The 144,179-nt window shown below is 45.5% G+C and overlaps 3 protein-coding genes and 1 long non-coding RNA gene across 11 annotated transcripts; 1 reads left to right on the top strand and 3 right to left on the bottom strand.

The window, feature by feature from the left end:
* Nucleotides 1–18,040: 18,040 nt before the first annotated feature.
* KLHL35 (kelch like family member 35) lies at nt 18,041–43,308 on the bottom strand. Its single transcript, XM_040426460.1, has 7 exons — nt 43,232–43,308; nt 23,884–24,774; nt 21,734–21,918; nt 21,421–21,539; nt 20,973–21,164; nt 18,611–18,799; nt 18,041–18,396 (listed from the first exon to the last, which is right to left on the bottom strand). Exons 2-7 carry the CDS (start codon nt 24,747–24,749, stop codon nt 18,208–18,210), a joined length of 1,740 nt encoding a protein of 579 aa, XP_040282394.1. The 5' UTR covers nt 24,750–24,774; nt 43,232–43,308; the 3' UTR covers nt 18,041–18,207.
* A 4,527-nt stretch (nt 43,309–47,835) lies between these two features.
* Nucleotides 47,836–77,116, bottom strand: LOC120996515 (kelch-like protein 35). Of its 3 annotated transcripts, none has more exons than XM_040426462.1 (7): nt 76,901–77,116; nt 60,785–61,636; nt 55,660–55,844; nt 51,133–51,251; nt 50,501–50,689; nt 49,717–49,905; nt 47,836–49,011 (listed from the first exon to the last, which is right to left on the bottom strand). In XM_040426462.1, the coding sequence occupies exons 2-7, from the start codon at nt 61,612–61,614 to the stop codon at nt 48,823–48,825; spliced, it is 1,701 nt and encodes a 566-aa protein (XP_040282396.1). In that variant the 5' UTR covers nt 61,615–61,636; nt 76,901–77,116; the 3' UTR covers nt 47,836–48,822. The 3 variants fall into 3 exon arrangements, with proteins under 3 accessions (XP_040282396.1, XP_040282395.1, XP_040282397.1); XM_040426461.1 differs by lacking the exon at nt 76,901–77,116 and adding an exon at nt 62,501–62,630; XM_040426463.1 differs by lacking the exons at nt 47,836–49,011; nt 76,901–77,116 and adding an exon at nt 62,501–62,630 and having other exon boundaries at nt 49,697–49,905.
* Nucleotides 77,117–78,533: 1,417 nt separating this feature from the next.
* Nucleotides 78,534–103,634, bottom strand: LOC120996512 (zinc finger protein 436-like). Of its 6 annotated transcripts, none has more exons than XM_040426455.1 (12): nt 103,381–103,634; nt 103,013–103,153; nt 96,152–96,298; nt 93,468–93,591; nt 91,662–91,759; nt 91,418–91,517; nt 90,283–90,342; nt 89,403–89,500; nt 87,605–87,710; nt 87,358–87,455; nt 85,926–86,022; nt 78,534–79,712 (listed from the first exon to the last, which is right to left on the bottom strand). In XM_040426455.1, exons 2-12 carry the CDS (start codon nt 103,127–103,129, stop codon nt 79,018–79,020), a joined length of 1,740 nt encoding a protein of 579 aa, XP_040282389.1. In that variant the 5' UTR covers nt 103,130–103,153; nt 103,381–103,634; the 3' UTR covers nt 78,534–79,017. The 6 variants fall into 6 exon arrangements, with proteins under 6 accessions (XP_040282389.1, XP_040282387.1, XP_040282390.1 ...); XM_040426453.1 differs by having other exon boundaries at nt 103,349–103,634; XM_040426456.1 differs by having other exon boundaries at nt 103,261–103,634.
* A 931-nt stretch (nt 103,635–104,565) lies between these two features.
* LOC120996521 lies at nt 104,566–106,505 on the top strand. The gene is made up of 3 exons (XR_005777796.1): nt 104,566–104,656; nt 105,027–105,508; nt 105,734–106,505. It is a non-coding gene; the product is annotated as an uncharacterized LOC120996521 (long non-coding RNA).
* Nucleotides 106,506–144,179: the final 37,674 nt, after the last annotated feature.

Consider the following 144,179-nt stretch of genomic DNA (forward strand, 5'->3'; position numbering starts at 1 on the left):
GTAAAAATCCGGCTCAACGCGTTTCGGGACAGGCACGTCCCTTCGTCAGGAGCAATATTTGGTCTGTCTGTGGTAACAGGTATTTATACCCTTATTTTGCTCTTAAACTGTTGTTAAAATGGCGTCTAATTGGTAAAAGGGCGCCAAAACATACCAGGGGACCGCCCACAGGGGGAAAAAAGACCGCCAAAATCCGATCCGTTCGGCCGGCCGGAAGTGTAAGTGTTCGGCCGCGCTATTGCGCATGACCGGGAGTTGATGCGTTCCAGGCTGGAGCGCATCGCGGCGCCCGGCCCTGTTTGTCTTTTTCCGGAGTTGTTTGTGTGGACGGTGCGCATGTCCGGAAGTGGGGTATAGCGTTCCAACCTGGAACGCATGCAGATCTTCCGGCTAGTGCGATCTTCAATGTTTTTTCTTCCGATCTTTTTATATGTTACTTGCGGTTGTTTAATTATGGGGGCATAAAAGGACCCGATAGGAGCATCTTTACAGTGGTCTTTCTAATAAAAATCATTACCATTGGGTCAGTTTTTTTCTTTTGCGTGGGGCATAAAAAATCGATATTGGGATTTATTCCACCTAACATCATGGGGGTGGCTAAAATATCAATAGGGGGGTTATATGTGCATCCACATCATGATCTGTGTGAATTGAGTATTTTGATGCGCTGTTGTATATTCTGATAAAGATATATGTAGTTCATGTATTTATATAAGATGTTGAGGGATAGGAAAGGATAAAAACTGATGAGAAGTCTAAAATCGGAGGTGAAGGGGGGTTGTTCACTGGAAATACTTTCCATTAAAAGAAAAATATGTATATATATGGTGAAAAATATATATACGGAATAGAGTCCATTAAGAAAAGACATACCGTATGTATTTAAAAATAATAAATAAATAATGTGGGGTTAGATCTTGTGTCGCTGCTTCTTTTTGTTATATTATAATGCTCAACCTTTTTATGTTGTTCCTATTTATCTCCTTTTTTTTGGAGGTTTATTAGATATGTCGGTGTAAATGCGTCCAGGGGTTTGGACAGGATATGTATGTTAGTTTAACGATATGGGACTTGGTGCATGTATATGGAGTAGTAGCACTTGGGCGGATCTTTCGAGTAATGTGGGTTTATCTATCCGTCACTTGTGGGGGATGTATCAATCAATTCCGGGAGATGTTTCTTAACTGGGGTGTGCGGGTGTCGGTGAGGGGGCGGGGGGCACCCGTGTGATTGGCTGCCTTCATCCGTTAAGATTCTAGAAGCGATCCAGGCTGGGGGGGTGTTTGGTTTACAGGTGTATTATACTTATCCTGGTAAACCGCCCCCCCCCCCTCGTGAAGTGAGTAAATAAGCGTACGATACTACAGTATTTTTTATTACATTTACTCACTCGCCCTACTACACCACACTACGTCGTGTATGACACTACAGAATACGGTCTCTTAGGCACTTGAGACAGAATGTAGTGTACTTATGCTCATCCATTCCGAATTTGTTCCTACCTTGCGTGTATATCTTTATATATTTTATATCTTATATATTATATTTTTTAGATATCCACATTTTTTATTACACTTTTTTACAAATTTGAAGTTGGTGTAAAATCCACTGTACCCTTGAATATCTTGACACTGACCTACCACTATTGGCGCTAAAAAGGGTTTCTCCAAGAACAGGCGAGATTGAGGCGGTACCAATACCCATCAGTCCTCCTAGTTCGGCATACTCTCACTGTCCTAGACCACCAGTGTTCATGTCAGCAATTATTAGTATTCGTTCCCAGTTTTATCATTAACCCTTTCACCACCCGAGAATCATCAAACCACACACGGGCACCAGCGAAAGACAGGACGGATCTGCACTGCACAAATAAAGCAGGAGGTTTCACAGCGTCTCACTTTACTGCCTCTGTAGCCGGAAGGTTTTGCTTGAATCGTCTCTCCTGGCTTCTCTCCATCTACTCAACCAGCAGGGAATAAAACCTACCCAAACCACTTAAGACATCTCTGAATCACCTTCCTGACTGAATCTTCCTCGGAGGAGCCGCTTTAATTGCATTGAAGTATCTGGTGATTATCAGACATGATGTATGAAGGAAAGAGACGTCAGAGACTGCAGAGACTGCAGAGACTGCCTGGCGCTAACACGTCCGGACTGTGTCATGGTGAGACGAGAGGAAAACCAAGCCAAGAACAGTCCGTGCTCCAGATTTCTGCACCGTACAGACCTGGTGCTTGTTGTCAGTGAGTGAGAACATCCCAAGGCTAGAAACATACAAAATTGCCTCCTAAAAAACAAAAAAATTAAAAAGTCGTATGTACCCCAAAATGGTGCCAATAAACACTAAAGCTCACCAAGGGAAAAAAACAAGTAGAAATTGAAAAATAACAACATTACGGGCGCCAGGAAATGGCAAAACAACCAGTTTAAGAAAAAATTTAATAGCGGGACAACTCAACAAAATCTATATAAATTTGGCCTTAGCCGTCATGACCTGCAGGCAGGGGTGCACCACCGACGAGACCAGGTGAGGCCTCAGGCAGCACCAGGTACGGGTAAGAGGGGGGGCAGGGGTGCACCACCGACGAGACCAGGTGAGGCCTCAGGCAGCACCAGGTACGGGTAAGAGGGGGGGCAGGGGTGCACCACCGACGAGACCAGGTGAGGCCTCAGGCAGCACCAGGTACGGGTAAGAGGGGGGGCAGGGGTGCACCACCGAAGAGACCAGGTGAGGCCTCAGGCAGCACCAGGTACGGGTAAGAGGGGGGGCAGGGGTGCACCACCGACGAGACCAGGTGAGGCCTCAGGCAGCACCAGGTACGGGTAAGAGGGGGGGCAGGGGTGCACCACCGAAGAGACCAGGTGAGGCCTCAGGCAGCACCAGGTACGGGTAAGAGGGGGGGCAGGGGTGCACCACCGACGAGACCAGGTGAGGCCTCAGGCAGCACCAGGTACGGGTAAGAGGGGGGGCAGGGGTGCACCACCGAAGAGACCAGGTGAGGCCTCAGGCAGCACCAGGTACGGGTAAGAGGGGGGGTCAGTGGAAGGGCCATGAGCTGAAGGGAAGGGGTTAGTTTAAGGCCTCATGCACACGACCGTGCTGTTTTTTGCTGTCCGCAAACCGCGGATCCGCAAAAAACGGAAGCCGCCCATGTGCCTTCCGCAATTTGCGGAACGGAACGGGCGGCCCATTGTAGACATGCCTATACTTGTCCGCAAAACGGACAAGAGTAGGACATGCTATATTGTCCCCATTGAAGTGAATGGGTCCGCACCCGAGCCGCAAAAACTGCGGCTCGGATGCGGACCCGAAAAAACGGTCGTGTGCATGAGGCCTAAGAAGAAATTGGCATTGGGGAGTAAAGGAGGGACGCTGTTTTAGTTTTCGCCTCAGGCAGCAGAAAGGCTAGGTGCACCCCTGCCTGCAGGTTGTCATTTTTACTGACCCCATGAACATCATAACCCCCCCTCCAAAAAAAAAAATATATATATATAAAACAGTCCACGTTTTTTCCCCCCATTTCCCAATATATGTGGTAAAAAATACAACTTGTGCTGCAAAAAACAATCCCACAAAAAAGAACTAAAACGTTACGGTTCCTGGAAGACAAGTTTCAATCAACACCAAAATTGGCTTAGCCCTGAAGGGGTTAAGCAGTAAAATAGGCTAATGATCTGTATCGCCACCTGCTGATAGAATACAGTACTGCACTTTTTTTTTTTATATCAAGCCTTTACCATTCACAGGACATTGTTACAGACTGCACTTCCCTATTCTACTGGAATGTTCAGGAGATGGGGGATGGCTCCTGGTTCAAATCCAGGTCCGTGTATTTATTCTGGGCTCCTGGTCTGGGGGTCTTTACTTATTTTGGGTGGGTCTGTTTTTTGTGGTTGTATGCTGTAGGCTGGTCACCAGTCTGTGTTTTTAAGGGAGCAGGTGTTTTTTCAGTGTTTTTTTTTTCTGGGTCTGTATTTATTTCGGGTTCTTGTTTGTTTTTTGGGGGGGAGGGTAGGTTTGGGGTCTTTATTTATTTCAGGTTGTAGTTTAAGGTCTTTATTCAATTTGGGTTCTGGTTTGGATCATTTCAGGGTCTGCTTTGGGTTTCAGGTTTGGGGGTCTGTATTTATTTCAGGTTTTAGTGTGGGGGGTTGTATTTTATTCTGGGGTGTATTCGTTTAAAGGGGTACGCCCCCATTGTTTGATAGAGGTGGGGCCCGCACCTACACCGAGAACGGAGCCGTGAAAGTGGTGAAGGGCGCACTAGTGATATGCCCCTATTGTCTCAGATGGGAATACCCCTTTAAGGGTTTGGGGGTCTGTATTTATATTGGGTTCAGTTTTGGGGTCTGTTTTTATTTTGGGGTGTATTTATATAGGTGTTTGGGATCTATATTTATATAGGGGTCCGGTCGGGAAGGGGGGGGGGTTAAGTATTTATTTCAGGGTATAGTTTGGGGTCTGGCATCAGATTGGCAGCATCTTGGAGACAAGACATATAAATGGGCAGAGCAAATGGAAAAAAATAAAAAAGTTGCGCCGCTTATCCCACCGCTTCTCATAACCCACCCTGGTGTCTCTACTGAAATGTACACATAGATCAGACCTGGGCAAACTACGGCCCGCGGGCCGTATACGGCCCGGCGGACCTTTTAATCCGGCCCCCGGCATTTTTGTTGCCGCCGCCGCCGGCCCTGTAACAGCACGGAGTCACTGTCCGGAGTGAGGAGGGGGCGGGGCCCGCGGCCGCTCTGCGCTCCGCTCTGCTGCCTGGCCTGCCTGTCTCTTTAACAGAGCAGACCAGTGGCTGCTGGAGCGTGATGCAGCTGCCGCACAGGCAGAAAGAGGAAGGAGGCGGAGCCCCAGCCAGCAGCCACAGCCAAAGCCAAGCAACTAACAGAACTTACAGGTATTTGGTGGGGGTGGGGGGGGGCTCATATAGGACAGGGGGACAGTGTGTGCTTTCCTGCCTGCTACTACATCACCCCCCCCCCCCCCAGGGATTGTGGGGGTCATTAAGGGTTGGACTTGCTGCTGATGTTGAGTGTGCCAGTGTGTGTGTGTCCGTCCCTGTGTGTGTGTGTCTGTCCCTTTGTGTGTGTGTGTGTGTCCGTCCCTGTGTGTGTGTGTCTGTCCCTTTGTGTGTGTGTGTGTCCGTCCCTGTGTGTGTGTCTGTCCCTTTGTGTGTGTGTGTCTATCCCTGTGTGTGTGTGTTTGTCCCTTTGTGTGTGTGTGTGTGTGTCCATCCCTGTGTGTGTGTGTTTGTCCCTTTGTGTGTGTGTCCCCGTCCCTGTGTGTGTCCGTCCGTGTGTGTCTGTCCGTCCCTTTGTGTGTGTGTGAGTGTGTCTGTCCCTTTGTGTGTGTCCCCGTCCCTGTGTGTATGTCTCTCCCTGTGTGTATCACCTTGCCCACAGTGTTCCTATGTCTTGACGCAGCTGCTTCAGAACGTTCTGTGCGGGGAAGAAGATGGAAGAGGAGGCAGCGCCAGCATGGAGTCTGTGCGATAGACACAGGGAGGCACACTAAGGACGAAGGTAACACTTCCACATGATCTACACTAGTGTTATCTGTGGTTTTACATAGGACTGCAGGTAACACTACTACATTATTTAGCACTAGTGTTATCTGTGGTTTTACATAGGACTGCAGGTAACACTACCACAAGGTTAGCTCACACAGGGCGCCTGAACACCTAAGGCCGGCCCTGGCTGCGCACCCCAGCGCCAAGGGATGACGTCACTGATGTAATATGCCTCTTATATGTGGAGAGCGGTGATGTCACAGATGTAATATATTACTTATAAGTGATATATTACATCAGTGACATCACCACTCTCCACACATAAGTAATATATTACATCAGTGACATCACTGCTGTCCACATATACCGGTAAGTAATACATTACATCAGTGACATCACCGCTCATCACATATATGTGGAGAGCGGTGATGTCACTGATGTAATATATCGCCTATATGTGGAGAGCGGTGATGTCACTGATGTAATATATCGCCTATATGTGGACAGCGGTGATGTCACTGATGTAATATAACATTATATGTGGAGAGTGTTCATGTCACTGATGCAATACAGCGCTCCAGATGGCGACCAAAATGGTCGCGAATGCGCCTTAAAATTTGCAGATGGCGACAAGACTTGTCATAGGCTACAGGCCTGAGGTCTATTTGGTAGTGAAATCCCAGCGCAGGCAGGCATGATGATGTCATCACGCCCGCCTGTGCCAGGACGCGGTGATTTTATGCAGTATTGAGTTTAGCCTTTTGGCCCGGCCCTCCAAAATATTTTCAGTTTCTCATGTGGCCCCATCGAAAAAATAATTGCCCACCCCTGACATAGATTATAATCAATATGAATCTACAGCTACGTGTCCAACCCCATGGATGTCATCAGCCCCCGTCTGTGGGATCTAGTAATATCCTACTCTGTCCTATACAGAGTGACAACCGCTAATATACGCCATGGCGCTGTCAGGGGGGTATCACTCAGCTTTGTACTGACGCTGTGTGGCTAAAATCTGCACTGTTATAGCCCTAATCCCTTTCTGTGGTCCAGAATTCCTTCCGTGTGAATCAGGAGGCTCAGGATGAACAGAGCTTCCTGACTCTATAGAGCTATTTATCTGGGCTGTATGTGGGGCAGTGTGAAGGATTATTAAGGATCAGCGCCCACGTTCCTATCTGTCCAGTATCGGCTGGAGGGCCATCTACGTAATGCTGACCGCAGCCACACACACAGCTCCTTCCTCTGATGGGGTGAGGAGGGGCTCACATTTTCTTTGTGTTGGTACATCATGTACCATTCCGTCAAGTGTTCTGCATTGCATACCCTTTGATTCAATGTTTCCAAGCAACAGGCATAGAAAAGCATGTAAATGGAAGACGGAAGAGAAATCCATCAACAGAAAAAAATAAAGAACAAAAAATTTGTCCTCAGACATGAATATAAGAACGGAGTCATTCCATGCACAGTGCGCTCCAGCCACCTCCACCTGCAGAATGGAATCTGTTGCAGTTAAACACTTCACCACTAGATGGCGATGGAGTCCAGAGCAAAGCGCACAGCATATGAGGCAGACAAAGGGGGTCATTTATCAAGACCTGAGTTTTACATCAGTCTGGTTATTAGCCCTGAGCCCCAGAAGGATCTGTGTATCTAATCCTATCATGTGTGATACTGTCTGCTGAGCTGTGTATCTAATCCTATCATTTGTGATACTGTCTGCTGAGCTGTGTATCTAATCCTATCCTGTGTGATACAGTCTGCTGAGCTGTGTATCTAATCCTATCCTGTGTGATACTGACTGCTGAGCTGTGTATCTAATCCTATCCTGTGTGATACTGTCTGCTGAGATATGTATCTAATCCTATCATGTGTGATACTGACTGCTGAGCTGTGTATCTAATCCTCTCCTGTGTGATACTGTCTGCTGAGCTGCGTATCTAATCCTATCTTGTGTGATACTGTCTGCTGAGCTGTGTATCTAATCCTATAATGTGTGATACTGTCTGCTGAGCTGTGTATCTAATCCTCTCCTGTGTGATACTGACTGCTGAGCTGTGTATCTAATCCTATCATGTGTGATACTGTCTGCTGATCTGTGTATCTAATCCTATCCTGTGTGATACTGTCTGCTGAGATGTGTATCTAATCCTATCCTGTGTGATACTGTCTGCTGAGCTGTGTATCTAATCCTATCCTGTGTGATACTGTCTGCTGAGCTGTGTATCTAATCCTCTCCTGTGTGATACTGACTGCTGAGCTGTGTATCTAATCCTATCATGTGTGATACTGTCTGCTGAGCTGTGTATCTAATCCTATCATGTGTGATACTGACTGCTGAGCTGTGTATCTAATCCTATCCTGTGTGATACTGTCTGCTGAGATGTGTATCTAATCCTATCCTGTGTGATACTGTCTGCTGAGCTGTGTATCTAATCCTATCCTGTGTGATACTGTCTGCTGAGCTGTGTATCTAATCCTGTCCTGTGTGATACTGTCTGCTGAGCTGTGTATCTAATCCTATCCTGTGTGATAAAGTCTGCTGAGCTGTGTATCTAATCCTATCCTGTGTGATACTGTCTGCTGAGCTGTGTATCTAATCCTATCCTATGTGATACAGTCTGCTGAGCTGTGTATCTAATCCTATCCTGTGTGATACTGTCTGCTGAGCTGTGTATCTAATCCTATCTTGTGTGATACTGTCTGCTGAGCTGTGTATCTAATCCTATCCTGTGTGATACTGTCTGCTGAGCCATGTATCTAATCCTATCATGTGTGATACTGTCTGCTGAGCTGTGTATCTAATCCTATCCTGTGTGATACTGTCTGCTGAGCTGTGTATCTAATCCTATCCTGTGTGATACAGTCTGCTGAGCTGTGTATCTAATCCTGTCATGTAATACTATTTGAGGGCCACATTCAATAAATCACAATGATATTTTTTCTCAGTTTATTACCAAAGTCACAAAACACATAAAATCCATATAAAACCTGTAACAGCTGCTGCTGATGAGTAAATAATCCCTGCGCCTCCTCTGCATTCACAGCCCTTATACTGGATTATATTCTGTTCTGTCCGTCTGATAATCCAGGATGAACGCTTCCCGTTAATTTTGGATTAGGCTACATGCACAGGGGGTCCGCATTAGTCTACAGGGGGTCTGCAATACACGGGCATCGTCCGTGTGCATTCAGCATCACGGATCGCGGACCCATTCACTTGAATCACAGAGATGCGGAGCGGAGGCACGGAGCGGAACCCCACGGAAGCAGTACGGAGTGTTTCCGTGGTGTTTCTGCCCGTGCCTCCACAAAGCAAAAAAGTAGCGCATGCACTACTTTTTTGCGGTACGGACCGCCAGACGTGGACCCCATTCAAGTGACTGGGTCTGCGATCCGCATGCGGCTGCCCCACTGTCTGTGCCCGTGCATTGCGGACCGCAGCACGGGCACGGAGCCCTAACCTTCGTCTGCATGTAGCCTTAAAGTCATTTTTATTACGAGTTTCACTCTAGAAATATTCCATAACACTTTGCCTTCTCCAGAGCTGAGCTCCGACATCAGCCCACAGTTCCGCCATGGCAGTGTGCACACTTGTCACAAGGTACCGCCACATAACGTCCTAAACGCATATTCACACAGGCAGAAACTGCATAAAAAAAAATAACTGGTCAACATTTAACAAAGAAAGTATCAAAACGAGTAGTAAAGGTACAAAATATATAAATGTTCTTACAGGCGATGTACAGCATCAGACAAAAGTGAATTTTTTGGAATTTGGGTATCCTATAGATCACCGTTCATCAAGGAGCCCATTATGTCACCCAAAGAGCTGGCCGATCGTTCATAGGTCCTTTTCAGTTGGATGCCAGGCTGCTCTTTTCAGTTGGATGCCAGGCTGCTCTTTTCAGTTGGATGCCAGGCTGCTCTTTTCAGTTGGATGCCAGGCTGCTCTTTTCAGTTGGATGCCAGGCTGCTCTTTTCAGTTGGATGACAAGCTATACTGTTCCAATGGAGGCTAGGCTGTTCTTTTCAGATGGATGCCAGGCTGTTCTTTTCAGATGGATGCCAGGCACAGTATACCACCCCCTTCCCAGGATCTTACTTATTGGGTATTAAAAGGGATAATCCAGTTTTGATATAAATGAAGTTTAATCCCCTCATAATAAAACGTTCTGCATTTTCTAATAGATTTTGCTTAATTTCTTCCATTTTAAAATGTATCTGCATGCTGTCAGTGAATAGGATAATCTTTTTTTTTTTTCATAGTGCAGCTCAAGGTTTGATACAATTGTATCCAGTCTAGATAACACTCTGTGTTAGGGCTCGTTCACACGAAAGCTTTTTGCGTTCCGTATACAGAACCATTTATTTCAATGGTTCAGCAAAAAAAAAAAAAACGGAATGTCTTCCGTATTCGTTCCGTTTTTGCTGAACCATCTATTGAAAATTTTATGCCTAGCCCAATTTTTTGTAATTACTACTGTATCTGCCATACGGAAAAACGGAACGGAACCGGAAACACTACTAAAAAAGAAAAAGGGTAAATCAGATCCAGGAAAAACGGCCGAGCAAAACACTGAAAAAGACATGCGGTCGTGTGAACGAGCCCTTACAATGTATCAGTCTGAAGACCTGAGGATTGTCTAGACTGGATATTATTGTACCGAACCCCCAGCTGTGAGAAGTTTTAGCTCAGAATGGGTTTTCAGCTTCTAGATGTAAGCAAGAAGGTTTCCACTCACTGACAGGAAGCAGAGATGGTGGAGAATGGAGACACAGTCTATTACTGCAGAACACTATACAATATTATATAACTTTACATAAAAGCCCCCTGCACTCGGGCACTAGTAATGGTTTGGTGCCCCCCTGCCCAGTACTGTCTATAGGGGCACTTTGGCACCGGTAATGGGGGCACTCTCTGTCTGGTACTATAATGGGGGCGCTCTCCGCCTGGTACTATAATGGGGGCGCTCTCCGTCTGGTACTATAATGTGGGCGCTCTCCGTCTGGTACTATAATGGGGGCGCTCTCCGTCTGGTACTATAATGGTGGCGCTCTCCGTCTGGTACTATAATGGGGGCGCTCTCCGTCTGGTACTATAATGGGGGCGCTCTCCGTCTGGTACTATAATGGGGGCGCTCTCCGTCTGGTACTATAATGGGGGCGCTCTCCGTCTGGTACTATAATGGGGGCGCTCTCCGTCTGGTACTATAATGGGGGCGCTCTCCGTCTGGTACTATAATGGGGGCGCTCTCCGTCTGGTACTATAATGGGGGCGCTCTCCGTCTGGTACTATAATGGGGGCGCTCTCCGTCTGGTACTATAATGGGGGCGCTCTCCGTCTGGTACTATAATGGGGGCGCTCTCCGTCTGGTACTATAATGGGGGCGCTCTCCGTCTGGTACTATAATGGGGGCGCTCTCCGTCTGGTACTATAATGGGGGCGCTCTCCGTCTGGTACTATAATGGGGGCGCTCTCCGCCTGGTACTATAATGGGGGCGCTCTCTGTCTGGTACTATAATGGGGGCGCTCTCTGCCTGGTACTATAATGGGGGCGCTCTCCGCCTGGTACTATAATGGGGGCGCTCTCCGCCTGGTACTATAACGGGGGCGCTCTCCGTCTGGTACTATAATGGGGGCGCTCTCCGTCTGGTACTATAATGGGGGCGCTCTCCGTCTGGTACTATAATGGGGGCGCTCTCCGTCTGGTACAATAATGGGGGCGCTCTCCGTCTGGTACTATAATGGGGGCGCTCTCCGTCTGGTACTATAATGGGGGCGCTCTCTGTCTGGTACTATAATGGGGGCGCTCTCTGTCTGGTACTATAATGGGGGCGCTCTCAGTCTGGTACTATAATGGGGGCGCTCTCCGCCTGGTACTATAATGGGGGCGCTCTCCGTCTGGTACTATAATGGGGGCGCTCTCCGCCTGGTACTATAATGGGGGCGCTCTCCGTCTGGTACTATAATGGGGGCGCTCTCCGTCTGGTACAATAATGGGGGCGCTCTCCGTCTGGTACTATAATGGGGGCGCTCTCCGTCTGGTACTATAATGGGGGCGCTCTCTGTCTGGTACTATAATGGGGGCGCTCTCCGTCTGGTACTATAATGGGGGCGCTCTCTGTCTGGTACTATAATGGGGCGCTCTCTGTCTGGTACTATAATGGGGGCGCTCTCTGTCTGGTACTATAATGGGGGCGCTCCCTGTCTGGTACTATAATGGGGGCGCTCTCTGTCTGGTACTATAATGGGGGCGCTCTCTGCCTGGTACTATAATGGTGGCGCTCTCTGTCTGGTACTATAATGGGGGCGCTCTCTGTCTGGTACTATAATGGGGGCGCTCTCTGTCTGGTACTATAATGGGGGCGCTCTCTGTCTGGTACTATAATGGGGGCGCTCTCTGTCTGGTACTATAATGGGGGCGCTCTCTGTCTGGTACTATAATGGGGGCGCTCTGTGTCTGGTACTATAATGGGGGCGCTCTCTGTCTGGTACTATAATGGGGGCGCTCTGTGTCTGGTACTATAATGGGGGCGCTCTCTGGCTGGTACTATAATGGGGGCGCTCTCTGTCTGGTACTATAATGGGGGCGCTCTCTGGCTGGTACTATAATGGGGGCGCTCTCTGTCTGGTACTATAATGGGGGCGCTCTCTGTCTGGTACTATAATGGGGGCGCTCTCTGTCTGGTACTATAATGGGGGTGCTCTCTGTCTGGTACTATAATGGGGGCGCTCTCCGTCTGGTACTATAATGGGGGCGCTCCCTGTCTGGTACTATAATGGGGGCGCTCTCTGTCTGGTACTATAATGGGGGCGCTCTCTGCCTGGTACTATAATGGTGGCGCTCTCTGTCTGGTACTATAATGGGGGCGCTCTCTGTCTGGTACTATAATGGGGGCGCTCTGTGTCTGGTACTATAATGGGGGCGCTCTGTGTCTGGTACTATAATGGGGGCGCTCTCTGTCTGGTACTATAATGGGGGCGCTCTGTGTCTGGTACTATAATGGGGGCGCTCTCTGTCTGGTACTATAATGGGGGCGCTCTCTGGCTGGTACTATAATGGGGGCGCTCTCTGTCTGGTACTATAATGGGGGCGCTCTCTGGCTGGTACTATAATGGGGGCGCTCTCTGTCTGGTACTATAATGGGGGCGCTCTGTGTCTGGTACTATAATGGGGGCGCTCTCTGTCTGGTACTATAATGGGGGCGCTCTCTGGCTGGTACTATAATGGGGGCGCTCTCCGCCTGGTACTATAATGGGGGCGCTCTCCGCCTGGTACTATAATGGGGGCGCTCTCCGTCTGGTACTATAATGGGGGCGCTCTCCGCCTGGTACTATAATGGGGGCGCTCTGTGTCTGGTACTATAATGGGGGCGCTCTCCGTCTGGTACAATAATGGGGGCGCTCTCCGTCTGGTACTATAATGGGGGCGCTCTCCGTCTGGTACAATAATGGGGGCGCTCTCCGTCTGGTACTATAATGGGGGCGCTCTCCGTCTGGTACTATAATGGGGGCGCTCTCCGTCTGGTACTATAATGGGGGCGCTCTCTGTCTGGTACTATAATGGGGGCGCTCTCCGTCTGGTACTATAATGGGGGCGCTCTCTGTCTGGTACTATAATGGGGGCGCTCTCCGTCTGGTACTATAATGGGGGCGCTCCCTGTCTGGTACTATAATGGGGGCGCTCTCTGTCTGGTACTATAATGGGGGCGCTCTCTGCCTGGTACTATAATGGTGGCGCTCTCTGTCTGGTACTATAATGGGGGCGCTCTCTGTCTGGTACTATAATGGGGGCGCTCTGTGTCTGGTACTATAATGGGGGCGCTCTGTGTCTGGTACTATAATGGGGGCGCTCTCTGTCTGGTACTATAATGGGGGCGCTCTGTGTCTGGTACTATAATGGGGGCGCTCTCTGTCTGGTACTATAATGGGGGCGCTCTCTGGCTGGTACTATAATGGGGGCGCTCTCTGTCTGGTACTATAATGGGGGCGCTCTCTGGCTGGTACTATAATGGGGGCGCTCTCTGTCTGGTACTATAATGGGGGCGCTCTGTGTCTGGTACTATAATGGGGGCGCTCTCTGTCTGGTACTATAATGGGGGCGCTCTCTGGCTGGTACTATAATGGGGGCGCTCTCCGCCTGGTACTATAATGGGGGCGCTCTCCGTCTGGTACTATAATGGGGGCGCTCTCCGCCTGGTACTATAATGGGGGCGCTCTGTGTCTGGTACTATAATGGGGGCGCTCTCCGTCTGGTACAATAATGGGGGCGCTCTCCGTCTGGTACTATAATGGGGGCGCTCTCCGTCTGGTACAATAATGGGGGCGCTCTCCGTCTGGTACTATAATGGGGGCGCTCTCCGTCTGGTACTATAATGGGGCGCTCTCTGTCTGGTACTATAATGGGGGCGCTCTCTGTCTGGTACTATAATGGGGGCGCTCCCTGTCTGGTACTATAATGGGGGCGCTCTCTGTCTGGTACTATAATGGGGGCGCTCTCTGCCTGGTACTATAATGGTGGCGCTCTCTGTCTGGTACTATAATGGGGGCGCTCTCTGTCTGGTACTATAATGGGGGCGCTCTCTGTCTGGTACTATAATGGGGGCGCTCTGTGTCTGGTACTATAATGGGGGCGCTCTCCGTCTGGTACAATAATGGGGGCGCTCTCCGTCTGGTACTATAATGGGGGCGCTCTCCGTCTGGTACTATAATGGGGGCGCTCTCTGTCTGGTACTATAATGGGGGCGCTCTCCGTCTGGTACTATAATGGGGGCGCTCTCCGTCTGGTACTATAATGGGGCGCTCTCTGTCTGGTACTATAATGGGGGCGCTCTCTGTCTGGTACTATAATGGGGGCGCTCCCTGTCTGGTACTATAATGGGGGCGCTCTCTGTCTGGTACTATAATGGGGGCGCTCTCTGCCTGGTACTATAATGGTGGCGCTCTCTGTCTGGTACTATAATGGGGGCGCTCTCTGTCTGGTACTATAATGGGGGCGCTCTCTGTCTGGTACTATAATGGGGGCGCTCTGTGTCTGGTACTATAATGGGGGCGCTCTCTGTCTGGTACTATAATGGGGGCGCTCTGTGTCTGGTACTATAATGGGGGCGCTCTCTGGCTGGTACTATAATGGGGGCGCTCTCTGTCTGGTACTATAATGGGGGCGCTCTGTGTCTGGTACTATAATGGGGGCGCTCTCTGGCTGGTACTATAATGGGGGCGCTCTCCGCCTGGTACTATAATGGGGGCGCTCTCCGTCTGGTACTATAATGGGGGCGCTCTCCGCCTGGTACTATAATGGGGGCGCTCTCCGTCTGGTACTATAATGGGGGCGCTCTCCGTCTGGTACAATAATGGGGGCGCTCTCCGTCTGGTACTATAATGGGGGCGCTCTCCGTCTGGTACTATAATGGGGGCGCTCTCCGTCTGGTACTATAATGGGGGCGCTCTCCGTCTGGTACTATAATGGGGGCGCTCTCCGTCTGGTACTATAATGGGGGCGCTCTCTGCCTGGTACTATAATGGTGGCGCTCTCTGTCTGGTACTATAATGGGGGCGCTCTCTGTCTGGTACTATAATGGGGGCGCTCTCTGTCTGGTACTATAATGGGGGCGCTCTGTGTCTGGTACTATAATGGGGGCGCTCTGTGTCTGGTACTATAATGGGGGCGCTCTCCGTCTGGTACAATAATGGGGGCGCTCTCCGTCTGGTACTATAATGGGGGCGCTCTCCGTCTGGTACTATAATGGGGGCGCTCTCTGTCTGGTACTATAATGGGGGCGCTCTCCGTCTGGTACTATAATGGGGGCGCTCTCCGTCTGGTACTATAATGGGGCGCTCTCTGTCTGGTACTATAATGGGGGCGCTCTCTGTCTGGTACTATAATGGGGGCGCTCCCTGTCTGGTACTATAATGGGGGCGCTCTCTGTCTGGTACTATAATGGGGGCGCTCCCTGTCTGGTACTATAATGGGGGCGCTCTCTGTCTGGTACTATAATGGGGGCGCTCTGTGTCTGGTACTATAATGGGGGCGCTCTCTGTCTGGTACTATAATGGGGGCGCTCTGTGTCTGGTACTATAATGGGGGCGCTCTGTGTCTGGTACTATAATGGGGGCGCTCTCTGGCTGGTACTATAATGGGGGCGCTCTCTGTCTGGTACTATAATGGGGGCGCTCTGTGTCTGGTACTATAATGGGGGCGCTCTCTGGCTGGTACTATAATGGGGGCGCTCTCCGCCTGGTACTATAATGGGGGCGCTCTCCGTCTGGTACTATAATGGGGGCGCTCTCCGCCTGGTACTATAATGGGGGCGCTCTCCGTCTGGTACTATAATGGGGGCGCTCTCCGTCTGGTACAATAATGGGGGCGCTCTCCGTCTGGTACTATAATGGGGGCGCTCTCCGTCTGGTACTATAATGGGGGCGCTCTCTGTCTGGTACTATAATGGGGGCGCTCTCCGTCTGGTACTATAATGGGGGCGCTCTCTGTCTGGTACTATAATGGGGGCGCTCTCTGCCTGGTACTATAATGGTGGCGCTCTCTGTCTGGTACTATAATGGGGGCGCTCTCTGTCTGGTACTATAATGGGGGCGCTCTCTGTCTGGTACTATAATGGGGGCGCTCTGTGTCTGGTACTATAATGGGGGCGCTCTGTGTCTGGTACTATAATGGGGGCGCTCTCCGTCTGGTACAATAATGGGGGCGCTCTCCGTCTGGTACTATAATGGGGGCGCTCTCTGTCTGGTACTATAATGGGGGCGCTCTCTGTCTGGTACTATAATGGGGGCGCTCTCCGTCTGGTACTATAATGGGGGCGCTCTCTGTCTGGTACTATAATGGGGCGCTCTCTGTCTGGTACTATAATGGGGGCGCTCTCTGTCTGGTACTATAATGGGGGCGCTCCCTGTCTGGTACTATAATGGGGGCGCTCTCTGTCTGGTACTATAATGGGGGCGCTCCCTGTCTGGTACTATAATGGGGGCGCTCTCTGTCTGGTACTATAATGGGGGCGCTCTCCGTCTGGTACTATAATGGGGGCGCTCTCCGCCTGGTACTATAATGGTGGCGCTCTCTGTCTGGTACTATAATGGGGGCGCTCTCTGTCTGGTACTATAATGGGGGCGCTCTCTGTCTGGTACTATAATGGGGGCGCTCTGTGTCTGGTACTATAATGGGGGCGCTCTCTGTCTGGTACTATAATGGGGGCGCTCTGTGTCTGGTACTATAATGGGGGCGCTCTCTGGCTGGTACTATAATGGGGGCGCTCTCTGTCTGGTACTATAATGGGGGCGCTCTGTGTCTGGTACTATAATGGGGGCGCTCTCTGGCTGGTACTATAATGGGGGCGCTCTCTGGCTGGTACTATAATGGGGGCGCTCTCTGGCTGGTACTATAATGGGGGCGCTCTCTGGCTGGTACTATAATGGGGGCGCTCTCTGGCTGGTACTATAATGGGGGCGCTCTCTGTCTGGTACTATAATGGGGGCGCTCTCTGTCTGGTACTATAATGGGGGTGCTCTCTGTCTGGTACTATAATGGGGGCGCTCTCCGTCTGGTACTATAATGGGGGCGCTCTCTGTCTGGTACTATAATGGGGGCGCTCTCTGTCTGGTACTATAATGGGGGCGCTCTCCGTCTGGTACTATAATGGGGGCGCTCTCTGTCTGGTACTATAATGGGGGCGCTCTCTGTCTGGTACTATAATGGGGGCGCTCTGTGTCTGGTACTATAATGGGGGCGCTCTCTGGCTGGTACTATAATGGGGGCGCTCTCTGGCTGGTACTATAATGGGGGCGCTCTCTGGCTGGTACTATAATGGGGGCGCTCTCTGTCTGGTACTATAATGGGGGCGCTCTCTGTCTGGTACTATAATGGGGGTGCTCTCTGTCTGGTACTATAATGGGGGCGCTCTCCGTCTGGTACTATAATGGTACTGTCAGACTATTCTGGTGCTGTCCATCTGGCAATATGGCACCGTCTGTGGTGGCGCTCTCTCCGACTGGCACCGTCATAACCTTAGTACTCACTGAGGGCCCCTGGCACTGTCCAAGGGGAAACTCTGTCAGGAACAGTTTGGCACTATCTGAGGGCCCACATCTATTGAGGCACTGTTAATGTGGACACTCTCTGGTTCTGCCATGGGGCCGCCTGGTACTGTCTGTGGGACTACTCTGCCATTGTTTATGAGGGCACTATCTAGGGGGCACCATCGTAGGAACCCTTTGGCACGGTCTGAGGGCCCACATCCATGGAGGCCCGCTTAGTGGACACACTAACACTGTTTATGGGGCCCCTCCTCCAGCTGGTTCTATCACGGGGCCCGCTGGTACTACTCTGGCATTATGGGGGGTAAATTGGCACTGATTTTGGGTACACTCTTCTGCTGGCACTGTCTGTGGGAGAACCCCCTGGGACTGAGCATGGAGGCCCTGTAGACTGGGTCACCCTCTGGGCAGATACCCCCCATTAGGGGCCCCCTGGGGCTGGGGCTTATGTATATAAAATGGAATGACCCAACATTTGTGATCCTCACAGCACAACATACATATCCGGACACTACACCACACAGAAAAAAAACGCTGCACGCTATACGCTGCACGTACCAGAACGTCTCCACATACAAGTATTCACAGTATCGGAAAAAGTACAAAAATATTAAATAAAGTTCATGGTCCCAAGAGTCACGCTGCCGGCCGGTGCAAGATGGTGACGCAGCCATGATAGCTGGTGCAGCGCTGCAGTGGGGGCTCCGCATCCACCTTCCCAGTTTTGGGGTCGAATACGAAAGCGTTTTCCGTTCCTTCGCCATTTTGATCCCTTCCGCCCAGTATGTACATTTTACCTCCACAGACCGCCACGCCGCAGCTCTCCTGCACACAGACAATCGGAGCATAAGACCAGAATATGTGTCACAATGTCATCATCATCATCTGGTCCTACACAGTCATGCTACCAGGTTTCCCCACCGATGACAGCCGATCACTGGGGAGACTTTGTGATCATCTTATCATCAAGGACCCAAAGGGTTGTCCACAGTGGAGAACCCCTTTAAGTAGCCCTTCCATTGACCGCGGTGTGACTCACCAGAGCTCCGGGCAGGGACGCCACTTCGCTCCACACGTCTGTCTCCGGGTTGTAGCTGAAGATTGTGCTCAGCAGACCACCGACCACGTACACAAGGCCGTCCAGCTCTACAGCGTTAATGCACCTCTGAGAGAACGGCGCCGGCGTCTTGTAGGTCCAGGCCTCAGCTTCGGGGTCGTAGCACTGCACCTGGAATGGGTTTATGATGAGAGTTTACGTCCCAACTGGATGACTGGATTTTTTTAAAAAAAATTCTAAATGCCCTACTAGGACCTAATACAGGATGGGGATCCCGTTTCGGAAGAAGCCACAACATCGCCCACTTATTTCAATGACGTCCTTCATGTCTGGCCCTACATAGCTTCCTCCGGCTGCTTTTAGAAACAGTTGTGTAGCAGCTCTATTTTTTTCTGATACAAAGCTCCAAATCTCCTGCGTAGGCACAGAGTGAAATGATACAGCGGTGGTTCCCTGCAGCCACCACTAGAGGGAGCTGATGAGCCTCCTGTACTCCGAACCCCTTAGTGACCACCAACAGGCCTTTCTCTAGTCTAGTCCACCGTATGCGCTGCATGCTACGCGCTGTTCCGTGCCCGGAGGAACGGATGCTCAGCTATCAATTCTGAGAAACCTCCGATCCTGGCTGTTTAACCCCTTAGATGCTGTGCTCAATAAAAAAAAAACGCTTTTAGAAGGTGGAGGCCCATACAAAAGTGTTGCAGTGTATTATGTACAGTAACTGATCAAACAACCGCATCTTAAAATCCTCTAAAAATGTTGGCAAAAAAATTCAAGAAAAAAAAATCCCAAGTAAAAAAAAAAAAAAATAGACATTTTTCCTACAAAGTGAGCTTTTTGTTGAAAAAGAAAAAACAGAATTGCTGTGTTTTTTGTTTTTTTTTTATAAAATTTGATCAAAAAGTAACGTGCTCCAAAATGTTACCAATGTTACCCTGCCAAGAACCCATCAAGGGAAAGATAAAAATGTTAGGGCTCTCAGAATATGGCGGCACAAAAAAAAAAAAAATTCCTTTTTTTTTTTAAAAGGAAAAGTTTGAGCAAAAGTAGCAAAACATAAGAATAAACTAAGGCCCCATGCAAACGACCGTAGCCCTTTCGCACTACGCAAATCATGGGTGCGATCCTTGTGCCGTATGCATTTTATTTGCGGACCCATTGATTTCAATGGGTCTGTGGTTTGCATTTTGCGGACAAGTTCTATCTCTTGCGGAACGGACAAACGGATGAGGAAAGCGCACACGGCTCATCCGTAGAATATGCCCTATACTTGTCTGTCAAATGTGGGCCACGGACCTATTGAAGCCAATGGGTCTGCAAAAATGCGGATGCAACGCAAGGCCTAAACGGGATATTGCCGTAATCGTACTGATCTGGAAAGTTATCGTGTCATTTATACCACGCAATGAATGCCATTAAAAAAAAAAATCAACCCTAACACTCGAAAGCATTTAATAAAGGTTCTACAATGTGTTATTTGAGGTCCACAAAAAATATAATATGGACCAAGAAAAAAACAAGCCCTCCGAGGGAGATGGAAAAAAAAAAAAAAGTTCCAGCTGGGAATGTGATGGACAAATATAGGAGTTATTTGTGACCCGTGAGCTCCCTCTAGTGGTGACTGCAGAAAGTCCACACTTTTTCTCTACACTCTAAGGCCTCTTGCACACGAACGTTGTGCATCCGTTCCGTGCATTGGGGACTGCAATGTGCGGTCCCCAATGCACGGGCAACGTCGGAACGGATTTAGACCCATTCAACTTGAATGGGTTGTCCGCACCGTAAAAAAAAATAGAACAATTAGCATGCGCTATTTTTTTGCGGTGCGGAGGCACGGACAGAAACACCATGGAAGCGCTCCGTGGGGGTTCCGATCCGTGCTTCCGTTCCGCATCTCCCTGATTCAAGCGAACGGGTCCGCATCCGTGATGCAGAATTGCACACGGGCCGGTGCCCATGTCTTGCGGACCCGCCGTATGCGGGCCGCAATATGGCCACGGGCGCACAACGTTCGTGTGCAAGAGGCCTAAGGCTATGGAGGGGATTTGGAACTATGTATCAAAAAAAAAAAAAACTGAGCTCTGATCGCCATAATCAAATTAGCGTATTTCAATGTAAATGGTCTTCAAGGTGGGGGGGGGATAAGATAATCACCAGTCCCGCGCCGCCTACTGATGATGACGTCACACACATTGTGCAATCAGAAGAAGTCACTTGATCTGACCAGAAGGCGCCATCTTACCCATCGGGCCTGCGCCTCCCTGAGGCCTGTGGTCCACACCGTACGGTAGATCTGGACTCTATCATCCTTCCATCCATTCTGGAAGCCAAGAACTGACTGTACCTTATCCGTGTTCCCAGAATCCTCCACCGCTCCGCCGATGACGTACAGCCTGTTCATGCAGCAGACCGCCGCCGCCGCCGAGCTCACAGCTTCCAACATGGGGCTCACCGGAGACCAGGCGTTAGTGAACGAGTTGTACCGCTCCACCGAGGACAACCGCTTCACACCGTCAAATCCACCGACAGCGTAAATCTGGAGAACATTACCTAATTAATAATACATTGATACCGAAAGGGTTAATTATCTAACAGTAAAAACTCGCCAACTTTTGAATGCCCTTTACATTTAAATTCTTCACCGTTTTCAACCTCTCTGCTTGCCGTCAGCGAATAGGAACGCTGGCAACTTACATTAAGAGACTGAAAACCTCACTCCGATCCCCCACATTGTGATGAACCCTCCACCTACGTGGGCAGGATGGGGGGGGGGTTCAGGTGTTTTGCGGTACCTCTCCATGAAGGACGGCCATCTTGTGTCTCCAACGGCCCTTGCGGAGTGGAGCGACCTTAATCCAGGAATTCAGCTGAGTGCTGAGCATCCAGACGTCACTGCTGTTAATGTGACCCCCTGAAGAAGGCAAGCGATGGACACTGTTATATACCGTCACTAGGGGGCAGCGTCGTTGTGAGATCAGGATACAATGTGTCAGAAATGTTACAATAGTCTCTGCGGGAAAGACTAAGGGCAGGTACTGAGAGGTCTCATGGCTGAGGAGATGTATCTTCAGACCTTTCTAAGGGTGTCTACAGGTCATACATCACCTGAGATATAGACATTGTTCTTCAGTGTAGTGGCCGCAAACTCAGACTTGGTGTAACCCGGCATACTGGCGAGCGTCATCCATTGCCCGCTCTTTGGATGGTAGCATTCAGTAAAGGGCAGTTTGAGAAGACCCTTTTTATCGCAGCCACCGATGATAACTATGGCTTCCGACAAATTCATGAACCTGTGTGTATAAATAATATCTCCATATAGTGCCGAAATAATACCGTTATACAGTTCTTAGGTAATATCACCGTTCAACACTCACATGTGTCCTCCCGTCATCATTGTTCTTGCAGCTAGTTCTGCGTGATTCATTGCCGCCATTTAGTGGTTGCGTTTGTACTGAAACACACTATATAAAAATAATAGTGCCCTATAGTGATCACACAGTGCCCTATAGTGCAATGTATTGCTTCAGTATATAGCTCTCATCCAGATGCTATACAGTACTCAAATAATACCATGGTTTAATGCCCATGCAACACTGCCACAGAGTGCATAAGTAATACACCCATATTATACCGTTCTTAAATGTCACCATGCAATGCCCACATAATACTAACAGTGTTCAAATAATACCGCCGTACCGTGTTAACATAACATGCCCATAATGGTTCTATAGTGCCGCACACTGCTCAAATAATATTGCCATGCACATACAGAGATAGAATAGTGCAATACAGTGCTTATATAATACCACCAAAGAGTATAATACTGTCACTAACTGTCCAAATAATAATTGCTATACAGAGCTCACCCAATATTACTTTGCTGTATTTTAACTGAACATAGTTCCTACTTAATGGTGAAATATACCGTAGTGCTCAGATAACACCATCATATAATGCTCTACTAATACTCCACTAATACACTGCTCACTGCCCAAATAATACTGTCATACAGTGCCCACATCACAACTAGAGGTTCACAACTATAACCTGGTTGTGTCCTAGTTATCATACAATAGTCCCACAATATAGCCCCCATATAAGTTATAACACCAACACAGAGCGCTCAAGAATACCGCTATACTGAAATAAAAATGCCATCCACTTTCCAAATAACACTGTAATCCAGGACCACATAACACTACCTTTCTGTGCTCAATGGCAGTGCTGCAAAGTGCTGGCAGAATATTACCATATCGGTGCAGGAGGATGATACGTGAGAGCGCCACCTGGTGGCAACTCATATGTATCCTCCAAGTCAGAGAGAAAATAAGCAGAATGGTAATGGTGCACTGGTGTGGCAGCACTAATGGGGCACTGGTGTGTCAGCACTAATGGGGCACTGCGTGGCTGACAATAATAGGGGGACTATGTGACTGGCACTAATAGGAGGCACTGTGTGGCTGACAACATTAGGGGAACTGTGTGGTTGACACTAGTTGAGGACACTGTGTGGCTGGCACTATTTATTTTATTTTATGCACTTATATAGCGCTACTATATTCCGCAGCGCCTTACAGACATTAGCATCCAACTGTCCCCAATGGGGCACTACTAGTATTTTATCTTTGATGGCCTTTAAATCCCTATGTGATGCACTAGCAACGTAAAGGGTTTTTCCTGAGGCACACATCTACCAGATATGCCACAACCATCTGATAAGTGGAGGCTCCAACCATGGGACCCACATATATCAAGGTGGTGGCACATGCATGCTGCTCTCTCCATTGTAGTGTGTGGGAGTTGTGAGATGCTCAGTTGTTTCTGTGTTCCCCCAAAAGTTGGGAGACCCAAAAGTGGACCCCCTACCTGTCAGATATTTACTGTCCATATGTTATAACTGTCTCAGATAAGAATATCTCTCAATGTTTTATTACAGCCCTTGAAAGTGATACAATCTCACAATGTGACCCTCAGACCAGAAGTGGTGGCCATCAGTAACATGGAAGATGGATAAGTGGACCACTTCGAAAACAACCTTCCAGTGAAGTTTGAATATAAGAGGATGGTTGATCTGGACTGGTCGCTATCCCTTCATTCATATTCTCTGCCATCCCTTGAACTTGATGGACAAGTTTTGTTTTTTAAACCATGCTATGTAACTATGAAGCTCATAGAAAAAGACAATGAAGCTCAAAAGGAATAGAAGTCAATGACCACCAAAAGACCATCATATATCATAACTGAATGTTTCTTACCTTCTCGGTCTCACTCTGAGGGAATTCAATGGATTTCCCAGAATAAGGTATCTCCGAGCCTCATGAAGTAGAGGAAAACACTCCGGACATTCTTGGATGGTCTTGTCCATTTCCACCTTCTCCAAAAAGTAAGCAGGATCTATCAAGGGTAATCTCACGTTTTCTAGAAGATCCTTCAGAGCTGCTCTACCTCGGCTTTTATTTTCCCTCACCCATCTCATGACAGCTTCAAAGACAGTTTCTTCCTTGCTTACCACTAGGTCATCATTAGACAAATACCTAATCAGTTCCTCTTTAGTCAACTCTAAGAACTCCTCATGGCAGGAGACCTCCTCAAAACCTTCTAGCATTAGCTTTTTGCTTTTCTCAGACAATGAAATGATGGAGAACATGTCTGCAAACTTCATGATGCCTACACAATTGGAAGGGTCTAGTTGGCTGTCAAGAAATTTCACACACTCATCCCGAAGACTGCAGATGTGAAGCAGATCAGAAGCCTGCAAGATGTCCTCTACATTGTCTTCTTCTATCTTAGGACTCCCACCGTACATGAAGTCAAGTAGAACTCCCATAATTCGAGCTGAGATTTTCTCAATTTTCACAACACTGAGATTGCTCTCCTTGAGTTTACCACCAAACATAGCTCGGAAATAAGAACTATTGGCTGACAAGACACCTCGATGACAAGGAAACATCTGATCTTCTATGAGGAGAACCACGTCTGTAAAAATTCCACTTTGTCTGTAAATGTTTAAGTTCTGCAATATCTCCTTGGCATGACATGCCCCACCACACGATCTTGTCTGAACCTTATCTGTCCTTGGCTCATGAATTGAGTTTTCGAGATGGTAGGTCTTATATTCCATTTCCTCATAGATGACCTCTTGAAGCCTGGATTAAATAACATAAAAATCGTTAGAGGAATGGATACCTGATTCATGTTCTTGGAAGGAAGGAACAGTATTGTATAATGGTTTAGGTCTTGAGACTACTAGTTTTAGTCTCGGCCTGTGTCCTTTAAGGCAGTGCTTCCCAACCAGTGTGCCTCCAGTTGTTGCAAAACTACAACTCCCAGCATGCTTAGACAGCCTTTGGCTGTGCGGGCATGCTGGGAGTTGTAGTTTTGCAACAGCTGGAGGCACACTGGTTGGGAAACACTGCTTTAAGGGAAGGCTCACCAACAATTTCTGACGTATAACTGAGACACGTGAGAAAATATAATTGGTCTGTGTTCTGTGACCCTCACAGGTTTCTAGAATGAAGGATCTGCAGGACTTCTTCTGAGCCTTTAGACCTTCATTACAGTGGGACTTTAACAGTACCATTGCTGCAAATGGAAAATTCCAAGCACAGGCTAGCACTAAACTAGCGATGCAACCCTTCTATTCTCAGGATTGGAGATGGGTCCCAGAGGTTGGAACCATGCCGATCACAAAATGATGGCATAACCTAGAAATATGCCATCAACTTATTAGATGGGGAAACACCAGCCATAAATTTACAGCAGGTTCTTAGGTTCCTCACCTGTGCTTTAAGGACTACCAACCATAAATTTACAGCAGGTTCTTAGGTTCCTCACCTGTGCTTTAAGGACTACCAACCATAAATTTAGAGCAGGTTCTTAGGTTCCTCAACTGTGCTTTAAGGACTACCAACCATAAATGTAGAGCAGGTTCTTAGGTTCCTCACCTGCGCTTTAAGGACTACCAACCATAAATTTACAGCAGGTTCTTAGGTTCCTCACCTGTGCTTTAAGGACTACCAACCATAAATTTACAGCAGGTTCTTAGGTTCCTCACCTGTGCTTTAAGGACTACCAACCATAAATTTAGAGCAGGTTCTTAGGTTCCTCAACTGTGCTTTAAGGACTACCAACCATAAATGTAGAGCAGGTTCTTAGGTTCCTCAACTGTGCTTTAAGGACTACCAACCATAAATTTACAGCAGGTTCTTAGGTTCCTCACCTGTGCTTTAAGGACTACCAACCATAAATTTACAGCAGGTTCTTAGGTTCCTCACCTGCGCTTTAAGGACTACCAACCATAAATTTACAGCAGGTTCTTAGGTTCCTCACCTGCGCTTTAAGGACTACCAACCATAAATTTACAGCAGGTTCTTAGGTTCCTCACCTGCGCTTTAAGGACTACCAACCATAAATTTACAGCAGGTTCTTAGGTTCCTCACCTGTGCTTTAAGGACTACCAACCATAAATTTACAGCAGGTTCTTAGGTTCCTCACCTGTGCTTTAAGGACTACCAACCATAAATTTACAGCAGGTTCTTAGGTTCCTCAACTGTGCTTTAAGGACTACCAACCATAAATGTAGAGCAGGTTCTTAGGTTCCTCACCTGCGCTTTAAGGACTACCAACCATAAATTTACAGCAGGTTCTTAGGTTCCTCACCTGTGCTTTAAGGACTACCAACCATAAATTTACAGCAGGTTCTTAGGTTCCTCACCTGTGCTTTAAGGACTACCAACCATAAATTTAGAGCAGGTTCTTAGGTTCCTCAACTGCGCTTTAAGGACTACCAACCATAAATGTAGAGCAGGTTCTTAGGTTCCTCACCTGCGCTTTAAGGACTACCAACCATAAATTTACAGCAGGTTCTTAGGTTCCTCAACTGTGCTTTAAGGACTACCAACCATAAATGTAGAGCAGGTTCTTAGGTTCCTCACCTGCGCTTTAAGGACTACCAACCATAAATTTACAGCAGGTTCTTAGGTTCCTCACCTGTGCTTTAAGGACTACCAACCATAAATTTACAGCAGGTTCTTAGGTTCCTCACCTGTGCTTTAAGGACTACCAACCATAAATTTAGAGCAGGTTCTTAGGTTCCTCAACTGTGCTTTAAGGACTACCAACCATAAATGTAGAGCAGGTTCTTAGGTTCCTCAACTGTGCTTTAAGGACTACCAACCATAAATTTACAGCAGGTTCTTAGGTTCCTCACCTGTGCTTTAAGGACTACCAACCATAAATTTACAGCAGGTTCTTAGGTTCCTCACCTGTGCTTTAAGGACTACCAACCATAAATTTACAGCAGGTTCTTAGGTTCCTCACCTGTGCTTTAAGGACTACCAACCATAAATTTACAGCAGGTTCTTAGGTTCCTCACCTGCGCTTTAAGGACTACCAACCATAAATTTACAGCAGGTTCTTAGGTTCCTCACCTGCGCTTTAAGGACTACCAACCATAAATTTACAGCAGGTTCTTAGGTTCCTCACCTGTGCTTTAAGGACTACCAACCATAAATTTACAGCAGGTTCTTAGGTTCCTCACCTGTGCTTTAAGGACTACCAACCATAAATTTAGAGCAGGTTCTTAGGTTCCTCAACTGTGCTTTAAGGACTACCAACCATAAATGTAGAGCAGGTTCTTAGGTTCCTCACCTGCGCTTTAAGGACTACCAACCATAAATTTACAGCAGGTTCTTAGGTTCCTCACCTGTGCTTTAAGGACTACCAACCATAAATTTACAGCAGGTTATTAGGTTCCTCAACTGTGCTTTAAGGACTACCAACCATAAATTTACAGCAGGTTCTTAGGTTCCTCACCTGTGCTTTAAGGACTACCAACCATAAATTTACAGCAGGTTCTTAGGTTCCTCACCTGTGCTTTAAGGACTACCAACCATAAATTTACAGCAGGTTCTTAGGTTCCTCAACTGTGCTTTCTGGCCTATTGAGACCCAGAAGAGAAGACTTAAGTAGGTTCACACTACAGTTTGCCTATGTGTTCGGCGTGGTATAACTGGGGCATCTTTCTGACTGAATGTTCCACGCCTCCCTGCTGCCTATGATGCCTGAATCTAATTAGAGCCTAGCCTAAAATTTACAGTCCTGCTGCGAGGACTGGTAATGCACAGAATACACAGGGCTGTGTCTTCCCTGAATTTTCAGATCAATAAAGGAGGACACAATAACGTTCAGGAGGCTGCGGAAGTGTCACATGGCCACGACACGAGATTTCCTCTCAGGTGACAGATCAGTGGGGCTGTTGCTATCATTTCACGCTCTGTTGCTGCTACTCACAACCCCCCATCATGACTGTTACAGCGAAAACAATCTGGGGCCCATAGGGGAACATCGCTGCTCCTCTCCAGTGTGATGGCTACTGATAAAAAATACAGCTGGAGGCAAACAAAAAGGATCTGAAATAGAAGATGGAGACTTTCAACACCTGAAAAAATATAATGGAGGAGATTTACAAAGCCCCAAAAGTCTATCACTGTGCCAAAAATGGAGTACATGGCCAACAAGAGTTAGAAGATGCTCAAATGTATTAAGGGCGTGCACTATTTTTTGCTGCAAAATATAGGTGTGTTGTGATATGTAAAAACATGGCAAGGAAATTCAAGATTAAGACAGATTTTCTGATAATTTCACAATCCTTGGTGATCTGGAGTAGTGAAAGGGTTCATTTTACATTTCCTGCTGGTCTAAGGTAGTGAAAAAGTTTACTTATAGACTCCCGGGTAGTGAAATGGTTAATTACACACTCCCTGGTGGTCTAACATAGTGAAAGAGTTAGTTTCACATTCCCTGGTGGTGTAGGCTACTGAAAGGACTCTTTTACGTCCACTGTTGGGCTGTGGCAGTGAAGGGGTCAGTGTTCCATCCCCAGGGGGCACTTTTATATATATTTTTTTTTATTTTGCTACCTGTAGGAGAAAATATGTAATATACTTAACTTTCCGAAGTTGCGTGGAACCAGGTCATGTGACCTTCTGAGAACCCTTCTTCCGCTGACATCACCGCCTTACATAGGTTTCCAGTCTTAATTCAGGAGTTTGCGCATGTGCAGGAAGAGGAATAGTTCCCTTGCTGCATGCGCAGTTGAGGTGGATTCAGGAGTTTGCACATGCGCAGGGAGAGGAACTAGTATTCTTCCTGCGCATGTGCAAACTCCTGAATCCACCTTATCTGCACATGTGACAGGGGAACTATTCATCTCTCTGCGCATGTGCAAACTCCTGAATCCACCTTATCTGTGCATGTGACAGGGGAACTATTCATCTCCCTGCACATGTGCAAACTCCTGAATCCACCTTATCTGTGCATGTGACAGGGGAACTATTCATCTCACTGCGCATGTGCAAACTCCTGAATCCACCTTATCTGTGCATGTGACAGGGGAACTATTCATCTTACTGCGCATGTGCAAACTCCTGAATCCACCTTATCTGCATATTAGACAGCGGAACTGTTCATCTCCCTGCGCATGTGCAAACTCCTGAATCAACCTTATCTGTGCATGTGACTGGGGAACTATTCATCTCACTGCGCATGTGCAAACTCCTGAATCCACCTTATCTGCATATTAGACAGCGGAACTGTTCATCTCCCTGCGCATGTGCAAACTCCTGAATCAACCTTATCTGTGCATGTGACAGGGGAACTATTCATCTCACTGCGCATGTGCAAACTCCTGAATCCACCTTATCTGCATATTAGACAGCGGAACTGTTCATCTCCCTGCGCATGTGCAAACTCCTGAATCAACCTTATCTGTGCATGTGACTGGGGAACTATTCATCTTACTGCGCATGTGCAAACTCCTGAATCCACCTTATCTGCACATGTGACAGGGGAACTATTCATCTTACTGCGCATGTGTAAAATCCTGAATCCACCTTATCTGCACATGTGACAGGGTAACTATTCATCTTACTGCGCATGTGCAAACTCCTGAATCCACCTTATCTGCACATGTGACAGGGTAACTATTCATCTTACTGCGCATGTGCAAACTCCTGAATCCACCTTATCTATGCATGTAACAGGGGAACTATTCATCTCCCTGCGCATGTGTAAAATCCTGAATCCACCTTATCTGCACATGTGACAGGGGAACTATTCATTTCCCTGCGCATGTGCAAACTCCTGAATCCACTTTATCTGCACATGTGACAGGGGAACTATTCATCTCCCTGCGCATGTACAAACTCCTGAATCCACCGTATCTGCACATGTGACTGGGGAACTATTCATCTCCCTGCGCATGTGCAAACTCCTGAATCAACCTTATCTGCACATGTGACTGGGGAACTATTCATCTCCCTGCGCATGTGCAAACTCCTGAATCCACCTTATCTGCACATGTGACAGGGGAACTATTCATCTCCCTGCGCATGTACAAACTCCTGAATCCACCTTATCTGCACATGTGACTGGGGAACTATTCATCTCCCTGCGCATGTGCAAACTCCTGAATCCACCTTATCTGCACATGTGACAGGGGAACTATTCATCTCCCTGCGCATGTGCAAACTCCTGAATCCACCTTATCTGCACATGTGACTGGGGAACTATTCATCTCCCTGCGCATGTGCAAACTCCTGAATCCACCTTATCTGCACATGTGACAGGGGAACTATTCATCTCACTGCACATGTGCAAAATCCTGAATCCACCTTATCTGTGCGTGTGACAGGGGAACTATTCATCTCACTGCGCATGTGCAAACTCCTGAATCCACCTTATCTGCACATGTAACAGGGGAACTATTCATCTCCCTGCGCATGTGCAAACTCCTGAATTCACCTTATATGCATATTAGACAGCGGAACTGTTCCTCTCCCTGCGCATGTGCAAACTCCTGAATCCACCTTATCTGCACATGTGACAGGGGAACTATTCATCTCTCTGCGCATGTGCAAACTCCTGAATCCACCTTATCTGTGCATGTGACAGGGGAACTATTCATCTCCCTGCACATGTGCAAACTCCTGAATCCACCTTATCTGTGCATGTGACAGGGGAACTATTCATCTCACTGCGCATGTGCAAACTCCTGAATCCACCTTATCTGCATATTAGACAGCGGAACTGTTCATCTCCCTGCGCATGTGCAAACTCCTGAATCAACCTTATCTGTGCATGTGACTGGGGAACTATTCATCTTACTGCGCATGTGCAAACTCCTGAATCCACCTTATCTGCACATGTGACAGGGGAACTATTCATCTTACTGCGCATGTGTAAAATCCTGAATCCACCTTATCTGCACATGTGACAGGGGAACTATTCATCTTACTGCGCATGTGCAAACTCCTGAATCCACCTTATCTATGCATGTAACAGGGGAACTATTCATCTCCCTGCGCATGTGTAAAATCCTGAATCCACCTTATCTGCACATGTGACAGGGGAACTATTCATTTCCCTGCGCATGTGCAAACTCCTGAATCCACTTTATCTGCACATGTGACAGGGGAACTATTCATCTCCCTGCGCATGTGCAAACTCCTGAATCAACCTTATCTGCACATGTGACTGGGGAACTATTCATCTCCCTGCGCATGTGCAAACTCCTGAATCAACCTTATCTGCACATGTGACTGGGGAACTATTCATCTCCCTGCGCATGTACAAACTCCTGAATCCACCTTATCTGCACATGTGACTGGGGAACTATTCATCTCCCTGCGCATGTGCAAACTCCTGAATCCACCTTATCTGCACATGTGACAGGGGAACTATTCATCTCCCTGCGCATGTGCAAACTCCTGAATCCACCTTATCTGCACATGTGACTGGGGAACTATTCATCTCCCTGCGCATGTGCAAACTCCTGAATCCACCTTATCTGCACATGTGACAGGGGAACTATTCATCTCACTGCGCATGTGCAAAATCCTGAATCCACCTTATCTGCACATGTAACAGGGGAACTATTCATCTCCCTGCGCATGTGCAAACTCCTGAATCCACCTTATCTGTGCATGTGACAGGGGAACTATTCATCTCACTGCGCATGTGCAAACTCCTGAATTCACCTTATATGCATATTAGACAGCGGAACTGTTCCTCTCCCTGCGCATGCGCAAACTCCCGAATCCACCTCAACTGCGCATGTTGCAGGGAGAGGAATAGTTCTGGCCCTATCCACAGCCAATGTGACATCCTGGCCCGGAAACCTGGTAAAGGACGTGACCTGGTAAAGTCATGTGACCGTTTTCCCCAAAAAGCCGATCCAATCAACTTTGGAACGGTGGCAGAAGAATTGTCAATCCCCTTTTTTTTTTTCATGATGATGATTTTGAATCCTTGGCAGAGAACTTCGCCGCCATGTGAAGCACTGCGCGGATTTCCCATTGAAATCAATGGGGCGGAGTTTGACAGGCAATCGGAATGTCATCTGTCGGAACCCCACGACTTCATACCAGACACATGTGGTGGAAGATGTTGGTAGGAGAACCTCCAGAGGGGAAGCGGACTTGTTTGTAGGTTATGAAACGAGACGTCGTGTTGTCTCCAGAGCAGAAAAAGGGAAATAGCTGGCGCTGAGTCAGCGGAGTTCATGTAGAGGTTACAACCCCCAATATTGTGGCCACGTGGCAGATATCACAACATACTGTCCAGACACAGATGTAGCAGAGCTGAAATTCTTATTACTCCAGGCTGTGTCACGAAAACTGACTGCCCTACTGCATTGTAAGAGTTAGGGCTCATGCACACGACCGTATGGCTTTTTCAGTGTTTTAGGGGCCGTTTTTAACGGATCCGTTTTTTGTTTCAGTAGTGTTTCCGGTTCTGTTCTGCTTTTCCGTTCCGTTTTTCCGTATGGCATATACAGTATACAGTAATTACATAGAAGAAATTGGGCTGGGCATAACATTTCCAATAGATGGTTCCGCAAAAACGGAACGAAAACGGAAGATATACGGAGTACATTCCGTATGTGTTCCTTTTTTTTTGCGGACCCATTGACTTGAATGGAGCCACGGAACGTGATTTGCAGGCAATAATAGGACATGTTCTATCTTTGAACGGAACGGAAAAACAGAAATACGGAAATGGAATGCACACGGAGACACTTCCGTTTTCTTTGCTGACCCATTGAAATGAATGGTTCATTATATGTAACGCAAAAAACGTTTGTGTGCATGAGCCCTTAATCTGTTAGTAGGGGGGGGGGGGAGTCAAACTGCTTGATAGGATTAGATACACAGCTCAGCAGAGAGTATCACACAGGAGAGGATTAGATACACAGCTCAGCAGACAGTATCACACAGGATAGGATTAGATACACAGCTCAGCAGACTGTATCACACAGGATAGGATTAGATACACAGCTCAGCAGACAGTATCACACAGGGTAGGATTAGATACACAGCTCAGCAGACAGTATCGCACAGGATAGGATTAGATACACAGCTCAGCAGACAGTATCACACAGGATAGGATTAGATACACAGCTCAGCAGACAGTATCACACAGGATAGGATTAGATACACAGCTCAGCAGACAGTATCACACAGGGTAGGATTAGATACACAGCTCAGCAGACAGTATCACACAGGATAGGATTAGATACACAGCTCAGCAGACAGTATCACACAGGATAGGATTAGATACACAGCTCAGCAGACAGTATCACACAGGATAGGATTAGATACACAGCTCAGCAGACAGTATCACACAGGATAGGATTAGATACACAGCTCAGCAGACAGTATCACACGGGATAGGATTAGATACACAGCTCAGCAGAAAGTATCACACGGGATAGGATTAGATACACAGCTCAGCAGACTGTATCACACAGGGTAGGATTAGATACACAGCTCAGCAGACAGTATCACACAGGGTAGGATTAGATACACAGCTCCGCAGACAGTATCACACAGGATAGGATTAGATACACAGCTCAGCAGACAGTATCACACAGGATAGGATTAGATACACAGCTCAGCAGACAGTATCACACGGGATAGGATTAGATACACAGCTCAGCAGACAGTATCACACGGGATAGGATTAGATACACAGCTCAGCAGACAGTATCACACGGGATAGGATTAGATACACAGCTCAGCAGACAGTATCACACGGGATAGGATTAGATACACAGCTCAGCAGACAGTATCACACAGGATAGGAATAGATACACAGCTCAGCAGACAGTATCACAGAGGATAGGATTAGATACACAGCTCAGCAGACAGTATCACACATGATAGGATTAGATACACAGCTCAGCAGACAGTATCACACATGATAGGATTAGATACACAGCTCAGCAGACAGTATCACACAGGATAGGATTAGATACACAGCTCAGCAGACAGTATCACATAGGATAGGATTAGATACACAGCTCAGCAGACAGTATCACACAGGATAGGATTAGATACAGCAGCTCAGCAGACAGTATCACACAGGATAGGATTAGATACACAGCTCAGCAGACAGTATCACACAGGATAGGATTAGATACACAGCTCAGCAGACAGTATCACACAGGATAGGATTAGATACACAGCTCAGCAGACAGTATCACACAGGATAGGATTAGATACAGCAGCTCAGCAGACAGTATCACACATGATAGGATTAGATACAGCAGCTCAGCAGACAGTATCACACATGATATGATTAGATACACAGCTCAGCAGACAGTATCACACAGGATAGGATTAGATACACAGCTCAGCAGACAGTATCACACAGGATAGGATTAGATACACAGCTCAGCAGACAGTATCACACAGGATAGGATTAGATACACAGCTCAGCAGACAGTATCACACATGAGAGGATTAGATACACAGCTCAGCAGACAGTATCACACATGATAGGATTAGATACACAGCTCAGCAGACAGTATCACACATGATAGGATTAGATACACAGCTCAGCAGACAGTATCACACAGGATAGGATTAGATACACAGCTCAGCAGACAGTATCACACAGGATAGGATTAGATACACAGCTCAGAAGACAGTATCACACAGGATAGGATTAGATACAGCAGCTCAGCAGACAGTATCACACATGATAAGATTAGATACACAGCTCAGCAGGCAGTATCACATAGGAGAGGATTAGATACAGCAGGTCAGCAGACAGTATCACACGGGATAGGATTAGATACAGCAGCTCAGCAGACAGTATCACACATGATAGGATTAGATACACAGCTCAGCAGACAGTATCACACAGGATAGGATTAGATACACAGCTCAGCAGACAGTATCACACAGGATAGGATTAGATACACAGCTCAGCAGACAGTATCACACATGATAGGATTAGATACACAGCTCAGCAGACAGTATCACACAGGATAGGATTAGATACACAGCTCAGCAGACAGTATCACACAGGAGAGGATTAGATACACAGCTCAGCAGACAGTATCACACAGGATAGGATTAGATACACAGCTCAGCAGACAGTATCACACAGGATAGGATTAGATACACAGCTCAGCAGACAGTATCACACATGATAGGATTAGATACACAGCTCAGCAGACAGTATCACACATGATAGGATTAGATACACAGCTCAGCAGACAGTATCACACAGGATAGGATTAGATACACAGCTCAGCAGACAGTATCACACATGATAGGATTAGATACACAGCTCAGCAGACAGTATCACACAGGATAGGATTAGATACACAGCTCAGCAGACTGTATCACACAGGATAGGATTAGATACACAGCTCAGCAGACTGTATCACACAGGATAGGATTAGATACACAGCTCAGCAGACAGTATCACACAGGATAGGATTAGATACACAGCTCAGCAGACTGTATCACACAGGATAGGATTAGATACACAGCTCAGCAGACAGTATCACACAGGATAGGATTAGATACACAGCTCAGCAGAAAGTATCACACGGGATAGGATTAGATACACAGCTCAGCAGACTGTATCACACAGGGTAGGATTAGATACACAGCTCAGCAGACAGTATCACACAGGGTAGGATTAGATACACAGCTCCGCAGACAGTATCACACAGGATAGGATTAGATACACAGCTCAGCAGACAGTATCACACAGAATAGGATTAGATACACAGCTCAGCAGACAGTATCACACGGGATAGGATTAGATACACAGCTCAGCAGACAGTATCACACGGGATAGGATTAGATACACAGCTCAGCAGACAGTATCACACGGGATAGGATTAGATACACAGCTCAGCAGACAGTATCACACGGGATAGGATTAGATACACAGCTCAGCAGACAGTATCACACAGGATAGGAATAGATACACAGCTCAGCAGACAGTATCACAGAGGATAGGATTAGATACACAGCTCAGCAGACAGTATCACACATGATAGGATTAGATACACAGCTCAGCAGACAGTATCACACATGATAGGATAAGATACACAACTCAGCAGACAGTATCACACAGGATAGGATTAGATACACAGCTCAGCAGACAGTATCACATAGGATAGGATTAGATACACAGCTCAGCAGACAGTATCACACAGGATAGGATTAGATACAGCAGCTCAGCAGACAGTATCACACAGGATAGGATTAGATACACAGCTCAGCAGACAGTATCACACAGGATAGGATTAGATACACAGCTCAGCAGACAGTATCACACATGATAGGATTAGATACACAGCTCAGCAGACAGTATCACACAGGATAGGATTAGATACACAGCTCAGCAGACAGTATCACACAGGATAGGATTAGATACAGCAGCTCAGCAGACAGTATCACACAGGATAGGATTAGATACACAGCTCAGCAGACAGTATCACACAGGATAGGATTAGATACAGCAGCTCAGCAGACAGTATCACACATGATAGGATTAGATACAGCAGCTCAGCAGACAGTATCACACATGATATGATTAGATACACAGCTCAGCAGACAGTATCACACAGGATAGGATTAGATACACAGCTCAGCAGACAGTATCACACAGGATAGGATTAGATACACAGCTCAGCAGACAGTATCACACAGGATAGGATTAGATACACAGCTCAGCAGACAGTATCACACATGAGAGGATTAGATACACAGCTCAGCAGACAGTATCACACATGATAGGATTAGATACACAGCTCAGCAGACAGTATCACACAGGATAGGATTAGATACACAGCTCAGCAGACAGTATCACACAGGATAGGATTAGATACACAGCTCAGAAGACAGTATCACACAGGATAGGATTAGATACAGCAGCTCAGCAGACAGTATCACACATGATAGGATTAGATACACAGCTCAGCAGGCAGTATCACACAGGAGAGGATTAGATACAGCAGGTCAGCAGACAGTATCACACGGGATAGGATTAGATACAGCAGCTCAGCAGACAGTATCACACATGATAGGATTAGATACACAGCTCAGCAGACAGTATCACACAGGATAGGATTAGATACACAGCTCAGCAGACAGTATCACACAGGATAGGATTAGATACACAGCTCAGCAGACAGTATCACACATGATAGGATTAGATACACAGCTCAGCAGACAGTATCACACAGGAGAGGATTAGATACACAGCTCAGCAGACAGTATCACACAGGATAGGATTAGATACACAGCTCAGCAGACAGTATCACACATGATAGGATTAGATACACAGCTCAGCAGACAGTATCACACATGATAGGATTAGATACACAGCTCAGCAGACAGTATCACACAGGATAGGATTAGATACACAGCTCAGCAGACAGTATCACACATGATAGGATTAGATACACAGCTCAGCAGACAGTATCACACAGGATAGGATTAGATACACAGCTCAGCAGACTGTATCACACAGGATAGGATTAGATACACAGCTCAGCAGACTGTATCACACAGGATAGGATTAGATACACAGCTCAGCAGACAGTATCACACAGGATAGGATTAGATACACAGCTCAGCAGACTGTATCACACAGGATAGGATTAGATACACAGCTCAGCAGACAGTATCACACAGGATAGGATTAGATACACAGCTCAGCAGACCGTATCACACAGGATAGGATTAGATACACAGCTCAGCAGACAGTATCACAAAGGATAGGATTAGATACACAGCTCAGCAGACAGTATCACACAGGATAGGATTAGATACACAGCTCTGCAGACAGTATCACACAGGATAGGATTAGATACACAGCTCAGCAGACTGTATCACACAGGATAGGATTAGATACAGAGCTCAGCAGACAGTATCACACAGGATAGGATTAGATACACAGCTCAGCAGACAGTATCACACAGGATAGGATTAGATACACAGCTCAGCAGACAGTATCACACAGGATAGGATTAGATACACAGCTCAGCAGACTGTATCACACAGGATAGGATTAGATACACAGCTCAGCAGACTGTATCACACAGGATAGGATTAGATACACAGCTCAGCAGACAGTATCACACAGGATAGGATTAGATACAGCAGCTCAGCAGACAGTATCACACAGGATAGGATTAGATACACCGCTCAGCAGACAGTATCACACAGGATAGGATTAGATACGCAGCTCAGCAGACAGTATCACACAGGATAGGATTAGATATGCAGCTCAGCAGACAGTATCACACAGGATAGGATTAGATACGCAGCTCAGCAGACAGTATCACACAGGATAGGATTAGATACACCGCTCAGCAGACAGTATCACACAGGATAGGATTAGATACACAGCTCAGCAGACAGTATCACACAGGATAGGATTAGATACAGCTCAGCAGACAGTATCACACAGGATAGGATTAGATACACAGCTCAGCAGACAGTATCACACAGGATAGGATTAGATACACAGCTCAGCAGACAGTATCACACAGGATAGGATTAGATACACAGCTCAGCAGACAGTATCACACAGGATAGGATTAGATACACAGCTCAGCAGACAGTATCACACAGGATAGGATTAGATACACAGCTCAGCAGACAGTATCACACAGGATAGGATTAGATACACAGCTCAGCAGACAGTATCACACAGGATAGGATTAGATACACGGCTCAGCAGACAGTATCACACAGGAGAGGATTAGATACACGGCTCAGCAGACAGTATCACACAGGATAGGATTAGATACACGGCTCAGCAGACAGTATCACACAGGATAGGATTAGATACACGGCTCAGCAGACAGTATCACACAGGATAGGATTAGATACACGGCTCAGCAGACAGTATCACACATGATAGGATTAGATTCACAGCTCAGCAGACAGTATCACACAGGATAGGATTAGATACACGGCTCAGCAGACAGTATCACACAGGATAGGATTAGATACATGGCTCAGCAGACTGTATCACACAGGATAGGATTAGATACACAGCTCAGCAGACAGTATCACACAGGATAGGATTAGATTCACAGCTCAGCAGACAGTATCACACAGGATAGGATTAGATACACGGCTCAGCAGACAGTATCACACAGGAAAGGATTAGATACACGGCTCAGCAGACTGTATCACACAGGATAGGATTAGATACACTGCTCAGCAGACAGTATCACACATGATAGGATTAGATACACGGCTCAGCAGACAGTATCACACAGGATAGGATTAGATACACAGCTCAGCAGACAGTATCACACAGGATAGGATTAGATACACGGCTCAGCAGACTGTATCACACAGGATAGGATTAGATACACAGCTCAGCAGACAGTATCACACATGATAGGATTAGATTCACAGCTCAGCAGACAGTATCACACAGGATAGGATTAGATACACAGCTCAGGAGATGGTATAACACATTAGGCTAATATATTAGGATGAAGTGAAGATCGCGCCCGCTGCCTTCAGTGAAAACCAGTCATTAGTGACCGATGACTCTGAGTTTATTACTTGCTTTATATTTAGTTAATAATTATTACCGCTCTGCCCCGGTGTATGTCCTAAGAGCGATCGCAACCCTCCTGCTCAGCCCCGGGGACATCAACTCCACCCGGTAATATGTATATATATATACAGCCGATCAGCTTGTCGTTCCTATTGTAAAAGTCATCTTGTTAATGATACAGACATATATACAATATACAGTACACAGACATATCTACAGTATATACACATACAGTATACAAACACTTATATACAGTACATACATATATACTGTATACACAGATACAAATACACACATGTACAGTATACACATATTCCATATATATATATATATATATATATATGACATATATAGTATAGATATACAGTAGGCACATACATATATACATATCCAGTATATAGACAGTATACATACATATATATCTAGTATACACACACATATATATATATATCTAGTATACACACATAAATATCCTGTATACACACATATATTTCCAATATACACACATATATATCCAGTATATAGACATATATATATCCAGTATACAGACAGTACACACACATATATATCCAATACACACACACACACACATATATATATATCCAGTATACACACACATATACACCCAGTATACAGACAGTATACACATATACACCCAGTATACAGATACATATACACCCAGTATACAGACAGTATACACACACATATACACCCAGTATACAGATACATATACACCCAGTATACAGACAGTATACACACACATATACACCCAGTATACAGATACATATACACCCAGTATACAGACAGTATACACACACATATACACCCAGTATACAGATACATATACACCCAGTATACAGACAGTACACACACATATATATCCAATACACACACACACACATATATATATATATCCAGTATACACACACATATACACCCAGTATACAGACAGTATACACATATACACCCAGTATACAGATACATATACACCCAGTATACAGACAGTATACACACACATATACACCCAGTATACAGATACATATACACCCAGTATACAGACAGTATACACACACATATACACCCAGTATACAGATACATATACACCCAGTATACAGACAGTATACACACACATATACACCCAGTATACAGATACATATACACCCAGTATACAGACAGTATACACACACATATACACCCAGTATATACACACATATACACCCAGTATACAGACAGTATACACATATACACCCAGTATATACACACACACATATACACCCAGTATACAGACAGTATACACATATACACCCAGTATACAGATACATATACACCCAGTATACAGACAGTATACACATATACACCCAGTATATACACACACACATATACACCCAGTATACAGACAGTATACACATATACACCCAGTATACAGATACATATACACCCAGTATACAGACAGTATACACACACATATACACCCAGTATACAGACAGTATACACATATACACCCAGTATACAGATACATATACACCCAGTATATACACACACACACACACATATACAGACAGTATACAGACACATATACACCCAGTATATACACACACACACACACACACACATATACAGACAGTATACACACACACATATACACCCAGTATATACACACACACATATACACCCAGTATACAGACAGTATACACATATACACCCAGTATACAGATACACATACACCCAGTATACACACATATACACCCAGTATACAGACACATACACCCAGTATACACACATATACACCCAGTATACACACACATACACCCAGTATACAGACACATATACACCCAGTATACAGACACATACACCCAGTATATACACATATACACCCAGTATATACACATATACACCCAGTATACACACATATACACCCAGTATACACACATATACACCCAGTATACAGACACATACACCCAGTATACACACATATACACCCAGTATACAGACAGGTGTAGTAGATGCGGCGCTGCCGTCTCCGGCTATCACACGGTCACCCTCCGTCTGCTGCTGACACAAAGCCCCGGTACTCACCTGCCCTCAGTCACGGTCCGGCGCCCCCTGTGGCCGCAGTGTGGGGGGCTGCTCTGTGTCCGGAGGGGCAGGAGGTGGGAGCAGACAGTTCCTGCAGCCTCTTCCTCCTTAGAGGGTGCAATGCTCTGCCGGTCCCAGCTGTGAGCAGAGGAGGAGGAGACTGCTCCATACAAAGGACCGGGGGCTGCTCACCCCTCCCGGGGATCCCATCATCCGCTTTACAGGCAGGGGGCATCACTCCCATCATCCAGGAGCCTGACACTGCACCCCAAATACTCCATGTGCTGTGCAGGTGCATGCAGACTATTGCCCCCTGTTATCAGCCCTGGGAGAGGATGACTGTAGGACAGGAGAATACAGACTATTGCTCCCTGTTATCAGCCATTTCAGGAGAGGTGAGAGAGGCGTACTAAGGACCCCCGGCGACATTACCGCCGTCCGCCGCTCCTCTACTATTATATATCTGATATCCAGCACTACCAACCGCGAAGGCCGCGTACGGCGTACATATTAGGACATCCTCAGACATCCTCCACAACTGCCTCCCCGCAGGGCGCTCATTTTTCATCTGTCTCCCCAAACAAATCTGCAGACGAGTGGTCAATATAGCCAGAGCCTAATGGTGACTACTGGAAACCGTCAGTAAGTTTGTGAACAGACATTACCCAGCAGCTTATGCAGATGATCCCCCAAGCAAACGCCGTGCAGACGGTGAACAAGCAGGGCAGGCTGGCAGATTACAGCAGGGGGGCTCCCACAGATTGCACTTCTCTAGTCAACATCAAATACGGAACCATTCATTTTAATGGTTAAGCAAAAAAACGGAATGTACTCCGTATGCATTCCGTTTCCGTATTTCCATTTTTCCGTTCCGTTCAAAGATAGAACATGTCCTATTATTGCCGCAAATCACGTTCCGTGGCTCCATTCAAGTCAATGGGTCTGCAAAAAAAACAAAACGGAACACATACGGAATGTACTCCGTATGTCTTCCGTCTCCGTTCCGTTTTTGCGGAACCATCTATTGGAAATTTTATGCCCAGCCCAATTTTTTCTATGTAATTACTGTATACTGTATATGCCATACGGAAAAACAGAACGGAACCGGAAACACTACTGAAATAAAAAAACGGATCCGTTAAAAACGGCCCGCAAAACACTGAAAAAGCCATACGGTCGTGTGAACGAGCCCTTATCTCTGCTGTAGTGCAGTTTAAGGCCTCATGCACACGACCGTATTTTATTTCCTTGTCCGCTCCGTTTGTTTTTTTTGCTGATAGGATGCGGACCCATTCGTTTCAATGGGTCCACAAAAAATGCGGACAACACACAGTGTGCTGTCCGCATCAGTATGTCCATTCCGTAGCCCTGCAAAAAAAATAGTGCATGTCCTATTTTTTTCTAGTTTGTGGACACGGATAGGCATTATTACAATATCCATACGGACATCAACCTTTTTTTTTTTTTTGCGGATCCGCAAAACACATACGGTCGCGTGCATGAGACCTAAAAGGCATATATGTCTGCATAGGGGCTGTATACACAAAACAGTGGAAGATTTTTAATCAAGACTATGCGCAAAGTTGTGCACTGGAAAGTAAAAAAAAAAAAAAAAGATTGCGAAAGTCTACATACCCTTGTTTTGCTCTCCTCCGGATGTCTGGCCCTGACACAGATGCTTCTTGCTGTGGAGCCGGGCACAGGACAGAAGATCACATCTGTCCAAGTGTAAGGCAAAAACATTCAACTTCTGCAAAACCTCCCCGCGCTGAGGACGTTCCCACAGCACCCTGGGAGCTCAGAGCAGGGAAGCCGTATATTTAGGGTTAACATCTTTGGTCTGGGGTGGTGAATGGGTTATACATGGGGCTCTAAGGTGATTATGGGCCAATATCCCTGCAGGGCTAGGGGTTTGCTATTGGTTAACACTGGAAATTCCTTGTTGTTTAGGGTGGTCAATGGGTCAATGGCTTTTTTGAGGTGGTCTGGGGTAGCGAAGGGTAAAACGGCACATATGATTTAATTAGCTTTAATTAATATAGCTCAACATGTCAGCATTAATTCATTTCTTAATAAGGGGTGACACTTTGTTTTTCTGATACAGAGCTCCAAACCCCCTGCTTTCGTAGCGACATGACACCGTGCTGCCACTAGAGGGATCTCACTGAATGCAGATTTATGCAGAGTGCAATACTAGCCATATACATCTGTATGCGGTGAGCTCCCCCTAGTGGTAGCTGCATGCACTAAGCATTTACTAATCACTAGAAGAAGAAAAAAAGACTGCCTTCCTTTAAAGGGAACGTGGCACCAAAAATTTAGGGATAACTGTCCTTTTTATTTTTCCCCCCTAATCTGTCTATATTGTATATGTTTTATTCTATTTCCTTCACATGAATATGGGGGAGACAAGCCCACTAAAATAGCTGAGGGCGGTGATTGGCTACAGCGGTCACGTGCCGTCTCCCAGCACCCCGTCACCCCTATAACTAAACATCGCCAGGAGGACCAGACCAGCGCCACAGAGAACAGCGCTGCAGAAAAGCACGAATATAAGATTTTTTATTTATTTTAAGCTCTTTGAGGGCTCGGCTGAGATTTTTTATTCTCTGAGACAAGTCCTTCAACAGCTTTCATAAATCTGCTTCACACCTAGCACGTGGACCATAGGAATCTCTAGTCTGAAGACGACTCGTTCACTTTGTGGGTGTGCTTTGTGACCTATGTAGAGTTCATTGTGCAGGGAGGGGGAGCAGACAAGTTCTGTGCATCTCCTACTATGAATGGTGGATCCTGTGTTATCTGTCATTGTAATGCTGCCTTAAATGATAATGAGAAGCAGATCCCACAGAACTGGAAGTTTCTGATGATTATGGGGTTCAGTGGCCAGTGTGAAAACGTCAACATTTCTGAATAGTTATTTTTAATATAATTAGTGACAGAAAATAAACTAGAAAAATACATCTAAAGGGGTTGTCTGGGTTCAGAGCTGAACCCGTACATACCCACATTTTCACCCAGGCAGCCCACCGGATATGAGCATTGGAGCATTTCATGCTAAAGCCCAGCAGTGAGCCCGGTGACGTCACCGGCACTAATGGGCGGGCACTGCCCTAGTCTGTATAACGGTAAGGGCAGCGCTAAAGCCGGCCCATCAGAGCCGGTGACGTCACCCACAACACTGCTAGGAGAAAGCCCCCGCCTAGCAGTCCTTATGGAGAGCCCAGTGCGTCATCAGATCTCCAAAAATTGCCTTTGCTCTGCGCAGGGGAAAGGGGAGCATGAAATACTCTAATGCTTATATCAGGGGGGGCTGCCTGGGTGAAGATGTGGGTATGTCCAGGTTCAGCTCTGAACCCAGAAGACCCCTTTAACTTGAAAGTTTAATTGAGGCTTCGATCACAGCTCTTGGGGCATTTTTTTTTTTTTTTTACAGAGCTGAATGAAAACTGCTTGGGTGTTTCCAGCCTTAGGATAAGCATCTGATCAGTGGGGGTCTGACAGATGGTGCCCCACAGATTACAAGAACGGGGAAGAAAAGAGAGAAAGAAAGACAAAGAGAAGGAAATAAAGAAAGAAAAAGAAAACAAGAAAGACAGAGAGAAAGAAAGAAGAGCAAGAAAGAAAAAAGAATGAAAAAAGGAAGGAGGAAGGGAAGAGAAAAAGAATAGTAAGGCATACAAAAGAAAGGAAAGAGAGTAAGAGAAAAAGAAACAAGAGTAAGGAAGAAAGGAAGGAAAGAGAAAGAAAGAAAAGACAACAGATATCACCTAAACTCCGCACTCGCTACTGACTGTGTGAGTTGCGGCAGGACATCGGCTGTATATTACATCAGGCGCCTGCAGCTGATGACTTGAGCGCAGCTCCTGAGCCCGCACCATTCACTCCATGTGCAACCTTTTGCCGTGAGACCCCTGCAGGCATATCTACAGGAAGGGGTCAACTCAGGAAATGAACGACCTCCCGCTGATGATGGTCATCGGTGACCGTTAGGAGATGCCGGGAGGATGCCTGTTCACCTTTTGGTCTATTTCCCGCAAAAGGAAGGATTTGTGAGAGATGGGATTTATTTCTCTCTCTCTCTCTATATATATATATAATGTAAACATTCTGTAGTACACATTTTCGTCCACTAGATGGCGGCAAACCAGATGTGTGAGCCTCATGTGCATTTCTTTGTCTTAAGGTCACTGGGGGGAGGGGGAGTTAGATTGCCATTTTGAACGTGCCAATGAAGCTCAGAGTTAAAGTTGTTGAAACCACCCCTATCAAGTTAAGGAGCCAATCGTCTTTTCTTAAGGAACACCCCTTTTGTGATGTCATGTCTGCTATTTAAGTGAATGTAACTTGAATAAAGCTCTCTTGCTCAGGGAGGATGGATACAACTGGTGTGTCTGGTCTCATTATGAAAGCAGTATGGTGCACTCATACTTATACCTCTAATTGATTTGGCGCCACACAAAGAAGATGAGAATCGCATGAATTGCGATAACGCTGTCTATTTGGACCATTCCGCATCCTTCCGTTCTCTGACTTGTCATCCATATTGAAGCGACTCGTCGGCCGTAGCTGTGACACTCTGCCCATAGCCGCTGCACCTCTGTAGCCAAGAGTTCCTGGCCACCGTCACCTGATACCATGGCGGATACCGACAAGGACAGAAGAAGCGACGGGGATGCTGAGCAGTCTAATGAAATGACACTGCTCCTTCGGTCCCAATCTATACAGCAAAGCTGACAAGCGAGCTATAGAAAAGAGGTGGCCAGTTTGGAAACTGCAATATTTCAGTATTTTTTGGGGTGAAGTCACATAAAAAATATTAAAACAGACAAAATCGAACAAAAAACAATATATATATATATATATTGGTTAACACTTTTAATAATAACTGATAAAGACGTTTACGTCTCCATTCACACGTCCGCAAGTGTGGTCCGCAATTGTGCGGAACGGGTGCGAACCCATTCATTCTCTACGGGTACGGAATGGATGCGGAGAGCACACTATGTGCTCTCCGCATCCGCATTTCTGGAGCGCGGCCCCGATTCTCCGGTCCGCGGCTCCCGAAAAAAAACTGCGGACAAGAATAGGCAGTTCTATGGGGGTGTGCATTGCGGATCCGCAATACACTACGGACGTGTGAATGGACCTGAACTCTCATATAAATACAAAATGTCTCAGTAGTGCAGCCTCAGGCTTGATTTGGGCCTGACAAATTGTGTTTGCATCTCAGCCTAGATAGAAGATATCGGAAGCTAGTTTTCACGTTTTTATTGTACAGTAGATGTCAGTGATTCCAGCAATGTGACACATACAAGGATAGGTCATCAGTATCTGATCGGTGGGGGTCTGAGTCCCAGCACTGCCACCAACCAGCTGCTTAAAAAGGCAGTGGAGCTCCTGTGGGTGCTGCGGCCTTCTACCTGCTTACCTAGAACAGCGCCATCCAATAGATAGTGGCTGTGCTTGGTATCGCAGCTTATCCCTATTCACTTGAAGGCCATGTCACCCATGAACTTGACGTCACTGGCCTAGGAAGTGGCCTCAGCATTCACCAGGGCACCTCAGCCTCTTCAAACAGCTGGGAGTCAGACCTCTTCTGGCCTGATATTGATAACCTATCCAGAGGATAGTCCATTAATATCCTACACCTGGAAAAAAACTTTAAATAATATATAAATAAGGAGCCAAAAAGGCCTTCACATTACAGTCCAGTAAGAGCTCTACAGAAGGGAGCACGAGAGGATAGCGCTGCCACATACAAGGACAGCAGCTCAGAAAATTCTGTACATAATGTACTTTAATATAGGATGGCACTTCATTGTCCTGACACAGAGCTCCATATCCTCTACTTTCTACAGTCACATAACAAAATCCTGGCTGCCTGCAGCCATTACTAGGGGGAGCTTACAACATACATGATCCAGAGTTCCCTCTAGTGGTGGCTGTATAATTGACATGCAGTAAGCTCCTGAGCTCCCTCTAGTGGTGGCTGTATAAATCACATGCAGTAAGCTCCTGAGCTCCCTCTGCAGTGACTGTATAAATCACATGCAGTAAGCTCCTGCACTCCCTCTAGTGGTGACTGTATAAATCACATGCAGTAAGCTCCTGAGCACCATCTAGTGGTGACTGTATAAATCACATGCAGTAAGCTCCTGAGCTCCCTCTGTGGTGACTGTATAAATCACATGCAGTAAGTTCCTGAGCTCCCTCTAGTGGTGACTGTATAAATCACATGCAGTAAGCTCCTGCGCTCCCTCTAGTGGTGACTGTATAAATCACATGCAGTAAGCTCCTGAGCTCCATCTGGTGGCGGCTGTATAAATCACATGCAGTAAGCTCCTACGCTCCCTCTAGTGGTGGCTGTATAAATCACATGCAGTAAGCTCCTGTGCTCCCTCTAGTGGTGACTGTATAAATCACATGCAGTAAGCTCCTGCGCTTCCTCTAGTGGTGACTGTATAAATCACATACAGTAAGCTCCTGAACTCCCTCTAGTGGTGACTGTATAAATCACATACAGTAAGCTCCTGAGCTCCATCTGGTGGTGGCTGTATAAATCATATGCAGTAAGCTTCTGAGCTCTATCTGGTGGTGACTGTATAAATCACATGCAGTGAGCTCCTGAGCTCCCTCTGTTGTGGCTGTATACATCACATGCAGTAAGCTCCTGAGCTCCATCTAGTGGTGACTGTATAAATCACATTCAGTAAGCTCCTGAGCTCCATCTGGTGGCGGCTGTATAAATCACATTCAGTAAGCTCCTGAGCTCCATCTGGTGGTGGCTGTATAAATCACATGCATTAAGCTCCTGAGCTCCCTCTAGTGGTGACTGTATAAATCACATGCAATAAGCTCTTGAGCTCCATCTAGTGGTGGCTGCAGGCAGTCAGCATTTTATCATTCAGTTCCATGGCTGTGCAGGGAATTTGTATCAGAAAAATGGAGGTCTGATCCATATAAAGATATTTTACTAAATTAATCTGCACACAAAGCTGCGCTGTAGGGCAGGGCCAACAGTGCATGGTCTAATTTTCTCCCCCTCTGATCATCCCCTAAAGTCCCCCCACCCCCGAGGAGCGCCCATCCTTGTTGTATCCACAGTGAGCAGTATCCATGTCTTGCTGGTCATCAGTTTATCCGCCAACAGGTATCTTATATCCCCTCCTTCTTTGTTCTCTGCCTTTAGGGCCCGACACTAAGAATTAAGGTCTGACGTCCAATCACATCCTCAGTTTCTGGAGGACGGTGACGCAGCCATGATGGCTAGTTGACCGGAGTAATGGTCGATCTTCAGAAACTTGCTTGGTCTCGGGATCAAACACTAAACATCTGTCCGTGGCTTCTCCGTTTTCACCTCTGCCTCCCATTATGTAGAGCTTTCCCCCGTAGACCGCCGCACCGCAGCTTTCCTGAAGGAAAACAGAAACACTGATTTAGGAAAACGGAGGAGGCTGCAGGAGGTGTCTAAGAAATAAATAAACATAAGGGACGTGCATACTTTTGCAATCCATTTCCTATAGCTTTAATGCCTATGAAATAATAAATCAAGGAAATTTATTAATTTATTTTAAATCTACCGTTTTGTGCACGCAGCTCCCATGTGTTCAGGTTACAGTCCATAAACAATACTGTGTAGTCTGATCCTGCAGCTTTGTGTTAATTCCGTCTTCTCCTGTCCATAGGTGATCACAAAAAAGGGGGGGAGGGTGACCCGTGACTGCAGGATCAGACTACACAGTGCTTGTTTGCAGTCTGTAACCATGGTGACACATAGCTCTGCATAAGAGCTGAAAACACAAACAAACAGATTGTTTATGAACACAAGTTGCTTTATTTTTCATCTAAGATGCATTGGAGAAGTATAGAATATAGTTGCAAATGTCTACACACCCTTTAATGAAACAGTTGGGGTCAAAGGGTGCAGGTTATCAGTCAGTCTATAAACACAATCGCAGACTTTCTGCGCCTGCCCAGGTGTCGTCACGAAAGGTCCCTTTAAGACTCCATCAGCTAAAAATATTCAGCCCCCTCCTCCCGAACCAGCCCCGTGCACCCACAGATCCGGCCCTGGCAGGTTATATGACGTCATTCGGAGACTATACGGCGGTCCTCACCAGGGGTTCTGGTAAAACCACCTCCTCACTCCACCGGTCCGTACTTGGTCGGTAGCTGAAGATCGTGCTCGTTAGTCCCCCGACAACGTAGATCGTCCCGTCAATTTCGACTCCACTGATGCCGCCCTTAGAGAAAGGGGCCGGAGACACGTAGGTCCATTCCTCCTCCTCAGGGTGGTAACATTGGACCTGAAGCAGAAGGAAAATGTCAAGTGGTTTCAGAACGGAGAAGAATTGAAGAATTTCGGGGAAGATACAAGAAATCTGGAAGATGCAGGAGAGACCATGTCCTCTGTGTCTCTCCTGCCTTTCTCTTTGTATAGAGATCATTGATGCTGGTGTTACATTACTGTGCACCAGAACATAGAACGGACTTTGGTCTCAAACCTGTGGCTTGCCAACTGTTTTAGGACTACAACTACCAGCATGCCCTACATTCATTTTAGTTTGGAACTTGGTGTTTTATGTCCCTTTTTTCCCCAAACTTGCACAAAAAGCATTGCACACAGTTATGTAATAACAGCGCAACGCTGTGAATGCTGATCTGTATACAGGGGTGATGTCTCTCCTGCATTGTCTCTAGTGGTCTGCAACCTGCGGTTCTCCGTCTGTCATGAAACTACAACCCCTAGTATGCCTGTGGCTGACAAAGCATGCTGGGAGATGTAATTGTACAACAGCTGGAGGTTGCAGTCTACATGAGAACAATGGTAACCCATGACCAGCACACTCAGCTCTGCTTCATCTATGCATAACACTTATCATTATATGCACCGCCATATACCTTATCTGTGTTCCCAAAATCCTCCACAGCCCCGCCAATGACATAGAGCTTGTTCAGGCAGGAGACTACCGCCGCCGAGCTCACAGCTTCCAACATGGGGGTCACAGGAGACCAGACGTTAGTGAACGAGTCGTACCTCTCCACCGAGGACAACCTCTTTGCACCGTCGAATCCACCGACAGCGTAAATCTATGGAAAACAAATTGAGAACATTTTTAAAAAAATGTGATTATTTCCTTTTACGGGAAGGGGGATATTTTAGAAAATGCTTCACATTGAGATACATTATACTCCAGTCACATCCAGAGCTGCAGTCATACTTCTGTCGATTGTCATATGGAATCAATTTGCATAAGCAAAATCACCTTATCTGAAGTATTGTACTGCAGGAGATTACTTTGCTTAGTATGTATAAAATGTAAGACCATATGTCCAATATTGCACCAGAGCAGGGCATGTACCCTAAAGAATGTGAACCAGAAGTTGTGCAGGAAACCAGCTGAATTTCGAGTGCAGCTCTGGATGTGAATGGAGTGTAAGACATGATATAACTGAGCAAGATAAAAGAAAATGTTGTTGGAACATGTGAACATATCCGTCCGCAAGCCAGCGCCTGGTTTCATTAGGCGTACCTGTCCCTTTAAGGTGACCATCCCGTGCCTCCACCGCTTTGCGTTCAATGACGCCATCTTTACCCAGCTGTTAATCTGAATGTTGAGCATCCAGACATGGCGGCTGTTTATATGACCTCCTGAAAGAGGAAAGTAAAGCTAATCTGTTGCAATCACATCCAATGTAATACAATGTATCCACAATTCTCCCCGCAGTTAAAGGGCCGGTACAGTTTTATAACCCTCCATCACTGTATAATGGAAAGTTCTGCAGCTTTCTAAATAAACTTGGTGTCACAATCCCTCAACATTTACAAGATCTCTGCTTGTTGACAGTGAATGAGAACAATTCCCATTACTGCCAGAAGCTTAAAACCTATGACTCCTGAGACGAAAATTGTAACGGCGCCTTAATTCTTCCCTCCTAACATTACATACGGCGCTACAAAAGATACCGGGTAATACAGCACCCCATACCTCTTACATCCAGGGTAATACAGCGCCCCATACCTCTTCCATCCAGTGATGTCTCCTCTGATGTAGATGTTCTCGTTCCTCATCTTCTCCTTTCAGACCAGACCGCCATGATGACTTCTTTCAGCCATCTCTCGTCTCTGCAGAGTTTGACAAACAGACGTCTTAGTTTCCTACTTTTCCATCCTCCTCCTCATCTTCTCAACACCCCATCCTGCCCCCCCAATACTATACTGCAGAAACCGACCCCTGAAAATACTACTACCACACAGATAGCGCCCCCTTCAATAATTACTGGCACACAGTGCCCTAAAAATAACTGCAAACAGTGTCCCTGACAGTAATACTGCCGTAAGCATAATGCCCCCCAAAAATAATTGTGCTAAGCTGATACTGTACCAGGGTGCCCCCGTAGAAATAGTGTTCCCAAAAGTCTGACCAATAATTATCTCCCAGATTATACTTAGTAGTAATAGTGCCCATAGTGCTCATGCTAGTAATCATGTTGCCCTTAGTACCACAGTAGTAATAAAGCTCACCGTAATACCCTCTAGTAGTAACAATTCTCCTTATAATGTGTGACAGTAGAAAAAGTCCCCCCTTATAGTTTGATCAAGTACAAAAAAATGCCCCCTTAGGCTACTTTCACATTAGCGGTTTTTGCGGATCCGTCATGGATCTGCAAAAACGCTTCTGTTACAATAATATAACCGCATGCATCCGTCATGAACGGATCCAGGTGTATTATGTCCTGATCACCATTGAAAGTCAATGGGGGACGGATCCGTTTTCTATTGTGTCAGAGAAAACGGATCCGTCCCCATTGACTTACATTGTGTGCCAGGATCCGTCTCGCTCCGCACCACATGGCGGACAGAAAAAAGCTGCAGGCGGCCTCCAGAGCGGAATGGAGACTGATTGGATGCAAACTGACGCATTCAGAGCGGATCCTTTTCCATTCAGAATGCATTAGGGAAAAACTGATCCGTTTTGGACCGCCGGTGAGAGCCCATGACGGATCTCAGAAACGGAAAATCAAACCGCCAGTGTGAAAGTAGCCTTATAATATGTGCTAGTACAACAACTACCCCTATTATAATGTGCGCAAGTACAAAAATGCCCCTTTATGTGTGCACCTGTAAAAAAAAAAAAAGACCCTTTATTGTGTGTGCCAGTACAAAAAATACCTCCGTTTAGTGCCCCCAGTAGAGCCAATGTCTCTCCCCATAGTGCCCCCATGTGTGACAGTACAAAAAATGCCCCCCTTCTGTGTGCCAGTACATAAAAATATATATCCTCTTAGTGCCCCCAATAGTTAATGTCCTAATAGCACCCCCATAATGTGTGCCAATGCCCCCTTTTGTGTGCCAGCAAAAAAATAAATAAATACCCTTAGTCCCCCTAGCTGAACTAATGTCCCTATAGTGCCCCCCATAATGTGCGTCAGTACAAAATGCCCCTATTTAGTGCCCCCAGTAGATGCCCCCATAGTGCTCCTTTCGCCCCCTTCCCCATTCTTACCCCCGTGCAGCTGTCAGCGATGCGGTGCAGGCCTCTCCTGGCCTGTGTCCTGCGCTGTATGCTGCCCATCCCACGATGATGATGATGTCATCACACAGCCTGCGCTGGTGGCTTTGATAGGCTTGAAGCCTAGAGGTAACGGGCAGGGAGACGACACTCCCGTGCCCTGCCGCAGTATATGACCGTATCGCCGTCCTGAGGACAGCGAGAGATAAGCACTTCCACAATGGAAGCGCTCATATCCCATGGCCCTGCTGCAGCACCCACTTGTGGTGCCCTCGGGTCGGGATCTGTGTTTTTTTTTGCGTATCCACGATTTGCTGCGTGCATGACCCATCAATATCATACTGGCGGGGATCTGACATCCCGGCGCTGGAACTACAGTCGTGGCCAAAAGTTTTGAGAATTACATAAATATTGGAAATTGGAAAAGTTGCTGCTTAAGTTTTTATCATAGCAATTTGCATATACTCCAGAATGTTATGAAGAGTGATCAGATGAATTGCATAGTCCTTCTTTGCCATGAAAATTACCTTAATCCCCAAAAATCCTTTCCACTGCATTTCATTGCTGTCATTAAAGGACCTGCTGAGATCATTTCAGTAATCGTCTTGTTAACTCAGGTGAGAATGTTGACGAGCACAAGGCTGGAGATCATTATGTCAGGCTGATTGGGTTAAAATGGCAGACTTGACATGTTAAAAGGAGGGTGATGCTTGAAATCATTGTTCTTCCATTGTTAACCATGGTGACCTGCAAAGAAACGCGTGCAGCCATCATTGCGTTGCATAAAAATGGCTTCACAGGCAAGGATATTGTGGCTACTAAGATTGCACCTCAATCAACAATTTATAGAATCATCAAGAACTTCAAGGAAAGAGGTTCAATTCTTGTTAAGAAGGCTTCAGGGCGTCCAAGAAAGTCCAGCAAGCGCCAGGATCGTCTCCTAAAGAGGATTCAGCTGCGGGATCGGAGTGCCACCAGTGCATGGCTTGCTCAGGAATGGCAGCAGGCAGGTGTGAGCGCATCTGCACGCACAGTGAGGCGAAGACTTTTGGAAGATGGCCTGGTGTCAAGAAGGGCAGCAAAGAAGCCACTTCTCTCCAAAAAAAACATCAGGGACAGATTGATCTTCTGCAGAAAGTATGGTGAATGGACTGCTGAGGACTGGGGCAAAGTCATAATCTCCGATGAAGCCTCTTTCCGATTGTTTGGGGCATCTGGAAAAAGGCTTGTCCGGAGAAGAAAAGGTGAGCGCTACCATCAGTCCTGTGTCATGCCAACAGTAAAGCATCCTGAGACCATTCATGTGTGGGGTTGCTTCTCATCCAAGGGAGTGGGCTCACTCACAATTTTGCCCAAAAACACAGCCATGAATAAAGAATGGCACCAAAACACCCTCCAACAGCAACTTCTTCCAACAATCCAACAACAGTTTGGTGAAGAACAATGCATTTTCCAGCACGATGGAGCACCGGGCCATAAGGCAAAAGTGATAACCAAGTGGCTCGGGGACCAAAACGTTGACATTTTGGGTCCATGGCCTGGAAACTCCCCAGATCTTAATCCCATTGAGAACTTGTGGTCAATCCTCAAGAGGCGGGTGGACAAAACCCCCCCCACTAATTCTGACAAACTCCAAGAAGTGATTATGAAAGAATGGGTTGCTATCAGTCAGGAATTGGCCCAGAAGTTGATTGAGAGCATGCCCAGTCGAATTGCAGAGGTCCTGAAAAAGAGGGGCCAACACTGCAAATACTGACTCTGCATAAATGTCATGTAATGGTCGATAAAAGCCTTTGAAACGTATGAAGTGCCTGTAATTATATTTCACTACATCACAGAAACAACTGAAACAAAGATCTAAAAGCAGTTTAGCAGCAAACTTTGTGAAAACTAATATTTGTGTCATTCTCAAAACTTTTGGCCACGACTGTACACACCTCCATTCAATCACTTCAATGGGAGCAGCGCTGCAGTAACCAGCTTTGGCCACTACACAATGGCTGGCGCTGTGTAGTTCAGGCACAGGGCGCGGGGTGTTGGACTGGTGCTGATCTCATTATAGGGATCGGTCATCAATTATCAAATCCTGGATAGCCACTTTAACCCGTTAATGACCAGACAGTTTTTCACCTGTGGTGATTTAACGACCTTACCTTTGTTATTTGTTGAACCACCAAAATAATTTTTTGCAATGTTTTTGGTTTTTTTTCAAGCGACGCCTAGAGCTTTTATTAATATATTTTTTTCAATATTTTTTCTTAGTTTCATTTGGGGAAAACTGCAAAAATAAATAAAGTCACTATTTTTCGAGCTATAGAGTCTTCAGTCTTTGTACTGGTGAAATGAAGCATTACGAGTAGATGGCAACAGTTCTGAAAGTTGCAGGTACTGCTCCTAATTTTTACAGGCAATCTCAGCACATTTGGCCTGTCCTGGGCTAAAAATGGGCAGGGAAGAGGGCGACCCCAGGTGGATTTGGGGCATTTCCAGGGTCAGTGCTTAAATGGCCGGAATTCACCAGCAAGATCTCCCAATCCTACTTCTTACCAGAGACATAAATGTTATTCTTCAGGGTGCACAGAGCCGTCTCAGACTGAGTGAATCCAGGAAACATGGAGAGCGCCGTCCACTGCCCCGTCCGGGGATCATACCTATCTATGTACGGTAACTTTAGGTTTCCTTTCTTGTCGCAGCCGCCAATAACAATAATGATCTCCGACACGTCCATGAACCTGGAAAATTACAGAATAGAGACGTGTGAAAAATCATCCGGACATAGTGACCCAAAAAAGTATGTTCATCTTTGAAAAACATTTTATCTCTAAAATTAATCTATACAGAAGTGGAGTCACTGTGTACATACATTACTTATCCTGAGTTACATCCTGTATTATACCTCAGAGCTGCACTCACTATTCTGCTGGGGGAGTCACTGTGTACATACATTACTTATCCTGTACTGATCCTGAGTTACATCCTGTATTATACTGCAGAGCTGCACTCACTATTCTGCTGGTGGAGTCACTGTGTACATACATAACATTACTTATCCTGTACTGATCCTGAGTTACATCCTGTATTATACTCCAGAGCTGCACTCACTATTCTGCTGGTGCAGTCACTGTGTACATACATAACATTACTTATCCTGTACTGATCCTGAGTTACATCCTGTATTATACTCCAGAGCTGCACTCACTATTCTGCTGGTGGAGTCACTGTGTACATACATTACATTACTTATCCTGTACTAATCCTGAGTTACATCCTGTATTATACTCCAGAGCTGCACTCACTATTCTGCTGGTGCAGTCACTGTGTACATACATTACATTACTTATCCTGTACTAATCCTGAGTTACATCCTGTATTATACTCCAGAGCTGCACTCACTATTCTGCTGGTGGAGTCACTGTGTACATACATTACATTACTTATCCTGTACTAATCCTGAGTTACATCCTGTATTATACTCCAGAGCTGCACTCACTATTCTGCTGGTGCAGTCACTGTGTACATACATTACATTACTTATCCTGTACTAATCCTGAGTTACATCCTGTATTATACTCCAGAGCTGCACTCACTATTCTGCTGGTGGAGTCACTGTGTACATACATGACATTACTTATCCTGTACTGATCCTGAGTTACATCCTGTATTATATTCCAGAGCTGCACTCACTATTCTGCTGGTGCAGTCACTGTGTACATACATTACTTATCCTGTACTGATCCTGAGTTACATCCTGTATTATACTCCAGAGCTGCACTCACTATTCTGCTGGTGGAGTAACTGTGTACATACATTACATTACTTATCCTGTACTGATCCTGAGTTACATCCTGTATTATACTCCAGAGCTGCACTCACTATTCTGCTGGTGCAGTCACTGTGTACATACATTACATTACTTATCCTGTACTGATCCTGAGTTACATCCTGTATTATACTCCAGAGCTGCACTCACTATTCTGCTGGTGCAGTCACTGTGTGCATACATTACATTACTTATCCTATACTGATCCTGAGTTACATCCTGTATTAAACTCCAGAGCTGCACTTACTATTCTGCTGGTGGAGTCACTGTGTACATACATTACATTACTTATCCTGTACTGATCCTGAGTTACATCCTGTATTATACCCCTGAGCTGCACTCACTATTCTGCTGGAGCAGTCACTGTGTACATACATTACATTACTTATCCTGAACTGATCCTGAGTTACATCCTATATTATACTCCAGAGCTGCACTCACTATTCTGCTGGTGCAGTCACTGTGTACATACATTACTTATCCTGTACTGATCCTGAGTTACATCCTGTATTATACTCCAGAGCTGCACTCACTATTCTGCTGGTGCAGTCACTGTGTACATACATTACTTATCCTGTACTGATCCTGTATTATACTCCAGAGCTGCACTCACTATTCTGCTGGTGCAGTCACTGTGTACATACATTACATTACTTATCCTGTACTGATCCTGAGTTACATCCTGTATTATCCTCCAGAGCTGCACTCACTATTCTGCTGGTGCAGTAACTGCGTACTCCAGAGCTGCAGTAATGAAGCTGTGTGGCAATTCACTGCCATGTTGGTTGGGGGAGGTGTCCTCTCTCAACACATAGACATTTACTAAAGAAAATATTTGAATAGTCTGTGTTAGGAACTGAACCCCAGACCTGCAGTATGAGGCGGCACACTCAGCCCTACACTATTCCGCTGCACACAAAGGGTGTTCTGTGCCTAAAAAGCTAGTAATTCGTTTTACTGTTTTCTTCACAGATATAATGTTAAATAAATAAAATGAAGGACAGAATTGTGGCGTTTTTATTCCTGCTTTTTACCGTCCGCCATAAATAACGTGCTCACTGTATTGTGCGGGTTATTATGATTACAGGGATACAAAATGGCTATTAAATGTGATATGTGACAGAGACATATTCATTGTCATGGTTTTTGCTCCGTTATGTTTTTTGTAGCAACATCAACTTTGCAGAAAAATTGAACTTTTATTATAAAAGCAAAGCTGGAAAGTAAAAGTCATATTTTTCTACCTCACCTTCTAGTAAAGAAACGGCATGACACGTCTCTGCTGTGAACTGAACCCTAGACCTTCCTGGACGGCCGGCAGCAGGTTCACCCCTACTCTATAGACCTGCACTGTCATAGATTAGTAGTGCCTGGTATACAGAAGGTCTGGGGTTCAAACCAATAAACTAATAGTTACCAAAAAAAAATACTAAATAATGGAGCAAAAACCATTATAATAAAAGTATCCCTGTAACCATAACAACCTGCACAATACAATGAAGATATTATTCACACTAATCAGTAAACAACGTAAAAAAAATGGTGCATTTTTTCCCTTCAATAACTAATTAAAAAAAAAGTTTAGAGAAATTAACCCCTTCCTGGTGCAGCGATTTTCAGTTTTTTTTTTTTTTTTAATCTACTCCCTGCCACCCCGGAGCCATAACCTTTTTTTTTTTTTTTTTCTTCATAGCCGTGAGGACTTTTTTTTTTTTTTTTGTGGGACTAGTTGTACTTTCTAATTGTACCATTTACAATTGTAGTGGGAAGCTGGAAAAATAATTCTAAAAGGGGTGGAATTGGGTAAAAAAAAAAACAACACAATTCTGCCAGTACAATTATAGCGATACCACGTTTATATTAACTTTTTTTTATATTTGTGTCTACGGAGCCGTGCGAGCGCTCACTTATTGTAGTTTGGAAATTGAACCGACACTCACTTCGAGGATATGTGGAAACGTACAAATTTATTATGTAATAAAACCGTCAAATATACCTAAGTGCAATACATCTAATTCAATAAAAGATATACGTAAAAATAGTAAAATAAAGAATATTAAAATGACAAATCCATCGATTGATCTCACTGTATGAGCAGGATTCTACTTTGGCTCTCTATATGTATAGAGGCAGAAATCCCGATGGCAGGTGCCATGTACCGTAATCAGTCCGTATATGTGGGGCTTCTGATCTTTGTATGAAGGGGACACAATTCCTACGTAGTCCCACCTTTCAGAGTCAATCAAGTTCACCCGTTTGTGGAAAATGCAATGTTCACATTTGATGTTTAGTACTCACGATACGTTGCGCTGATCAAAAACTTTTTGCGTGTAGAGGTTCTTTCAGTGGCGTCCCACAGCTCCACCGCGCTCCAGCAGTGTCGGCTTCGATTTGCAGCGTCTTTCAGGATCGTGTCCCAATTCTTGTGAGAGTTGGTCCGTCTGTTAGTTTCGTAGGTAAAGCGGTATTGTATTCCTTGACGGTGAAGTTTAGCACATGGCCGTGTATATTACGTAGTTGATTAACGCACAGGTATTCCGGCCAGACGCGTTTCGAGATAGCTTATCTCTTCTTCAGTGACGCTGCGGAGCGTGGTGGAGCTGTGGGACGCCACTGAAAGAACCTCTGCACGCAAAAAGTTTTTGATCAGTACATAGTACTCATTTATTGTAGTTTTTAATTGATACCATTTTAGAGTCTTTATGACTTTTTGATCACTTTTTATAGAATTTTTTTGAAGAAGTGAAACAACCAAAAAATGTTGAATTGGCCATTTAGATTTTTTTTTCCCGTTGCAGCGTTTACCGTACGGGATAAATACTTTTCTATTTTAATAGTTTGGGCACTTTGAGATGCAGTTATACTAATGACCTTTACATTTTTATTATTTATTTATTTTTAAAATGGGGAAAGGGGGGGGGGGGTAATTTGTATTTTTGTATCTTTATTTTGTTCTGTTTTAAAAAAAAAAAAAATCACGTTTATTTTTTTTTTGTCCCTCTAGGGGACTTTAACATATGATCGTCTGATCCCTTATACTAAAGATTACCCATTGCAGCTTATGGGACAATTAGAGCGTTTGCCACAGGCAGGGCTTGATAGGAACCTTCACAGGCCTCTGAGGCTCCAGAAGGTCCAAGGCTACCATAGCAACTGAACCACTTCCACGATCTCGTCGGGGGAGCTGTTCGGGCCCCGGAAGCACAGCGCTCCCAGTAATTCACAAATGACGATGACATCTGAGGGGTTGTTGCCAATCACAGACCCTGCCACCAGGTGTCTGCTGTGTAAAACAGCAAGCAGCTATAGCACCCACTCAGCTCCTGAGCGGGCACTAATTTTAAAAACCCAATATCTGCAGTACACAAAGATATGGCTTTACTGGGTACGAATCTGAGACGGGCCGGTGCAGAAGGGGCCACCTGGTTTGCCTGTATGGGGCCCTGAAATTCCAGATTGCAGCAGCTCTGTTCACTCAGGAAGCTTGGCAACAGACACATCTTAGCATAGCTGGGCTTCCATAATCTAGATTACTGTACAGTCCCAGTTGGAAATCACCAGATCAATCTCTGAGCAGACACTGAACAAGTAGAGAATGCTGTTAGATTTCAGCTCTGAAGCCTGCAGATTTGCTATCTGTCCCTGATTTGTGATCAAGTTATTTTGGGCTGTAAAAAACAGACACATTGGTTTTCTCTGCCCTAAGGACATTTGAAATGGGTTCCCTCAACCAGACACCACTAAAGAAGGTGGATGGCAACAATCTATGGGTTCTCCATAAGAAACATCATATGAAGATGGTGACGTCACGAGATCAAGAAAGTTACCATAAACGTGACATTCCATCATTACCTTCTTGGTCTCACGCTTCGAGAATTCGTTGTGTCTCCAAGAATGTGATAAATCCGAGTCTCATGAAGTAGAGGGAAGCACTCAGAACATTCTTGGATGGTCTTGTCCTTTTCCACCTTCTCCAGAAAATAAGTCACGTCCAGCAAGGGTAATCTCACATGTTCCAAAAGTTCCTTCAGAGCTGCTCTTCCTTGACCTTCCCCATCCTTCACCCACCTCATGACGGCTTCATAGACCACTTCTTCCTTACTCACCGCTAGGTCATCGTTGGACAAATACTCCACCAGTTCCTCCTTACTCAACTTTAAGAACTCCTCATGGCGGGAGACTTCCTCAAAACCTTCCACCATCATCCTCTTACTCTTCTCAGACAGTGAAGTGATGGAGAACATGTCTGCAAACTTCATGATGCCAACGCAGTTGTAAGGGTCTAGATGGCAGTCGAGAAACTTCACACACTCGTCTCGAAGACTGTGGAGGCGGAGCCGATCCGAAGCCTGCAAGATATCCTCTACATTGTCTTCTTGTATGGAAATCCTGCCTCGGTACATGAAGTCCAGGACCAGGGACATCACTGAAGGGCAGATGTCATGAAGTTCCACCACATGGTCACTACTCTCCTTAAGACCACTGGTAAACATGGCTCTAAAGTAAGAACTTGCAGAAGACAGGATGACTTTGTGGCAGAAGAAGCTCTGACCATCGACTCGAAGGATGACATCTGTAAATAAGCCGCTCTGTCTGTCTTTGTTTAAGCTGTGTAGGATCTCATTGGCATGACAGGCCCCACCACAGGGTCTACGCTGTATCTCTTGTTTCTCGTCTTCCATGTCAGGGATCTAAAGGTACTTTCTGTAAGATATCAAAGTACAGTGTGAATCAAGCTCAACAAAGACGTATCAGTCTGCCCCAGCTCCATACTCAGCCTGAATATACATGTTATGGAATGTGGAGATAAGCGGCCATCGGGTGGCCACTTATCTTGGTTAAAAACACTTCCTAGTTGATCTGTCCCCATAGATATGAAGGACCCTACTGCAATTGACAGGACCTGTCCGACAACCACATTTACCGTTGACTTGTTTTTGGGTTTGTCGGACATTGAGTGTTGAAATTTCCATTCAAGGGTCTTTGAAAGCTGGATGACCATCCCAGGGGTGAGGGTCTTAGCATCAGTAATGGTTGGTGCAATGTGACAATATATGACAACACACACCTTACTGCTGCTCTACAGAGATGCACCCATAGAGAACCCTACAGCTCAGCTACATCATAGCAATCACATGCACCAGAAAGTGGGAAAAAAAAATGACAGTTGAAGCACATGCCCATGCAGCAGAGCTGAAAGTGGTAGATGCAGCAGAGCCGAATAATGCACATGCGACAGTGCTGAATGTGGTAGATGCAGCAGAGCTGAATGAGGAAGCCATAGCCGAGCTGAAAGAGGCAGACACCCTGAGCTGAATGTGGCAGATGCAGCAGAGCTGAATGGGGGAGATGCAACAGAGCCGAATAATGCACATACAGCAGAGCTGAATGTTGCAGATATAGCAGAGCTGAATGACTCAGATAGTCCACAGCTGAACATGGCAGGCACAGCAGAGCTAAATGAGAAAGGCGCAGCAGAGCTATAATTAAATTTATCACAAAGCATATACAATGAGCAAATTAAGCTCTACTACATCTGTACATACAACACATATCAGAGCACATTACCTGCGGAGAGGAGTGCGGGGCGGTGGTGGCAGCTCCATTCTGTAGGATGATCCCTCTGCTGTCAGCGGAGCTCCTCTTATATTTACACTGTCTATAAGGCGTGGGGGAGGGGGGGGGGTCACTATTACTACATGAGAATACATCTGCTTCCTCCTCTCCTCCCATCTATGTGCACATTACGGACGGTGGACCCCCTCCTCCACGGGGGCTCACGACCGCTCGGTAATCCAAACCAGTCCCTATGAAATGATTACTGGAGAGGTGGGATGTAGTGCAGCGTCTCCGGGAGCCGATACAAGACAAGATGCTTATCTTATAGACTCTGTATAGAGTAGTATTTAAGTAGTGACATGTGAATGAGGCTTAACTGCATTCACTTCAATGAGGTCGGCGCGGCAGTAACCTGCTCTGGCCGCTACACAATGAATGGCGCTGTAAAGTGTCGGACCCCCACCAATCAGATAATGATGACCTATCCTTAGAATAAACGTTTCCTTTATTCTGCATGTCAGCACAGTGATGACGACACCAAATTTATATTGGTTTTTTTTTCACAATTTTTTGGAACCCATTCGTTATGGCGCTGGAGCGAAGTGGAAACATGGTGCCCGCTCGTGCGTGCAGCAGGCAGCGTGGCCGGCGGATGTCCGCTGTTTCAAACAGAAGAGACCCACGGCTAATGAACGCGATCGGCAATAATGCCGATCGCGGTCATTAAAGCCTTTAGATGCCGTGATCAGGTGAAAAACCTCAGCGGTCAATGAGGATGTCAGTAGTTTAATTCAATACCCTGGGTCTCTTCAAAAAGAAAGAGATTAAAGCTGCAATTCTTATTTTGGCCAGCAGGTGACAGGCCAACATAAGAAATTAGTAATTCTGTACAAATTATGGTTCTAAAAGACCCAAGAGGGTTCAGAATAAAAAAAAAAATATATATATATATTGAGAAAGGCTCTAGTGCAGAGCCGAAACTTCGCCATTGCCACTGAGGTGAATAAAGAGTGTTTTTAATTTTATTTTTTTGGAGTGCTGCCTTTTTCTTACATACATATATATATATAAATTGGATTTTGTAGGCTCAAATACGAGCTTCAAAATCATTAAAAAAGTTTTAAAAAAATAACTTAAAAAATATATAATTTTTAAAAAAAATCTAAAAGTTTAAATCGCCCCTCTTTCCGTAGAAGAAAAAAATAAATACATAAATAACAAAAAATATAAACATCACTACGTACGAAAACGCCTGTACTATTAAAATATATAAATATTTCTCTAATACGGTAAATAACGTAACGGAAAAATGGGGCAAAATGCTATTTTATTATCGCAAATTTTTTTATAAAATGTGATCAAAAAGTCACACACACTCCAAAATGGTATCAATAAAAACTACAGATTGTCCCGCAAAAAATGAGCCCCCACACAGCTCAGTAGATATAACTATAAAAAAAGTTATGGGGATCAGAATATCGTGATTATTACTATTATTTTTTTAAGTTTACATTTATTTTTACACTATTCAGACATGAAAACCCTATACATATGTGGTATCGTTGTAATCGTACTGACCCGGAGAATGAAGGGCACTGGTCAGTTCTGCTGCAAAGGGAACACCGTGGGACCAAAACCCGTAAAACGGTGGAGGAATTGCGTTTTTTAATTTTTTCCAATTCCACCCCATTTGGAATTTTTCCCCTGCTTCCTACTACATTGCATGCCATATTAAATGGCGGCATTAGAAAGTACAACTTGTCCCGCAAACAAGAAGCCCTCATACGGATATGTGAATGGAAAAATAAAAAACTTATGGCTAAAGAAAGATGGGGAAGAAAAATGAAAACGCAAAAAAAAAAAAACCTCCGGTATCTGAAGGGTTAATATTATTAAACATTTAATTTGTACCTTTTTGTCCCATTTGGGGACTCTACCTATGGCTGGGGTCCAACACTCTATGGATCACTTATTTTGACAGGGTATAGGGATACCGCTCTATACTTAAACATTTTTTAGTATCCGCTTTTAAATTGTCACTATATTCATGGTATAAAAAAAAAAATTCCACTTTTTTGTTGTCACCAAAAAGGCATATACATTTCAAAATGGTATCAATAAAAAGTACAGATTGCCCTGCAAAAAAAAACTAAAACGCCCACTTGGCTTGGCCACACCTTCTACCAGTTTGGCTCCGCCTACAACATGGGGCCACTTCTAAGTAATTTTTTTTCCAGGGCCACTTTCAGTTCCCAATCCACCCCTGGCCGCCAGCGCCAGAAACTACAACAGATGGAAGGTTCCATGTCGCTTCTGGCGCCAGCACACGGTAGCTCGGCTGACATTCACTTGAATGGGAGCTGAGCTGCAGTACCCAGCACGGCCACTACACGGCGTATGGAGCTGTCTGCTTCCGTAGAATTTCTGTTTGTATTATTTTGATCATTCTATCCGGGCCTCACCCTACACCCCCCACCCCCACCCCATGTAACCCAGCTCCCCTTTCTGTGAAGGTTTAGGCCACTATGACGCACCCTTCGTTTCCTCACCCCCATGTAACGCAGCTCCCCCCTTCTAAGAAGGTCAAAAGCTAGACATCAAAATGCCTGGGTGGCAGTAGTCTGGGCGGACACGGGGGCACAATGTGTCGTCCCGAAGCCTAGGTGAGTTCACTTACCCCTGACCCTTGCAGTTTCTTCTGGCTCATAGGGCGGGGGGGATAGGGAAGGGTCCGGCTCTGGAGGACTGGACGCATCCTTGTGTGCACTTTTTAGCAGAAAAAAGGAGCCCAAATCTCAGGGTTAATATTGCCGATTTCTCACATCGCTCCCTCCCCCCTCCACAAAGACTTAGGTATTGATATTCTAATATCCAGAACATGAAGCTGCCCCCCGGGGTTGGGGGTCTCCACTAAGAGGCACCATCTGGAAGAGCAGACTGCGGTAGATGTCATCAATTAGTACATGAGCCTCACATCGACCCGGCACAGCTGCCCCTTTATTTAACTCTTTAGCATCTGTCATGTCTGAGGAGCGTCATATACCTGTACATACACCATAGAACCAGAAGTTTCCATACACTCTATAAAAAGACACAGATGTACGTTTTTCTCAATATCCGACATGAAATCAGAAAAAACCTTTCCTGTTTTTGGTCAATTAGGGATTACCATAATTATTATTATTTGCCAAATGCCAGAATAATGAGAGAGAGAGAGAGAGAGAGAGAGAATGTTTTAAGGCATTTTTATTACTTTCTGCAATGTCAAAAGTTTACATACACTAAGATCACTATGCCTTTAACCCTTAGGATACCGGATTTTTTTTTTGTTTTTGCATTTTCATTTTTCCTCCCTATTTTCTACGAGCCATAACGTTTTTATATTTCCGGTCACATAGCTGTATGGGGCTTATTCTTTTCGGGACAAATTCTACTTTCTAATGCCACCATTAATTATGGCATAAACTGTAGTGGAAAGCAGTAAAAAAATTCCAAATGGGGGTGGAATTGGTAAAAAAAACGCAATTACTCGACTGTTTTACGGGTTTTGTTCTTACGGCATTTCATTTACGGCACAACTGACCCATGATCTTCATTCTCTGGGTCAGTACGATTACAACGATACCCCATATGTATAGGTTCTTTATGTCTAAATAGTGTAAAAATACATTTAAACTTTGATAAAAAAAATTATCATTTATATCACCATATTCTGACCGCCATAACTTTTTTATACTGAGCTGCTTAGGGGCTAATTTTTTGCTGAACAATCTGTAGTTTTTATTGATCCTATTTTGGAGTGTGCGTGACTTCTTGATCACATTTTATAAAAAAAAATTGGGTAAGAGAAGAAATGAAAATTTTTACACTTTTTTCCCTTACGCCATTCGCTATTTTAACCCCTTAAAGGGAGTCTGTCACCACATTTGAGCATATTAGACTGGTCAAATAGCGTTATATGTGCCACCCAGAACTTAAAAACGGTACCTTTGTTGTATCTAATGGAGTTTTCTTTCAGCCAAAAATTAACTTTTAAGATTCTGTAAATGCGCCCTCTCAAGTGCCCAGGGCGGCGTCTCAATCGTCCGAGCCCCGGGCAGCGCCTCCTCAACAGCTCATAACCCCGCCCTCCGTTTGCCTCTGCCCGCCCCTTTACTCTCCTCCTCTCTCCTTTTCCACTGCGCTACGAATTTGACCGCACAGCCGCAGTGGAAAAGGAGAGAGGAGGAGAGTAAAGGGGCGGGCAGAGGCACACGGAGGGCGGGGTTATGAGCTGTTGAGGAGGTGCTGCCCGGGGCTCGGACGATTGAGACGCCGCCCTGGGCACTTGAGAGGGCGCATTTACAGAATCTTAAAAGTTCATTTTTGGCTGAAAGAAAACTCCATTAGATACAACAAAGGTACCGTTTTTAAGTTCTGGGTGGCACATATAACGCTATTTGACCAGTCTAATATGCTCAAATGTGGTGACAGACTCCCTTTAAGGACACGGCTACATTTCACCTTAAGGACCAGGCCATTTTTTGCAAATCTGACCAGTGTCACTTTAAGTGGCGATAACTTTAAAACGCTTTGACTTATCCAGGCCATTCTGAGATTATTTTTTCGTCACATATTGTACTTCATGACACTGGTAAAATGAAGTAAAAATTCATTTTTATTTATAAAAAAATACCAAATTTACCCAAAAATAATTTTTTTTTCCAAATTTCCAAGTTTCAATTTCTCTACTTCTACAGTCGTGGCCAAAGTTTTGAGAATTACATAAATATTTGAAATTGGAAAAGTTGCTGCTTAAGTTTTTATAAAAGCAATTTGCATATACTCCAGAATGTTATGAAGAGTGATCAGATGAATTGCATAGTCCTTCTTTGCTATGAAAATTAACTTAATCCCAAAAAATCCTTTCCACTGCATTTCATTGCTGTCATTAAAGGACCTGCTGAGATCATTTCAGTAATCGTCTTGTTAACTCAGGTGAGAATGTTGACGAGCACAAGGCTGGAGATCATTATGTCAGGCTGATTGGGTTAAAATGGCAGACTTGACATGTTAAAAGGAGGGGGATGCTTGAAATCAAATCAATATTTTTTTTGTCTATGTAGTATTTGCTTGAGGGAGTGGCACCTTCAAGTGTGAATGCGCACCTATTTTATCTTGGGAGTAGCATTTCTCTGCACTTTTGCCCTTCCTATCCAATAGAGCGCCTTGATTAGGTGGTACATATAGGTGTGCTTGCTCCTCCTCCCATTGGTTGCTTGATGCACATGGAGGTGACTAGGAGCAGCACACCATATGTGCGGCGTCTGAGCTCCTGAACATAGAAGCCCAATGGCTTAGGTAGGTTTAGCGTAGGACCCGCCTGACCTGAGACCACCTTGGCTTGGTAGGCGGGCTTAGATGTGTTTTGATCAAAATATATTGACTAAGTGTCTCAGATATTATTATATCAGAGTGAGGACTTTGTCCATGTATAATGTTTGCATCTACTTTACTAAGTGCATTATTATCTTATTTCTGTGTTTTTTTTTAAATCATTGTTCTTCCATTGTTAACCATGGTGACCTGCAAAGAAACGCGTGCAGCCATCATTGCGTTGCATAAAAATGGCTTCACAGGCAAGGATATTGTGGCTACTAAGATTGACCTCAATCAACAATTTATAGGATCATCAAGAACTTCAAGGAGAGAGGTTCAATTCTTGTTAAGAAGGCTTCAGGGCGTCCAAGAAAGTCCAGCAAGCGCCAGGATCGTCTCCTAAAGAGGATTCAGCTGCGGGATCGGAGTGCCACCAGTGCAGAGCTTGCTCAGGAATGGCAGCAGGCAGGTGTGAGCGCATCTGCACGCACAGTGAGGCGAAGACTTTTGGAAGATGGCCTGGTGTCAAGAAGGGCAGCAAAGAAGCCACTTCTCTCCAAAAAAACATCAGGGACAGATTGATCTTCTGCAGAAAGTTTGGTGAATGGACTGCTGAGGACTGGGGCAAAGTCATATTCTCCGATGAAGCCTCTTTCCGATTGTTTGGGGCATCTGGAAAAAGGCTTGTCCGGAGAAGAAAAGGTGAGCGCTACCATCAGTCCTGTGTCATGCCAACAGTAAAGCATCCTGAGACCATTCATGTGTGGGGTTGCTTCTCATTCAAGGGAGTGGGCTCACTCACAATTTTGCCCAAAAACACAGCCATGAATAAAGAATGGCACCAAAACACCCTCCAACAGTAACTTCTTCCAACAATCCAACAACAGTTTGGTGAAGAACAATGCATTTTCCAGCACGATGGAGCACCGTGCCATAAGGCAAAAGTGATAACTAAGTGGCTCGGGGACCAAAACGTTGACATTTTGGGTCCATGGCCTGGAAACTCCCCAGATCTTAATCCCATTGAGAATTTGTGGTCAATCCTCAAGAGGCGGGTGGACAAACAAAAACCCACTAATTCTGACAAACTCCAAGAAGTGATTATGAAAGAATGGGTTGCTATCAGTGAGGAATTGGCCCAGAAGTTGATTGAGAGCATGCCCAGTCGGATTGCAGAGGTCCTGAAAAAGAAGGGCCAACACTGCAAATACTGACTCTTTGCATAAATGTCATGTAATTGTCGATAAAAGCCTTTGAAACGTATGAAGTGCCTGTAATTATATTTCACTACATCACAGAAACAACTGAAACAAAGATCTAAAAGCAGTTTAGCAGCAAACTTTGTGAAAACTAATATTTGTGTCATTCTCAAAACTTTTGGCCACGACTGTATAATACATAATAATACCTCCAAAAATAGTTATTACTTTACATTCCCTATATGTCTACTTCATGTTTGGATCATTTTGGGAATGATATTTTATTTTTTGGGATGTTACAAGCCTTAGAAGTTTAGAAGCAAATCTTGAAATTTTTCAGAAATTTTCAAAAACCCAATTTTTAGGGACCAGTTCAGGTCTGAAGTCACTTTGCGAGGCTTACATAATAGAAACCACCCAAAAATGCAAAAATGACCCCATTCTATAAACTACACCTATCAAGGTATTCAAAACTGATTTTACAAACGTTGTTAACCCTTTAGGTGTTCCACAAGAATTAATGGAAAATAGAGATACAATTTCAAAATTTCACTTTTTTGCCAGATTTTCCATTTTAATAATTTTTTCCCGGTTACAAAGCAAGGGTTAACAGCCAAACCAAACTCAATATTTATGGCCCTGATTCTGTAGTTTACAGAAACACCCCATATGTGGTCGTAAACCGCTGTACGGGCACACGGCAGGGCGCAGAAGGAAAGGAATGCCATACGGTTTTTGAAAGGCAGATTTTGCTGGACTGGTTTTTTGACACTATGTCCCATTTGAAGCCCCCCTGATGCACCCCTAGAGTAGAAACTCCAAAAAAGTGACCCCATTTTAGAAACGGTATAGGGCGGCAGTATTGTTGGTACTAGTTTAGGGTACATATGATTTTTGGTTGCTCTATATTACACTTTTTGTGAGGCAAGGTAACAAGAAATAGCTGTTTTGGCACCGTTTTTATTTTTTGTTATTTACAACATTCATCTGACAGGTTAGATCATGTGATATTGTTATAGACCAGGTTGTCACGGATGTGGCGATACCTAATATGTATACTTTTATTTTATTTATGTAAGTTTTACACAATGATTTATTTTTTGAAACAAAAAAATCATGTTTTAGTGTTTCCATAGTCTGAGACATAATTTTTTCAGTTTTTGGGCGATTACCTTAGGTAGGGTATGATTTTTGCGGGATGAGATGACGGTTTGATTGGCACTATTTTGGGGTGCGTGTGACTTTTTGATCGCTTGCTATTACACTTTTTGTGATGTAAGGTGACAAAAAATGGTTTATTTAGCACAGTTTTTATTTTAATGTTTTTATGGTGTTCATCTGAGGGGTTAGGTCATGTGATATTTTTATAGAGCCGGTCGATACGGACGCGGCGATACCTAATACGTATACTTTTTTATTTATTTATGTAAGTTTTACACAATAATATCATTTTTTAAACAAAACAAAAATCATGTTGTAGTGTCTCCATATTTTGAGCCATAGTTTTTTTATTTTTTGGGCGATTGTCTCAGGTAGGGACTTATTTTTTGCGGGATGAGGTGACGGTTATATTGGTATTTTTTTGGTGGGCAAACGCCTTTTTGATCACTTGCTAAATGGTTTATTTAGCACAGTTTTATTTTTTACGGTGTTCATCTGAGGGGTTAGGTCATGTGATATGTATATGTTCCGGTCGATACGGACGCGGCGATACCTAATATGTATACTCCCCCCCCCCCTATTTTTTACCAATTTTTTTTTACTTTATTTGGGGAAAATTACGTTTTTGTTTATTTTTACTTGAAACTAAAAAATTTTTTGGGGGGGACTTTATTTTTTCTACTTTTTTGTCCCACTTTGGGACTTGAACTTTTGGGGGTCTAATCCTTTACAATGCATTCCAATACTTCTGTATTGGAATGCATTGGCTGTATGAGTAATACTGTGTGTATTACTCATACAGCTTCTGGCCTGGGAGATCCAGGGGGCTGCCTTCCAAGCCATCGGGTCCCCCCTACAGCCGCATGGGGATCCGATGGCACCGCCGATCGCTGCCGCAAACCGCAGGTAAAGCCGCAAACCGCAGGTCTGAATTGACCTGCGGTTTGCGGCAATTGCCGACATGGGGGGGTCACGGGACCCCCCCGCGCATTTAGCCAAGGTGCCTGCTCAATGATTTGTACGCCCTGTGTCCTTAAGTACCAGGACATCAGGGCGTACCGGTACGCCCTGTGTCTTGAAGAGGTTAATAGGCGTTTTTGGTCGCAGTGTACCCATGATGTTTATATTTATTATTATTTAGGTATTTATTTATTTTTTTAACTATACGGTGATTTTAACTTTTATATATTTTTATTTTTTAGCATAGTTTTTTTTGTAATTTTTTGTGATCATTTTTTGCTCATATATGAGCCTATAAATTATGACTTTTTAGTTTTCAGTTTTAGTCTATCAGGGATTTTTAAAATGTTATTTAAACTCGATTTTGCTCATTTCTTATCCTGGTCTGCTATCTGGTGGCCAAAATAAGAATTGCAGCATGAACACTTTCAGTCTCATCAGCCAGGCTGAAATTGTCCAGCGCAAGTACCGATGCACCCAATTGCCCACACGGGGCATCGGTAGGAAGCATTTAGATGCCGTGATCTCACTTGGTCACGGCATCTAAAGCATTTAATTACCGCGATCGGCATTACTGCCGGTCACGGTAATTAGCCACAGATCTCTCCTGTTTGAAACAGCAGAGATCTGCCGGCCATGACGCCCGCTGCACTTGCGAGCGGGCGCCATGTTTACACATCGTACATGTACAGCGCTGGTAAACAATCCTGGACTGCCCATATGATGATGTCATGTGTTTGGAAGCTTCTGTTAGGTTGGTGATTAGAGACACACCTGTAGATGTATTTAAATGCACACCTGAAACACACTGCTTCTTTGTGTAGCATCATGGGAAAGTCTAAAGAAATCAGCCAAGAAATCAGGAAGAGAATTGTGGACTTGCACAAGTCTGGCTCAACCTTGGGTGCAATTTCCAGATACCTGGAGGCGCCTCGTTCATCTGTACAAACAAGATGGGAATGTCCAGCCATCGTACCGCTCAGGAAGGAGACGGGTTCTGTGTCCCAGAGAAGAACGCGCTTTGGTCCGACATGTGCATATCAACCCAAGAACAAAAGCAAAAGACCTTGTGAAGATGATGGCGGAAGCTGGTGAGATTGTGTATCTGTATCAGCATGGGCTGAAAGGCCACTCTGCCAGGAAGAAGCCATTACTCCAAAAGAAACAAAAAAAAGCCAGATTAATGTTTGTAAATGCACAAGAACAAAGACCTACATTTTTGGAGACATGTCCTGTGCTCTGACGAAACTAAAATTGAACTTTTTGGCCATAATGACCATCGTTACGTTTGGAGGAAAATGGGAGAAGCTCCGAAGCCTAAGAACACCATCCCAACTGTGAGACACGGGGGGCGGCAGCGTCATGTTGAGGGACTGGTGGACTTCACAAAATAGATGGCATCACGAGGAAAGAAGATTATGTGGAAATTCTGAAGCAACATCTCAAGACGTCAACCAGGAAGTTAAAGCTTGGGCGGAAATGGGTCTTCCAAATGGACAATGACCCGAAGCATACTGCCAAACTGGTTACAGAGTGGCTGAAGGATAGCGAAGTCAGAGTTTTGGAGCGGCCATCACAAAGTCCTGATCTCAATTCTATTGAAAATTTATGGGCAAAGCTGAAAAGGCAGGTGCGAGCAAGGCGACCAACAAACATGGCATGTCAGGAGGAATGGCCCCAAATTTGATATCCTCAAACTCATCCCTGGTCCCTTGTATGTGATGACTAGGGCGAGCACCGTGGTCTGAGAATCGTCTCCAGATCAGGATTTCTGTACCCCCCACGCTCTACTGTCTGGACTGTGGCTTCAGTGCCCGGGGGGGGGGGGGGGCGTTTGTAGACACTAGACCCAAAAAGAACAATTCTGCTTTCATCAGTTCTCAAAAAGTTGCTTTTTGCTAATTATAACCCATTCAGGACATGTCGGTTTTTCCACAACAAGACTTGAGTTTTTGCTTGGCTTAAAGGGGTTGTCCCATGAAAAATATTCTACAGTTCTAAAACCAGCACCTGGATCTGAAGACTTTTGTATAGCCACTGAGTTATTAAATAAAATGTATCTGTATAGCGCCACCTGCTGTTTATTTATTTTTTCCTTATCTGTTTGTCCGACTCACTGAGATGGTCGCGCGTGCTCAGTTTTCAGAAGGACACACACCCTGAGCTGTGATAGGGAGAGAGCTGCAGCAGAAAGGACACACCCCCTGAGCTGTGGTAGGGCGAGAGCTGCAGCAGAAAGGACACACCCCCTGATCTGCAACATAAAGGACACATCCTTTGAGCTGCCAGTTTGATATAAATCTATCACAGCAATGAATGAGGACCCATGGGAGGTGCAGGGCTGGTTCTAGCTTTGTTAGAAAGAGATTGTCATGTTTTGTATGATGTCTGATTTTCATTTTTTTACATTAATCATGGGACAACCCATTTTAGAAAAAATAGTGATAACTTATCCTCAGGATAGGTCATCATGTTCACATCAGCGGGGGTCCAAATCCTGACATCCCCACCGATCAGCTGTTTCAGATGCCGGCTCCTGACAGCGCCGTACACCGTAATATGGTATTGCAGCTCAGCCGCAATCACTTCAATGGGGCGGAGCTGCAACTAGGCCATGTGACTGCTGTACGGCGATGTCAGCCGCCTACAAGAGACTGCGGCGCTCAAAGCCTCTTCTAACAGCTGATCAGCGGGGGGACCCTGGTGTCGCAACCCCGCAGATCTGATCCTGATAACTAGGGATGAAACATCCGAAGTCGATTCGCATAAAACTTTGTCCCAATACTGTGCGGAGCAGGAGCTCCGTACAGTATTAGAATGTATTGGCTCAGATGAGCCGAAGTTATTGCTTCGCGAAGTCACAATATCTTCATAAATTAGTTTGTACTGTAAAAAAACATTTCCCAAACTGCTCCGTACAGTATTAGAACGAAGATTTATGCGAATCGACTTTGGATGTCGATTCGCTCATGCCTACTGATAACCTATCCTTTCCTGGATAAGCCCTTTAAGCCTCTTTCAAATTTGCACTGAAATCAGAGGAACAGCCTGCCGGAGTTCATCATAACTGGCACAGCCAGATACAGCCGTTCCCCGCCGTAGCCCATTGACTATAATGGGACCGGGACCGTTTACAGCATTAGTGCCAGGATTTGGCCAGACAAAAACGCTACTTGCAGCAGTTTCTGTCCGTCCGAAACCTGGTACTAATTCCAGAAACATCCCAGCCCCCGCCACGTCCCACTATACTCAATGGGCTCTGGCAGGGGAACGGTACAATCCAGCTACGCCGGATAAGGCTGGGTTCACACGGGCGAGATTTCCGCGCGGGTGCAATGCGTGAGTTGAACGTATTGCACCCGCACTGAATCCCGACCCATTCATTTCAATGGGGCTGTTCAGATGAGCGGTGATTTTCACGCATCACTTGTGCGTTGCGTGAAAATCGCAGCATGCTCTATATTCTGCGTTTTTCACGCAACGCAGGCCCCATAGAAGTGAATGGGGTTGCGTGAAAATCGCAAGCAAGTGCGGATGCGGTGCGATTTTCACGCACGGTTGCTAGGAGACGATCGGGATGGAGACCCAATCATTATTATTTTCCCTTATGACATGGTTATAAGGGAAAATAATAGCATTCTGAATACAGAATGCATAGTAAACTAGCGCTGGAGGGGTTAAAAAATAATAATTTAACTCACCTTAGTCCGCTTGATCGCGGCCCGGCATCTCCTTCTGTCTCCTTTGCTGAACAGGACCTGTGGTGAGCATTAATTACAGGTAAAGGACCTTTGGTGACGTCACTCCGGTCATCACATGGTCCATCACATGATCTTTTACCATGGTGATGGACCATGTGATGACCGGAGTGACATCATCAAAGGTCCTGTTCCTGTAATTAATGCTCACCACAGGTCCTGTTCAGCAAAGGAGACAGAAGGAGATGCCGTAACGCGATCAAGTGGACTAAGGTGAGTTAAATTATAATTTTTTTTTAACCCCTCCAGCGCTAGTTTACTTTGCATTCTGTATTCAGAATGCTATTATTTTCCCTTATAACTATGTTATAAGGGGAAATAATACAATCTACAGAACACCTAACCCAAGCCCGAACTTCTGTGAAGAAGTTCGGGTTTGGGTACCAAACATGCGCGATTTTTCTCACGCCGAGTGCAAAACGCATTACAATGTTTTGCACTCGCGCGGAAAAATCGCGGGTGTTCCCGCAACGCACCCGCACATTTTCCCGCAACGCCCATGTGAACCCAGCCTAAGATGAACTCCGGTAGGCCGTTCCTCTGCCGGAAGATTGTAGCTCTAGGGCGAACCTAGCCTTAATCGTCTTCTGATCGTAGCAGTTCTCACTGGTGACTTCATCTTTCTGGAGCTCATCTTTGGCTGAGCCTTCTCCATTTTGTCTATTCTTCTATCCATTCGAACAGTAGTTCTCCGCTTTCTTCCAAGTCTTCAAAAAAATTTGAGAACATTTTAGCTGAGCAGCCTATAGTTTACTGCACTTCTCAACGTTTTTCCCTTCGCCAATCAACTTTTTAATCAAAGTTTGTTCACTATCTGAACAATGTCTGGAATGAGCCGTCTTCCCCAGTATTTCAGAAGGAAATGCACCATAACTAACATGTGCAACACGTCCCACCGTCCAAACTTATATAAAAGCCAAAAATGGACACCACTGTAACTCCTCACTGCTACTATTTTGAGCATGCCCCTTTCCATTAATGACTCAATTACTCAGAATGAGCGGGATGTTTTTTCTTATTATTCTACTACACTTACAAGTAAAATATTTGCTATGTAAAAATATCACTTTTACCAAAAACAGTGATTTATCAGGTAAATGAAACTTTTTTTGAACACTACAGTATCTGTACTTTTCCCAGTATAAGACGTGATGGCGTATCGCTAGGATGTACCATCACTTCCTGATCATTGACAGTCCCTTCAGAGCGGCGCTCTCGCTCATCAGACCCATACAACTAATCAACTTATGAGGCGGGCACGCCCTTTAACCCAGTGTTTCTTTACTCCTGTCCTCAGGAGCCACCTACCGGTCACGATTTGAATATCTCACAGAATGAATACCTGTGGTAAGTCCTGATGCGCTGTTGTTTTAGTTTTCCAAACACTGTAAAGGGGTTTAATGACCAGGATCAGAGTTTTCTTTGATCCCGGCTGTTGCGGATGTCAGCTCCAAATGACCGAGATGGATTGCCAGAAGCAGCTAAGAGAGGAATGGGTACAAAGTACAGAGCTCAGCTATTTCCAGAAGTCCCATTGGATAAATGGATCAGCAGACAACATGTCCGACCGGCCGCTCCATTCATGTCAGGGGTCCCCAGGGGCTACAGAGAAACCCCGCCAATCTAACAGTCATCTTTAACTTTTCACATTCCTAATACCCCTTTAGGATACGATGATATATTTTCAATTTTAACAGCCATAATTTTTTTATTTTTGCACTTTTTTTCTTGTGGGACCAGCTGTTCGCACCTGTTTACGTATACGTTTTATACATTATTTTTGGGTGACGGCGTGAAAAAAAAAAAACACTTCCACCATTGGTTTTTAGGTTGATAACATCGTTCTGTTACGGACCTGGCGACATCAAATATTTATATGTTTTTTTTCCAGTACATAAAGGCATTTGTAAGAAAAAAAATAGCTTTTTTTAAATTTTATTTGTTTAACTTTTTTTTCTTCCTATTTTTCTTACCACTTTTTAAAAGTTTTTGTCCCACTATGGAGCTGGACCCTGCAATTGACTGATCCCTCTTGTAATACACAGGAATGCTTCTGCACTATAACTGGCAGATCTTCAGTACGTAGCAGGTCTGGGGGCTTTTGTAAGGTTCATGGTTGCCAAAGCACGGTCTCAGCACCCTGATGCTGTAGTCAGCGTTGATAGTAGCACCTATGGGGTTAACTGCCATCCCAGCTCCTGCAATAATTTTTCTTCATTGCTTTAATGCATTAAAAACTGTTAAGCAACTTTTCAAATAGTTATAATTCAACATCTACCATTTTCTGTGTATATATATATATATATATATATATATATATATATAACTCCTATGCATACGTATGAGTCTCCATGGTTACAGACTACAAACATACCCTGTGTAGTCTGATCCTGCTTTACTCCACCCTCTCACCAGACAGAGACAAATGGGGGGGAGCGTAACACTTGTCTCCAGGATCAGACTACATGCGGTCGGTTTGCAGTCTGTAACTATGGTGACGCATAGATCTGCATAGGAGCTTAAAACATAATTATTATTTTTTTATCAAGACGAATGCAAAATTGTTAAGGCCTCATGCACACGACTATATGTATTTTGCAGTCCGCAAAAAATATGGATGACGTCCGTGTGCATTTCGTATTATGCAGAACGGAATAGAACAGTACTGTCCTTGTCCGTAAATGCGGACAATAATAGGACATGTTCTATTTTTTTGCGGAACGGAAATACGGACATACGGAAACAGAATGCACACGGAGTAGCTTCCGTTTTTTTTGCGGACCCATTGAAATGAATGGTTCCGCATACGGTCCGCAAAAAACAAACAAAAAAAAACGGAACGGAGACGGAAAGAAAATACGTTCGTGTGCAAGGGTCCATTCACACGTCCGTGGAATGGGTCCGCATCCGTTCCGCAATATCCGGAACGGGTGCGGACCCATTCATTTTCAATAGGGCAGGAATGGATGCGGAGAGCACACTATGTGCTCTCCGCATCCGCATTCCCGGAGCGCGTCCCCGTTCTTCCGGTCCGCAGCTCCGGAAAAAAATAGAACATGTCCTATTCTTGTCCGCTTCTATGGGGGTGCCGGCTGGGTGTATTGCGGATCCGGCAGTACACCACGGACGTGTGAATGGAACCGAACTCCGATCCCGGTGTTGAGAGCGGAAAGGAAGCTGTGTAACAACAGTTTTATCAAGTTCTCCTCAGTTCAGACATTTCACGCCCATTGAAAACAGATGTAGAACATCAAGCACACGGCCACGTAACCTTCATAGGAGGACGTTGGTAATATTATGGCTCATAACGAAGAGCCTCCTGGTCAAGCCTAAGATCAGCCTGCTCAATGCCAAGTGTCGGCTGGAGTGGTGTACAGAACATCATCATGGGACCAGCATGCTCGGTGCCAAGGGTTGGCGATGGTTTTGGGAGGTGAGGTCCAACAAGCTCATGTAAGCGTGACGGCTGGGGGGGTTCACATACTTTTGTCCATGATTTATTCCTAACATAAAAATCCAAAAAGACCTAAGAGAAAATTTGCAATCTTTTGCCTTTTATTGCACCTCAGGTCTTGATGTGACAGGTCCTGGTTTTTCATACAAACGTCTGATCTCTGGATTTGGGAATACAGCGGAGATCATCTCTGCGAAGACTTAGACTGTCCACATTGATCTGGTTTCTAAATAGTCCAGCAAGGATTGGACTTCATAGGTAGGTAACACCCCTCTTCCCCCCCCCCCAGTTCATTTTAAAGGGTGTGTATACATCTGCAACAGTTTTCTTTATTGCTCTAACGCATTAAAAAAAAAGTTAAGCAACTTTTCAAATAGTTGTAATTCAACATCTACCATTTTGAGTATAACAGCAAATCTGCAGACCTATGCGTCTCCATGGTTACAGACTACAAACATACTCTGTGTAGTCTGATCTTGTTTTACTCCACCCTAGTGAAATGAACACTTGGCTCCAGGATCAGACTACATGGGGTTTGTTTGTAGTCTGTAACTAAGGTGATGCATAGTTCTGCCTAGGAGCTGTATACAAAAAACTGATTTGATTCTTTTTTAAAAAACAAGCCCAATTGCAAAGTTACTTTTCCCCGGCGTGGGTTGGCAAGTGTCTTGCAAGAGCTTTTTTGGTAGTGAAGGACTTGTCGCACTGAGAGCAGGAGAACATCTTCACCCCCGAGTGCGTTAACTTGTGTGTGGTCAGGGTAGATTTGTGAGAAAACGATTTCCCGCATTCAGAACATGAAAACGGCCGCTCCCCGGTGTGTGTCCTCTCGTGTTCTGTAAGAAGTGACCTCCCCGAGAAGCTCTTCCCGCACTCGGCACAGGGGTACGGCTTCGCTCCAGTGTGAAGGTACCGGTGTTGGTCGTGGGCGGATTTCTGAGCAAAGCATTTACCGCAATCGGCGCAGGAGAACGGCTTCTCCCCCGTGTGGAGCCTCATGTGGGTGACACACGAGGATTTCATGGTGAAGCTCTGGCCACATTCAGAGCAGGAGAAGGGCTTGAAGCCCGTGTGAGTCCTCTCGTGCTGCTGAGCGGTGGACCTGTGGGTAAATTTCTGTCCACAGAAAGAACAGGCAAAGGGCTTCTCTCCCGTGTGGATTCTCTGGTGGTCGACGAGCGTCATTTTATGTTTAAAGCATTTGCCGCAGACAGCACACGAATACGGCGCCTCTCCCGTGTGAGTCCGTCTGTGCAGAATCAGCTTTGATTTAAAGGGGAAGCCTTTGCCACAATCAATGCATGTGTATATATTACTATAGACGGTCGACGCTGCAAGAGAGAGACACACAGTCAGAGTTTTCAAAGGGTTAAATTTACATTAAAGGGGTTTGCCACTTTCTGGTTATTGTTGACCAAAGTGTATATAAGATGATTATATGGCGCTTACTAATGTAGCCTATGTTGAAATTCTATTTGATAGGGTACACAATGTATTTTGTGCTGCCCACACAGAGATCTTGCCTAGGGAGGAGCGAATCTACTTCGGATGAAACATCCGAAGTCGATTCGCATATAACTTTGTTTCAATGCTGTACGGAGCGAGCTACTCCGTACAGTATTAGAATGTATTGGCTCCGATGAGCCGAAGTTATTACATAATAACTTCAGAAATTGATTTATACTGTAAAAAAAAAAAACATTTCCCGAACTCGGGTTCAGATCCAAGTGGTACCACTTGGAACCGAACCCAAGTTCGGGAAATGTTTTTTCTCGCCCATATTCATTGGGGGACACAGAGACCGTGGTATAGCTATGTCCACTAGGAGGCGCTGACACTAGTAAAAGCTGTTAGCTCCTCCCCGGCAGCCATACCCTCTCCAGCCTGGAGAGGGAGCTTCAGTTTTTTCTAGTGTCAATAGGAGGCAAGACCGGTCATCCGCACTGCTGCCTCCCCCACAGAAGACAAGGTGGACCAGGGCAGCCTCGCTCCCCTGCATCCCGCCAGCCAAAGGGTCACCTAGGTCCGCCAAAGAGAAGACCCTCCCGCCATACCAGACTCCTGCCACTCCGGTGCCAGCTGCTGAGGAGGTGACCCTGCTGGAGAAGGTACCATTATGGGCCCACTTAGGGAGGGTGAAGAGAAGAGGAGGAAGATAAGGTGAGTACACGGGACTAGGTGAGTATGTTAACCCTCTCCCTCCCTCCCTATTTGGCAAAGCTCAGTGGTAAAAGCAATTGCCTCATACCCAGTGTTCTGTGTTCAAAACCCCTTTCACCGTTCTCCCTCCCTCTGGGCCAGACACCGGGCTTCATTTATCCTAGCCCTGGACCTCCGGTGGATTTCCTCCCCCCTCCCTCTGTGCCGACACTGCACGGGGCACATAGGGGGTTAACGGCCACTATCTCCTGCAGGCACAGCGGGCGGCCGAGCGCACTGCTGTGCTCTGAATTTTTATCTTTTTACCTCGCTACAGGAGGGGAGCGGAGGAGGTCCCCCCTCCCCAGCGCCATAATCCGCCCTTCCAGGGAGCAGGCGCTAAGCGCGCTGCTCCAGAAGAGAACCGTGGGATCGTTTGGTTCCAGCACTGTGTCCGGGCGCCGTTAAATTTAGGCCCCGGCTTCACGTTGGGCCTACTCCTTCCTTCTTCCTCCGGCCCGCGATGCGTCTCACGGCCGGAGGGCGATTCTAATGTCACTACAACCCGGGCGGCGCACTTCACCCTCTGTGCCCCGGCCGGCCTGTCAGTAGAGCGGGGGGCATTCCGGTCGGCCGTGTCTATAACTTAGGCCCAGGCTTCGCGGCCTACTAGGCCGCAATCTTTCATCCCCGGGTATGAGGGGGGGATTTGGTCTGGCGCAAATTCTTTGCACTACTACTGGATACAGTACTCCCTTGGATATTACCTCCCTCCATGGGGTCTAACCGCACTAGCTGTTTCAGTGCCGACAGTCGGCGTTCCCCCTCTTAGTAGGTGGCGGAACTGCATTCCCACTGGGGGCAGTACTGACTGTATGCATTAGTCTCTTCCATAGGTGGCGCTATGACATTACCCCTGCTTCAGTGTTTACTGCATATCTTACCCCCTTATGTAGGTGGGGTATTGATACGGGACTCTCCATATGCCTTGCCCTTTCCGTAAGGGGCGTATTCTCTCTACTTGGATTCAGTTCCTGCTAGATGCATTACTGCATTGCCACCCTTCATGGTGGGGTACTTGCACTACCACTGAGCGCAGTGCTTGCCTTAAGCATTACCCCCTTTCATTGGTGGGATAATTGCAGCATTGCCCTTTCCACAGTCATCCACTACTGTGGGGAATGAGTACACATCTTGGATGTTGCACTTCAACTACGCCTGGGCTATAGAGGCATTAGCTTCTTCTACAAGTGGGGCGTAGCGAGTATCGATACACGCTGGTGCCCTGTACTCTTCTTCTAATGGTATTCCACCAGTGGATACTGTGGCTGTTTCCACGTTGTGTCCTTTTCCTTCGGTGACGGTTTGCGGCATGAATATGACAACCTCTCTCCTTGTGTCCTAGCGTCCCCTATCTCCAGGGTCCTCCATTGAACCAATATGTGTCTTCAACAATGTGTAGTGCGTACACCAAGGCACGTAATATTGTGATTACGTTCCAGCGAGTCGAGTATTGCACTGACTCTATATTCTCTATCCACCATTACTGATGTGGGAAGTGGTTGTGCTGGCACTCTGGTTCAGCTTTGCAGCGTGTTCCCCTTCGCTGGTGCGGAGTTTTCGCTGGTACTAGCGTTCGCAGTCGCTGCAGTGGGGCATTCCATCAGGTAGGGGTTCTACCCTGACGCTGGCTTGGCGGTTGTTCCTATTCTACGCCCTTCCCAGGTGGAGGGTTTAAGATGAGCTCTCCTTCCCTGGGGCAGTATGGTACCATGGCTTCTGCTGGACTCCTCTAGTCTGCCCCTCAGTTTGTGCTGGCGGGGCACGCTGCGACGCCTACGGTACAGGGGTCCGGGAGTAGCCTTTACATACTCTGGCTCCTCCTGCATGGTTCCTTCGTCAGGGGACGGATTCTTCTACCGCTGAATTCGGTGGCGTACGCTGTATGGCCCCCTCCTTAGGAGGAGTATGGCACCGCCACTATCATCCGGTGGCTACTTCTGTGTAGTGCCAGTCTCAGATGAGGAATTGGCTTCGCCCTGCCACTTTTTCCTTGGGCTCAGGGTTCACGGCCACTCCGCAAACCTTGGTAGCTCCTACGTTACTACTTCCCCTCATCTATGTTGATGCAGGGTATTGGTTCTGTGTTTTTTTCTTCCAAGTCTTGTTCCGGCCCGACTGTTGGGCCGTGACGTTTTTTCAAATCCTACCCGTTGGTCCTGGGTGTACTACCCGTATCTACAACTACCTCTCTCATTACTTGACTAGTGACTGCCATGTCAGTCCGATGTAGTCATGCCTTTTCACTGCAGATTCCGTGGCTAGACTACGAGACTCACCACGCCAGGATGAGGGAGGGTGCTGTCACGACTGTTGATGGAGTTTCGTTCCTGGAACGGAACACCCCTTCTATTCTTCCTCCTCGAGGCAGGAGTTTTTTCTCTCATCTTGGTCTGGTCGAAATTTCAGTCGAGCAGTGTTGCTACACCGTCAATACACGGTCGCTGACGGAACTCCACCGCCGATGATTCTCATATCGTCTCTACTTTTACCGATCCAATGTGTTGATTCCTTGGCTTGTGGTTGGACATGCCTCATTCAGGCGTTTTTTTCTCGGTATCTTATCAGCCAGCTTCTCAGTCTCCCCACAAGTCTCTTCGGCTCGGGGGAGATTGGTGGACCACTTATCATTTCCGTGGAGCGCTTCCCTTTAGCAGGGGTGGATCCTGCGGTCCTGGGTTTTTGGTTTGGCCATTATTTCCTTGCTGTGTCAGGTTCGGCGCTGTGTATCCTTTTCCAGCGTCCTCTGACTCACCCGGGGCCAATATTACCTTCCTTCAGGGAATGGCATATACGGTTCCTCCATACCGTCCTCCTTTACCGCCTTGGGATCTGACCTTAGTCCTTTCAGCGCTCTGGAATTCTTCCCTTGAACCTTGCGGGAGATGTCACTCCGACTCCTGTCCTGGAAGGTGTTTTTTTTCTTGTGGCTATCACATCCATCAGACGGGTGTCCGGGTTGGGGCGCTCTCTTGCAGAGAACCTTCTGGTTCTGACAGGCATAAGCGGTTCCCCGGCCCGTTCATTCCTTTCTCCCGACGGTGGTCTCTGGTTTCCATTTCAATGAAGAAACTGTCCTTCCATCACTGTGTCCCTCCCCTTCACACCCTAGGGAAAGGGAGTTAGGTCATTTGGACGTTGTCAGGGCTCTGGCGATCTATTTGCCAGCCTCCAGTTCCTTCCGGCGTATGGTTCCTCCAGTTCCTTCCGGTTTTTGTCATCCCGGAGGGTCCTCGCTAGGCATTGGCGGCCTCCAGGGTGGCAATTGCACGTCTGCATTTGCTTAAGCATACTGCACCCGGGGCAGGGTTCCGCCCTTCGGTGTCACGGCTCACTCCTCCAGAGCGGTGGGCGCTCTTGGCCTCGGAGGATTCAAGGTTCGGCCGCACAGTTGTGCAGGGCGGCTACTTCTCCTTATGCACATTCGCTAAATTCTGCCAGGTGCATACTTACCGTATGCATCGGCGGGTGCCGCCTTGGGCCGCATGGTCTTGCAGGCAGCAGTTCTTAGTGGCCTGCAGGGACGCTTGCTCCATGGGTCTGTGGTTTTCCCTCCCTGTGGACTGCTCTCGGACGTCACACGGTCTCTGTGTCCCCCAATGAATATGGGCGAGAAAACAAGATTTTTGTAAAACTTACCAGTAAAATCTCTTTCTCGCTCTTCATTGGGGGACACAGCACCCACCCAGTATTGTTGCTCGGCCACAGTGGTGGCTGTTGCTGGTTAGAACCTGGTTCGGTTCTTGGCATTGTGCTGTTCCAGGTTTTTCGTTGGTTTACTTGCTTCTCCTACTGCTTCTCACAAACTGAAGCTCTCTCTCCAGGCTGGAGGGGGTATAGCTGCCAGGGGAGGAGCTAACAGCTTTTACTAGTGTCAACGCCTCCTAGAGGACATGGCTATACCCACGGTCTCTGTGTCACCCAATGAAGAGCGAGAAAGAGATTTTTCTGGTAAGTTTTACAAAAATCTTGTTTTCTCGCCCATATTCATTGGGGGACACAGAGACCGTGGGACGTCCTAGAGCAGTCCACAGGGAGGTAAAACCACAGACCCATGGAGCAAGCGCCCCTGAGGGCCACTAAGAACTGCTGCCTGCAAGACCATGCGGCCCAAGGAGGCACCCGCTGATGCACAAAAATCTCGTTTTTTACAGTCTAAATCAATTTCTGAAGTTCGAGCCAATACATTCTAATACTGTACGGAGCGCTCGCTACTTACAGCATTGAAACAAAGTTATATGCGAATCGACTTCGGATGTTTCACCTGAAGTCGATTCGCTCATCCCTAATCTTGTCCAAAAAATGGCTGCTGATGGAGGGTCAAATGGCCTCGATGTGACGTCTCCTCCATCCAGATACGCTGCCCCACCATCTGCACTTGTTCTGTTTGGAGTTCAGTGCAGGTGCAGTGTGTTTGGATGGAGCAGACGTCACATGGAGGCGATTTGCCTGGTCACTTGACCCTCCATCAGCAGCCATTTGATGGACAAGATCTCTGTGTGGACAGCACAAAAGACGTTGTGCACCTTATAAAATACAGAAAATGGTGCAGAATTTCGACATAGGCTACATTAGTAAGTGCCATATAATTATCTTATATACACATTGGTCAACAATAACCAGAAAGTGGCCAACCCCTTTAAAGCAACTCGGTCCCCACTGACTCCATGTACAGCCAGCAAAATGTATGACACCGCAGTCATTCAGAGGAGTGCTCTGTCTTCATGATGCAGTTACCCCTTTAACCCCTTAAGGTTGTGTTTGGAATGCCATGACTTTTTTCTATCGATGTAGTTGTGTATTGTGGGATGTTATGTAGTTTGCTACTATTATGGGGGACTTTTTGATCAATTTTTATTCCAAATTATTATTATTTTTTAATAGAGGTGATGTAACCAAAAAGGTGATGACCCAGCAGCATCTAAGGGCCGAGGCTGAAGTTCAGCGTCATCTGAATATTACGGTTGACACCCGCTGCCGACGGTGCTGGCTCAGCAGAATGTACCGTGGTGTTCACGATCTATACACCTGCTGTACGGTACATGTCCAACATGGCACAGGATGTGAATAGTGATGTATGTGGCGACGTAAATCCAAACAACGTCCAATGAAAAGTCCAGGGGTTAGAACAAGAAGTGTTATCATGGGGGCGAAGGGGCCACAGCCTTTAGGTTATTCATTTCAAATACTAGGATTTTGTATAGATAGGGATACTACATGATTGCTTGTTACAGGCCCAAGCCCGAGGCTGTACTGCCGACAACATATTTCTGGCAGGTGCAGTGGCGGTATGCCTTTCCTTTTTTTACATCCCCCATGGCGGAGCATCCGTAGGCATCACTCACCTGGACTGACATTTGAACGTTTCTTCCGTTTACGCGGCTCTTTCCCCCAAACTCCCACCTCTTCAGTTTCTACTTTGATAATTCTTAAACTTCCAACCTAAAGAGAGATAAATACAAGAAATAAATGACATCTCGGCTCTGAAACCAACCGTCTGAGACACCGGGGCCCTGCAGGGTCCAAAAAGGGAATCTGGTTGGGGCGAAGAGTGGAGGGCAAGAACAAGGAACAATCCAAACCGGTATCGCGGTGGCTTTCTGCTCTGACACCCAGAAGGGGCGGAGCATGACACATATTCAATACATGTTTCAAGCCCTGCCCATAGTGTTTCAATCTCCCTGGCGTGTTCCTTCAACCGTTTCAGCCCCGGGCGGTTTTTCCTTTTTTAACTCTCTGCCTTCCTGGAGCTATAACTTTATTTTTGCGTTCACATTTTTTTTATACACATTTGAATAACTTTTCTCATTTAAGTCATATTAAATTTTTTTCTTATTTTTTGGTTAAATGTGTAGAGCAAGTGATACTGATCATTTTTGCAATATGCTTTATTAATTGATTTTGCACTTTTTTATTTAAAAAAAAAAGCCGCAGCGAAGTGAAGACGCTTCTCACTAACTTCTGCACTCGCTGCCTCCCTAACATGAAGCTAAAACTGGCCATAAATACTATGGGGGTCATTTATTAAGACTGGCATTTTTGACATCGGTCTTAATACCCCTTGGCGCTGGCAGTGGGTCCGCGCCGGCCTCTACATCCACCGCCAGTCTAAATCTACACCAGCAGCCTCGCTAGCGTGGATTTAGCACGTTTTCTACGCCTATAACGTAGACGTATGGCAAATCTGCCGTTTTACAGTACCAGCAAAGAAATCTCATCCACACGCTATGAAAAAAATTAATCTGTAGAGCAAATTCACCCGAGGTGCAGATTTTAAATCCTCAAGCTTTGAATTTCCACTGTACAGTTAACCCTTTGCAACGCACAGAGCGAAATCCGAGGCAAATCTGCAGTGGAATATCTGCTACATTAAACTGTACCCTTAAAGGATCTATCACACCATAAGAACTAGGACCTCACCAAAGGGGCTCCTGGCGTGAAGAGAGCGATGGTCGCACTACCGCGCTGCCATTCCATTCATTCTCTATGGGACTGCCGTATCGGTTGTGGTCTGATCGATCATGAGAATGGGGCCCTGGAATGCAGCGATGGTCTCACATGTGCACTGCAGCTCCATCCATTCTATATGGGCCTGCAAGATATTGCCAAGCACATCACTTGGCTATCCTAGCAGTGCATATGTCAGACCGTTGCGCCACTCACACTGGGGTCCCATCAATTAGAAATCCACCAGTCATATACTTAACAACTATTCTGTGGAACCCCTTTAAGGTAACAGATCACTGATTTGGTGGAATCATTCTCCTCTCCACCTACCTGATCCTCCTCCGGGACGCTGGGATTGTCCTCTGTAGGCTCCTTTGGATTGTTCAGTCTGGGTCGTTTCTTTGATGTCTTCCTCTTACTGGACCATTCTATAGGAGACACATACAGTGATTATATAGATATATCTGACCTGTTACTGTTTTTGACTACCCTTCCATATAACTCAATAGGTCTCTATGAGCCCTCATTGGGTCCCCTCACCCAAAGCTAGCTGTATGTTGTATTGAACGTCACTCACCTGGATGGACAGATTTAGGGGCCGCCTCCTCCTCCTCCTCGTACGGCCCATTCCCCCAGACCTCAATCTCTTCAGGTTCTACTTTGATCACTGTTAAGCTTCCAATCTAAAGACAGAACAGAAATTCGTACTATAGTGCACAGCGCCAACCCTGTACACAGGCCAGGTATGGTATTGCAGGCCAGATCCACTGAAGTGGAAAGAGCTGAGCTACAATACCACGCGCAAGGACGGTGCTGTTTTTGAAAGAATGCAGACGCGCCTTTAAAGGAATGGAACCACTGAGGTGAGAAGGGAGAAATTAGTATGGTAAGAATATGAAAAGATGTTGATGGAGCTGTAAGTGGAGACTGTCACACCCGATGATGATGATGATGTGAAAATATATCATTCCTTGGTTCCCATTAAAATCTGACAATTAGAACGGGTGAGAGCCCCCCTTTACTACTCCGACATGCACTACTAGGACAAATGGAAAGAGCTTGTCTATACTATATATGTGTATAGGTAAAGCTGATATTCTGTGTTATGCTCAGTGCAGGGCCCGAGGAGGAGAAGTATCAAAGTATCTTTTTTTTTCGTTTAGAGAGTTTCTTTAAATTATATCTGTACTTTAAAAAACAAACAAAAACTTTTGACATGTCACAGTGATATATTATAGTTTTTGATCAGTGGGGGTCTGAGTCCTGAGACCCCCCACCGATCGATAGAATGAAGAGAAAGATGTGGACTTGAGATGGATTCATAGACTTTCTATGGAGTGGGGAGAGAGGGCTTCTTTCTCCTCGTTCTAGCGATTAGTTGGGGTCTCGGCACCCAGACCCCCACCGAACAAAACCTTCGGTACGTAGCTCTAACATATCAAAAGTTTTTTGAAAGTACGAGTACATTTTAAAGTGTGAATGTCATTTCAGTTTATTTTCAGTATAGTTTAGGGACACATTTTTATAATATACTTTATTAGGGAAAGCTCCTAGAAAACGGGGTGTAAAGCGTCTTCTTAGCAGAGTCTGACTTCAGTTCTACTAAGCGCTGAAGACATCTGTGTGTAACATGCAGAGGCTTCCAGCTGCCTCCTCAATGCCCCAGTCCCTGACTACGTACATGTGCCCTACCACTTCCCATCGCCCGGCCTATATGACTTATTCTGACACATAGACGTCTTAAAGGGGTTGTCCGGGTTCAGAGCTGAACCCGGACACATCCTTATTTTCACCCAGGCAACCCCCCTGAGGCTAGCATCGGAGCATCTCAGGCTCCGATGCGCTCCCTTGCCCTGTGCTAAATCGCGCAGGGCACAGGCTCTTTTGTTTATCATAACACACTGCCGGGCGGAGGCTTCCGCCCGGCAGTGTGTTTGGTGACGTCAACGGCTCTGATGGGCGGGCTTTAGCGCTGCCCTAGCCGTTTTACTGAATCCAGCCCATCAGTGCCGGTGACATCACCAGGCTTCCTGGCAGCCCCATGGAGAGCCCCGGTACGTCACCGAAACTGATGCTCAAGTCAGGGGGGCTGCCGGGGTGAAAATGGAGGTATGTCCGGGTTCAGCTCTGAACCCGGACAACCCCTTTAAGTGCTCAGTAGAAGGCTGAAGACAGACTCTCCTTTAATGACACTCAGAAGACTCTACATCATGTCTTCTAGAACAGCAAAACATTTTTCCCTAATAAAGTATATTAGAAGAATGTTATAACGTGCCCGTCCCTACACAATATAGAAGATAAACAAATCCCAGTTACACTTTGAGAACCTCTGTACAGAGGACTCATTTGGTGGAGTCATCCTCATCCCAACCTACCGGATTATCCGCCGGGACGCTGTGACCTTCGTCTTTACACTCCTGTGGATCATCTATACTGGAACGTCTCTTTGATGTGTTTCTCTTACTGGACTCATCTGTAGGAGACACACACAGGGACTGAATACATGATATACACGGCCATGATAGAAACAGCACAGGGTTATGTGATCCAGTGTTCCCACCGGACTCCAAATCCATGTGATTACTTTACTGGTACCTCATTAAAGGGCATCTGTCAGAAGTTTTGTATCCATGACACTGGCTGACCTGTTACATGTGCACTTGCCAGCTGACGGCATCTGTGTTGGTCCCATGTTCATATGTGCCCGCATTACAGAGAAAGATGTTGCTCCCAGAGTCTCCTTTGCATATACTAAAACCTCATTCTTCTCAGTAATGCGGGCACATATGAACATGGGACCAGCACAGACGTCTTCAGCTGCCAAGAGCACATGGAACAGGTCAGCCAGTGTCTTAGGTATAAAACTGCTGACAGATGCCCTTTAACACCCATAAAGGAGTCAGTATATATTAGTGTAAGGCCTCATGCACACAACTGTATTCTCAGTCCACATCCGATTCACATTATTTGCGGATCCATTCATTTCAATGGAGCCGCAAAAGATACGGACAGGACACCGCGTGCTGTCCGTATCCGCTCCACGGCCCCATAGAAAAAAAATAAAATAGATTAGTCATATTCTTGTCCGTTTTGCGGACAAGAATAGGCATTCCTACCATAGGGCCAGATGTTCCAATCCGCAAAATGCGTAGGGAGCACAGCCGGTACCATGTTTTGCGGATTCGGAAAATGGATACGGTTGTGTGCATGAGACCTAAGACGCAATATTAAGTCAATCACATCTAAATCAATTACGTTTCTCTTTGTGGCGACCACCAAGTTGGAGTAGGCAGATTCTAGGACAAACAATGCTCCCTGGGAAGAAAAAAAAGGGATGCAAATTAGTTTTGCATTATTGTGAGTTTATGATCGGTGTCGCCTTCTACTCGCTGTCGTTAGTTAAGCCCTTCCTGACAAAGCGATTTTCTGTTAGAATTTTTTCACTCCCTGCCTTCCCACAGCCATAACTGTTTTATTTTTCCATAGCTGCATGTTTTTTGCGGGGCAAGTTGTGCTTTCAAATGGTGACCATTTCATTTTGCATATGATGTGGTGTAATTCCACCACAGATTTACGGGGTTCATACGCAGAAAAAACGGACCTGTTCCCTTCATTTTTCAAATCAGTAAGATTACATTTATGCGATTTAGGCAGAATGCACGCTGCCGAGAGCGGTCCGTGGTATGCCGGGCTGGATTCCGGTTCCGAGCAGGAGCGCACGGCGTCATTGGTTGCTATGACGCCGTGCGCTTCATGCCGCCGCCGCTGTACAGTAATACACTCGTATAAAGCTAATCTTTATTTTTAATATGTGGAAAGGGGGTGATTTGAATTATTATATAGTTTTTTAATATGTTTCTTTTACTTCATTTAAAGTCCCCCTTAGGGGATTCCTTCTCCCATAGACTGCGATGAATTATCTTTGCAGTTTATGAAAGATTCACTACGTTCCTATAGGCAGAACTTCCTACCACATCCCTGTGGCCGGCATTGGAGCATTCAAAGGGCCCAAGGCTGCCATTTAAACCAAACAACTGCCTCGATCTCCGAGCAGGGGAACTGCTTGAGACCCGGAAGCGCTGAGCTCTCAGATGCAGTGGTCAGAACATCTGAGGGTTAAAAGTCCACGATCGATGATATCACCTATCATGGACTTTGCCTCCAGATTGTCTTCTGTGTAAAACTCATAAACCCAGTGGCTATGGCGCCTGCTCAGCTCAGATGGGTGGGCGCCATCTTTTAATGTTGGTAAGGAGTTAATTAGACATGATGAGAAGAATATTCTGCCATACACACAACATATAGGGTTTGGAGAGCATCTGTACAGGTAAAAAAAAGACCCTACCTTTCCCCCATGGCTACCTGTTTGCGTGTAGTGGACATCACTCACCTGGACAGATATCTGTAGGGGTCTCCTCCTCCTTGCACGGCTCATCCTCCCCCACCTCTGTCTCTTCAGCTTCCACCTTGATCACTGATATGCTTTCAACCTAAACAGAGCGCAGGGATTCAGACCACCACAATCAGGAGTCATGTATGTACACCCCCGTCTCTTTATCTCCATTTATACAGTTAGCAATCAACTCATCTCAGATCACTCAGGACAACACAAAATAATCTTCATCCCCGTCTACCTGATCATCCTCCGGGCCGCTGGGACTCTCCTCTTTACACTCCTGTGGATCGTCCGTACTGGGACGTCTCTCTGATGCGTTTCTCTTACTGGACTTATCTATAGACAAACACAGTGACTGAATACATTATATACACAGCAACCATATGAACAGCACAGAGGAGTGTGAGCCAAATCCATGCCATTCCTTTACTGGGACTGAACACACTGTATATATAGGATTTATCAGAGGACGTGTGCATCTAGTTACAGTTGCAAGAAAAAGTATGTGAACCCTTTGGAATGATATGGATTTCTGCACAAATTGGTCATAAAATGTGATCTGATCTTCATCTAAGTCACAACAATAGACAATCACAGTCTGCTTAAACTAATAACACACAAAGAGTTAAATGTTACCATGTTTTTATTGAACACACCATGTAAACATTCACAGTGCAGGTGGGAAAAGTATGTGAACCCTTGGATTTAATAACTGGTTGAACCTCCTTTGGCAGCAACAACTTCAACCAAACGTTTCCTGTAGTTGCAGATCAGACGTGCACAACGGTCAGGAGTAATTCTTGACCGTTCCTCTTTACAGAACTGTTTCGGTTCAGCAATATTCTTGGGATGTCTGATGTGAATCGCTTTCTTGAGGTCATGCCACAGCATCTCAGTCCGGTTGAGGTCAGGACTCTGACTGGGCCACTCCAGAAGACGTATTTTCTTCTGTTTAAGCCATTCTGTTGTTGATTTACTTCTATGCTTTGGGTCGTTGTCCTGTTGCAGCACCTCACTCCAATTAGCTCTTGGAGATGTCATTAGTCTAGGGGTTCACATACTTTTTCCACCTGCACTGTGAATGTTTACATGGTGTGTTCAATAAAAACATAGTAACATTTAATTCTTTGTGTGTTATTAGTTTAAGCAGACAGTGATTGTCTATTGTTGTGATTTAGGCCTCTTTCACACTTGCGTTGTCCGGATCCGTCGTGCACTACATTTGCCGGAGGTGCCCGCCGGATCCGTAATAACGCAAGTGAACTGAAAGCATTTGAAGACGGATCAGTCTTCAAAATGTGTTCAGTGTTACTATGGCACCCAGGACGCTATTAAAGTCCTGGTTGCCGTAGTAGTAGTGGGGAGCGGGGGAGCAGTATACTTACCGTCCGTGCGGCTCCCGGGGTGCTCCAGAATGACGTCAGAGCGCCCTATGCGCATGGATGACGTGATCCATGCGACACATCACCCATGCGCGTGGGGCGCCCTGACGTCACTCTGAAGCGCCCTGGGAGCCGCACGGACGGTAAGTACACTGCTCCCCCGCTCCCCACTACACTTTACCATGGCAAACAGGACTTTAGTGTCCTGGGAGCCATGGTAACCATTCAGAAAAAGCTAAACGTAGGATCCGGTAATGACCCGAAACAACGTTTAGCTTAAGGCCGGATCCGGATTAATGCCTTTCAATGGGCATTAATTCCGGATCCGGCCTTGCGGCAAGTGTTCAGGATTTTTGACCGGAGAAAAAAGCGCAGCATGCTACGGTATTTTCTCCGGCCAAAAAACGTTCCGTTCCGGAACTGAAGACATCCTGATGCATCCTGAACGGATTTCACTCCATTCAGAATGCATTAGGATAAAACTGATCAGGATTCTTCCGGCATAGAGCCCCGACGACGGAACTCTATGCCGGAAAAGAACAACGCAAGTGTGAAAGGGCCCTTAGATGAAGATCAGATCACATTTTATGACCAATTTGTGTAGAAATCCATATCATTCCAAAGGGTTCACATACTTTTTCTTGCAACTATATATCACTTACCCCATGATGCGACGGGCGGCTGAGTCTGCGTCATGACGTCCTTGTACAGATCCTTCTGTCCTTCTAAATACCTCCACTCCTGCACAGAAAGATAGACAGAGACGTCCTGACACCGTACAGGAACCTGATACATACAACGAGGAGCTTATCACTGTCCAGACACAGTACAGGGGATTCATCATGTGTGTTCCCCTGTACTTATACTCAATTACATCCAGTACTATACTCCAGAGCTGCACTCACTATTCTGCTGGTGCAGTCACTGTGTACATACATTACATTACTTATCCTGTACTGATCCTGAGTTACATCCTGTATTATACTCCAGAGCTGCACTCACTATTCTGCTGGTGCAGTCACTGTGTACATACATTACTTATCCTGTACTGATCCTGAGTTACATCCTGTATTATACTCCAGAGCTGCACTCACTATTCTGCTGGTGCAGTCACTGTGTACATACATTACTTATCCTGTACTGATCCTCAGTTACATCCTGTATTATACTCCAGAGCTGTAATCACTATTCTGCTGGTGCAGTCACTGTGTACATACATTACATTACTTATCCTGTACTGATCCTGAGTTACATCATGTATTATACTCCAGAGCTGCACTCACTATTCTGCTGGTGCAGTCACTGTGTACATACATTACATTACTTATCCTGTACTGATCCTGAGTTACATCCTGTATTATACTCCAGAGCTGAACTCACTATTCTGCTGGTGCAGTCACTGTGTACATACATTACTTATCCTGTACTGATCCTGAGTTACATCCTGTATTATACTCCAGAGCTGCACTCACTATTCTGCTGGTGCAGTCACTGTGTACATACATTACTTATCCTGTACTGATCCTGAGTTACCTCCTATATTATACTCCAGAGCTGCACTCATTATTCTGCTAGTAGAGTCACTGTGTACATTACATTACTTATCCTGTACTGATCCTGAGTTACCTCCTATATTATACTCCAGAGCTGCACTCACTATTCTGCTAGTAGAGTCACTGTGTACTTTATCTATTACTGATCCAGAGTTACATCCAGACCAGACACCAAAATTAATTCAAAGCTCAGACCCTTTAAAGTTATCAGAGCCCAGACCAGAGGGTAAAAAACCCTCCTCCTATACTCCCCGCTCTCCAGGCTTCTGCTGCCAGTAATATGACGTTGTGTGTTCTGCCGCACACTGGCATCACAATGCAGTACAGCAGGGGGGACGTCTGGAGTAGTAAATGATTGCAGCCATGCTCATCGTTAAAGGGATTCTCCGGGCTAACCCTAAATTTGGGGCATAATTCTAGCCTGTGGAGGGAAGAATGTTGGTCTGGTACTTACCTTCCGCAGCGCACCCCTTTCCAAGATTCGCCTCCCGGTCAAGTGACTGCTTCTTCTCTTCCTTTCTTGAGCAGGAGACGGATCGTCAAGAATGATGTCACTGCCTCCTGCAAAAGAAAGCTCCGGCCGGCCGTCTTCACTCACCGCGCATGCGCACTAGCATTCAGCTAGTGCGCATGCGCGGGATTGTCGGCCGCTCTCTGTATTGTACAGGCTTCTATGTGAAGCCTGTACTGACTCCTGCACAGCGCGATGTATGAGCTGTGCAGGAGTGACAGCATAGTGATCAGCCACAGTGGCTGATTGCTATGCTGTGGATCTCACTGGGGCACTGACTGGCACTGTGGATGGCACAATGGGGCAATGAGGATGGCACATGGGGGCACTGGATGTCACTTGGGGCACTGTGGATGGCAATGGAGGCACTATTGATGGCACATGGGGGCACTGGATGTCACTGGGGAACTGTGGATGGCACATTGGGGCCATGTGGATGGCACATTGGGGCCATGTGGATGGCACATTGGGGCACACTGGATGGCACATGGGGCACTGTGGATGGTACTCGGGGCACTGTGGATGTCATTGTTATGGGGGCGCTGGGGATGTTACTGTTATGGGGGCGCTGTGGATGTCACTGTTATGGGGGCACTGTGGATGTCACTGTCATGGACGCTCAGTATGAGTGATAGGGCTCAGGCACAGAACTGTATCCGTTTTGCGGTCTGCAGTTGCGGATCCACTAAATAAGGTTACTGTCCGTGTGAGATTCACTTTTTTTTTGCAGTCCCATTGAGTTCTATGGGTTTTCCATCTGCATTATGAGGACAAGAATAGGACATGTTCTATCTGTCACAGAACTGACACACGGATGTGGAAAGCACATGGACGTCATCAGTGTACTTTCCATATCCATATGTCAGTTTCAGAAAAGATAGAATATGTCCTATCCTGGTCCTCAAATTCATAGAACTCAATGGGACTACAAAAAATGTGGCTCGCAAAATGGATACGGTTGTGTGCATAAGGGTTTAGATACACAGCTCAGCAGGCAGGATCATACAAAATGGGTTTAGATACACACTTCAGCAGGCAGTATCGCACACAACAGGCCGTGTATCAGGCACATACCTGATAGGAGACAGAGCGAGAAGTAGATTCCTGCCTGATTTTGGACCGGACAACCTCTTTAAATACTTCTCCTACCCGTCATCAATAAACTTCCCTCAGGTTCTCCAGACTCCACTGATGCTTCCTCTCAGGACATTATATTTTGGACAGGACCGCACTGATGTCCTCATCCGCTCCACGTCTGTGTATAATGACCCCCACTTCTCACCTCTGCCGTCAGCAGCTCAATGATCTTGTTGGTCAGGTCCAGGATCTTCTTGTGGTTTCTCTGGGAGGAAGGCAGAGGCTCCGCTGTGGCTCTCCGGATCTCGCTCCGTCCTCCATGCTGGGTGGACTTCTTTATGGGACCATAATCCTAATGAGACAAGAACCAAGATGGAGGCACGAAAGAGGACTGTAAAGATTCTCCCTGAGTGACATCATGAGACAAAGTCCCCAGGATCCCTCTGGTGTCGTCCCGGACTTAGTAAACGTGACCTTGTTTTCTTAGCATTTACCACCTCCGAGGTCACATCCCTAACTTATTAACCCCTTAATACCCAGGCTGGGCAACAAAGGGGCTGTCCCACCATAACAGCCCATCACCTCTAAGTATCTGATGAGTTGAGGTCTGACAGCTGGAACCCCCCCATAATCTTAAGAATGGGGTCCTGGGGACAAGTACAGCGCTTGGCTATTTCCATCAATCAGATAGAGAATGAATGAATGTCAATCCAAATACCCTGAGCACCCAGTGATCGTGGGGGTCTCAGCTGTCAGACCATAACTGATCAGAGACTTATGCCCTATCCTGTAGAGAGGTAACACGTTATTATGGATGAGCAATGCCTTTAACGACCTGAACAATTTTTCACCTTTTTCTTTTGCATGCACTAGTCAAGCGGCTGGTCCACCTGACACATTGGTGGCATATCGCTACCCGGACCCCCTTACCTGTGGCTGCTTTATAATTAGAGATCATGTGAGCTAATCCCACAAATCGACCCGCACCCTCTCATAGGTGATAACTGATGTCATGTGACCTGCTTTTCCCAGAATTCATGAGCTCCCTGTTGTATCCCTGCTTTACTAATAGCGATAATGCGGCAGGCGGGATCGCGATCCCCCGCCCGCCTCCCCTTGAAAATTCGTTGGCTTCTAGTGGTTATACCAGGGTGCCAGCACATTGCTGACACCCTGGTATAAACGGCTGACATCTGTGCAGATGTCAGCCGTTTAACCCTTTCCATACCGCGGTCCGTACAGACCGCGGTATGGAAAAGGTTATCTGTCATCGGTCAGGGAGCTCCCTCCCTCTCCCATCGGGGGGCTGCTGTGCCTTTGCAGCCCCCCTGATGGAGAGGGAGAGAGCCCCCAGAGAGCCCCCCTCAGCCCTGTGCTTACCCTTCCCCGTCTGCGAAGTTGTGTCAGACGGGGAAGGTTCCCATGGCAACAGGACGCCTTCTCAGGCGTCCTGCTGTCCATGGTGCTGAACAGATCTATGCTAAAAGCATATATCTGTTCAGTGTAAGTAAAATACAGTACAGAACCCTATATAGGGTTCTGTACTGTATTATACAGACATCAGACCCACTGGATCTTCAAGAACCAAGTGGGTCTGGGTCAAAAATTTTTTTAATAAAGTGAAAAAAGTTAAGAAAAAAACCCAAAAACATTTATCACTGAATAAAAATTTTAAAAATAAAATACACTACACATATTAGGTATTGCCGCGTCCGTAACGACCTGATCTATAATACGGTCATGTTACTTTCCCCGCACGGTGAACGCCATAAAAATAAAAACTATGAGAAAATAGAAATTTTGCCCACCTTACTTCCCAAAAAAGGTAATAAAAGTGATCAAAAAAGTCGCATGTACGCCAAAATAGTACCAATCAAACCGTCATCTCATCCCGCAAAAATCATACCCTACCCAAGATAATCGCCGAAAACCTGAAAAAACTATGGCTCTTAGACTATGGAAACACTAAAACATGATTTTTTTTTGTTTCAAAAATGAAATCATTGTGTAAAACTTACATAAATAAAAATAAAGTATGCATATTAGGTATCGCCGCGTCCGTATCGATCGGCTCTATAAAAATATCACATGACCTAACCCCTCAGATGACCACCGTAAAAAAATAAAAATAAAAACGGTGTAAAAAAAGCCATTTTTCTGTCATCTTACGTCACAAAAAGTGTAATAGCAAGCGATCAAATAGTCATATGCACCCCAAAATAGTGGCAATCAAACCGTCATCTCATCCCGCAAAAAATGAGACCCTACTTAAGATAATCACACAAAAACTGAAAAAACTATGGCTCTTAGACTATGGAGACACTAAAACATTTTTTTGGTTTTAAAAATGAAGTCATTGTATAAAACTTACATAAATAAAACAAATAGTATACATATTAGGTATCACCGCATCCGTGACAACCTGCTCTATAAAATTACCACATGATCTAACCTGTCAGATGAATGTTGTAAATAACAAAAAAAAAACGTGCCAAAAAAGCTATTTCTTGTTACCTTGCCGCACTAAAAGTGTAATATAGAGCAACCAAAAATCATATGTACCCTAAACTAGTACCAAAAAAACTGCCACCGTATCCCGTAGTTTCTAAAATGGGGTCACTTTTTTTGGAGTTTCTACTCTAGGGGTGCATCAGGGGGGTTCAAATGGGACATGGTGTCAAAAAACCAGTCCAGCAAAATCTGCCTTCCAAAAACCATACGGCGCACCTTTCACTCTACGCCCTGCTGTGTGCCCGTACAGTAGTTTACGGCCACATATGGGGTGTTTCTGTAAACTACAGAATCAGGGCCATAAATAATGAGTTTTGTTTGGCTGTTAACCCTTGCTTTGTAACTGGAAAAAAAATATTAAAATGGAAAATCTGCCAAAAAAGTGAAATTTTGAAATTGTATCTGTATTTTCCATTAAATCTTGTGCAACACCTAAAGGGTTAACAAAGTTTGTAAAATCAGTTTTGAATACCTTGAGGGGTGTAGTTTCTTAGATGGGGTCACTTTTATGTCGTTTCTACTCTAGGGGTGCATCAGGGGGGCTTCAAATGGGACATGGTGTCCAAAAAACAGTCCAGCAAAATCTGGCTTCCAAAAACCAAACGGCGCACCTTTCACTCTACGCCCCGCTGTGTGGCCGTACAGTAGTTTACGGCCACATATGGGGTGTTTCTGTAAACGGCAGAGTCAGGGCAATAAAGATACAGTCTTGTTCGGCTGTTAACCCTTGCTTTGTTAGTGGAAAAAATGGGTTAAAATGGAAAATTTGGCAAAAAAATGAAATTCTCAAATTTCATCCCCATTTGCCAATAACTCTTGTGCAACACCTAAAGGGTTAACAAAGTTTGTAAAATCAGTTTTGAATACCTTGAGGGGTGTAGTTTATAGAATGGGGTCATTTTTGGGCGGTTTCTATTATGTAAGCCTCGCAAAGTGACTTCAGAGCTGTAGTGGTCCCTAAAAATTTGTTTTTTGTAAATTTCTGAAAAATTTCAAGATTTGCTTCTAAACTTCTAAGCCTTGTAACATCCCCAAAAAATAAAATATCATTCCCAAAATAATTCAAACATGAAGTAGACATATGGGGAATGTAAGGTCATCACAATTTTTGGGGGTATTACTATGTATTACAGAAGTAGAGAAACTGAAACTTTGAAATTTGCAAATTTTTCCAAATTTTGGGTAAATTAGGTATTTTTTAATGCAAAAAAAAAATATTATTTTGACTTCATTTTACCAGTGTCATGAAGTACAATATATGACGAAAAAACAATCTCAGAACGGCCTGGATAAGTCAAAGTGTTTTAAAGTTATGAGCACTTAAAGTGACACTGGTCAGATTTGCAAAAAATGGCCAAGTCCTTAAGGTGAAATAGGGCTGAGTCCTTAAGGGGTTAATAACGATAGGTGTTGTCACGTGACCTCTCTTTCCCAGAATCCACCACCTCCTCCATCACATTCTGGATTTATTAATATCGATAGGTGGTGTCACGTGACCTCCCTTTCCCAGAATGCACCACCTCCTCCATCACATTCTGGATTTATTAATAACGATAGGTGGTGTCACGTGACCTCCCTTTCCCAGAATGCACCACCTCCTCCATCACATTCTGGATTTATTAATAACGATAGGTGATGTCACGTGACCTCCCTTTCCCAGAATGCACCACCTCCTCCATCACATTATGATTTATTAATAACGATAGGTGGTGTCACATGACCTCTCTTTCCCAGAATGCACCACCTCCACATCACAGTCTGGATTTATTAATAACGATAGGTGGTGTCACGTGACCTCTCTTTCCCAGAATGCACCACCTCCTCCATCACATTCTGGATTTATTAATAACGATAGGTGGTGTCACGTGACCTCCCTTTCCCAGAATGCACCACCTCCTCCATCACAATCTGGATTTATTAATAACGATAGGTGGTGTCACGTGACCTCTCTTTCCCAGAATCCACCACCTCCTCCATCACACTCTGGATTTATTAATAACGATAGGTGGTGTCACGTGACCCCTCTTTCCCAGAATCCACCACCTCCTCCATCACAATCTGGATTTATTAATAACGATAGGTGGTGTCACGTGACCTCTCTTTCCCAGAATCCACCACCTCCACATTCTGGATTTATTAATAACGATAGGTGGTGTCACGTGACCCCTCTTTCCCAGAATGCACCACCTCCTCCATCACATTCTGGATTTATTAATAACGATAGGTGGTGTCACGTGACCTCTCTTTCCCAGAATCTTCCATCACATTCTGGATTTATTAATAACGATAGGTGGTGTCACGTGACCTCCCTTTCCCAGAATGCACCACCTCCTCCATCACAATCTGGATTTATTAATAACGATAGGTGGTGTCACGTGACCTCTCTTTCCCAGAATCCACCACCTCCTCCATCACACTCTGGATTTATTAATAACGATAGGTGGTGTCACGTGACCCCTCTTTCCCGGAATCCACCACCTCCTCCATCACAATCTGGATTTATTAATAACGATAGGTGGTGTCACGTGACCTCTCTTTCCCAGAATCCACCACCTCCACATTCTGGATTTATTAATAACGATAGGTGGTGTCACGTGACCCCTCTTTCCCAGAATGCACCACCTCCTCCATCACATTCTGGATTTATTAATAACGATAGGTGGTGTCACGTGACCCCTCTTTCCCAGAATGCACCACCTCCTCCATCACATTCTGGATTTATTAATAACGATAGGTGGTGTCACGTGACCTCTCTTTCCCAGAATCTTCCATCACATTCTGGATTTATTAATAACGATAGGTGGTGTCACGTGACCTCTCTTTCCCAGAATCCACCACCTCCACCGTCACATTCTGGATTTATTAATAATGATAGGTGGTGTCACGTGACCTCCCTTTCCCAGAATGCACCTCCTCCACCATCACATTCTGGATTTATTAATATCGATAGGTGGTGTCACGTGACATCTCTTTCCCAGAATGCACCACCTCCTCCATCACACTCTGGATTTATTAATAACGATAGGTGGTGTCACGTGACCTCTCTTTCCCAGAATCCACCACCTCCACCGTCACATTCTGGATTTATTAATATCGATAGGTGGTGTCACGTGACCTCTCTCTCCCAGAATGCACCACCTCCTCCATCACATTCTGGATTTATTAATAACGATAGGTGGTGTCACGTGACCTCTCTCTCCCAGAATGCACCACCTCCTCCATCACATTCTGGATTTATTAATAACGATAGGTGGTGTCACGTGACCTCTCTTTCCCAGAATGCACCACCTCCTCCATCACACTCTGGATTTATTAATATCGATAGGTGGTGTCACGTGACCTCTCTCTCCCAGAATGCACCACCTCCTCCATCACATTCTGGATTTATTAATAACGATAGGTGGTGTCACGTGACCTCTCTCTCCCAGAATGCACCACCTCCTCCATCACATTCTGGATTTATTAATAACGATAGGTGGTGTCACGTGACCTCTCTTTCCCAGAATGCACCACCTCCTCCATCACACTCTGGATTTATTAATAACGATAGGTGGTGTCACGTGACCTCTCTCTCCCAGAATCCACCACCTCCTCCATCACATTCTGGATTTATTAATAACGATAGGTGGTGTCACGTGACATCTCTCTCCCAGAATCCACCACCTCCTCCATCACATTCTGGATTTATTAATAACGATAGGTGATGTCACGTGACCTCTCTTTCCCAGAATGCACCACCTCCTCCATCACATTCTGGATTTATTAATAACGATAGGTGGTGTCACGTGACCTCTCTCTCCCAGAATGCACCACCTCCTCCATCACACTCTGGATTTATTAATAACGATAGGTGGTGTCACGTGACCTCTCTTTCCCAGAATGCACCACCTCCTCCATCACACTCTGGATTTATTAATATCGATAGGTGGTGTCACGTGACCTCTCTCTCCCAGAATGCACCACCTCCTCCATCACATTCTGGATTTATTAATAACGATAGGTGGTGTCACGTGACCTCTCTCTCCCAGAATGCACCACCTCCTCCATCACATTCTGGATTTATTAATAACGATAGGTGGTGTCACGTGACCTCTCTTTCCCAGAATGCACCACCTCCTCCATCACACTCTGGATTTATTAATAACGATAGGTGGTGTCACGTGACCTCTCTCTCCCAGAATCCACCACCTCCTCCATCACATTCTGGATTTATTAATAACGATAGGTGGTGTCACGTGACATCTCTCTCCCAGAATCCACCACCTCCTCCATCACATTCTGGATTTATTAATAACGATAGGTGATGTCACGTGACCTCTCTTTCCCAGAATGCACCACCTCCTCCATCACATTCTGGATTTATTAATAACGATAGGTGGTGTCACGTGACATCTCTCTCCCAGAATGCACCACCTCCTCCATCACACTCTGGATTTATTAATAACGATAGGTGGTGTCACATGACCTCTCTTTCCCAGAATGCACCTCCTCCACCGTCACACTCTGGATTGATTCATAGAGATAAGTGAAATCATGTGACCCGGCGGTCCCTCACCTCTCCGGTCAGAAGGTAGATGATCTCCAGGGTGACATTCAGTATCTTCTGGGTCATCTCATCGCCGCCCATCTTCTCATCAGCCATGGAGAGCTTCTCACGGTGGACATCGACCATGAAAGCGCCTCGGCAGGGACGAAACTGCAATAAAATAATGAAATAAACGGCAAATAAATATGGACAACACGTAGTGGAGACACAGAGCGAGTGGGGACACATCAGACTCCATTAAAATAAATGCCCTGCACCTCTACACTGCTCTGTGATTCAAATAATCAGTTTTGATGCCACTATGTCTGATAAGGATGATGGTGGTAGTAGTAGTAGATACATTACCACAGGAAGCGAGTGACTGGGGCAGCTCCTACCTGGAACTATCAAAGGATACACATTTACTGCCGCAAAGGGAGCTGGGAGTTGTAGTCACGTGACTGCCGCTCTAGCATCTGCATTCCAGTGTCAAGGCTCTGAGAGGCTACAACAAAATGTCGCCTCTCTCCTCCCAATTGGCGTTTACTAAAACTGTGCAGGCGGTGAGATGTGAATATACCGAGACGGTTTCGGTAAGTACAGGAGATGCTCGGTTTTATTTCTACGCCAAAATGAAGAAGTACGGCTGATGGCGTTTAGTCTGGAGGACTACACTAAAATGGCCGACTCATTACGCTGTCCTCAAGCGAGACAATGACTATGAGGTCACGTGCTGGAGGGGATAACACGTGACTCTTCTCTGCCAATCCAAGGGAAGCTGCGGAGTACTGAGGGAGGGACTCAGAGCGTCACTAATGTGGGGCTGTGTCTCATAGGAGGGCTGTAATGGGGTGTTTTGGCTGCCACTGTTGTGTGGGTACCTCATCATGTAATGGGGGCACTCGGGGCTTCAGAGACACGAGGGAACAATGGCTGTCACTTATGTGGGGGATGTTTCTCATATGAGGCCATGTTTTGGCTGCTGTTGTTTGCAGGGAGCTGTTATATGGGTCACTCTGGGTTTGACTATTTGAAGGCGCCCCCTAATTGAGGCCCTGGCACTGTCTTATTTATATGGTCATGGAGGCACTGTTATGGGGTCACTCAGGGATTGCAGATATGAGGGCACTGGTATGGGGAACCCCTTTACCCTTACGGAGGCACTGTTATGGGGTCACTCTGGGATTGCAGGATTGAGGGCACTGTTATGGGGCACCCCTTTACCCTTATGAAGGCACTGTTGCTATGTTAATGAGGCCCTAGAGGCACTGTTATGGGGTCACTTTGGGAATCACTGATGTGAGGTCACAGTTATGGGGTCACTCTGGGAATCACTGATGTGAGGTCACAGTTATGGGGTCACTCTGGGATTGCAGGATTGAGGGCACTGTTATGGGGCACCACTTTACCCTTATGAAGGCACTGTTGCTATGTTTATGAGGTCCTGGAGGCACTGTTATGGGGTCACTCTGGGAATCACTGATGTGAGGTCACAGTTATGGGGTCACTCTGGGAATCACTGATGTGAGGTCACTGTTATGGGGTCACTCTGGGATTGCAGGATTGAGGGCACTGTTATGGGACACCACTTTACCCTTATGAAGGCACTGTTGCTATGTTTATGAGGTCCTGGAGGCACTGTTATGGGGTCACTCTGGGAATCACTGATGTGAGGTCACAGTTATGGGGTCACTCTGGGATTGCAGGATTGAGGGCACTGTTATGGGGCACCACTTTACCCTTATGAAGGCACTGTTGCTATGTTTATGAGGTCCTGGAGGCACTGTTATGGGGTCACTCTGGGAATCACTGATGTGAGGTCACAGTTATGGGGTCACTCTGGAAATCACTGATGTGAGGTCACAGTTATGGGGTCACTCTGGGATTGCAGGATTGAGGGCACTGTTATGGGGCACCACTTTACCCTTATGAAGGCACTGTTGCTATGTTAATGAGGCCCTAGAGGCACTGTTATGGGGTCACTTTGGGAATCACTGATGTGAGGTCACAGTTATGGGGTCACTCTGGGAATCACTGATGTGAGGTCACAGTTATGGGGTCACTCTGGGATTGCAGGATTGAGGGCACTGTTATGGGGCACCACTTTACCCTTATGAAGGCACTGTTGCTATGTTTATGAGGTCCTGGAGGCACTGTTATGGGGTCACTCTGGGAATCACTGATGTGAGGTCACAGTTATGGGGTCACTCTGGGAATCACTGATGTGAGGTCACAGTTATGGGGTCACTCTGGGATTGCAGGATTGAGGGCACTGTTATGGGGCACCACTTTACCCTTATGAAGGCACTGTTGCTATGTTTATGAGGTCCTGGAGGCACTGTTATGGGGGCACTCTGGGAATCACTGATGTGAGGTGACGGGTCACTGTTATGGTGTCACTCTGGGATTGCAGGATTGAGGGCACTGTTATGGGGCACCACTTTACCCTTATGAAGGCACTGTTGCTATGTTTATGAGGTCCTGGAGGCACTGTTATGGGGTCACTCTGGGAATCACTGATGTGAGGTCACAGTTATGGGGGCACTCTGGGAATCACTGATGTGAGGTCACAGTTATGGGGTCACTCTGGGATTGCAGGATTGAGGGCACTGTTATGGGGCACCACTTTACCCTTATGAAGGCCCTGTTGCTATGTTTATGAGGTCCTGGAGGCACTGTTATGGGGTCACTCTGGGAATCACTGATGTGAGGTCACAGTTATGGGGTCACTCTGGGAATCACTGATGTGAGGTCACTGTTATGGGGTCACTCTGGGATTGCAGATTTGAGGGCACTGTTATGGGGCAACCCTTTACCCCTATGGAGGCACTGTTGCTATGTCTATGAGGTCCTGGAGGCACTGTTATGGGGGCACTCTGGGAATCACTGATGTGAGGTGACGGGTCACTGTTATGGGGTCACTCTGGGATTGCAGATTTGAGGGCACTGTTATGGGGCAACCCTTTACCCCTATGGAGGCACTGTTGCTATGTCTATGAGGTCCTTGAGGCACTGTTATGGGGTCACTGGGATTGCAGATTTGAGGGCACTGTTATGGGGCAACCCTTTGCCTTTATGGAGGCACTGTTGCTGTCTTAATGAGGTCATGGAGGCACTGTTATAAGACTGGGGTCACTATTATGGGGGACACTCTAGGATTTCAGATTTGAGGGCACTGTTATGGGGCAACCCTTTACCCTCTGTGGAGGCACTGTTGCTCTCTTTATGAGGTCAGGGGGGGGCACTGTGGGATCGCTGATATGAAGTCATTGTTATGGGGCACTGGTTGCCATTATGATGAGGGTCATGGAGACACTGTTATTGGGGCACACTGGGGTCATTGTTATGGCGGAACTCAAGTATATTTTTTTTAGGAAAGCTCTGGCTGTATCTTAAGGGGGTACTCTGGCGTTATGGTGCATGATGTCTGCCGCTGTTATGGGGGAACTCTTGCTCTTAGGCATTCACGTACCAAGCAGTCTATATTTAACAACAGCCTTAAAGGGGTTGTCCCATCTCAGACAATGGGGGCATATCGCTAGGATATGCCCCCATTGTCTGATAAGTGCGGGTCCCACCGCTGGGACCCGCACCTACAATGAGAGCGGGGAAATGAACGGAGGGCGCAGGCGCATTTCACTTTAAGGACTTGGCCATTTTTTGCAAATCTGACCAGTGTCACTTTATGTGGTGATAACTTTAAAACGCTTTGACTTATCCAGGCCGTTCTGAGACTGTTTTTTCGTCACATATTGTACTTCATGAAACTGGTAAAATGGAGTAAAAAAAAAATAAATCATTTTTATTTATAAAAAAATACCAAATTAGAAGCAAATCTTGAAATTTTTCAGAAATTTTCAAAAACCCACTTTTTAAGGACCAGTTCAGGTCTGAAGTCACTTTGTGAGGCTTACATAATAGAAACCACCCAAAAATGACCCCATTCAAGGTATTCAAAACAGATTTTACAAACTTAACCCTTTAGGTGACCAACAAGAATTAATGGAAAATACAGATACAATTTCACTTTTTTGGCAGATTTTCCATTTTAATATTTTTTTTTCCAGTTACAAAGCAAGGGTTAACAGCCAAACAAAACTCAATATTTACAGTTTTTATAGTTTACAGAAACACCCCATATGTGGTTGTAAATCGCTGTACGGGCACACGGCAGGGCGCAGAAGGAAAGGAACGCCATACGGTTTTTGGAAGGCAGGTTTTGCTAGACTGTTTTTTTTACACCATGTCCCATTTGAAGCCCCCCTGATGCACCCCTATAGTAGAAACTCCAAAAAAGTGACCCCATTTTAGAAACTACACCCCTCAAGGTATTCAAAACTGATTTTACAAACTTTCTTAACCCTTTAGGTGTTCCACAAGAATTAATGAAAAATAGGGATAACATTTCTAAAATTTAACTTTTTTGGCAGATATTCCATTTTAATATTTTTTTTTCCAGTTACAAAGCAAGGGTTAACAGCCAAACAAAACTTAATATTTATGGCTCTGATTCTGTAGTTTACATAAACACCTCATATGTGGTTGTAAACCGCTGTACGGGCACACGGCAGGGCGCAGAAGGAAAGGAATGGCTTACGATTTTTGGAAGGCAGATTTTGCTGGACGTTTTTTTTTTTACACCCTATCCTGTAGAAACTACGGGATAGGGTGTCAGTTTTGTTGGTACTATTTTAGGGTACATATGATTTTTGGTTGCTCTCTATTACACTTTTTGTGAGGCAAGGTAACAAGCTTTTTGGCACCGTTTTTATTTTTATTTTTTTACGATATTCACCTGAGGGGTTAGATCATGTAATATTTTTATAGAGCAGGTTATTACGGACGCAGCGATACCTAATATGTATACTTTTTATTTATTTATGTAAGTTTTACACAATGATTTCATTTTTGAAGCAAAAAAAATCATGTTTTAGTGTTTCCATAGTCTGAGAGCCATAATTTTTTCAGTTTTTGGGCGATTACCTTGGGTAGGGTAGGATTTTTGCGGGATGAGATGACGGTTTTATTGGCACTATTTTGGGGTGCGTGTGACTTTTTGATCGCTTGCTATTACACTTTTTGTGATGTAAGGTGACAAAAAAATTGCTTTTTTTTACAGCGTTTTTATTTTTTTACGGTATTCACCTGAGGGGTTAGGTTATGTGATATTTTTATAGAATAACAAATACAGGTGCACTCTGCAGTCTCACTAAACCCTCAAACTGATTTTAAAATTGAGAGATTAGTCAACATGTCCTACGGTGTAGAACATGTCTAAGCCCGGGCACCACGCTCCTCTAATTTGCCCACTGGCTCCTGGTATTGCCCATATGGCTCAGGTAGGAGAGTGTTAGGTCCCGGGCTACTTGAGAAACCTTGGCGTGGTGCCCGGGCTTAGACATGTTCTACACCGTAGGACATGTTGACTAATCTCTTAATTTTAAAATCAGTTTGAGGGTTTAGTGAGACTGCAGAGTGCACCTGTCTTTGTTATTTTGTTATATTGTTATATTAATTATTACATCCGCACTTGTTACCTTGTGTAGGATGTCTATTGTGGTACTTGTGGTTCGCCGCGGGCATCCTCCACCGTATGCATTTTGCTGGGGATTGCCATTAGCAACGGGCCACAAGTGCAGGATTTGCTCCCCTATATATATGCACAACTGCATGTGGGTTTGAGCACCTCCTGCTAATGCCAACCTGTCTTCTTAGTTTGTAGATATTTTTATAGAGCAAGTTATTACAGACGCTGCGATACCTAATATGTATACTTTTTTTTTATTTATGTAAGTTTTACACAATGATTTCATTTTTGAAGCAAAAAAAATCATGTTTTAGTGTTTCCAAGGTCTAATTTTTTCAGTTTTTGGGCGATTATCTTGGGTAGGGTCTAATTTTTTGCGGGATGAGATGACGGTTTGATTGGCACTATTTTGGGGTGCATATGACTTTTTGATCGCTTGCTATTACACTTTTTGTGATGTAAGGGGACAAAAAATGGTTTATTTAGCACAGTTTTTATTTTTTACGGTGTTCATCTGAGGGGTTAGGTCATGTAATATTTTTATAGAGCCGGTCGATACGGACGCGGCGATACCTAATATGTAGACTTTTTTTTTATTTATGTAAGTTTTACACAATAACAGCTTTTTTAAAACAAAAAAAATTATGTTTTAGTGTCTCCATATTCTGAGCCATAGTTTTTTTATTTTTTGGGCGATTGTCTCAGGTAGGGGCTCATTTTTTGCGGGATGAGGTGACGGTTAGATTGGTACTATTTTGGTGGGCAAACACATTTTTGATCGCTTGCTGTTGTACTTTTTGTGATGTAAGGTGACATAAAATTATTTATTTAGCACAGTTTTTATTTTTTACAGTGTTCATCTGAGGGGTTAGGTCATGTAATATGTTTATAGAGCCGGTCAATACGGACGCGGTGATACCTAATATGTATACTTTTTTTTTTCCCCTATTTTTTTTTTTAACTTTATTTGGGGAAAATTACGTTTTTGTTTATTTTTACTTGAACCTTTAAATTTTTGGAGGGGAAACTTTATTTTTTCAACTTTTTTTTTCACTTTATTTTTTGTCACACTTTGGGACTTCAACTTTTGGGGGTCCCTTTACAATGCATTCCAATACTTCTGTATTGGAATGTATTGGCTCTATGAGTAATAAATACAGTGAGTATTACTCATACAGCTTTCGGCCTGTGAGATCCAGGGGGCTGGATCTTACAGGCTCGTCACCAGAAGGCAGCGCGATGCCTTCCTTAGGCATCGCGCGGCCTTCCATGCCATCAGTTCCCCCCTACAGCCGCATGGGGACCCGATGGCACCGCAACCGCAGGTAAAAGCCGCAAACCTGAATTGACCTGCGGTTTGCGTCGACCGCCGACACAGGGGGGTCACGGGACCCCCCCGCGCATTTAGCCAAGGTGCCTGCTCAATGATTTGAGCAGGCACCGGGTTCTGATCACCGCCCTCCGGGCGGCGGTGATCGGGACTATACATGACAAGTACTAGGACAACATGCCGTACCGGTACGTCATGTGTCCTGAAGAGGTTAAAGGGGTTGTCTCCTCACAGACAATGGGGGCATATTGCTAGGATATGCCCCCATTGTCTTATATTAGCGGGTCCGCACCTATATCGAGAACGGAGCGCCGAAAGTGTTGGAGGGAGCACTGCGCATTCGCAGCCACTCTCCATTAATTTTCTATGGGGCTGCCAAAAATAGCCAAGTGCTGGCTCGGCTATCTCCGTCGGGCCCATAGAAGTGAATGGGAGCGGTGGCCGGTCATGCGCGGTGCGCTCCCATTCACTTCTATGTGGAGTGCGGTTGGTGGTGGCCGGATCGGAGTCCTCCAGCCACCACCTTGCGGGGCTCCGTTTCCCAATATAGGTTCCCGGTCTGGGCTGTTAGAGCAGGAGTGCGGCTCTCATGTGACCCCTGCAGCGCTTAGACTGGCCCACCGCGGAAAGGCGGCAGCCCAGCCTAAGGTCCTTTAGTGGCCGCCGTAAAAAGGCGTATTGGGGGTCACTAAGAGGTTAAATAATATAAAAAATCTTGTTAAAAGCCATTGTTTCATCTGATACCATCGTATGTATATAAACACCGCCAAACATCTGCTTCCAAAAAGCATTAAAAAAAATGCAGTGTTGTTAGACAGGCTGTTTGTTGCCACCAGCTCCCATCCATCAACCCATAGACATATATGCCGCTTTCACTTTGACATTACTAATGCTGTCTTGATAGTGAAGAGCTTGAAAGAGTTTGGGTACAGCCCTAGGAGACCCCAGTGTCATACATGACTTTTCCGGGCAGTCGGCACTTTTAATTCAATCTGAATTTATTCAGACCGAATCAGATACGTCAGCTGATTCAATAGAATTGGAACAGAAACGAGTTTCTGGAAATCTGCTCATCTCTACTTAAGCACGTTAAAGTTCTCTGCTTTTTGTCCTACTTATTGTTTGTGTCACAGGTTTGCACCTTCAAAGTGGTAGGCATGTTATGTAAATCAAAATAGTAATAACCCCAAAAATTATATTTTATTGCAGATTGTCCTGCAACAAAACAGGAAACGCACCAAGGCACTGGTGCAACTTTTTTTATCGCTATAATGCATTCACAATATAAAATATAGTGCTTTTCTGGAATTTTGATACTGATGAGATAGGGCTGCAGTAAACGATTATTTTAGTAATCGAGTATTCTACCGATTATTTTTACGATTAATCGAGTACTCTAATAGGAAAAAATGAATTAATAGACTGTTTTCCTTTATAAAAACTCATCAGTCCCCAACACCCTTTGTTCCCCCCCTGTGTGATCAGCCCAAGTGTATCAGTTCCCCCCAGTGCCATCAGCTCCGTTCCCCTATTGCCTTCAGTGCTCCCCCACCCCAGTGCCATCAGCTCCGTTCCCGTAGTGCCTTCAACGCTCCCCCACCCCAGTGCCATCAGCTTGCCCCCCTAACAGTCAATCCGAGTGATGAAAATGATGAACCAGGCGGCAGCGGTTCAGAGTGCCCCGGACAGCAGGAGGTAAGTCATCCAGCCATAGAGCATGACTCGGTGACATATATTACAGAGAAGAAGCGGTGACCCCCCCTGACATGTGTCAGTCTTGACTGTAGTTCCGGCATTCTGTTCATGAAGGCCCTCTCTCTCAGGTTCAGTCACAATCCGCCTGTGATGAGGACTTCACCCCTGAGCACTGATTTATTGGGGGCTCCCTATAGTAGTTTCTATTCCTATTATTGCTGAGCCTGCAGCTCACACCCCAGTGTTTATTACATATGCCCCCTCCATGCTGGCTGTGCCCTTCTCCATACTCTTCAGCTTTTTGCTAATCGTCCCATTGACTGCAGAATGTTAGTGACGCTCGTTCGCAATCCCGCCGCCCAGTCAGGATGCTTTTCATAGATTGTCTGTCCGGGCTGTGGAAGCCCTGAGCTCAGCGGTAATGAAGCTCGTAAGTGCGCATCGCCTGCAGTCCCCGGCTGCCCGGATCCTCCTTGCCCGCACCATGTCACCCCAGATCTCTGTAGTGTGCTCATGGCAGCGTCCTCACTCCTACTTTGCTGTTTCTTGCAGTGAGGTTGTGGACATGGAGTGGCCAGTACTCCTCAGTCTTCTTCTCTGCGTGCTGCACCGCCGTCCTGACGTCACACAGCGTCGATTCATAGTGCACGCATACGTGCATTATGTCCTGACGATGTGTCAGGGCTGAAAAGGCAGCGCGGTATGGGCCGGCGGGTTACCACGGAGCAGTAAGTAATAGCAAGGGCTTCACTCCCATTCCATGGTCACATGACACAAATGAATCCTTGATGCTAATTTTTTTGTGTCGAATTACTCGATTCAATCGAGTAATCGTTAAAGCCCTACTGATGACCTATCTTCAGTATCTAATAGGTGGAGGTCCAATATCTGGGACCCCCGTCGATTAGCTGTTTGATTAGTATAGTAGCTGTGCTTGGTGTTATGATCAGCGAATGAGAACCCGATGCCCCACGTGACCAACTCCCTCTGAGGGACGTCTGAGCACACCCCTCGTTCTTCACACAATACCTCTGATGGTGAGGAGAGACTTTACCAAGGGGAGTACCAGGTGCTACCTCAAAGGGGAATTGAAACACGAGGGTATCGGGGCCAGAGTGTGAACAGAAGTCAGGGCAGGCGGCAGTCAGGCAAAGTCCATAAACGTAGATCAGGGTCAGGGCAGGCGGAAATCAGGCAAAGTCTGTAAAACGTAATCCAAAGCCAGTACACAGAATGACAAGAACCAACAGAACACCTTAGCTGAAACAGGAAACTAGACTAGCTAGGAATCTAAGTTGCTCAGGAGCCTTCCTGTAGAAGGAGGTGTCTTTAAATACCTTTTGCAGACCAGCCATAGGCTGGGGAAGATAGAAGGTGTGCGCATGCTGTCTCACATAAGGAGGCGAGACATGCCTGCACACACCGTAAATACACACAAGGAACTTTGAGCCAGAGTGCAAGGTCTGCTCAGAGCCAGGAGGGAAATGCTGGTGGCAGGAGTGCAGACCACAGCTAAGAACCCAGCTGCCAGCACGACATGCAGCAGTGGGTAGGAGTGAAGAAGCCCAGCGCCCATACCTGCATGTGGGGACAGAACCTCAGGTACGGGGAGCTGGGTTAACAGTCCCCCCCCCCCCCATTATGCCACCTCTCCTCAGGCCTGACCCTAGACAAAAATGTTTTCAGAAGAAGAGGGACATTGATGTTCTCTCTTGGTTCCCAAGACCTTTCCTCAGCACCAAGTACTTTCCAGCCCATGAGAAACAAGGTCCTACCTCTACTCTTCTTAATGCCCAGAATACTTTTGAAGTCGTAGACATTCTCCTCACTGCCCGAAGTAGGAGTAGAGGCAGGTTTTTTGAAGAAACGTTTGAGGACCACCGACATCCGGAGAGAGGCAGGCAACTTCAACTTGTAGGACACATCATTAAATTTCTCTAAGACTTCAAATGGACCAATAAAGCCTGGGTACCTTAAGCTGGATGTATTTAGAAGACAGACAGACCTTATCGCCGGGATGAAATTGAGGAGGACTCCTGTGCCTTCAAGGCAGTCTCAGTTTCCTTCCAAATGTTCGAAAAATCTTTACAGAAAGACCAGAAGTAGACTGTATTGGAAGTGGGATATTGGGTTGCTGGCCATAAACAATGAAGAACAGTGATTTCTGTCAACATGATTAGGAAAATTCCGCCCAGAGCTCGACCCAGTTGTCATGATGGAGATTAACAAAATGGCGCATAAAATTTGTAAGGATCTGGTTGACCCGCTCCACTTAGCCATTAGACTGAGGATGATATGCAGACGAGAAGACCAGGGACACGTTCAACAGCTTGCAAATAGCCCTCCAAAACCTAGAAGTGAATTGAACGCCTCTATCGGACACAATGCGATGAGGGAAACCATGAAGACCGAAAATGCGCTGGATAAATCTCTTGGCCAGTTGTGGAGCTGAAGGGAGACCTGTCAGAGGGACAAAATGTGATTTTTGGAAAATCGGTCCACGAGTACCCAAATGACGGAAAAGCCAGAGGAAACAGGTCAATCTGTGATAAAATCCATGGCTATTTGCTGCCAGGGAGCTTTGGCAAGAGGAAGCAGAACACCAGCAGAGCGCTGTTTAGGTGTCTTATTCTGTGCACACAACGGACAAGCCGAGACAAACTCTTGAATATCCTTCTGCATGGATGGCCACCAGTACTGTTGTGTGATGAATTGGAAGGTCTTATGCTGACCGGCTTGACCTGCAAATTTCGAGGAGTGACCCCAGTGTAGGATCTGTCTCCTGATAGACTAAGCAACAAAAGTCTTTCTAGGCGGGATCTCAGATAATTTAACAGGGCAGAAAGCAATCCGGCGGATCAATGATGTGTTGAGGCTCCTCCTCCTGATCGGTAGAATCAAAGGACCTGCAAAGAGCATCTGCTTTGATGTTTTTATCTGCCACACGGAAGTTGAGAATGAAATCAAAGCGGGCAAAGAACAAGGACCATCTAGCTTGACAAGGATTAAGTCTTTGTGCAGACTGCAGATAGGCAAGATTTTTGTGGTCAGTATAGATCACCACAGGATGACCTGCTCCCTCCAGAAGGTAACACCATTCCTCTAGTACCATCTTGATGGCCAACAGCTCTCTGTTCCCAATTGAGTAGTTGCGCTCAGGAGCGGAGAAGGCCCTGGAGAAGAAGCCACAGGTAGTCATCTTGACAGAGGAAGATCTTTGTGAAAGCACCACCCCAGCTTCAATAGACGATGCATCCAACTCAAGAAAAAATAGCTTAGTAGCATCAGGACAATGGAGCACAAGAGCCATAGAGAAGCCCTTCTCTAAAGCTTGAAAGGCCGATTCAGCCTCAGCTGTCCAATTCTTGGGGTTTACTCCTTTGCGGGTCAAGGCTGAGATGGGGGCTGTCAAGGACGAGAAATGAGGCACGAACTGGCAGTAATAGTTGGCGAACCCCAGGAAACGCTGGATTGCTTTCAAACCAGAAGGATAAGGCCACTTTAAAACCGCCAACAGCTGCTCAGAATCCATCTATAGACCAGTATAGGATATTGTGTACCCCAGAAATGGAAGGGAGGACTGCTCAAAAATAGATTTTTCGAACTTGGCATACAGACGAATCTCTCTTAACTTTTGCAAGACCTGACAGACCTGTCTCTGGTGGGAAGCCAAATCTGGAGAGAAAACAAGAATGTCGTCAAGGTACACCACAACACAGGAATAGAACAAGTCTCTGAAGATGTAATTCACAAACTCTTGGAAGACTACTGGGGCATTGCTTAGCCCAAAAGGCATCACCAAGTACTCGTAGTGACCATCTCGGGTGTTAAAAGCGGTCTTCCACTCATCTCTTTGACGAATCCTGATCAAGTTGTAGGCCCCACGTAGGTCTAATTTGGAGAAGATCTTTGCTCCCCTGAGGCGGTGGAACAACTCAGAAATCAAATGAAGAGTATACTTGTTCTTTATGGTGATCTTGTTGAGCCCCCTATAATTGATGCATGGACGTAGAGTGCCATCTTTTTTTCTTCACAAAGAAGAAACCTGCGCCAGCCAGAGACGAAGATTTGCGGATGAATCCTCTGTCAAGATTTTCCTTGATATACTCAGACATGGCCTGAGTCTCCGCTGGTGACTGGTGATAGATGCATCCACGAGGAGACGAGGAACCAGGAACTAAGTCAATCAGGCATCTGAGCCTCTTTTTTGTTGAAGACATCCGCGTAGGCGTGATATGCTACAGGCAGACCCTGGAGATTGGGTGGTACCTGTGGTGACCGAGTCAACTGAACAGAAGAAAGACATCTCCCTAGGCAGGACTGTCCCCAACAAAGCACCTCTACTGTCCTCCAGTGAAGAACAGGTTCATGAGTATAACAAAATAAAAAAAAAGACAGTGGCTCCACCTGTTGCAACCTATGGTATAGGTCAGGGGTGGCAAACCCGTGGCTCTTGAGCCGCATGCGGCTCTTTGCTTCTTCAAGTACGGCTCTAGCTGTGGAGCCGGGAAGCAGTCAGGCCGGCTCACACTCCACCCCATGCTCAGATCTCTTTTCCTGATCGGGCACTGTTGCTACATTGCAGCTCCAGCTCACGTTCCACTACGTCCTGATGCACACAGTGTGAGAACGTAGTACGTGGAGACACACACTATGACCTTACGTTGTGCTCATCAGGTCACAGTGGAGAGCGTGTCAGACCTGCAGAGCAGCAGGTGCCTGAGCAGGTGCCCAGTGCCTGATGAGAAGAGGGAAGAGGGTCTGATCTAAGCATGGGGGGTCCTCATCTGGGCAATGGGGGTCTGATCTGAGCATGGGGGGGTCCAGATCTGAGCATCGAGGGGCAGATCTGAGAATGGGGGGGCAGATCTGAGCATGGGGGGGTCTTGTTTGAGCAAGGGTTAGTCAGGTCTGAGCATGGCAGTCAGATCTAAGAAAGGGGGAGATCTGAGCACTGAGGGTCTGACACTGGGAGTCTGATTTGTGTTGTCTGATCGGAGCATTGGGGGTCTGATTTGGAGGTCTGATGAGGTTTGGGGGTCTTATTTTAGGTCAGATGAGGATTGGGGATCTGATTTAGGAGTCTGATCTGAGGTCTGATGAAAAATATATTTTTTATTTTTTTCTCTGCTAATGAAAAATAAGAAAAAAATAAATTTTTATCAGACCTCAGATCAGATGAAAAAAAAATTATTCTCTTATTTTTCTTTGTTAAAACCTAGGTGCATCTTGTAGGGCGAAAAGTACAGTGAATCGTGTGTAAATGTATAGCTTGTGGCTCCTGGTAGTCATACTTTTTTTTGGCTCTTTGTGCCTGTAAGATTGGCCACCCCTGGTATAGTTGCACACTCCTCGACGCACCCAACGTCGATATGTGAATGATTAAATAAAAATTGAAAGTTGGAGGGCACTCACTTATCTGGTGTCATGTAGAGTACTCCATTATATGTCAAAATAAACACATTTATTAATAAAAACATGCATGAATGTACATAAAGCACACCTCTCTGGCAGCAGATCAATATCCTATCTAACAACCACACAAAGGATATTTGTGCTATCTTGGATTCAGGAACAAATATTCAGTTCCTAATAGAGATGTGATAGAGCTGGATGGCGACCATCTATCAGTTACTAAATAGGTTCCAAAAGACGTGCTGAATATTGGTTCATAAATGTTCCACGATAAACCTCGTTATTATAGCTGATTCATATAAAAATTTAAAAATACATAAAAATATAAAATGAAAACAATTAATATAGTGATATCTATTCAGTTTCAATGTTGGATATATATTGCGTTCTTGAATAGCAAAATGATTTAGTCACTGATAATGCTGGTGATGAAATGTCACACATAGTGTGTAATCACTGCTAAAAAGCAAGAATCGCTAATATACAGGGAGTGCAGAATTATTAGGCAAGTTGTATTTTTGAGGATTCATTTTATTATTGAACAACAACCATGTTCTCAATGAACCCAAAAAACTCATTAATATCAAAGCTGAATATTTTTGGAAGTAGTTTTTAGTTTGTTTTTAGTTTTAGCTATTTTAGGGGGATATCTGTGTGTGCAGGTGACTATTACTGTGCATAATTATTAGGCAACTTAACAAAAAACAAATATATACCCATTTCAATTATTTATTTTTACCAGTGAAACCAATATAACATCTCAACATTCACAAATATACATTTCTGACATTCAAAAACAAATCAGTGACCAATATAGCCACCTTTCTTTGCAAGGACACTCAAAAGCCTGCCATCCATGGATTCTGTCAGTGTTTTGATCTGTTCACCATCAACATTGCGTGCAGCAGCAACCACAGCCTCCCAGACACTGTTCAGAGAGGTGTACTGTTTTCCCTCCTTGTAAATCTCACATTTGATGATGGACCACAGGTTCTCAATGGGGTTCAGATCAGGTGAACAAGGAGGCTGTGGAGTACTTGGACGCGTGTGATGGAGCATTGTCCTGCATGAAAATCATGTTTTTCTTGAAGGATGCAGACTTCTTCCTGTACCACTGCTTAAAGAAGGTGTCTTCCAGAAACTGGCAGTAGGACTGGGAGTTGAGCTTGACTCCATCCTCAACCCAAAAAGGCCCCACAAGCTCATCTTTGATGATACCAGCCCAAACCAGTACTCCACCTCCACCTTGCTGGCGTCTAAGTCGGACTGGAGCTCTCTGCCCTTTACCAATCCAGCCACGGGCCCATCCATCTGGCCCATCAAGACTCACTCTCATTTCATCAGTCCATAAAACCTTAGAAAAATCAGTCTTGAGATATTTCTTGGCCCAGTCTTGACGTTTCAGCTTGTGTGTCTTGTTCAGTGGTGGTCGTCTTTCAGCCTTTCTTACCTTGGCCATGTCTCTGAGTATTGCACACCTTGTGCTTTTGGGCACTCCAGTGATGTTGCAGCTCTGAAATATGGCCAAACTGGTCGCAAGTGGCATCTTGGCAGCTGCACGCTTGACTTTTCTCAGTTCATGGGCAGTTATTTTGCGCCTTGGTTTTTCCACACGCTTCTTGCGACCCTGTTGACTATTTTGAATGAAACGCTTGATTGTTCGATGATCACGCTTCAGAAGCTTTGCAATTTTAAGAGTGCTGCATCCCTCTGCAAGATATCTCACTATTTTTGACTTTTTTGAGCCTGTCAAGTCCTTCTTTTGACCCATTTTGCCAAAGGAAAGGAAGTTGCCTAATAATTATGCACACCTGATATAGGGTGTTGATGTCATTAGACCACACCCCTTCTCATTACAGAGATGCACATCACCTAATATGCTTAATTGGTAGTAGGCTTTCGAGCCTATACAGCTTGGAGTAAGACAACATGCATAAAGAGGATGATGTGGTCAAAATACTCATTTGCCTAATAATTCTGCACTCCCTGTATTTGTTGCATGGCAGCGATGCAGTTCATTGATGTGTTTATACCATAACAGCGATACGGTTATATCCTCGATATACCATATAGTCTTGATACTGTCCTATGTATATATCAGGCCTTTATATAGAAAAATTGCAGTCACTTTTGAGTCAACTCGATTATAGTTGAATAACATTTGTAGCAAGTTATAATCAATATAGCGGTGCCTGATAGTAACACTATGTATAGCAGCACTTAAAGGGGTTCTCCGGGCTTTTAATATTGATGACCTATTCTCAGGACGGCTTGGGTGTAATTACACCTGCTCACTGCCGGGTGTCGGACCCCCGCCGATTTGATATTGACGACCTATCCTGAGGATAGGTCATCAATATTAAAAGCCCGGAGAACCCCTTTAAGGAAAGAAATAGTTACGTTACCACTCCTCAGTGACACATGTTGTGTTGGCGTCCTGTTTGGAACTGTTCCTCCCCGATAGCTGGGCACAGTCTGTGTGCGCTAATGCAGCGTCCCGCATGGCGTGCCACGTGATCGGGAGCTGGCGCTTTGATTCACAGCGAGATGTCCCAGGTACGGCCCGGCATAGAATATTCAGCAGCAGAGGAGCGATGTCCAGCTTGCTACTACGCTGTCAAAGTGAACGGACCTCCAAACTGGGAGTATATGCTTGTAGATAATCTGTGACTGTTCCAATTGTTCACTGCCAATAAAATATTGTACCAAACGAGTTTCAGAGTTTCTGGCTCCTTCCTCAGTGGTAGGCAGCGGACATTTTTTTAAGGGGAAATTTGTTAATTGAAGGCGGGTATAAAAACCAGAACTGGATTACTCCAGTAAAGAAATTGCATACCTATGTAAATACTAGTGACTAAATACCAATTTAGAGAAACCATCAATACTTAATATCTGGTACATATTGGGTATAAAACAAAACAAAAGCACAGAGACATTCAAAAAACAAACAAAAAAAATCCTTATTATTTTTTTTTTAAACGCACTTGCTCTTTTGATGCAATATTGATGTCTACACATTACAAAGATGTAATGTATATACACTACCTGTCCCAAAAAAAAGTTGCCACCTGGATTTAACTAAGCAAATAGTTATGAGCCTCCTATTGGATAATTACTGCATGGGCGATTATCTTTCAACTGGCAACAAGTTATTTAACCCCAACTGGTGCAATGAGTTGCTTCTCATTTCTTAAACAACCATGTCGAAAGCCAGTAATTACTCACCAGTAATTCTGTTTCCTCATAGTCACGACAGCACCACTAGAGAGATGGACTCCTCCCCCAGGGACAGGAAACCTAGAGTACAAAAAGGAAGTTCTTCCCTCCCAACATCAGTGGATTACAGAGATCTAGGATGCCTTCCAGTTAATTAACATCTGAAACAACACAACTTAAGACAACATAACAACAAACTTTTTTTTAATTTTTTTTTATGCAACACCCCGTGAACACCAATTGTTGCAATCAAGATCGAAGGGTGGGAAGCCGTGGTGCTGTCGTGACTATGAGGAAACGGAATTACCGGTGAGTAATTACCGGCTTTCCCCCATGTCACGACAGCACCACCAGAGAGAATACCAGAGAAGAAAATTAGGGTGGGACCACGGCCTGAAGCACCTTACGCCCAAAAGTTAAGGAAGAAAAAGAGCCCAAATCAAGTCTATAGTGACGAAAAAAAGTGTGTGGAGACAACCAAGTATCTGATCAATGGAGGCACCTCTCCTTTCTGCCCAGGAAGATGCCACTGCCCGAGTTGAGTGGGCTTTCAGATTAACCGGGGGAGATAAACCTGCAGAAACATAAGCAGCAGAAATACCCTGCCTAATCCATCTAGCTATGGTATTTCCTCTCACTTTATCCCCTTTATTCGGTCCCGACACTTGAATAAAGAGTCTATCAGATTTCCTGAAGTCTTTAGTCCTGGCTATATACTCCAGAACACATCTGCGTACATCCAACATATGAAATTTCCTTTCTCCCTCAGAAGAGGGATTAGCACAGAAAGAGGGCAGCACCACCTCTTGGGACATATGGAAGGTGTCGACTACTTTGGGTAGAAATGCTGGGTCCAACTTAAGGATAATTCTGTCCTCTAAAAATTTTGTATAGGGCTCCCTAACGGATAAGGCTGCTAACTCCCCTCCCCTACGTGCTGACGTTATTGCAACTAACAGGGCAGTTTTCTGAGCCAGCACTTTGAGAGGTATATCAGATAAGGGCTCAGAGGGAACTATACACAAGGACTGGAGAACAACTGATAAGTCCCAGGATGGAGCATGCATTGGTACGGATAATTGCAGTCTCTTGACGGATTTTTAAAAAATCTGATAATCCAGGGATGATCCGCGATCTTCTGGCCAAACAATGCCCCTAAAGCTGATACATGAACTTTGAGAGTGGCCCCTTTCAATCCCTTCTCCAGACCTTTCTGCAGAAAGTCCAGGATATCTGCCATGTTAGGTCTTTCTAGGTCAAGGGAAGCAAGATTTATCCTAGAAAATTATTTTTCCAAGATTCTAAAGTAAATTTTAGATGTCACATCTTTTCTACTGGCTTGTAAGATGGAGAGAACCGCATCAGACAACCCCTTAGCCCTTAAGGTCTGCCTCTCAAAGGACAAGCAGTTAAATGGAGATTCCGTACCTCGGGATGACAGATTGGCCCCTGCATGAGTAGATCTGGAAGCTCCGGAAGGACCCAGGGATCCCCCAGAGACATGACCCTCAGACAGGAGAACCAGGCTCTCCGTGGCCAGAAGGGAGCCACCAGGATGAATCTTGCTGTCTCTTCTTTTATTTTCTTGATTACCCTGGGAATAAGTGCCAGCGGGGGGAAGGCATACGCTAGATCCCAATCCCATCTCTGAGATAGAGCGTCCACTGGCGATAGGAAGTAGAAATTGCTGACCTGTCTGTTTATCCTTGTTGCGAAGAGATCCACCTGAGGCTTGCCCCATAAGGCCGAGATCTTCCGGAATACTTCTGGATTTAACTGCTACTCTCCTTTACGGATCAGATGTCTGCTGAGATAGTCCGCCCTGAAGTTCATGTCTCACTTTCAGTGGGTCGCTGATAATGAATTTAGCTGGGATTCTGCCAGGAAAAAAAAATGAAAAGACAACGACATTAGAACTGGACATCTGGTAGTTCCTTGTCTGTTCATCAGGGATACTGTAGTAGTATTATTGGACAAAATTCTTACATTTTTACCCTGGATAGAAGGGGCTAAGGACTGAAGGACCCTAAAAACCGCCAGGGTTTCTTTGTAATTTGAGGATCTAGCTCGAACCTCTAGTTCCCAGGACCCCTGACAATCTAAACTGCTCATGTGCGCCCCCCAACCATAAGGGCTAGCATCTGTGGTTATTACTACTGAACACTGGGGGCTCCAATCTAAACCTCTAGATACATTATCTTCTTGTAACCACCAACCTAAGGACGAGATTACCTCATTAGACAATCTAATTTTCCTATCCAGGTCTAACTGAGTACCAACCCAGGAATTTAACAATTCCAATTCTAACTGCAACCTCCTGGAATGCAGCTGACCCCATGGAACCGCAGGGAAAGCAGCGGTAAAAAGACCCAACAGAGACATCCCTTTCCTAATAGTAATAAGGGGAACAGAGGAAAATTCTTGAATTAAAGAAAAAATCCTTTCAACTTTCTGCCTGGGAAGGAAGGATTTCTGAGCCGCAGAATCTAATAAAACTTTTTTTTTGTAGGGAGAGGAGAAAATTTTCTCTAGTTGATTACCCAACCAAGCTTCTCTATAATTCCCTGGGCATGAACTAGGAATTTTTGTACCTTTTCTTTGGATTCTGCCACCAGCAAAAAATCGTCCAAGTACGGGATAAAGATGCCGTCTCCTTCTCTGATGTGAGCCGCCATCTCGGCTATGATTTTTGTGAAGACTCTCGGAGCGACAGCAATCCCAGATGGCAGGGCACAAAATTATAGGTGCATCAAACGGGAGTTTATTTGAACTGCTAACCTCAGGAACTTCTGGAAGTCTTTGTGGATGGGTACATGGAAATAAGCGTCTTTTAAGTCTAGAGACGCCTTATAACAGTCCTTTGTCAAAAGATTTATTGCTGACCTTAGGGACTCCATTTTGAACTGATGGTAAACAAGAACCTGATTCAAGGGCTTCAGGTTTATAATGACCCTGAACTTCCATTTGTTTTTTACAAGGAACAGCGTGGAATAAAACCCCTGACCTATTTCCTCTACCAGAACCAGAACCCCTTTTTCTACCAGGGACAAAACCTCCGACTCCAGAAGAGACTGACCCGAGGGCCCAGAAGAGCACTTTGTGGCTATGTAACGGGTAGGTGGCAGACTGATGAACTCGAGACGGAGACCCTCTTTTATGGTCTCTAGAACCCAAGAACTTCCTGCTATTAACTGCCACACGGCCAAGAAGTTTTTCAGTCTGCCACCCACCCGCAAGAACCCGTCATTGTGGACTGGGTTTCTTGAAGGTGGAAGAGGGTTGGTTTAACATAAGGCCACTACTTTTATGGGGCCCCCTCCATCTGTTGCCTGCTTGGTCTCTGCCTCTAACCTGACCCCCTCCCCTTCCCTTAGTACGAAAGGGCCGATACTGTCTAGAGGACTGCGGAACAGGGAATTCCTTCTTTCTATCCCCTGCTTTCTCCAATAGATCAGTGAGAACGGATCCAAAAAGGAACTCGCCCTCACATGGGATAGAGCAAAATGTATTCTTGGAGCTGAGATCTCCTGACCAGCTCTTCACCCAGAGCGCTCGTCTAGCAGAGTTCGTTAAGGCCACAGCCCTAGCTGACAGTCTCAAGGTATCAGATAAGGAATCTGCCAAAAAAGCGTCTGCCTTCTTAATTGCAGGGAGGGAGGCCAGCAGATGATCCCCAGGCACATTATTTTGGATATCTGTTGAAAGCTGATCAATCCATAACATCATGGACCTAGCCAGTGAGGTACCTGCTATGCTTGGTTTAAGCGCTGCCCCAGCGGTCTCCCAAGCTCTCTTAAGGAACCCTTCCGCCTTCTTATCCATGGGCTCTTTAAGAGTTCCCAAGTCTTCAAAAGGCAAATAACCTTTGCTAGAAATTCTGGCTATAGCTATATCAATTTTAGGCGGACGATCCCAAGTCTTGGTCTCCGTCTCATTAAAGGGATACTTCCTTTTGATGGCCCTAGGGATAAACGACTTTCTGTCTGGGTTCTCCTATTCTGATTTAATAAGTTGGGACACAGTCCGGTGAATAGGAAAAACTTTCCTTTATCTCAAGTCCTTCAAACATGATGTCCTGGATAGACTGCTGTTCCCTAGCCTCTTCTAGACCCATGGCTGATCTTACTGCCTTGACCAACTGATCCGTATCCTCACACTGAAATAACGGTCTTCCTGATAAATCATCCTCAGACCCGTCAGACCCCTCTTCTGAGTCAGACTGAACCATAATTAAACCGTCTTCTTCGACATCAGATGGTACTGCAACAGCGGGAGCAACCGCCGGCTGAGGTATAGATGTTACAGGCGCTGACCGAAACTCTCTTAAAGGGGTTGTCCCACTTCATTAAATATGTTTTAACTAATTCATTTACCCCCACTGAACATATCTTCTTATATATGTAATTTTCAAAAAGTTACCATTCGTCCAATAAATGCTTCTATGAGATCCCTTTGTTTATTCTTGTCTCCCATGCATACGGCCTCTTCTGGCCGGCCGCATCGCTGTGCCGCGCCTGCGCACCACAGATGAAGACATTCCTCGGCCTGCCTCTCCATTATTACGAGAACGCGCACATCCGCGCATGCGCAGTATATCCTGTGTGTCTGAGATAGAGCTGCGCATGCGCGGACATCCGAACAGTTCGGGCGAGTCTGCGGAGTGAGAGGACGGACGTCGGAGGAACGGGATACTATTTCCTAAAAGGTAAGTATAATATCTACTGGCCCACTAATCCACCAACGATTATTGAGTGTTGGGCAATAAAGGGGGTTCATGGTGAATTCAAAGGGGGCATTTTTATGTGCACTGGGGGCAACTATACAAATTTTATGGACACTGGGGGCAACTATATAAAATGGATGCACACTGGGGGGCAACTATATAAAATGGATGCACACTGGGGGGGCAACTATATAAAATGGATGCACACTGGGGGGCAACTATATAAAATGGATGCACACTGGGGGCAACTATATGAATTTTATGGACACTGGGGCTAACTATATAAAATGGATGCACACTGGGGGCAACTATATGAATTTTATGGACACTGGGGGCAACTATATGAATTTTAGGGACACTGGGGGCAACTATATGAATTTTATGGACACTGGGGGCAACTATATAAAATGGATGCACACTGGGGGCAACTATATGAATTTTATGGACACTGGGGGCAACTATATAAAATGGATGCACACTGGGGGCAACTATATAAAATGGATGCACACTGGGGGCAACTATATAAAATGGATGCACACTGGGGGGCAACTATATAAAATGAATGCACACTGGGGGGCAACTATATAAAATGGATGCACACTGGGGGGCAACTATATAAAATGGATGCACACTGGGGGCAACTATATGAATTTTAGGGACACTGGGGGCAACTATATAAAATGGATGCACACTGGGGGCAACTATATGAATTTTATGGACACTGGGGGCAACTATATAAAATGGATGCACACTGGGGGCAACTATATGAATTTTATGGACACTGGGGGCAACTATATAAAATGGATGCACACTGGGGGCAACTATATGAATTTTCTGGACACTGGGGGCAACTATATGAATTTTATGGACACTGGGGGCAACTATATAAAATGGATGCATACTGGGGGCAACTATATGAATTTTATGGACACTGGGAGCAACTATATAAAATGGATGCACACTGGGGGCAACTATACAAATTTTATGGACACTGGGGGCAACTATATAAAATGGATGCACACTGGGGGGCAACTATATAAAATGGATGCACACTGGGGGGCAACTATATAAAATGGATGCACACTGGGGGCAACTATATGAATTTTATGGACACTGGGGCTAACTATATAAAATGGATGCACACTGGGGGCAACTATATGAATTTTATGGACACTGGGGGCAACTATATGAATTTTAGGGACACTGGGGGCAACTATATGAATTTTATGGACACTGGGGGCAACTATATAAAATGGATGCACACTGGGGGCAACTATATGAATTTTATGGACACTGGGGGCAACTATATAAAATGGATGCACACTGGGGGCAACTATATAAAATGGATGCACACTGGGGGGCAACTATATAAAATGAATGCACACTGGGGGGGCAACTATATAAAATGGATGCACACTGGGGGGCAACTATATAAAATGGATGCACACTGGGGGCAACTATATGAATTTTAGGGACACTGGGGGCAACTATATAAAATGGATGCACACTGGGGGCAACTATATGAATTTTATGGACACTGGGGGCAACTATATAAAATGGATGCACACTGGGGGCAACTATATGAATTTTATGGACACTGGGGGCAACTATATAAAATGGATGCACACTGGGGGCAACTATATGAATTTTATGGACACTGGGGGCAACTATATGAATTTTATGGACACTGGGGGCAACTATATAAAATGGATGCATACTGGGGGCAACTATATGAATTTTATGGACACTGGGAGCAACTATATGAATTGTATGGACACTGGGGGCAACTCTATTATTTTATGGACACTAGGGGCAACTGTATGCTATGTATGGACACTGGGGGCAACTATATGAATTTTATGGACACTGGGGGCAACTATATAAAATGGATGCACACTGGGGGCAACTATATGAATTTTATGGACACTGGGGGCAACTATATAAAATGGATGCACACTGGGGGCAACTATATAAAATGGATGCACACTGGGGGCAACTATATAAAATGGATGCACACTGGGGGGCAACTATATAAAATGAATGCACACTGGGGGGGCAACTATATAAAATGGATGCACACTGGGGGGCAACTATATAAAATGGATGCACACTGGGGGCAACTATATGAATTTTAGGGACACTGGGGGCAACTATATAAAATGGATGCACACTGGGGGCAACTATATGAATTTTATGGACACTGGGGGCAACTATATAAAATGGATGCACACTGGGGGCAACTATATGAATTTTATGGACACTGGGGGCAACTATATAAAATGGATGCACACTGGGGGCAACTATATGAATTTTATGGACACTGGGGGCAACTATATGAATTTTATGGACACTGGGGGCAACTATATAAAATGGATGCATACTGGGGGCAACTATATGAATTTTATGGACACTGGGAGCAACTATATGAATTGTATGGACACTGGGGGCAACTCTATTAATTTTATGGACACTAGGGGCAACTGTATGCTATGTATGGACACTGGGGGCAACTCTATGTATTTTATGGACACTGGGGGCAACTCTATGTATTTTATGGACACTGGGGGCAACTCTATGTATTTTATGGACACTGGGGGCAGCTCTATGTATTTTATGGACACTGGGGGCAACTCGATGATATGTATGGACACTGGGGGCAACTATATGAAATGGATGGGAGGCACTTATGGGGGCAGATGGAGGAGGCATTTATGGGGGCAGATATGCAGAGATGTGTATGTGGCGGTTTAGACCTCCACCTGATTTTTGATCATTTCCTGCAACTGCAGCAGCAGTGATGGAGCTTCTTGTGCCATAACCTTATTAGTACAACTGATACAATTGGGTTTGCTATAGTAAGCAGCAAGACTGACTCCGCACATGGCACACTCCTTACTTCTAGACCTTTTAGATCTTCTGGAACTCCCATCAGTAGATGGAACCTTGGAGGAAGATTCCGAGCGAACCATCTTGGAGCTCGTATCCTCGCTGGAAACACTTATGTTAGACACAGCACCCCACTCCTGGAAGCAGATAACTCCTAATGGCTGTTCTTTCACACACAGAGGCAGACTGCAGCAAAAAGCACTTACTTTTATATCTGCCGCAGAAAGCTTCAGGAGACCCAGCGTCTGATGTCATGATTCTGCGCCGGCAACCTCCCGCTCCTCCCAGCTATCACATGAGAATCAGACCCCGCCTCCAGATGGCCATGCCCACCGGAGCTCCATGCGCGACCACGCCGGAGCTCCGGACCTTCTCCTGATTTCACCAACCTCCAGCTTCCTACCGGAGACCCACAGGTAAACTTACCTTAACTGCCGCGGTCTCCTTCAGAACCACGAGCGGGCCGCGGCGGTAAAAGGAGCGGCGGAGGGGGCGGAAGGCAAGTACACAGACCTGCTGCTGGGGGTAAAGGAAGCGACTCCACACCGGGAGCCATACGGGGGACCCGACCGCCCTGAACCACAGGGATTTTTACTGCCTCCCAGGTCCCCCAGCCATATCATAACACAGCCTCCTGGCTATGGAATACTCCAGGCTTCCTAGGGACAGGAAACCACTGATGTTGGGAGGGAAGAACTTCCTTTTTGTACTCTAGGTTTCCTGTCCCTGGGGGAAGAGTCCATCTCTCTGGTGGTGCTGTCGTGACATGGGTGAAAGACACATCTCATGGTCGTGGAAAAGATGTTAGTCTGTTTGAGAAGGGTCAAATCATTGGCATACATCAAGCAGAGAAAACATCTAAAGAGATTGCAGAAACTACTAAAATTAGGTTAAGAACTGTCCAACGCATTAATAAAAACTGGAAGGACAGTGGGGACCATCGTATTCAAGAAAGAAATGTGGCGGGGAAAAAATCCTGAATGATCGTGATCGGCGATCACTTAAACATTTAGGGAAATCAAATCGAAGAAAAACAACAGTAGAACTCAGGGCTATGTTAAATAGTGAAAGTAAGAGCATTTCCGCAAGCACAATGCAAAGGGAACTCAAGGGGTTGGGACTGAACAGATGTGTAGCCGTAAGAAAACCACTAATCAGTGAGGCCAACCAGAAAAAAAGGCTTCAATTTGCTAGGGAGCATAAAGATTGGACTCTGGAGCAATGGAAGAAGGTCATGTGGTCTGATGAGTCCAGATTTACCCTGTTCCAGAGTGATGGGTGCCTCCGTGTAAGAAGAGAGGCAGATGAAGTGATGCACCCATCATGCCTAGTGCCTACTGTACAAGCCTGTGGGGGCAGTGCTATGATCTGGGGTTGCTGCAGTTGGTCAAGTCTAGGTTCAGCAACAGTATGTGCTCCAAGAATGAGGTCAGCCGACTACCTGAACCTACTGAATGACCAGGTTATTCCATAAATGGATTTTTCTTCACTGATGGCACGGGCATATTCCAAGATGACAATGCCAGAATTAATCGGGCTCAAATTGTGAAAGAGTGGTTCAGGGAGAATGAGACACATGGATTGGCCACCACAGAGTCCAGACCTTAACCCCATTGAGAATCTTTCGGGATGTGCTGGAGAAGGCTTTGCGCAGCAGTCAGACTCTACCATCATCAATGCAAGATCTTGGTGAAAAATTAATGCAACACTGGATGGAAATAAATCTTGTGACATTGCAAACGCTTATCGAAACAATGCCACAGCGAATGCGTGCCGTAATGGTGGGGACTTTTTTTTTTGGACGGGCAGTGTATATTATTTTCACATTTGATATCTTTTTCGTTATTTTTTCTGTCTTTTTGTATTATTGCTTCTTCGGAGATGGAAATTGGAATCCGGAATATGGTTCAGAGGACGGGGGCCAGCCCAGGAGGGGAGATAGAGGTGCTGGTAAACAGCCGGACCTCGATGTTCCGTCCCAGATTGGTACCCGTCCCAAAATCACAAGAAACCAAAAAGTTCCATCTCACCATTGAGACCAGCTGGAATTATAGTATCAAATTTGAATATTCTTCTCGACTCCACTCTAGACATATTTGCTACGTGATTACCACCTCTCCATTGTTTTCTCATCTGTTCAAAAGCAACAAAGGTGAGGTGAGTGGGGTCTTTATTATGATAGTGTCACGACCGCTATCCCAGCAGCGGTCGTGTCGCACCAGACAGAGGGGAAGGGGGACCCTTATCTATGGATGGGAAATAGAATGGCCACCCCTGACTAACCCTCAGCTGGCACCTGTCTGCCCTGATACCCTAGACGGGGTGTGAACCCGTGCGGCGAGCAGGATACCTAAAACCCTCAGTCGCCCTAACTAGACTGGACTGAGGAAAGGCCGATGGGAGCGCTAGTCACCATCACTCACGTCTAGGAAAACAACAGGGGAAGACAGCAACAAACAATCTATGGCAGTGATAGACTTATCCAGTCACGAGCAGAGAAGGCGATCCCAAACACGACAGTCCACGCCGGACAAGAGCTCCACAGCAACACCATCAAACGATCTCCTTCCAAGGTCAGAGTAGCACTGGTAGTAAGGACTATATCTGGCAATGACTGAAAGTGAAAGTGAAACTAATATAGTAGCTGGGAGTGGCAGACAGGACTCACCTGAGGAGGATGCCTACAAACTCCCAGTCAGGACAAAAAGGTTCACAAGGCAAAACCCAGATGACATACCCTGAACCACGGAGCAAACTCACAAGCTATCGCGAGTAGCAAGTCGCTGCGACCTTCTCCTCCCAGACCTGTCTGGATCAGTCACAGTCGTGACAGTACCCCCCTTTCTACGAGGGGCCCCTGGACCCTCAAGACCAGGCCTCTCCGGATGGGAGCTATGAAAAGCCCGAATGAGTCTGTCCGCTTTTATCTCTGATGCTGGAACCCACATTCTCTCTTCGGAACCATAACCTTTCCAGTGCACCAGGTACTGAAGAGAGCGGCGAACATATCGTGAGTCAACAATCTTTTCTACCTGAAACTCAAGACTGCCATCAACAACCACCGGTGGAGGCGGTAGTGGCAATGGTTCAGGAGGTTCTACATATCTCTTAAGCAGAGATCTGTGGAAGACGTTATGGATCCTTAGAGTCTGAGGTAGCTCCAGACGAAAAGCCACCGGGTTAATGATCTTAATTACCCTATAAGGACCAATAAATCTCGGACCCAATTTCCACGAGGGAACCTTCAACTTGATATTTCTGGTAGACAACCACACCAAGTCATTCACCCCAAGGTCCGGACCTTCAGAGCGCTTCTTATCAGCCGCACGTTTGTATCTACCACCAATTCTCTTCAAACTTTCTTGCACACTCTGCCACACTGAAGAAAGTGAAGACGCAAATCGTTCCTCCTCGGGAATCCCAGACGGCCCCCCCTCACTAAACGTACAAAACTGAGGATGGAAACCATATGCACCAAAAAATGGTGACTTATCGGTGGATTCTTGACGACGATTATTAATGGCAAACTCGGCTAACGGTAAATAAGATGACCATTCCTCCTGATTTTCGGAAACAAAGCATCTCAAATATGTCTCTAGGTTTTGATTGGTACGTTCAGTCTGACCGTTGGACTGTGGATGGAAAGATGAAGAAAACGACAGATGAACCCCTAAACGAGAACAAAAAGCTTTCCAAAATTTAGAAACGAATTGGGTGCCACGATCCGAAACAATATCGGAAGGGACCCCGTGAAGCTTCACGATGTGGTCAATAAAAACCTGAGCCAGTGTGTTAGCATTAGGCAATGCGGCAAGAGCAATAAAGTGCACCATTTTGCTGAATCTGTCAACAACTACAAGAATAACAGTCTTCCCCGCTGATACTGGTAGATCCGTAATGAAATCCATTGACAGGTGCGTCCAAGGCCTGTTGGGGATGGCCAGAGGTAACAGACGCCCTGCCGGACGAGTATGATCTACCTTAGAACGAGCACAGGTAGCACATGCAGACACAAAATTCAACACCTCCTGGCGCCATTTAGGCCACCAGAACCGACGAGACACTAACTCAGAGGTTGCCCTACTACCTGGGTGTCCTGCCAGTGTGGAGTTATGGTGTTCTTTTAGTATCTCCAGTCGTAAATTTTCTGGCACAAACAGTTTCCCCGAGGGGCAGGAGGCCGGGGCGTCCCCCTGAGCTTCCAACACCCTCCCCTCCAAACCTGAGTGTAATGCAGAGACCACCACCCCCTTTTGCAAAATGGGCTCTGGTACCTCAACATCACCCCCTCCAGGAAAACTTCGAGACAATGCATCCGCCTTAGTATTTTTTGCCCCCGGGCGATAGGTTATTACAAAATTAAACCTAGTAAAAAATAACGACCACCGAGCCTGTCTAGGGGTGAGACGTTTAGCAGACTCCAGATACAATAAGTTTTTGTGATCAGTAATCACCGTGACGGGATGAACCGCCCCCTCCAAAAAATGACGCCACTCCTCAAAAGCCAACTTAATAGCCAAAAGTTCCCTGTTGCCAATATCATAGTTCCTTTCAGCAGTAGACAATTTCTTCGAAAAGAAAGCACACGGACGCCATTCACCAGGTGACGGGCCCTGAGATAGTACCGCTCCCACCCCCACCTCTGATGCGTCAACCTCTACAATAAAAGGAAGCGAGACATCTGGCTGTACGAGAATAGGGGCCGAGGTGAATCTCTCCTTCAGAGATGCAAAGGCAGTTTTGGCTGCATGTGACCATTTGGAAAAATCGGATCCCTTTCGGGTCATGTCCGTCAGTGGTTTGACCACCAAGGAATAGTTCTTTATAAACTTCCTATAAAAATTGGCAAACCCCAGGAAACGTTGCAATGCCTTCAGGTTCTCAGGCAGATCCCAGTCTATAATCGCCCGGACTTTCTCTGGATCCATGCGGAAACCTGAATCTGACAACACATACCCCAGAAATGGCAGTTCTTTTACGGCGAACACACATTTTTCTAACTTAGCAAACAATTTGTTGGCCCTTAATATCTGCAGCACTTGTCTCACATGGACCTTATGTGTATCCAGATCCGGGGAATAGACCAGGATGTCATCAAGATATATCACAACAAATCTCCCGATAAGGTGACTAAAAATATCGTTGACAAAATGTTGGAATACCGCAGGCGCATTAGTAAGACCAAATGGCATGACCAGATTTTCATAATGCCCTTCCGGAGTATTAAAAGCCGTCTTCCACTCATCCCCCTCTTTGATGCGAACCAGGTTATAGGCTCCTCTGAGATCCATTTTGGAGAACCATTTAGCACCAGCAACCTGATTAAAGAGGTCGGGAATGAGAGGAAGAGGATAGGGATCTCGGATAGTTATCCGGTTTAATTCCCGGAAATCCAGGCAAGGACGTAGGCCCCCATCTTTCTTTTTAACGAAAAAGAACCCTGCAGCCACAGGTGAAGAATAGGGTCTGATGTGTCCCTTAGCCAAACTCTCCGAAATATAATCTTTCATAGCCTTCCTCTCCGGGCCGGAAAGATTATATAACCGGGTTTTAGGTAGTTTTGCCCCAGGTAATAGATTAATCGGGCAATCATATGGACGATGAGGTGGTAACCCCTGACAACCCTTCTCAGAGAACACATCCATAAAATCTGACAGAAAGGCAGGTAAAGATGTTACAGAGAGTGTAGAGCACCTACTACTCAAGCAGTTGTCCTTACAATGTTCACTCCACTCCACAATCTCCCCGGCCTGCCAATCCACCACTGGATTGTGAGTCACCAGCCAGGGAAGCCCCAATACCATAGGAGCCGGAAGACCGTCCAGGACATAACACGAGATATGCTCTTTATGGAGGTCCCCTACCTGCAGATGGATATTATGGATGATCTGAGTTAACTCTCTCTGAGTAAGAGGGGAGGAGTCGATGGCAAACACAGGAATATTTCTGCATACCGGTTCCGGAGTTAAACCCAGAGCCTGAGCAAACCGTGAATCCACCAAGTTGACCCCCGCCCCACTGTCCAAAAAGACGGAACAGATCTCAGTCTTATTGCCCGCCTCAACGGTAGCGGACAACAAAAACTGAGACATGCGTATGGAGGAAACGAATACTCCCAGACTGTTCTCCTCCGCACAATCTGGGGACTCTAGTTTTCCGGCGGCTCCTTAGTTTGTGGTCTCTTGGGTTCCGAGGGACAAACCTTTACAAAATGACCCCTCCCCCCACAACGAAAACAAACCTCTGACCTACGGCGGAACTTAGGAGGATTCACCCGTCTAGTGGCGCCCCCTATTTGCATTGGTTCGACTGGACCATAACAGACCGATCCCTGCCCTATAGAGGCCTCCGTAAAATTAAATAGTTTCTCCCTGAGTCGTCTGTCGATTCTTATGGACAGAGACATAGCAGCCTCAAGAGACCCAGGGACCTCGTATACCGCCAGCGCGTCTTTTAATTTTTCAGACAACCCCTGGCAGAACTGACTCCTAAGGGCCGAGTCATTCCATAAAGTATCAGTAGCCCACCTACGGAATTCGGAACAATATAGTTCAGCAGACCGGTTCTCCTGCCGAAGTCCACGTAGCTTAGACTCAGCCAGTGAGACCCTGTCCGGGTCATCATATACGAGTCCCAGGGCTTCAAAAAACTCCTCCACTGATCGTAAGGCCGGGGAGTCTGATGGTAGGGAGAAAGCCCAAGCCTGCGGATCTCCTTGCAGGAGAGAAATTACAATGCCCACCCGTTGTTCCTCACCGCCGGAGGATCTAGGGCGTAACCTGAAGAATAACTTGCAAGCTTCTCTGAAGGTTACAAATTGGTCTCTCCCTCCTGAGAACCTATCAGGTAAAGCCACTTTTGGCTCAGGAGTACCTTGGTTACCCGTAGCAACGGTGGAACCCAAGGATTGCTGCTGCAGCACTGTTGCTTTTAATCCTGCCACTTCAAGGGATAACCCCTGTAATTGTTTCGCCAAAACCGAAACCGGATCCATAGTGGAACAGACAAAATACAAAGCAAAACAGCAAGCAGAGAAAGAAAAAAAAAAAAGAAATGTCACTTTTTTTTTTTTTTTTCAAAATGGCCAGATATACTGTCACGACCGCTATCCCAGCAGCGGTCGTGTCGCACCAGACAGAGGGGAAGGGGAACCCTTATCTATGGATGGGAAATAGAATGGCCACCCCTGACTAACCCTCAGCTGGCACCTGTCTGCCCTGATACCCTAGACGGGGTGTGAACCCGTGCGGCGAGCAGGATACCTAAAACCCTCAGTCGCCCTAACTAGACTGGACTGAGGAAAGGCCGATGGGAGCGCTAGTCACCATCACTCACGTCTAGGAAAACAACAGGGGAAGACAGCAACAAACAATCTATGGCAGTGATAGACTTATCCAGTCACGAGCAGAGAAGGCGATCCCAAACACGACAGTCCACGCCGGACAAGAGCTCCACAGCAACACCATCAAACGATCTCCTTCCAAGGTCAGAGTAGCACTGGTAGTAAGGACTATATCTGGCAATGACTGAAAGTGAAAGTGAAACTAATATAGTAGCTGGGAGTGGCAGACAGGACTCACCTGAGGAGGATGCCTACAAACTCCCAGTCAGGACAAAAAGGTTCACAAGGCAAAACCCAGATGACATACCCTGAACCACGGAGCAAACTCACAAGCTATCGCGAGTAGCAAGTCGCTGCGACCTTCTCCTCCCAGACCTGTCTGGATCAGTCACAGTCGTGACAGATAGTCTTTGAAATGTTCAAAACCTTTCTTTATAGTAACATAGTACATAAGGCCGAAAAAAGACATTTGTCCATCCAGTTCGGCCTGTCATCCTGCAAGTTGATCCAGAGGAAGGCAAAAAAAAAAAAACTGTGAGGTAGAAACCAATTTTCCCCACTTTAGGGGAATAAAAAATTCCTTCCCGACTCCAATCAGGCAATCAGAATAACTCCCTAGATCAACGACCCCTCTCTAGTAGCTATAGCCTGTAATATTATTACACTCCAGAAATACATCTAGGCTCCTCTTGAATTCCTTTATTGTACTCCCCATCACCACCTCCTCAGGCAGAGAGCTCCATAGTCTCACTGCTCTTACCGGAAAGAATCCTCTTCTATGTTTGTGTACAAACCTTCTTTCCTCCAGACGCAGAGGATGTCCCCTCGTCACAGTCACAGTCCTGGGGATAAATAGATAATGGGATAGATCTCTGTACTGACCCCTGATATATTTATACATATTAATTAGATCTCCCCTCAGTCGTCTTTTTTCTAAAGGGAATAACCCTAATTTTGATCATCTTTCAGGGTACTGTAGTTGCCCCATTCCAGTAATTACTTTAGTTGCCCTCCTCTGAACCCTCTCCAGCTCTGCTATGTCTGCCTTGTTTACAGGAGCCCAGAACTGTACACAGTACTCCATGTGTGGTCTGACTAGCGATTTGTAAAGTGGTAGGACTATGTTCTTATCACCGGCATCTATGCCCCTTCTGATGCAACCCATTATCTTTCAGCAGCTGCCTGACACTGGTTTTTGCAGCTTAGTTTGCTGTTTATTAAAATTCCTAGATCCTTTTCCATGTCAGTGTTACCCAGTGTTTTACCATTTAGTATGTACGGGTGACTTGCATTATTCCTTCCCACGTACATAACTTTACATTTGTCAGTGTTAAACCTCATCTGCCACTTATCTGCCCAAGCCTCCAATCTATCAGAAATAAGGGTCTGGCTATGACATTACTTATTTCCCTTAGGATACGGGGGTGTATGTCATCCGGTCCTGGCGATTTGTCAATTTTAATCTTTTTAAGTCGCTGATGTACTTCTTCCTCGGTCAGACAGGACACTTTTAATGGGGAATTTATTTTTACATTCTGCATGTCAACTGACAGTTTATTTTAATCAGTGAATACATTGGAGAAAAAAATATTTAACAGCTTTGCTTTCTCCTCGTCGCTCTCTGCGACTCCCCCCTCATTACTCTTTAAAGGGCCAACACCTTCAGATCTATACTTTTTAGGGTTAGTTTTACTCTCTTTGGCAATTAATCTCTCGGTCTCTAGTTTGGCCGCTTTTATTTGTTTTTTACATGTTCTATTTTTTTCCTTATAGTTTTTCAGTGCTTCCATGCTACCCTCCTGTTTTAGTGATTTATATGCTTTCTTTTTGTCATTTATTGCTTTCTTTACAGTCCTATTTATCCACATTGGTTTCTTTTTGTTCCTTAACCTTTTATTCCCATACGGTATGTACCTCTCACAATGAGATTTTAGGATGCTTTTAAAGATATCCCATTTTGTGGCTGTATTTTTATTTTTGAGGACTTTGTCCCAGTTAGTTAGGCCTATGGCCTCTCTTAATTGGATAAATTTAGCTTTTTTGAAGTTTGGTATTTTTGTTCCTCCCTGTAGAAACGCTCTTTTGAATAATAATTGGAAGGTTATTACTTTATGGTCACTATTTCCCAGGTGTCCCCCGACCTGCACGTCTGTTGTTCTGTCAGGCCTATTGGTTAATACTAAGTCCAGTATGGCCGTCCCTCTAGTCGGGTCCTGAACCAGTTGGGAGAGGTAATTGTCTTTGGTTATTGCCAAGAACCTGTTTCCTTTATGAGATATACAAGTTTCAGTTTCCCAGTCTATATCTGGGTAGTTGAAGTCCCCCATAATAACCACCTCATTATGATTTGCCGCCTCGTCTATCTCGTTTAGTAGTAGATTTTCTGTGGACTATTAGGTGGTTTATAGTAAACTCCTATTAGTAATTTATTGTTGTTTTTAGCTCCATGTATTTCTCCCCACAGTGACTCCACATGTTCATGTCCCTCACTTATATCTTCATGGAGTGTGGGCTTTAGACAAGACTTTACATAAAGGCACCCCCCCCCCCCCTCTCCGGTTTTGACGATCCTTTCTAAACAGACTGTAACCTTGTACATTAACTGCCCAGTCATAGCCATCATCCAGCCATGTCTCACACTGTCATAGCCATCATCCAGCCATGTCTCAGTTATTCCCACTGTCATAGCTATCCTCCAGCCATGTCTCAGTTATTCCCACTATGTCATAGTTCTCCTCACACATCACTAATTCCAGTTCCCCAGTTTATTAGTCAGGCTTCTGGCATTAGTATACATACATTTGACAGGTTTATGTATATTTTTTACCCTACACCTTTCCTTCTGAACTGTTCTAGTCCCTCCTTCCATTCCTCCCCCAGTCCCACTACCTCGCCCACGGTCTCTATCTGCCCTATCTTCCCCTTCTATAGTGTAATTACCCTCCCCCCAGTTCCTAGTTTAAACACTCCTCCAACCTTCTAGCCATCTTTCTCCCCAGCACAGCTGCCCCTTCCCCATTGAGGTGCAGCCCGTCCCTACGATATAGCCTGTAGCCGATAGAGAAGTCGGCCCAGTTCTCCAGGAACCCAAACCCCTCCTTCCTACACCAGTTCTTGAGCCACTTGTTAATCTCTCTAATCTCCCACTGCCTTTCTTGTGTGGCCCGTGGTACAGGTAGTATTTTGGAAAATAGGTCCTTGCCCTGAGCTTTTGACCTAAATCCCTGAAATCATTTTTAAGGACTCTCCACCTACCTCTAACTTTGTTTGTGCTACCAGCACCTGTCTGGCCTGCCCTGCTCTCCTGGTTACCTGTTTACTGGAGCTGACTTTCCCCTGACTGGCAGAGGAAGTGTCCGGCTGCAGAAGTGCCGTCCCTGGACTGACATCCCCCTCATCTGCCAAACATACAAACTTGTTGGGGGGTTTCAGATCAGGGCTAGCCTCCCTGGCACTCTTCCCTCTACCCCGCTTTCTAACTGTTACCCAGCTAGCTACCTCACTTTCCTCAGCCTCCTCACTGTCACCCTCCCCCTCATCTACCCCAAAGAGTGCTTGCTCGGTGAGAAGCGAACTCTTTTGCAAATTGTCAATGCCTCTCAGTGTTGCAACTTGCCCGTTTAGAGACTCGATTTGCAATTCCAAACTGGTAATTTGCTCACATCTTGAACAAAGATATACACCCTCGAACAGCTGTTCCAGGACTGCATACATCATGCAATATGTTCACCTATCATTTTCCTAAATACTCGTTTAGTTCTACCTATGTATTGTTTATGGCAAGGGCACTGTAACATGTATATAACGTCTGTCGAGTCACATGTAAGTTGATCTTTAATCTGTAAATGATAGGTATTTTGTGTAGAGCGAATTTCTGTAGTTTTTTTCGAAAAGTTAGTGATCTTACAGTTGCTACATCTCCCACATTTGTAAAAGCCTTTTAAGGACAGCCAGTTAGATTTCGCCCCCATATGTTTACTTTGTACAGTTGGTGCAATTTGATACCTTGGTTTGGCGCCTTTTGTTTATTGTAATTCGAGGATTGATGGTCAGGATAGGTCCTATGGTTTTATCCCTCAAAAGATGGTGTCAATGCTTATTGATTCATTCCTCTACGGCTTGTGTCAGAGAAAACTGATCTATCCCCATTGACTTACATTGTGTGCCAGGACGGATCCATTTGGCTCAGTTTCGTCAGACGGACACCAAAAGGCTGCAAGCAGCGTTTTGTGTCCGTCTCCAAAGAGGAATGGAGACTAAACTGATGCAAACTGATGCATTCTGATCGGATCCTTTTCAATTTAGAATGCATTAGGGCAAAACTGATCAGTTTTGGACCGCTTGTGAGAGCCCTGAACGGATCTCACAAACGGAAAGCCAAAACGCCATTGTGAAAGTAGCCTTACCTGTATAGCTTCCTGTTTAAATTGTTCATTCTTTCTACAATTTCGCTTAATTCTAAATTGGCTAGTGGGGATAATCATAAGCCATCTTGGAAGATGGCAGCTCGAGTAGAGAATGTAGCTATTTCTCATGACTAACTTGTGATAAGTACTATATATCATTTTATGATCGTCTACCTTTATAAATAAATCTAAAAATTCTACTTGTGTTTTACCGGTTTTGGTGGTCAAGTTGAAATTTCTATCCTTTATATTAATCTCTAGGAGAAATATATCCAGATCCTGTGTTGTTCCTTGCCAAATGAAAATAATGTCGTCTATATAACTACGCCAGAGTACCAGACTTGTCCCCAGCCTAGATGCGATAACCTCCTCCTCCCACTGCGCCATAAAGAGGTTTGCATAACTGGGGGAAAATCTGGTACCCATGGAGGTTCCCCTCTTCTGAATAAAGAATTCGGAATCTTATCTATATACTGTGATAGGTTTGAAGTGGCAGAGCCAATTCCCGAAATAATGGGTCTTCCGGGCGGGTTGTCATAATTCTTATGTATCTTTGGGATACAATAGAAGACAGGTAGCCTTCCCGGTGTTCCCAATATATATTTATGCTCTCGTGTTAGGAGGATGCCTTTCTCAAGGCCTACATTACAATAATCCATTAACAGTTTATAGTACTCCTTTGTGGGGTCATATTTTTAACTTATTACAAGTAAATTCATCAAGTAACTGTCTTCTACATTCTAAGTAATATTTTCCAGTTTCTAGGATAACTATTGCTCCTCCCTTATCCGCCAGTCTAATGGTTAAATTATATAGGGATTGAAGTTGTTTGGGAGCTTGTTCCTCCTTTCTTGTTAAATTATTATTCCTGTTGTTAACTTTAAATTTTCTTAAATCCACCTCAATATTCCTACGGAACGTTGCTATTTCATCACCTATTTCCTGTTTGGGGTATCTTTTTGATGTTTCTTTCAAATCTGAATGTTTATACATAGTAAAATTAGTCGTTTCCTGTATTATTGGATTTTTTATATATTTTTTCAAACATAATTTTCTAACGAATTTTTCTATTCCTATGTATGTGCTAAATTCGTCCAAGGTGTTGGTTGGTGCAAATTTTAACCCTTTATTTAATAAGGTAGTTTGTGCATAAGTGAGTTGTGCAGAACTTAAATTGACAATAATATCTTTTATGGACATGTCCCGTATTGTCTGTGCGGACTTCTGTTTTCGTTTACCCCTTCGTATTCCCTTCCATTGTCGTGTGTTAGTGTTTTGTTAAATTTGTAATTCTCCACTTGGTGACAATAATTGTGCGTCTGCGTTTGTGATTTTCTCCCTAACATATTGTCCCCCTGGTTGTGGTGTCGATGTCTCAAATTGTAATCGTGTATTTGAGGTTGCGTTCTTGGACGTCTCATCTCTGGAGATCGCGATTGTGTCCATTTGGTCCTCGTTTTGTGATGTGGTGGTGTTTGATCTAAAAAATGTGGAGTGGCCAGAGCTTCAAAGCGGTTAGATATTGAGACATTGTATTGGTTATGGTTTCTATTCTTCATATTATCATCAGTAGTATAAGTTTTATTCGATATAGGCCTCATATCATGTTCAGGTTGCTCTGTTTGATATTTGTTTTGTTTTAATTTTTTTTATTAATAATATCCCTTTCAAGTGTATCCAATCCTCTACATATTCTATTCTGCCATTTATTGAAAGTGTCATCTCGTGGTAGAGAGTCAATCTTTCCTTTTAAGGCAGCAATTTGGCATACTATTTCTTCTAGGATCTGTGTTCGTCTTTTCATTACCATTTGTATTAAGGCGAGGGATTAAGTTTTAAAAAAGGACTCCTATTCTTTAGAAACTTCATCCCCAATTAAGTCTTGTGCTGGATCTTTAGTGATTAATAGACCCTTTGGCACGATACCATTTTCCCAATATTGATTTAAGGATTTTATCTCCCAACGTTGTCTCAACCGTTTGTTTAGTAATTTTTCTAAATCACTAAATAAATCTGTGGTGGATCTGGGAGGGCTATTCGTATCATTTATATCCTCCTTTGGATCAAAAGAATATGATTCTATTCGTTTACACTTGTCTTCCATATGACTCCAGATATCCATAGTGTAGCAGCATGGAGCTCTACCGTAGGGTGTAAAAAGTGTAACAAAATAAAAAATAGACAGTGGCTCCACCTGTTGCAACCTATGGTATAGGTGCACACTCCTCCACCCACCCAACGTCGGTATGTGAATGATTAAATGTAAATTGAAAGTTGGAGGGCACTTACTTATCTGGTGTCATGTAGAGTACTCCATTACATATCAAAATAAACACATTTATTAATAAAAATATGGATGAATGTACATAAAGCACACCTCTCTAGCAGCAGATCAATAGCCTATCTAACAACCACACAAAGGATAGTTGTGCTATCCTGGATTCAGGGACAAATATTCAGTTCTTAATGGAGATGTGATAGAGTTGGATGGCGACCATCTATCATTTACTAAATAGGTTCCAAAAGAAGTGCTGAATATTGGTTCAAAAATGTTCCACAATAAACCTCGTTATTATAGCCGATTCATATAAAAATTAAAAAATACATAGAAATATAAAATGAAAACAATTAATATAGTGATATCTATTCAGTTTCAATGTTGGATATGGATTGCGTTCTTGAATAGTAAACAATGAATTAGTCACTGATAATGTTGGTGATGAAATGTCACATATAGTGTGTAATCACTGCTAAAAATCGCGTCCGAGGTAGGGGTAGGAGCAGTGTTGTCGCAGGGTCCTTCACCTAGTAAATGGCGCCCATGTGCTTTCTTGTCTAAGAAACTCTCGGGTGCAGAAAGAAATTATGACGTGCGTAATAGAGAGTTGCTGGCCATTAAGTTAGCTTTTGAGGAGTGGCGTCATTGGTTAGAAGGAGCGATTCATCTTATTACTGTGCCTATGGACCACAAAAATCTGGCTTATCTGGAGTCAGCTAAACGACTGAACCCAAGGCAGGCCACATGGTCGGTGTTTTTTACCAGATTTAATTTCATCGTCACCTATCACCCTGGGGTTAAGAACGTCAAGGCTGATGCTTTGTCGCGTAGCTTCCCTGGGGGGAAGGGGGGTTGATTCAGAAGATCCTGGTATTGTCTGAAGGGGTTGTAATATCCGCCCTATATCCTGACCTTGAGGCAGAGGTGTTGGAGGCCCAGGGAGATGCACTGGATTCTTGTCCTCCGGGGAAGTTGTTTTGTTCCTTTTGAATTACGTCACAAGGTGTTCGAGGAACATCACTGTACAGTTCTTACAGGATACCCTGTGAGCAGATCCACTGTCAATCTCATCTCTCGTAGATTCTGGTGGCCCGGGTTGCATAAGAGTGTTGAGGACTACGTATGTGTCTGCTTGTAGTACTTGTGCACATGCTAATATGACACATACTCGGCCTTCCGGATCTTTACTTCCGTTAGCCATCCCGTCCAGACCTTGGACTCATTTGTCCATGGATTTTATCACCGATTTACTAAATTCTTCAGGAAAAACTGTGAGTGTGGTGGTTGTTGATCGCTTTAGTAAGATGGCGCACTTTATAGCATTATCAGGTCTACCTAATGCTAAAACTATTGCACAAGTGTTTGTCGATAACTTCATGAAATTACATGGTATTCCCTCTGATGTGGTGTCTGACAGGAGTCCACTGATAAGTCGATGTTTTTTGGGGCATATGGGTTCCACCCGCAATTTGGCACATTTTCTGGTACGGAAACTTCTGGTATACCGGAAGCGCAACGATTTTCCTCTTCTTTGTCATCTATTTGGCGGAAAATTCTAAATAATCTAAAAAAAATAGGCAATAAGTATAAACGTATGGCTTAAAAGAGATGTATGAAAGGCCAGGACCTGAGAGAGGGGGAGTCTGTGTGGCTGTCCACAAGAAACATTAAGTTGAAAGTACCCTCTTGGAATTTGGGTCCAAGGTTTATTGGTCCATATAAAATCACTGCATTGTTAACCCGGTTGCCTTTCGTCTTGAACTCCCTCAGGCTTTGAAGATTCATAATGTGTTCCATAAGTCATTGTTGAAAAGATATGTCGAACCTGTTGAATCGTCCTCCTTGCCTCCCGGGCCTGTCATGGTGGACGGTAATCTGTAATTTCAAATAGCCAGGATAGTGGACTCCCAAATTCTCTGTAGATCCCTCCTGTATCCCATTCACTGGAAGGGTTACGGACCAGAGGAGAGGATGTGGGTTCCAGCAGCCGACATTAATGCTTGTGAAAGCTTTTCACAAAGCTCATCTGGATAAAGTTGGTCCTTGGTGTCCGGAGGCCACCCATTGAAGGGGGGGTACAGTCACGGTCCCGTCCGTGACAGGGACTACAAGACCGAGGAGACTGGCTGCATGTGATTGACAGCCTCTTTAGTTTCACTTTTCTTTGTTGTTGCTGGGGATGGCCACACCTCTGGCCTCAGGTGTAGCTTAAGTGGTCATTCCTTCTCCTCTATTTAGTCTGGTCTCACCCATCATGCTATGCGGTTGATAGCTCCTTGTTTGTGGAAGTTCTGGTGTTGGTTCTCCTTGGAGTTCCTGCTCGTCCGCATACTTTCGCAAATTAAGTGTCTTTCCTTCTTTGTTGTTTTCCCCTTCCAT

This window comes from Bufo bufo, chromosome 3, assembly GCF_905171765.1.
Source record: "Bufo bufo chromosome 3, aBufBuf1.1, whole genome shotgun sequence".
In the NCBI taxonomy this organism is placed as follows: domain Eukaryota; kingdom Metazoa; phylum Chordata; class Amphibia; order Anura; family Bufonidae; genus Bufo; species Bufo bufo.

Excerpts from the sequence above, each read along its gene's own strand:
- KLHL35 (XM_040426460.1), bottom strand. The coding sequence starts at position 24,749 with ATGGAATATAAGACCTACCATCTCGAAAACTCAATTCATGAGCCAAGG. Across the intron at positions 21,919-23,883 it reads CTCAGAGTGAGACCGAGAAG|GTTCATGAATTTGTCGGAAG; the intron begins GTAAGAAACATT and ends TTATACACACAG. Across the intron at positions 18,397-18,610 it reads CGTCCCTGCCCGGAGCTCTG|GAGAGCTGCGGCGTGGCGGT; the intron begins GTGAGTCACACC and ends GTCTGTGTGCAG.
- LOC120996515 (XM_040426462.1), bottom strand. The coding sequence starts at position 61,614 with ATGGAAGACGAGAAACAAGAGATACAGCGTAGACCCTGTGGTGGGGCC. Across the intron at positions 55,845-60,784 it reads CGAAGCGTGAGACCAAGAAG|GTTCATGGACGTGTCGGAGA; the intron begins GTAATGATGGAA and ends GTAATTTTCCAG. Across the intron at positions 51,252-55,659 it reads GAATAACATTTATGTCTCTG|GAGGTCATATAAACAGCCGC; the intron begins GTAAGAAGTAGG and ends TTCCTCTTTCAG.
- LOC120996512 (XM_040426450.1), bottom strand. The coding sequence starts at position 103,231 with ATGTGTCCCCACTCGCTCTGTGTCTCCACTACGTGTTGTCCATATTTA. Across the intron at positions 93,592-96,151 it reads TTGAGCTGCTGACGGCAGAG|GTTCCTGTACGGTGTCAGGA; the intron begins GTGAGAAGTGGG and ends TGTATGTATCAG. Across the intron at positions 87,711-89,402 it reads GCGTCCCGGCGGATAATCCG|ATTGGAAGCTTAACAGTGAT; the intron begins GTAGGTTGGGAT and ends TTCTGTCTTTAG.